A 144,179-nucleotide genomic window follows, 5' to 3' on the forward strand; every position below is an offset into this window, starting at 1 on the left:
TGCACGGAGTTAGTTGTCAAAAACACTCCCAAACACAGCACCTGGGTGGCTCAGTCAACTAAGTGTCCAACTCTTGATTTCAGCTCAAGTCATGATCGCAGGGTTCCACGAGTTTGAGAGGCTCAGGCCATGATCTCATAGTTCCATGGGTTCGAGCCCTGAGTCGGAATCCATACCCACAGTGAGAGCCTTCTTGGGATTCTCTCTCTCTCTGTCTCTTTTTGTCTCTCTCTCAAAATAAATAAATAAACTTAAAAAAAAAAAAAAAAGCCCACTTCCAAACAAGTAAGTTTTCTACTGGCCACTGAGTGTGGAAGCTGCTGAATAAAGAAAACTCTTTTCTCTATAAAATGAAAAGATTTACCTTCCAAGGTAAGAATTTTGTCTTTTAAAAGTGAAAAAAGGTGCGCCTGGGTGGCTCAGTCGGTTAAGCGTCCGACTTAGGTTTAAGTCATGATCTCACGGTTTGTGGGTTCGAGCCCCACTTCAGGCTCTGTGCTGACAGTGCAGTATTGTTCTCTCTGCTCCTCCCCCACTCATGATCTCTCTCTCTCTCTCTAAAATAAATAAACATTTTTTTAAATTAAAGGAAAAATAGATTAACAGAAGAAATATTAGGCGGTGGCTTCCCAAGGTTTTAGCAAATATTGCACGGCTGCTGTCCTGCCCCTCCCCCTTCATTCCCATCCAGCAAGAGTGTTTCCCCATCTCTTCTGTCACCCTTAACTGGGCACTCTGCATCAGAGGTGTGTACATCTTATTATTTCTTGGAGATATTGGAAATTTGTTACCCTCGGGCACTCCCCCTCCCTCCCCCTCCATGGCTCGCACTTTCCTGAAACAACTTGTGTTTACTACATATGCAATTTCCAGCCCACCTTGGCACGCTGTGAGGTCACTTTTTCTTTAAAAGTCACCAGGCAATAGGAGAGAAAAGGGGATGGTGTGGGAGGCAGACACGGACAGGTCAGATCTGGGCACCTGTCTTGTCTTATCTTCCAGTGTCAAGTGCTACAGGCCCACCGGAAGCCACTATTGTTCTTCAGGTTTAAATTACTCCCTGTTTATGGAGGAAAAGGTCATCTTACAACCTGCAGTCCCTTTTAGCTCAATTAAAGGTCCAAGGCTGTCCTGGGGATAAGTTCTGCCTGGAGAGCTCGCAGAGCCCATGTCACCCTCCTCAGCTCCCTCTTTGATGAAAAGGTCAGCGGTGTTTGCATTCAAAGAGCCCCCCCACCCAGTCCCGTCTCTGACGCCTGGATCCCTGGCCCATCGCTGAAGGCCATGCCTGTCCTGCTGGTAAGGCTGTCTGCTCCCAGCAGTCACGATGGCTCTCAGAATTGTGCTTTGTTGAGTTTCTAACTATTCTCCCTGCGTGCACTTCCTGCACAGGTGAACTCCTCCAGTTCATGCTTCAGCAACTCTTCCCAAAATTTCAAATCAGTGATTCTGCAGAGCCAGCCCACTTGTCTGGCATTATAGGCTGAATAGCATCCCCCCAAATTCATACCTTGAAGACCTAAACCCGATGCGGCCGTATGTAGAATGGGGTCTTTACCGACACAATTAAAGTTAAGTGGGGTCATAACGGTGGGGCCCCCTCCAATGGGGCTGGCGTTTTTATAAAAAGAGGAGGAGATACTATGGACACACGTGCACGAAGAAAAGCCGTGTGAGGACATGGGGAGTAGGCAGCGTCTACAAGCCAAGGAGAGAGGCCTTCGGAAGAAACCAGCCCTGCTGAAACCTTGATCTTGGGCTTCCAGCCTCCAGGACTGAGAGACATAAATGTGTGTGGTCTTCTGCTGTGGTGGCCTGAGCAGACTCGGACATCTGGACCACGGCTGAGGTTCTCTCTAGAGGACACTCTAGTGGAGCCCCCTGGCCCGCACACTCCTAGGATGGAAGTGCTTGTTCCCAGGGTGCTGGGTATTGGTGAGGGACTCAACCCTCGACTCAGTCCCGCTCTCAGCCAAAGGGCCCTGTTTGCTCAGGGTCATCATGTCATTCAGGTGACCACCCACATCCAGTTTTGTCAGCTCCACATCCAACAAATGCCTGGCCCCTTATCTCAACTCAGGACAACTCTACAGGGTCATCCATTCCAGCTCCAAAGCTTCCTGTTGGATCATCTGAGGCATTTGTTCTGTCTGGATCACAGCCTGAATCCCCCTCTCCCCAGGGAGCCATTCCAGAAATAGGTGAGAAAGACAATTAGCAGGACAATGGAAGGAGAAGGCTGTTGCTGGGGAAGTCAAGGCCATAGAGAAAAATAAGGCAAGGCCGGGAGTGATTAACCAGGAAATGAAGGCTGAGTGTGGAACCCAGGGCTTCTCAAGCAGCAAACAGAAATTCTCATGTCCTATGACTGTGGGCAGAAAAAGAGGAAGACGCCCAAGACTAACTACAGTGTAGCCAAATGCCAGAGAAAGCAAGTTCTCTTAATCTATGCCAAAGTCAGGGTCTATGGGAGGGAAAAAGATCCTGAGTCGTGGGTAGATGCATGCAAATATCTTGAGCTCCCAGGTCCCTCTGATCACTCTGGGACTACAGCACTGGCCTCCTCCTCCCTGTTGAAGGCTGGTGTTCTTGGTACTTGAAGATGGTACGGAGGCTTCTCTCTTGCAAGACAGCACATGCCTATGCCAGGCCTTCCCCACCTCCCTTCCTGACTGCCAGACTCATAACCAGAGTTAAATCACTATATAAGCTGGCACAAGTGTTGAGCCTGGTAAGGGAAGAACCCAAAGGAGCTTGGGGCTTGGCCAACACGTACTGGCAGAAGCCATGATGAAAATGCATATGCGGCTGGGTTCTGAGTGTTAGATGGAGGCAGAAAGCCAGAGGTGGGGACAAGAGAAAGTTTGTTGAGAAGGGAAAACTCTCCTATGATGGAACACTCATCATTCAGCCAAGACCCCAAGAGATGATTCCAACAAGCTGCTCGAATGGCTTTGGAACCTTGCAGGAAGTGGTGGTTCACACTGAGTGAGGTAGAAATGCCAGAACTGCTAGGGAAAAAAAAAAAATAGAGGAAGAGAGGATCAAAAGGCTCAGTGATGAGGGCATGCTAGGGGTATATGCTATCATACCATATAATTTTGGATAAATATGCAGTGAGGGCTTTGCCTTTACCAAGGCAATAAGAAATGTGCTTCCAACAGCACTGAGTAGCTCAGTGGTATCTATTCTACTCAGGCCAGGACTGCTGCAAGGGCCAATACAGAACCAGGCTTCCTGATGGCAACAGGGATGATAGGATCCAGAAATAATGGAGGCCAAGTGGCAACAGTCAACCATTGAAAGCAGGCGGGTGCAATAATCAAGATGAGTGGAAGGGTCTGAGAGCAGCCAGTGGGCTTGACTCACAGAGCGCTATGTTGATAGATGTTAATAGAACATAGCATCCATAGACACAGCATATAAATGCACCACAAAAGACCTTTCTCAGTCTATACTAGTGCTTCTCAGAGGAGGAGCAAGGGGACAGCCCCCCCCCCCCCCCCGCAGGGGACGCTGGCAATGTCTGCAGACATTTTGTGGTGTCGCAACTGGGAGGAAACATTTGTGAGATCAGGTCAGGGAGGGTCTTATGACACTTAATGTGTAGAGACCAGGGTTGTTGATAAATTTCCTATGATATTCTCAACAGTCTCCCACAACAAAGAATCATCTGGGGCAACATGTGCTGAGCATGAGAAACCCTAATCAAGGTAAACATGTCTGTACGAGGATCTATACAAATCTGTACAAGGATCCCCAGGTGAGTAATCAAGAGGCTGAGGGCAAGCATCCCAATAACAAGTCAAGATTCCTTGCCCAGTTTTCAATCTGAGCCAGTTCACAGACTCAGAAGCAGTCAACCGAAAAGGTGGCCAGGTCTCCAGGGAAAAGGACTCACCCACATCATAGCCATAGTGAGTAGTGTTAACTTTCCCAGTTATTCCTCAGAAGGACCCATGACCATTTTCTTGAGTAACTATAAAATAAAAAAGAGAATACCCTAAAATTTAGAGGACTGTTGAATACAGGAGACAAGTGGAAACTGGGAACTCAAAGCATTAGCCTGTCTGTTAGCGTATAAGGGAGCTGAGTGTAAACAGTGTCCTGGAACAGGTGCAACACAGAGTGGGTCCACTGGAAATAGACATATTTGGCAATGGGCAGAATCTCCACAATGGACCCATGGCTTGTGGTGTAAGAGCTCTCATTGTGGGGACAGCCAAGTAAAATCTCTGAAACCACCCCACCCCAGCCAAAATGATCATAAAAAAAACAGTATCATATTCCAACAGAATAGCAGAGATCGGTGCCACCCTTAAAGACCAAAAGGAGACTGGAGTGTTGGTTTCCAACTTATCTTTACTTAGTTCACCAGTCTGATCTCTACAGAAGCCAGACAGACCCTGGAAGACGTCAGTAGAGTTGCACAATCCCAACCAAATAGCAGCCCAAAGTGCAACTGCTGTGCCAGACATGGTATCTCTCCCAGAGGAGACTAATGTGGCCTCAGGTATGTGGTATGTGGTCATTGATCTGGCAAGTGTGTTGTCTTCCTTCTTTATTAAGAAGGAGAACTGGTGCACCTACATGGCTCACTTGGTTAAGTGTCCAGCTCTTGGTTTCGGCTTGAGTCATGATCTGAAGGTTCGTGAGTTCAAGCCTTGCATTGGGCTCTGCACTGACAGGATGGAGCCTGCTTGGCGTTCTCTCTCTCTGCCCCTCCCCTCCTCCCACGCCTGCACACTCTCTCTCAAAATAAGTAAATAAACTTAAAAAAAAATAAAAGATTAGAAGGTGTGAGCCCCTGATATGACACCATCCCTCAAGGAGATCAGCCAACCCTTTGGTTGCAAGCTGACATCTTTAGACCCCTACCCTGGAAGAGACAGTAATTCACCTTAACTGGAATGGGCATATATTCTGGTGTATTTCCTTTGTTGCCCACAGGCCTCTATCTATCCAATTCTAACACCACTGGAGGTTTAAAGAGCATTTAATCCACCGATACAGAATATTGCATAACATCACCTTGGACAGTGTTGCATTTCATGTCAGCCAAGGTTTGATAGAGGGCTAGAGAGTGTATACCATGGAAGTCTGAAAAACACAATGAGGGCATTGCTTTCACCAGGGGGCGCCAGGGAGACCAAGGTTTGCAAGACTGGATGGCAGAGAAGAGGTTGCTGTAGTGAGAGAGCTGCAGAAGGTTCCCTGGTGCCTTGGACTGAATACTGATCTTTGCAAAAAATACCCTCTGAAACCAAAGTGGAGGAAACTTCCCAATGCTGGGGAAAGAGCCCCTGGACAATTCCTGGAGGTGCCACAGAACTGGAAATCATTCCTGTTCCCACCAGCCAAAATGGAATGACCTTGAAATACACAGGCCTTGCCTTAGAAGTAGGGTTAAATTAGTTCCTGAATAAAGGCTGTTCTTGGCTCGCCACAACAGAGCTTAACACCAAGCCTCAAAAGACTCAAAGTGACCCACAGTTCACTTAATTACATGCCAGGAAAACAATCCATCACTCTTTAAAGGACTACAGTAAAATTAGCACCCCACAATATGACATTCGTAATGTCGAGGATCCAAAAATGACCAGGCATGCAAAAAAGGCAGGAAAATACTATTGCTCATTTCATAGACACAACTGCAGAGATGGAATTGTAGACTCTCTTTCATACTCTCTTCTCTTTCAGTGCAGAGCCCAACGCAAGGCTTGAACTCACGAACCTTCAGATCATGACTCACGCCCCATTCTACGATTCTATATCTGGGATTCTGCAAACCACATTTCAAGTTGGCCAGCCATTCCCTTCCAGAATCCACCAAGAGAGAGCATGGATGGTCAGGATTCTGCAAGCCTGGAGGTGGAAGGACAGGTGTGTTCCTTCCTGTTCCCTTCTTGCTCCTTCTGTTTGATCCCTGTTCCCATTGGTGGCCGTGCTTCTTCACCTCAAGACGGGCAATTCCTCCAGACTTGATCTAGTTAGTGGTTTTCCCCACATCTGCAGAATCAGTCTCCCTACACTCCCCACAGAGACACTGCACCAGCAGAACGACACCTGCTTGACAGAGGTCTGAACTTCAACTCCCTGAGGTCCTTCCCCTAAGCTTCTAAATTATAATAATCCCAGATTCTTCCCTTTGTTCACCAGCCCCCAGGTTGATAGCTGCCTTCAAGGGACACCTCTATGACACCTCTAGAATTCTCTTTTTGTCTCTTTGGTCAGCCATTCAGCAACTGTATGCCTCATTATCAACTGTTATACAAACGCTTGTCTGGGTGAAAACCAGTGTGGTTCCTGCCTCCTGATGACCCCACCTGTGTAGCCCCTGATGCAGGTGACTTATTACACTTAGTTCCCGCCAAACTGAATAAGAGAGGCAATTTTATTAACCTCATTTTTTTTCAAAGAACATGCAGTTCAGAGAAGTTAGTAATTTCCCCAGAATCCCAAAGTTAGTAACTGTGAAGCCTTACCTTTAGAAATAAGCAGTCCGACTCCAAAATTTGTGTGCTTGAAAATACCATGGAAAAATTCCTGCATAGGAGCACATATGATAATATGCTTGGACTCATTGATATCAAAGGAAATGTCCATTCAAGGGCTATTGAGGGATTGGTAGGATTCATAAATATCACAGTGGCAGTTAATGATTACAAGAGCATCCCAGAGAAGGCAATGTGAGTCATATTGGAGGCAATGAGTCTCACATCTCAGTGTCTATGTGAGAATCTCCAAGTGATCTTGGAAATAAAAATGCCAGGGACATGGGTAATTTAGCTGTTGTTACCCACAATATTAACTTCCAATTCCCTGAATTCAGACAATCCAACTATTTCCCCTCAAGAAAAATTTGTATGGTAATCAAAATTTAAAATTTGATTTGATCATGATTTTTCTTCTTGGATGTATTAACACAGTGGAAACCATTAATATTGTTCTCTTCTGCCCCTTAATAGAATCTTTCTTGTACTAGGAGTTATACTGCATACAAAAGCAAGACAAAGGCATGGTGTGTGTGTGTGTGTGTGTGTGTGTGTGTGTGTGTGTGTGTGATGTGGAAGCTGGGGAAAGGGGAGACAGTAAGTAAACAACCATAATATATTCCCAGTGGCATCTTCTCCTACACCAACTTGTGCAGCATTTAAGTGGGTCATGAAAGAAGAATTATATATGGTCATCACTATCTGGACCTAATGCATATGTCAATAGAATGCTGGGAAACTGTGCTAATATCTTTCAAAAGGAAAGCAAAAATGAGGTCCAAAATTAATCTGCAAAACCTTCATGTCATTTTGGTTCTTTCCAGACTATAAAATATTAGCATAAAAAGTGGTAAGTTCATTCCATTTAATATGAATACTTGCTTTAAGTAATTCCAAATACTAAATCATGCTGAAGAACTTATTACCAACATTGTAAAATTAGGAAAAACCTCAGTCAATTAAACGCAGGAAACTAAAAGTCTTTAGAAAAATGTAATTCCCTAATTAAACAGCTGAGGGGTGGGAGCAGCAAGTAGAATGTTCCACCAGAGCAGCCTCAGAGTTACTGGCCTCGTAAATGAGATAGTTTGACGAAAGCATCGTTGTGGTGACTGAAGCTTAAGAAGGCATAAACGCCATCAGACACTTGCATCCCAAAAGGCAAGGCCATTTTCATCATATAGAGAAACTGACCAGAAAAAGGCTTCTGAAAAGGCTTCCGAAAAATGGTTTCCTCTTCTGAAAAAAAATAGTTTCTGCAACCACATACCTGCAAGTCAAAAACATTTTGGGTAATAACATTCCATTCAGTGGCCCAATTTTGGCCTGAACAGTCTAAGGGCCAGAATGCCATCTACAGCAACATCCTTACCCAGAACATTACAGTGTAGACAAGCTCACTGCCCACTCCCACGTAAACACATACCCCCTTAATTGTAATAACAATGCCTTTAATAAGATCCATGGACAGAAGTAATTCTTTAGGGTCCTATGCGCCCTTTGATCTCTAGTGCCATGGAAAAATACCTAGAACTACGTGAGGTATTTCAACTATTGAAAGAGCAGCCAGAAACTTGTGAAAATACCAGCCTAGGGGGTAGAGATATAGGGAATTAGGTGAATAGCTACAGGAAGGGGTTTCGCCCCTGGGAGAAGGGAGGGGGCCCACCAGCGCCTCCGTGGCAGGCCAGTGGTACTCACCGTATGTAGTTTGGCATGGGAGGACCAAGGACTGGAGAAGATAGGAGAGGGTGGAGCCAAGACATAGGAAGGGAGGAGCCAGTGGAAGTTCCCGTAGAGGTCACCCAAAGAATTGCCGAGTGCAGGAGACAGAGAAGCCCAGAGCCAAGGGATAGAAAGGGCCTGAGATTATGAGTAAGTGAATCATGTTCCAAATGAGAAGAGTTAGGCAGGGCCAGCTAGGTCAGCATCCTGGAGTCAGGAGGCCAGACTGCATCTCGAGGTACAGAAGGGAGGTAATTATGGGCATGAAGAATTCTTATAGGTGAAAACTGAGTTGAATCAACAGGTTAACAAAGAGGGAATCCGTGGGTACTAGTATCAGTTGACCGAGCACCAACTCAACATACGTCTGCCAGGAATGCATCTTCTGTTACTGGCCATTGTACTTTTCCAGTTGAATGCATGGTGTGGTTAGTCTACCGGACCAGGATATCACTGGGCTCACTCACTTCAGGAAGTGCAGAGTACAGTTCCCAGAGCAGAAAAAAAAAAAAAAAGGAAGTACTTCTCTCAGTCTGGACCCAGAGGCATGAGCAACAAGGAGGTTTTACCTGATTGCATTAGTCCCTGCCTCCCTTCAACAGTGCCTAAATTTTGTTCACCTTATCCATCTGTGAAGGGGCTTTGGCTTGAGGCTTCAGAAGAAGTGAGACTTTTTCCAGTGATGAGGGACCGAGGAAAGTTGTTGGATGAAATGTGGTATAAGTCTGTTCCTCTCTGGAGTAAAGGCCTGAGGGCTATAAACAGATGAAACTCCACCGTCTCCTGTGTGCTTGTCAAAGATCAACAAGCTTGACACCAGAAGTGGCAAAGACAAATTTCATTCAGTCATAATTATTCCAATAGGGAAGAGGGTCCAGCATGAACTGAACTCAACTTCCTGGACAAAAATCAAGGGACTTTGTAAAGGCCTGGATGTGCTAATAGAAAGACACTAAGGGGTATTAAGTGGCGTTGGTCCATGTGATTAGGCCACTTGGATTTGTTCATTGGTGCTTATTCACAGAGAAACAAACTTCACGTCTTTAGGAGAGAGGGCAGTGGTACAGGTTAGAGCATGGCATCCACTGACGTTAGGCCCTCACCCTCCCACAGGGACTGAGAGCAAGGAGCAAGCAATGAGTTATCTCCTTGAATGTTGCTCCAGGACAGCTTTGGGGCCCCTGAGAATATAGCTCTATGTGGTAGATTTATATTCCAAGGGGCAGAGAAAGAATTTATAATGGCAAGCTTTCTAAAGTAGCAGCTCTGTGAGGAGATTCAGAGGGCTATCTCCCTATCCCCAGGTTTTGGAAGCATTGAGCTCCCCCAGACAGGACTTAAGGGAGGGCGGTCATCATCCTAGAGACACAGCCTTGAGCTGTTAGAAACTATGCTAGTGTTTGCTTAAGTCTCTTAGTGTGGGGTGGGAGGTGAAATCATCTGTGCTGAGAGTCTGCAGATTTTATAAGCCAAGGTTGAAGCCTAGTCATAAAGAGGGCTCAGAGGGCCTGACTAGAGTTTGGTCAAGAGAGCATCTTTGTCAAGCTGCATCATTATCTCTTTGAGCCTCACCATCCTCTCCATGAAGCCACATTGTCTTCTCCATGAACTTCACCATCATCTCCAGAGCCTCACCAACTTCTCCCTGAATTGTCTTAGTGAGATCCTGGAAGACACTTATGACCACAGTGGACCCATGTGGATAATCCAGGAGAATCTTCCCACCTCAAAACCATGAACTTAATCACACCTGCAAAGTCCCTTTTGCCCTGCAAGGCAATATATTCACATGTCCCATGAATTAAGACGCAGACATACTTGTGGAAGTCATTATTCTGCTGGCCTCCCTGCCCACATGCCACAACTCAGAAATGAAAGTGTGAGGATTACTACAACAGCAGCTACAGTGCCTAGAGCTGAGAGGGCATCTGCACAGATGTGTGTGCGTCAGGGCTTCTGGATGGACAGATCCACCATCACAGTCTGCCTCTCTGTGTCTCTCTTACACACACACACTCTGCCATCCCGAAGTTCTGGACCATGGGAAATCCCAACTCTATTCAACAGGCCATCCTCTCGCCCCCTGAGGTGTGAGCAAAGATAAATGAGTGAATGGGGTTCAGACACGAATCATCCAGATGGAGGCCTGGGGTACAGCCACGGGCTCTGCAGGAGCTGGGTTACAGTCCAAAACACCAGAAGTTACCTAGAATGCTGATAAGTCACCTGGACAGTTGATGCTGGCAAAAAAATTCCAAGAAATTCTCAGATCTCCAAGAATTTCCCCAAGTGCCTGATGAGCTGAGAATCTGATTCCCATTGTATAATAGGCACATTTCATTAAAAAAAAAAAAAAAATGAAGTGTATTCTTTTTCCACAATGATGGGATCTAATACTTGTAATTATAAAAATAAGAGTGGTATAAATGTCTACTGTTGTCATGGCTGCTTTCAGCATCTGACGATGGGATTTATTCACACATAATTCTGTTAATCAATGTTGGAGCTATTATTTCCAAGTAGCTTGGTAACTTTGATGAAGATAAAGCCTTCAAGATAATTAAGTTGGAATACTTAAGCAGTGCCGATCCAAGCACAAGGAAAATAGCCACTCTTATTGCCCACAAAACATCCACGGGATTAAAAGGATTCGGACGCAATGGTTATTTGATGTAGAAAGCACCCATGCTCTTACTTCAAGATGAAGTCCAATTATAATAAAGTATTTCCATTTTATGAAAATTAGCTACACAATAAATAGGTGAATATTGGATACATTTCCAGATGAACAACAAGACCAGTTTCAAAGAAGGATTTCAAAGGGGTAAAAATGTTTTTAAGTACAGAAACCAGGAAATTTTCCTTTGGAAATTGTTTAGTTAATAACAGCTGCCAGTTTCACAGGTAATTTGCCTTTTTCATTATGGAAAATTCACCTTGAACAATGGAAGCTAAGTTTTTCTACTCTAAAAATATTAACCTCCTGTGGAGTCAAACTGATGAGTGTCTTCTCATTTGCATGAAAGATAACTTTATTTTCTGACGAGAGAGTCTGAAGAATGGTTCATCTTCCACATTCTATCATGTGTGCACAAAGGTAGAGCAGGTACAATTCTCTTGCTTAGGCTTATCTTAGTTTCAAAACCAGCAGCCACTTCCAACTGGTGTCAGCCAAAGAGAAGGATTGATTGCAGGGAGGTGGGCGGTGTCCTAGAATCCAAGGACAAGAAGGCAGGTGATCAAGAACAAGGCTGGACTTGGGACCTGGAGAGTCCCTGGAGGGAGGGATTTAGGAAACCAGCAGGTATTGATAATTGGCTTCTACCTTCTTTCCTCACTAACTGGCCTTCCCAGGTACTCAAGGTCACATATGAATAGAAGATGGCCACCCACAAGCCCAAGTTCACATGTGTGGTTTCTGCTGCACAGGGTTTCTGTGTGTACATGTGGCCAGATTTCCCAGAAATTAACCCAGCTTAGCTAGGTGCCCACCCCTGGATGGCTTGACTATGTCCAGGAAAAAAAATCATGGCCCCAGCGGCTGGCCCTGACCCTGGCAGTCTCAGATTTTTTTGTCTGAAGAAACCTGGCATTCATTTGGGCCACGATGCTAAAGAGGAAGCAGTTGACATTGCAGCACAATGACTGGTCATTGTTCAGGACCTCAGCATACTTTGCAGCTTACTTAGTCCCCTTGTTCCACCTAGTAAATGCCAAAAGGGCCCCCTCCCCAGTCACTGTGACACTAAACCAGCCCCCTTAAGTGCCTCCTCAGAATACAGTGTTGCATCCTGTTGAAAAGCCCTGAATTTCAGTCCAAGCATTTTGAAACACACATGTGTGGGTCCCGTCCTAGCCCCAGAGCAAGGTGGAAACACACAAGCTATTTAGAATAAGATGGCTGGCTCTGCCAGCCTACCAGCCATGCGGCCTGAAGCAAATACCTTAATCTCCCTCACCCGTGGCTCTTCACCATCCAAAGCTTGAATTAAATGATACCTCCCCCTTAGATCTATTGTGAGGATTAGGTGAAATTGGGTATTAGGTTGAACCATAGGAAATGTCCAGTTTTATAGGTCAAACACTTGAATAATCTGCAATTTCATAGGGTTTCAACCAACATTTCAGGGCTATAGCACAGTGCTTGGCACATAATAAGAGTCAATAAATGGTAAATATGAATCCTACAAGGATGCAAATTAAACTTGGATGATGCAAAATGCACTAAAAAAAATAACTTCTAGGTAAGAACATTGTGTCCCACCCCCTGACCTTGGGCAGAACATAGCACGTGCCGTTAACTAAGGTATAAACAATGGTGGGAAGAAAATCCTTCGGGGAAATTTTAAACGCTATCTGCGACAGCTCATGACAATTGGAAGGGCAAAAAGGAGGTATCATCCCAGTGGAGACTTAGAGTATGGTGGCCAGCTGTCCTCTGCTTATGGAAAATACTGGAGAAAGCTATTATCTGTGATGACTCATCAGTCTTCCTCAGGAAGACAAAACAAAGCTTTCTTCTCCTCCCCAGCAAGCAGGAATCAGGGCTTGGAATGGTAGCTCAAGGGGTTATGGGCTTGGACATGGATTTCATTTTTAATTATTCCAGGCTTACCTTTTGCATAATTTTGCATAAAAGAAAGAACTTTTATTTCAAGCTCCCCAAGTCCCTAACCTGTCACTTGCATGCAGATGCCACCCTCTGGCCCTCCAACTGGCCACGGGTCAGGAAAGCACAGAAGCATTAACTGACTGCGTACGGCATGAGAATTTTCCTTGGCACTTTCCACTGGCAGTTAACTTTTAATTAAAAGGCAAAAAAGACATTAATTATCAGTTAACAAATTTCAATCTCTATTCAGACAAGGGAATTAATGTGTTTAAAAAAGGCCTCAATAATTATTTCTTGCGATTTAGAAAGGGTGATGATAAAAGTATACCTCTGCCTCCACTCTTCTTTTCTGGTTTCAAGAAACTTGATGAAAGGGCAGCCATACCCAACACCTGTTTGCCAGGGCTCTAGATTTAGGGGCCATGTTATTCTAAATAACTTCAGGAGGAAGGGCACCTAAGCCCAGCAGAAAAGGAAGCTGTGGGCAAGCTGGTCACCTTTAGAAGTTGGGTCCTGCCTGAGATCCCCTTCCAGACTGTTCTCTCCTGAAGCTTGTGCCTGCTTTGCCCCTGACAGAGCCTGGGTCTCCAAATGCAGGTAGGAATGACTTGTACTGCTCACCTCCAAGTCAAGATGGATTTTCTGTTCAGTCAAAAAGCTCAAACATTTCCAGGTGGGAAAACAGGAGAGTTCTCCTCTCTCATGACCCTATAGTTATGTTGGCAGAACTTCCCAGTGGAGAACAACGGTTTTCCACTGCTCTTGTTGAGTTGTTTATACCTTGTGACTTCTCCCCCCAAAAACCTTCTTCTAAGAAAGCCTCCCACTTTTTTCCAGAATGGCCATTTTCTTTCCTTCCTTTCTTGGAAGGGAAATTGAACTAGTAACTCTTACTTGATAAGAGTAAGTAAGTCAGCCACTGGGAATGGAAAGTAGAAGGGGGTCAAAGGCTCTCAGCTCCTCAGATTAAATAGTGCTCCCAGATAGCGATGCCAGATGGGCAACATGCTGGGAGGCCATCAGCCCCATGAATAAATTAAAACCTGAGTCAAATATAGCTAAAACATTTTTTTTCATTTGATAGACCCTAATGCAGGTTGCTTTTTAGCTCCTCTGTCAGACCACAAGCACATACTGAGGTCACAGGACCAAGGGCTCCCCTGGGCTCACACATTGTAGACCAAAGGGCTGAGGAGAAAACTTTGCAAAGGTGAAGCAAAAGACAGTGCTGACCCACTGTGGTCAAAGACACTGTACCTCCCCCCACCTACCCACACATCCCTATCTCTCGGCCTTCCCTGCCATTCTCCCAATCTCTTTTTTCTCTCTAGCTCCCAAACATCCTGGTGCTCAATCCCCTAAGAAAGTGGATTTGGGAACATCCAAACCCAAACACAGATTCCCTCTCCCACTCAGTGGGACCACACCATGGGACATACAACTTACCTTCCGCCCCCAACCCTGACACACACAGCAAGTGTGAACAAAAACTTTATTAATTCAGGCAGGACTAGAGCAGGAGAGAAAGGAAGGAAGGAAGGAAGGAAGGAAGGAAGGAAGGAAGGAAGGAAGGGGAAAAGGAGGGAGGGCAGGAGGGAAGGGAGGAAAAGAAGAAGAAAAGGAGAGAGAACAGAAGGAGTCTCCTTATGCACTGATATACTGTACTTCCAAGATATACCATCCAGTGAAAATTGTGCTGCCCTTCGTCTAAGGAGGAGAGTAAAACTGTATACGTATATGCCACCCAGGCTCCCTCCAGCACTCTCCCCAACCCCCTGACAGCACCTCCTTGGGTTCAGAAAAGCAACAAATTGTGGGGTACTCGAGAAAAAGATCGTGAAAGTCCCAAGACTTCATTGGGATGTGATGTGAAGGTTGAGAGCCTCTCGTTGCCATCACAGAGCCCCTTTATAAAATTAACAAGTGCTTCCCAAGTCAAATGGAAATGAGAAAAATATACAAGGTTCCTGAACCTTGAATAAATATATTGTTTTGCAAAAACTGACTGTTCTAACTTAAATGTGCATTTCCCTTCTATTGTCTGTGCTTAAAACATAACTTCATAAAAACTTTATCATCTTAAATGTGCCTCATCTCTCCTCCATTGTAAAAGCCTTATTATTGCACTACTTTCAAGTTATTCGGGCAGCTCTCTCATATAAGCCACACACACAAAAATTCCCATCACCTTGTGTAGATGAAGGTCAGGCCTTCAAGGTCAAGACCTACAGCATCCTGAACGTGGAGCCTGAATGCTGAAAGGACCCACAAGACCTTCATGACCACAGAGGTGAAAATTCCTTACGAAAGAGATTTTGCAAGAGAGACTTGCCCCAGAGGAGAAGCTCATTCATTTACTCAATGTTCAAGGTATTAGTACACAGCACTCATGCAAGTGATATTTATGGAATCTGTATGGTGGCTTGCAAGCCATGAATTAGCCTCATTGGGTGCTTGTAGAATGCAGGAGAGAGAAAAAGTCAGCATCTTATTAGGACAGTAGAACACCCACAAACAACTGGAGCACAAGATTTAAAATTTGCCAAATGAGAGTTGTAGATAGGAATGTTGCCATGTTGCCATGGACCTTTTTTTTAAGTGTGAAAAACTTCAAATCTACAAAAAAAAAAAGTAAAACAATACAATAAACACTCACATACCTTTGAACCCACGTCACCAACTATGCACATCTCCCCAACATTTGCTTGCCCTCCTCTCCTCTCCTCTCTCTCTCTCTCTCCCCCCCCCCTCCTTCCCTCCCTCCCTCTCTCTCTCCCTCTCTCTTTCTGGTGCTGGCTCTATCCTTATCTATTTATCTATTATTTGAAAGTAAGTTCAAGTCTTTATAACCCTTCATCCCCAAAGGTTTCATCCCCAAATGTTTCTTTAAAAAAAAAAAGGGGATATTTTCCTACATAATTTGAATATCACTGTCACACCTGAGGAATTTAACACTGATAAATAATATTATCATATGTCCCAGCTATCCAAGACCCCTACCAAGGACCACGCAATCTTCATGCCTCTTTTGTCTCCTTTTACCCAGAACAGATCCCTTGCCTCTGTTTTTGTTTTCGTTTTCATTAGTACCATATCTTTTAAGAGTCCAAGCCTATTGTTCTGTAGAATGTCATGCAGTCTGATTTTGTCTCATGGTGGCCTCATTATTAGATTCAGGTGCAACGTGTTGGGCCAGAATGCTAAATATTTGATGCCGGCCCTTCTCCTTTCATCAGAGCAGGAGCCCATGATGTCAGCTTCTCCCCTGACCCTGATGCTGACAGGTGGCTGGGATGGGAAGGGAAGTTTCCCCTTGTGATTAATAAATAGCCTGGGGAGTGCTGCTCTGACGCGGCATGATGACCCTGCTCCCAAACTTTCAACTCATGGTTTCACCTGACCCAATTAGTGGCAATGACTAAATCAAAATAATGATTCTCTAATTCGATCACTTTCTGTTCAACTCTGTCTCTTTCTTTTGTTTTGTTCCACTTTGCTTTTGCCATGTGGGTTTGAAGGAGGAGGATCCCATCTCTAGCTGGGGCAATAAAGGAGGTCCCTCAGGCAGGAGATGGCATTTGGAGATGTGGGAGGATATTGAAAAAGCTGCATTTGGTGCCTTCTATCAGGAAAGAGATTCTCCCTACAAATGTAAACAGTGCCCTGACTGAGCCACAAGTTAAGTGGCCCTCTTTTCTCCAGTTTCCTGCTGTTCCTGTGGACTCACTTGAGGAGCCATGTGGGGAAGATGTGGGAGTAGGACTGTGTTCACAGTTGGGACAGCAGGTTGCTGGCTCCTCGGGCAACATGAGAAGGTCAGGCTCCAGTCTCTGCCCACCGCCAAGAGCATTCAATCAACCTTAACTAGACATTATGCAGCTCATCTGGGCCAAGTACTCCCTGTTCCTCAGACACACAGCTGTAGGGCACAAGTGCCTGATAAAGCATCTGAAAGCATCAAGGTTACTTGAAGATTTAGAGAAATAAACATTTTTAAAACAAATAGGGACATAATAAAAATGCAATTATAGGGGAAATATGAAACTATGAGATCACACAAGAGCCTCATGCCTTTGGTAAGCCATCCTGGGCTATCGCCAGAACCCCAGGGACATTCATCTTGATCCTCTGCTGCAAAGACCACCCTGAGAAGGACATTCAGGAAGTGGAAGCACTGTCCCAGCCAAGGGACCCAAACATTGGATACCAGGGACGAAAAATAGATAATAGGAAGACTTGGTTATGCAGAAGCAAATGGAAAGTTGAGGAATATTGACTTCCTGGAAGTCGATAGTATGGTCACATGAACAGAGAATACTAACGATCAGTCTTTAAACATTTTGTTTCTTATATCTATCCTTATTGGTAGACAGGGTTGTAAAATGGTCTCCTTTGTCTTACTCTAGAGATAACTAAAAAACTTTACAGAGTGTATTAGTAAAGAGAAGACAGGTTCTAACTTTTTTTTAGGGTTTAATTTTAGAGGTTTTTTTTAGGTTCAAATTCTATATTTTGCAAAGAGAGAGAGAACACAGAGGAAGGAAGGAAGGAAGGAAGGAAGGAAGGAAGGAAGGAAGGAAGGAAGGAAAAGAAAGAAAGAAAGAAAGAAAGAAAGAAAGAAAGAAGGAAGGAAGGAAGGAAGGAAGGAAGGAAAGAAAGAAAGAAAGAAAGAAAGAAAGAAAGAAAGAAAGAAAGAAAGAAAGAAAGAAAGAAAGAAAGAAAGAAAAGTAAAAAGAAGGAGAAAAGGAGGGAGGGAGGGAGCCAATCAAATAGCATAAGCATTCCAAAGTCTTACCAGGATTTGAAATCTGACATAAAATTAAAATTGTTTCATAAAATTGAGAAAAGAAATTGAAGCTTTAAATAGAACAGAATCAAGTCACTATTTTTATGGAATTTTAAAAATCCAAGCTCAGATTTAGTTAAGCCACCATAAAGTGAAAACCAATAAACTGTAAGTGTACATTTTCATGAAGTGGAAACTATGCTAATTTTTATAATTACAAAGTAGGAGACTTTTTTGGGGTTGTCTACTTTAATCCTAGGCCCTCTTAAATATTTAGTTTATTGCCTCTCTGGAACCAAAGTCTGAGCAGCTAAAATTTTAATGATGTTGGAAAGCACACTCCGATCCCACCACAGGTAGAGCATGTTAGATAAGACACCACATACTCATGGAGGAGAACAGTTCACTCTAAGAACCCAGGGGCCTCCGATACAACAAGGGCAGCTTCTTGGTACCTCTTGGTCCTTCCTTCTGGGGCGTGTCAGGGCTCAGAAGATCTCCAGGTGAAGGACTGAGTGCCGAGTTCCACCCCACCTCTTCACCAGCCAACCTTTCTTTACACCCCATCTTTTTTGTTATTAACAACTTATTTATTTTTTAATTTACATCCAAGTTAGTTAGCATATAGTGCAATAATGATTACAGGGGTAGATTCCTTAATGCCCCTTCCCCACTTAGCCCATCCCCCCTCCCACAATCCCTCCAGTAACCCTCAGTTTGTTCTCCATATTTAAGAGTCTCTTATGTTTTGTTCCCCTCCATGTTTTTATATTATTTTTGCTTCCCTTCCCTTATGTTCATCTGTTTTGTCTCTTAAATTCCTCATATAACTGAAGTCATATGATATTTGCCTTTCTTGGGCTAATTTTGCTTATCATAATACCCTCTAGTTCCATCCACATAGTTGCAAATAGCAAGATTTCATTCTTCTCTGATTGCCAAGTAATACTCCACTGTATCTATACACCACATCTTCTTTATCCATTCATCCATCGATGGACATTTGGGCTCTTTGCATACTTTGGCTATTGTCGATAGTGCTGCTATAAACATGGGGGTGCATGTGCCCCTTCGAAACAGCATACCTGTATCCCGTGGATAAATACCTATTGGTGCAATTGCTGGGTCGTAGGGATGTTCTATTTTTAATTTTTTGAGGAACCTCCATACTGTTTTCCAGAGTGGCTGCACCAGTTTGCATTCCCACCAGCAGTGCAAAAGAAACACTCTTTCTCCGCATCCTTGCCAACATCTGTTGTTGCCTGAGTTGTTAATGTTACCCACTCTGACAGGTGTGAGGTGGTATCTCATTGTGGTTTTGATTACTTTACACCCCATCTAAACTGCTTCTTTCTTGAACTCTCTCTTCCAGTATTTATCAGTTTGTAGTTGTGTATTTAATTGTCTAAGGTGTGTCAAGGTGTGTCACCTCAACTAGACTGGAAGCTCCATGGGGTTGGGGGATCATGCTCCTGGTCTGCCCTCAAGTACCCAAGACAAACATACTCTGAATGAATAAATGAATGAATGAATACCTGAATACATGGCTTTCAAGTAGCAATCTTATCAGAGAACACTCCTCCTTGCCTGGGAAACAATGACTTGGTAATTATACTACCATCTATGTGTACTTTTATTTAACCAAATGGGTAGCCTCAACACTCTGGCTTCCTGTAAATTCAGCCATTCATCCAGCTAATGTTCTCTGAGCCCTATCATGTCCTAAGCACTACGGCAGGAGCTCGGGATACAGAGACGAACAGGATGAAAACAAATGCGTGAACACATCAGTCAAATGAAAGCCTGCAATGACTGTTTCTTTTCAAGGACCAGCACATTGAAGCTTTTGTTCTTAAACATAATATTTTTTAAAGAGAAATTATAAACTTAGGAGTAAAAAAAGAGGTGGGCAACCTTAACTCACCAGAATCCAGGCCCAGAAGGGGACAGCCTCTCTGGCTTCATTCCCTGAATCACTAAAGTTTTCTCTCCTCCAAGCAACAGACATTAATAGAAACCCCCAGATTTGAGGAGACCCAAATAGAGACCTCAGCAACCAAATAGCAAATGGGCTTAATCTGTAATGCCAACTCTTACTGACTGATGGCCATGGGTTGGGAAGCCACCACGGACTAAGTGGGTAAAAGCCACCATCAACTGGTGATGTCTGCCATAAGCACCATATGCCATTTTTGTCAGTCTTGCCCCAGGAGGTAGATTTACTACAAGGCTGAGGTGGAGAAGATCAGAGCAGTATTTTTATGACCCTGCCTAAGCACAATATTGGTCATCCAGTAGGTGTTCAAGAAAAATTTAATTAGAATGACTCATCTCCACTATTCGCTACTCGTGACTTTATGAATTTATACCCCACCTTTGTACCAGTTTGTAGCTGAAGAGCCTATAGGAAAGTGATGAGTTTAGGGTGGAGACATTGCAAATAGCCTTTGTTCTGGTTCTAATTTATGATTATCTGATAGAATAACAGTCCTCTATGTCTTTGGACTCATGTGATAGAGCCCAAGACATTTCTAATTAGAGTAATGCCCAAGAACATTCCCTGCATTCCCATTGACCTACAGCCCTTGCACCTTTTCTTATAATTATTTGTCTATTCCTCTGCAAGATCTACAAAGACAGTAACAATTTCTAGTTCACTTTCATTCTGTCAACTGCAAGAACAGTGCCCACTATAGCAGGATCATATTAAATGTTAAATAAATGAACTGAAAATCTTACACCAAGAGGTCGAAAGTGTTGGCTCGACAACAGCAACATCGGGATGTTTGCATCATGGCCAACACCTCAGTTTTTCCTGTCCTGCAGAGCGGTGAAGTCACTGGGGCAAGACATCGCTGAGTTGGAAAGGAAAGGATAAATTCTGTTCAATGTGAGGCAGAAAAGTCATTATGTTATAACTACTGCCTGTTATATATTTTTTATCAAAAGTAGCAAATGTATCGTGGTGTTTAAATATATAAAAAAGTGGAGCGCCTGAGTGGCTCAATTGGTTAAGTGTCTGTTTCTTGGTTTTGGCTCAGGTCATGATTTCACGATTCGTGGGCTCAAACCCCACGTCGGGCTCTGCACTACAGGTGCAGAGCCTGCTTGGGATTCTCTCTCTCCCTCTCTCCCTGCCCCTCCCCTGCTCATCCTTGATAAATAAATAAATAAATAAATAAATAAATAAATAAATAAATCTTTTTAAAAAATGATCAAAGAACTTGAGTAGGCTTTTCTCCAAGGATGACACCCAAATGGCCAAAAAGCACATAAAAATGTGCTCAATATTACTAACCATTAGAGAAAAGCAAATCAAAATCATGAGATACCACTTCACACCCATTAAGATGGTTATTATTTTAGGGGCGCCTGGGTGGCGCAGTCGGTTAAGCGTCCGACTTCAGCCAGGTCACGATCTCGCGGTCCGTGAGTTCGAGCCCCGCGTCGGGCTCTGGGCTGATGGCTCAGAGCCTGGAGCCTGTTTCCGATTTTGTGTCTCCCTCTCTCTCTGCCCCTCCCCCGTTCATGCTCTGTCTCTCTCTGTCCCAAAAATAAATAAACTTTAAAAAAAAAAAAAAAGATGGTTATTATTTTAAAAAATCAGAAAATAACAAGATGCTCTTTATATATTCATATGGAAAGTTTTCCAAGATAAATAATTGAGTGAAAAAAGCAAGGTATTAGCGAGGACGGGGAGAACTTGGAACCCCAGTGCACTGTTGGCAAGAATGTAAAAGGCTGCAGCCACTGTGGAAACAGTATGAAGGTTCCTCAAAAAAGTAAACATAGAGTTATCACATGGTCCAACAACTCCACTTCTGAGTAGATACCCAACAGAACTGCAAGCAGGGACTTGAACACATATTTGTAACCCCATATTCATAGTGGCATTATTCATAAGAACCAAAAGGTGGAAACAAGCCAAAAGTCTATTCATGGATGAATGGATGAGCAAAATGTGGTCTCTACATACAGTGCAATATTTTTCAGCCTTAAAAAGGAAGGAAATTTTGACACACACTCCCACATAGAAAAACCTTGAAGCCATCATGCTAATGAAATACATCAGATTAAAAGTGCAGCATCAAATGATGCCACTTGTATGAGGTGCCAAGAGTGGTCAAATTCATAGAGACAGAAAGTACACTGGTGGTTTCCAGGGTCTGGAGGAAGGGAAGCAAAATCTTGGAAGCCATCTAAATGACCGTCATGGCAGGGCCAGCCAAATAAACTATCATTCCAAGCACACAATGGAAAATTTTGTAGCTATAAAAATGGATCAAGATGCTCTCTATATATTCATATGGAAAGTTTTCCAAGATAAATAATTGAGTGAAAAAAGCAAGATGCTAGGCAGAGTATATATAGGATGCTATGATTTGTTTTTTAAATAGGGGGAGAATATGTCCTTCAATTTCTTGTATATGCACAAAATTGTCCGGGAGGAATACACAAGAAACTAATAAAACTGTTGCCCATGAAGAGAGTAAGTGGGAGCAGAGGAAGGAGGGGGTGCTTTTCACACATTCCCAGATTGATTTTCATGTGAGCACCATGGGCATGCACTGTCTGCTCACATAGACTGCTAGAAACTCCTTTTTAAAAGGAAAACATGTTTTCTATTTTTTATATTATTTTTTGAAATTTTATAGGAATTTTTACTTAAATTGAGCATCTCAAGGGGCGCCTGGGTGGCGCAGTCGGTTAGGCGTCCGACTTCAGCCAGGTCACGATCTCGCGGTCCGTGAGTTCGAGCCCCGCGTCGGGCTCTGGGCTGATGGCTCAGAGCCTGGAGCCTGTTTCCGATTCTGTGTCTCCCTCTCTCTCTGCCCCTCCCCCGTTCATGCTCTGTCTCTCTCTGTCCCAAAAATTAATAAACGTTGAAAAAAAAATTTTAAAAAAAAAAATTGAGCATCTCATTGTGGCCAATTATCTAGTCACTCTGTATTCGTTTCCTGGGGCTACCGTAACAAATTACCACAAAGTAGATGGTTTATAAAAACAAAGACTTATTCTCTCACAAGCAGAGCGTCCCTCCTCACCCCTTCCAGCTTCTGGACGTTGCTGGAAGTCCTTGGCAGCGCTTGGCTTATAACCGCATCATTCCCGTCTCTGCCTCTGTCTTCACACAGCTTTCTCCCTGTGCATCCACACCTCTGTGTTCAAATTCCCCCCTTTGTAAAGACACCAGTTATTTTGGATTTAGGGCCTATCCTAATGACCTCATCTTAACTTGAGTACATCTGTTTCCAAATAAGGTCACATTCACAGGTTCTAGATGGACATACATTCGGGGAGGAACCTATTAAACTAGGTGCACGCTCTAAAAGATTATGCTGGCATCTGAGTATGTTTATGGAATAGCCCTCCTTCTTGGCCACCTCATAAGGATCTCCTGCATTTCTCCCTCCCAAGAAGGTTGGGCTAGAGATCACCCAAGAGGAACACCTAGGTGACCTAAGAGTTGATACATCCACTCTTTCTATTATTATTTCCATCACCTTTTCTGATTCCGGTCCTGTGACAATGTTACTCACCAGTTTCAAGTATTTCTACTTCAACCAATACCCATGGGGAATATTTTAATAGCAATGTTAAACTAAAGGGTTTAGTTGAGAATAACGGTCACACTGTGACAAATTGTTGAGGGTATTTGCTAGGTTGTTAAATCAAGTATAAGGTGCTAACCACAGACAGAAGTACATGTTAGGTTCTTACGCCTGTTTTACGTCCCTAGGAAATAAACAATACCTCCCTAGCTGGGGAGAGCAGGCTAGTTTTGCAGTCCTGATCTTGTAGCTGTGGATAATGATGTAATGTCTTATTCTTGGCTGCCCTGAGGATTTAATAGGCTCACTCTTCACTTTATTCAGCATCCAGTTGCTCTGTTACTGGGCTCTGCTGCTGTTGCCAGAAATGCTCATGGACTCACTTCTCCCTTATTCAACTCTTCCACTTCCTTTCATCCCTTGTACCTTCTGCAAGTGCAGCTCTAATTAACAAGCCCCTATTATGAGAAAGTAGTGACTGAGAAAACAGTGGTCACAACACAGGAAGTAGAGTCAGGCCACCCGAGATCAGATCTCACACATGTTACTTACCAGCACAGCAGCCTCACGCAAGTTACTGGACCTCTCTGAGCCTCAGTTTCCCAATCAGGCAAGGAAGGCCTCTCTGAAAAAGTGGCACAAATATAAGACCCGAATGACATGTATGAGAACAGTGTCCAATGCAGAGGAGCAACTAACACAAAGGCCCTGGAATTGAAACAAAATTGACCAACAGGGAAAGACAAAATAGGCCATGGAGTCTGCAGCATGGTATTGCAGTGTGTGTGCGCAGGGGCAGGTAAAGTAGGGGTAGGGGGTGCCAACTGAAGTCATAATAATAGGGTAGAGCCAGATTAGTAGACCTTGGAGGAATTTTTTTTCCTAAAGTGTAATGAGGAGTTCTTGGATAGTTTTAACAAAAAAATAAATAAGATCTGATTTACATTTTTAAACACTTCATGCTATTCGGACTGGAACTAGAGTAAAAGCAAGGAGACCAGTAAAGAAGCTAGGGTAGTTATCGAGACAAGAGGTGATGGTGGCTTGGACCATGGTGGCAGCCATGGGGATGTACCAACTGGATGAGTTGGGGAAGTATATTATGGAAGTAGACTGGCAGGACTTCCTAATGGATTTGGATGTTGCAATAATGCAAAAAGGTGAGTCCAGAATGGCTTCTAAATTTTTTTCCATTTTATAGTAGGTGTCACTAAAAGTTCTATTTGGGGATTTTTGGTTTGAGAATCATGGTAGACATCTAAACAGAGACGTCAAGGGGACAGTTGCATAAATGAAGCTAGAGCTCAAGGGAAAAGTCAGAAGTAAAGATACATTTGGAAGTTATTAGCATAGGTATGGTATATCAAGGCATAGGACCATAATGAATCACCTAAGGAGAACATGTAAACAGAAAAAGAAAAGGGTCATGGATCAGGTTTCCCCAACATGAAATCTGATAAAAACAATCAATAAAGAAAGCAATTTGAGGGGCGCGTGGGTGGCTCCGTCAGTTGAGCGTCCGACTTCAGCTCAGGTCATGATCTCACAGTCCGTGAGTTCCAGCCCCGTGTCAGGCTCTGTGCTGACAGCTCAGAGCCTGGAGCCTGCTTCACATTCTGTGTCTCCCTCTCTCTCTGCCCCTCCCCCATTCATGCTCTGTCTCTCTCTGTCTCAAAAATAAATAAATATTAAAAAAAAAAAAGAAAGCAATTTGAGGGAGGAGGAAAATCAAGAGAATGAAGCAAAATGGGAGTGAAAGAAGAAAACGTTTCGGAAGAAGGAAGTGGTCAGTTGGGTCAAATGTGGCCAAGAGGGCCAGTGAGAGAAACCATGTGGCTCTCTTGAGTCTTAACAAGATGGCGGTCATTGACTTCGACATGAACAGATTCCCTGCTGTCTTGGGAACAGAAGCTGGACTAAAGTCAAGAGAAGGGAGGAGGAAAGACTATCCATATAAAGTACAACAAAACCTTGGATTGCGAGTAACTTGTTCTGTGAGTGTTTTGCAAGACAAGCAAACATTTCTAATAAATTTAAACTTGATAAAGAGCGATGTCTTGCAATACGAGTAGTACGTGACACCAAACATCGCATGATCACAACTGAGCCAATGGTTCTTGAAATTCGTCTTGATATACAAGTGCTTTGGATTACAAGCATGTTTCCAGAGCAAATTATGTTCACAAACCAAGGTTTTACTGTATTACTCTTACCATAGAGCCTGGCACATAGTAAGCTCTAGGAAATGTCATCATGTATCATTATCCATTACAAGGCATCTCTCTGTGCAGCTCTACATGACTCTGTAGATTGCTACAGATGGAAATACGAAAGTCAACATGCATACCAAAATACAACTTCATCCAGGAAAGGAGTAACTTGACCAGGACAAAATTACTATTTTTTAATAGACAAGTAAAGGTTAAAAAAAAAACTACAAGAAAATTTGTGATGTACACAAAGAAGCCTACAGAAGCTTGAGCCCTGCTGTGCCACTGGGTCTTGAAGCATAGGTGGAAGGAAGTGGATGATGAGACAAAGGAGTTCTGCTGGTTGTGTAGACCCAAGGGCTCACCTGCTGGAATTTCCTCCCTATGTGAAGGAGTTGTTCCATGAATAAATTGTTGTTTTTTAAAAAAAAATCCCATGCCCTGATGTCTCAGCACTTCAGCGATGTCATCAGAAACGAGAGATGCTAGATGTGTGACTTAATTGGAAGGTCATGCTCAGTGACCTTTCCTGTAGGCTGTGACAGCATGGTACAGGCTCATTTTGTAAATAGGAGTGGGGGAGAACCTTCTTCCAGTCACCATTATGTTCAAAAACTCTGTGAGTTCAGCAGAAAACCAAAGGAGCAAGCAAAATGCTCTGACCTCTTGCACCTCCGAGCCCCAACACCCTTAGGCAGCAGCTGACTAAAACCCATCAAATGCTTTCCTGTTTGACTTTCCCCTTGGCTCTGATTCTGCTGTATTGGGATATGTGCAACATGCAAGCCCAATCCAGCACCATTGCCCTCCATGGCCCTACAAAGACCCTTCACTGGGGAGCCTGATGGCATGTTGATCTGATAATGAATTAATTATGTATAACATTGAGAATATCTGTCTCCATTCCTTCTCCTAGCACTTAGGTACGGAAGAAATGGGTTATAAAATCAAAGACTCAGATACTGCCCTTCACTTATTCATTCAACAAAAAAATATTATATGCCAGAAGCTATTCTAGCCAGTAATGCACAAAACAGCAGTACACAAGGTAAACTTTTAGGGGCCTCATGAAACTTATTTTCTAGTGCAAGAGACAGGCAATTATTACCAAAGGAATGAGTCTGTAATATTTGTTTCAAGTACTAGTAAATGCTACCAGGAATAATACAGCAGGTGAAGGACTAGAGGTGGAGGAGTAGGACAGGAGACAATTATAAATATGGCTGACAGACAAGTCCTGCCCATGGTGGGTGCCATGTTAGCATGACCTGATGAAATGAGGGAGCCAATCTGGTGAGTATCTGGGGGAAAAGCAAAGATTCAAGAAAAAGGACACCGCAAGGATAAAGCTCTGAGACAGTGATGAGCTTGGTGTATTGTAGAAATTGCAAGAAGACCAGTGAGTTTGGAGCAAAATGAGAAGGAAGGAGCCTAGAAGAATTCAAGATCATAAAGTTCTACAGGCGTCAGTCATGTAGAGCCTTGTGGACCTGGATTTTTTTTTAGTAGATTTTTTTCTAAATGTGTTGAGAGGCTTTTAGAGGAGCAGGAGAATGGCATGATCTGATTTATATATGAAAATATCACTTTGGTTGTCTTGTGGAGGAGAAGTGAATAGGAGACTATTGACAATGAGAACTGATGGTGCCTTCAACAGGGTGACAGTAATAGAGGCTGTATTAGTTTCCCATTGCTGCTGTGACAAGCACACTTAGTATCATACTTACCTCACACTTACTTTTTAATAGCATCTTAGTATCTAATAACATTAACGTATGATCTTACGATTCTGCAGGTCAGAAGTCCAGAACAGTTTCACGATGCTAAAATCAAAGTGTTGGCAGGGTGGTGTTCCCCTTTAGAGGCTCCAGGGAAGAAAGTGTTTCCTGTTCCTTTGAGTTGTCAGAACCAGTTTCTTGTGGCTACAGAGCCAAGGTCCCTGTTTTCTTGCAGGCTGTGATATGAGGGCTATCCCAGTTTCCAGAAGATGCCACATTTCTAGGCTAATGGACTCTTTTATCTTCAAAGCCTGCAGGAGCACTTGACTCCTACTCGTCTCACATCTCTCTGACCTACCTTTCTGTCTTCCTCTTCCACTTTTAAGGACCCATGTGACCCAGATAATCTAGGATAACCTCCCCCCTAAGTCTGTGACCATATCTCATCGGCAAAGCCCCTGTTGCCATGTAAAGTGACATTCCTAGGTTCTGGAGATTACAGAATGGACATCTTTGGGGGACCACTATTCTGCCAATCACAGAAGCAGTGACAATGAGTGAATTCTAGATGTGTCTGAAGGATATTTCCAACAAGACACTGAATGGCAGATGTGAAGAAGAAAACCAAAGCCACCTGGCCAGACTATATAGGTGGCATCATTTATGGACACAGGGAGCAGTGAGGTTGGGGAGAAATCTAGTATTGGTATGTAGATTTGAGGAGTCTATTCAACAACCCAGTGAGATGCCAAGAATTGGATAACAAGTCCAGCCTTCATGGGGAGGTCAAGGGTGAATACAAAATGAGGAACTATCAGCTTATGTATGGTGTTTAAAGCCATGAGACTAAGTGAAATATGAAGCCACCTAGGGATAGATTATAGATTAAGAATCTAAAACTCAGTCCAGGAGCTCCTGGGTGACTCAGTCGGTTAGCCTCCAACTTCGGCTCAGGTCATGATCTCGCAGTTCGTGAGTTCAAGCCCCTCATCAGGCTCTGTGCTGACAGCTCAGAGCCTGGAGCCTGCTTTGGATTCTGTGTCTCCCTCACTCTCTGCCCATCCCCCACTTGCGCTCTGTCTCTCTTTCTCTCAAAAATAAATAAGCATTAAAAAAAAATTAAACAAAACTCAGTCCAGAGTGAACCAACATCTAGACATCACAGGAAGAAGAGAATCTTAAAGAACGACAAGAAAAACACAAGGGAAAAGTTAATGAAAGGAGAAGTTAAGAATGGAGCTTCATGGAAACTGGATGGAGATTTCAAGGAGGAAGTGACCAAATGCCACCGATGGGTCATGGAGAGTGCCGAGTGTCCACTGGGTTTGACGAGATGGCAGTCATTGGTGGCCTTGATCAGCATGATCTTGGTGTAAAGGACAAAAGCTTGTTTGGAATTGGGAAGCAAGAGAGTGGGAACTGTGTTTTGGAGAACTCTTAATGAAGACTGTTGCTATAAAGAACAGCAGATGAGGTGAGAAAGACCAGAGAGGGTGAGAAACCAAACAAGGACGATGCTCCGGTGCAGGGAATAGAGTGTGCTGGCTGATGGGAATGATTCAGGAGAGAAGGAAAAGCCAACAGTGCAGGGAGGCCACCTGACATGGCCAAAGGAGACAGGATCCAGGCACAATGGAGCAGCTAGTGCGGAAGAGCTATGTGAGGTTGTGTAACGAATTCAGAATGGGACCAGTTAGCACCACATGCTGCTGCTTGAAAGCAGGTGTGAAATAGCCAGAAAATTTACTGTAGTGAAGGCTGGAGTTTTGCCAAGCAATGTCAAGAGGGGCAAAGGAACTGTGTGTTGGCAATGGAGCGGTTAGTTATATTTAAGGACCAAGAACTCCAACCTGGGGGAAGGGGGGTGGGGGGAGGAGTAATGATAAGAGCAGAAGGAAGGCTCGTACATTGGTGGTCCCAATGCAGACCAAAGCATCACGGGAGAAGAAGGACTGCAGCAAATAAAGATAAGGAAGAAGTGGGAAGTCTAAGAGGAATATGTTTAGAATTTAAATTTTGGAGGTGTGAGAAATGATCAAAGCAGTGGGTGGGGAGTGGAGTAGAGAAAAAGGTGTGCACCGTGAGGAAATGAAGGACCCGAGAAGACCGAATGCGGTGGTTTGACATGAGTGTTGTTATCCCAAGAATGCTGGAGCAGCGTTGAAGACAATGTTCTGCGTGCAGTAGCTATAGCTGTTTGTATCAGGCTGATGATGTGAGCTTCCAGAACAAGGACAGATTAATTAGTACTTCTAGTAACCACCCTCCTTCCTCACACCCCAATTCTTGCCCCTGGGGTAATACAGTGACATACAATTAGAGCTACATCAGATGTCCCCCTACACACGCTGTGGTCCACAAATAAAAGCATAAATCTGGGTGGTTGTATAGGATGTCATAGCCCTCCTCCCCTTCTGCAAAAGGAAAATAAAACTTATCTCTTGTCTAAGAAAAACCAGAGTTGGACAGTAGTTCGTGTGGTAAAAACAGATTTTATTCAGACCTATTAAAATAGGGGAAAAGAGACTTCACTATAGACCAGGCTTAAAACTCTGATATGGCAAATGAAAATTATAGCCAAGGAGCAGGTGTGAGACAGTGGATAAAAAATTACTAAGAAGAGGGGCACCTAGGTGGTTCAGTCGGTTAAGTGTCCAACTTCAGCTTAGGTCATGATCTCACGGTTTGTGGGTTCAAGTCCCACAGCAGGCTCTGTGCTGACAGCTCAGAGCTTGGAGCCTGACTCAAATTCTGTGTCTCCCTCTCTCTCTGCCCTTTCCCACTTCTCTGTCTCTCAAAACTAAATAAACATTAAAAAAAATTTTTTTTTAATTACTAAGGGGTGCCTGGGTGGCTCAGTCGCTTGAGTGGCCGACTTCAGCTCAGGTCATGGTCTCCTGGCTCATGGGTTCAAGCCCTGCGTCGGGCTCTGTGCTGACAGCTCGGAGCCTGGAGCCTGCTTCCGATTCTGTGTCTCCCTCTCTCTCTGCCCCTTCCCTGCTCTCACTCTGTCTCTCTCTCTCATAAAAAAATAATAATAAACATTAAAAAAAACTTTAATAAAATAAAAATGAAAATGAAAATTACTAAGAGGAGACACCAGGGGTAAGGGGGACTCTGGCAAAATGGACTTAACAGGACTGTTGTTGAAAGCAGGCCAGGTGATCAGACCCCACATGGGCAGGGAGGGGAGGATGAGGAACTTGACCAGAAACCCAGGTTTCTGGGTTGAACTGACGTGGCAGCGTTCTTGCTAAAACCAGATCTTACAAGGAAGTACACAGCCGGTCTAGGAGAAGGTTCAGGAGCCTGACTAAAGTTTGGTCAAGCAAAGAATCTTTATCACTCTCTCTAGTGTAAATAAATTCTCCTTGGAAAGAATCCTGGCTTCTCACCCTTTGGAATGTAAATAAATTACTCTAAGAGGAAGAGATTAGTGTCTCCAGCTTCATAACCTAGGGAGGGCGCTGGGTCTCATCCCCACCTTGAACTGTAAACATACACTTCCAGGGAGGCAAATCTTTCCGGAAAGTTCTCCCTGTCTACTCACACTTCAACTTCCAAGGCTTATTTTTTTAGCCCAGGCCCCGAGTTTAATAAAATTTTCTCAGAACGTTCTCACTATGCAGAAACATAAATGTGTGTGTGTGTGTGTATGTATGTATATATATATATACTTTTTTTTTTTCTCTCTACAGTTCCCCAGATAAAAATAATGAAGGGAGTATCCAATTTTCAATGAACAAGAAGCAACCAGAAGATGAGCTGGGGAGTGTAACAGGACAATCTGGTGTGATGGCTGATTGTACGTGTCACTGGACACCCCGATATTTGGTTAAACCTTTTTCCAGGTGTGTGTGAGGGGGTTTCAGGATGAGATTATCATGTGGATCAGCAGGCTGAGTAAAGTGCAATGGCCTCTCCCACTAGGGTGGGCCATATCCAACCTGTTGAGGATTCAGATAGAATAAAAGGCAGAATAAGAAAGAGTCTTTTCTCTCTGCCTCACTGTTTTTAAAATGCGGCATTAGTGTTCTGCTTTCAGACTCAGATTCAGACAGGAGCTCACACAAATTGGCTGTCCTGGTTCTCACACCCTTGAACTCGGAATAGAACTACACCCCCCAGCTCCCTGTGTCTTCACTTGCCCATGACAGGTCTTGGACTCCTCCATAATCATGTGAACCAGTTGCTTATAGTAAATATATATACAGTATATCCTATATACATTACAATATGACATAATAATATTTTCTATTATTAGAGGTGGGTTCTGTTTCTCTGGAAAACCCAGACTGATAGATATGGTAACAGCCGTTACCTGACAAGGCCAGAATTTTTGAGGAAAGCAGGAAGAAAATGGTGGGGAGAAGGTCATTCGCGGCAGAAAGGATGCCCAACCCCATCCTGGCCCTGTGCTCCAGGGGGAATTAGAGAAGAAACAGCCAACACTCAAGAGGACTACAGTGTCCTTAGGGGAGACTACAGTGTCCCCCCCTCCTTGGGGGAGTGTCCTTCCCGTTCTGAGAAAGAAGGAAACTTTCTGAGAAGAACTTGAAGGTCCAGGAGACTTGGCTGGTGACAGACCAGATTGCAGAGGACATGGTGGAATGTTCTGAGGGGTGGCAGACCAAGTCCTCTCAAGAGATATAGAGAACCTTACGGGACACAAGTCAGGATGGGAAAAAGGCACCAAAAACCTGTTCTGGTGGAGACTGAGCCAAAGAGAGATGTACGTACAGACTGATGAGATTATTTCTGATAATCTTTCAGGAGAAAGTAGGTAAACAGCTCTCATTTCATCCTCGGGAAGGAAGGCTGAGGGAGGGGAGGTCTTGCCAGGGCTGCTGTGTCCTGTGCACCCCTCCCCCTTAAATGCTGCAGTGAGACTCGTGCCCAAGACGGAAAGCATCCCCTGCAGAAATTGCTGACTGTGCACTCGGCCAGGACTGAGGGCCTCCTACGAGGAGGCCTGTTTCCATGCAGACTCAGCTCAAGTCACCAGCAACCAGCTTCTACCACCAAGAAAATGAGGGATGAGACCCAGCACTTTGGTCACATAAATGGAAGATGATTCACGGTCAAAGCTCTCCAAAGAGAATCTGGCCATTCTAAAAGTCTCCCTCAGAAGGGACGCCTGGGTGGCTCAGTCCGTTAAGCGTCCAACTTCGGCTCGGGTCATGATCTCACGGTCAGTGGGTTCGAGCCCCGCATCGGGCTCTGTGCTGATGGCTCAGAGCCTGGAGCTGCTTCAGATTCTGTGTCTCCCTCTCTCTCTGCCCCTCCCCTGCTCACGCTCTGGCTCTCTCTCTCAAAAATAAATAAACATTAGAAAGAAATCTCCCTCGGAATGTCCTCAGTAACCCATCACGCATGGAATACGAAAGACCCAGCCAAGAATACGTCCTTCCTAGTGTTTCCTTCCCCACTCTGGGTTCTACCCTGCTTCTCACGGACACCTGTTCCTCACGGGACCACTGTCTGCTGCTTCAGCTTCTCTTGGGCTATCCTCTGACCCCTGGTAGTGTTTCTTCCTCTTTTGGTGATTTCTCTATCCTTGGCCCCCTTCCTCCCTCGCACAGTAAATCCACCACCTCACTGTTGCCTTCCCTGGACTTACGCACGTCACATACCACGTCTTTATTCATTCCTCCAACATTACTGACAGCCTGCCTTCCAACAACTACTCTTTCACGTTGCCCAAAATGTGTGCTCTTCTCCAGAAAACGGGCTCGGTGTACCATTGGCCATAGCTCCATCTCTGAGTCGTCTCTGGGGCCCCAGGCTAGCCATGGATTCTCTCTTATCACTATCTCTTCCTAAACATAAGCATCCTTGAACTCCATTTCTCCAAAAGAACTCATTACTGCAGGAAAACAGCAGCAAAATCTCACAGCCACCCTTCCCTACACATGAGCACTAATAGTCACACTCACGACCTTGCCACTTGGTAATCAGGCTAATCACTTGCTTTCTTAAACGTTCATTTAACAGTTCACAGTTGACCTGACATTATTTAGTCTCTCCCCTCAGTGACGTTTTCTATATTTTAAGCTTTTAAGAAGGCACACATCACAGCTTTATATCACACAGTGTCATAGGCGGATAGATGTTAGCATTTTTATCTTGACGATGAAATAGAAAGTCAAGGGTATGTTGGTCCTGTCCTAAAACATGGCCAGCTGTAGCCAGTGCCCTCCACCCCTGCTGGCCATTGGTCTTTGAAGGGTAGAGTTGTGCGTTTTCCAGAAAACAGACCTAAAATTTGCATTTTGCAGGTTGAAATCACACCTGCCTTTGTTTGCCCTGAAAAGACACCTGAGTCTAAAGCACATCACCCTGGTAAATTTTTGAATGTGGTTAGCCCTATGGGTCTTCAGGAGAACTACTTCATCTCGATTACAATGGAAGAAAGGTCTCGTCAATACCCCCAGGCTTCTTCCTTAATTTGTTTCCTTATAATCATCATGATCTAAGCACAGCTGCAACTCACTCAGCAATTTGCCAAGAAAGCAGGACTTAAATTATCCAAGTCTTGGTGCCAGGAGCTTGAGTCCCCCCCTCTACTCTTTCCTGATCTTCACTTGTTTGGTTATGGAGTCAGACAGGAAAAGGAAAGGGGAGAGGAAGCTGCTGAGGCCAATGCCGCCGGGGACCGGAGTCCTGTCCCTCAGACACACTGTCACGGGTGTGGTAAAGAGTGCCCTGTGCACTCAGACTCACCCCACGCTTTGCAGGACCCCATCTCAGGCAGCCCCCTAACCCTCCCCTGTTTGCACTCCAGCACCTTCTCTGGTAGTTGGAAGGGAGGGAGGGGGGTGTTAATGTCCCCACTCAGTGAGAATGGAGCAGGAATAAGCCTGCTGTCCTTGCAGGAGGACCGCCCCCCCATCCCCTGAGCCCTCAGTGTCACAGTCGCCAACTTTACTGGCTTTGTGCACATTGGGGACAACGTCCATACCCGCTGTCTTCCTCCTTCCCAGCCTCAGTCTCCCTACTCCCTAACTCCTGCTTCCTGGAATCACCTTCTTCAGAGTTGAACTAGAATTCTGTGCCTGCAAGTCAGGATACTGGGCAAGGAGGTAACTGGATATGAGCCAATTTTAACATTAAGTGACAATTTGGGACCCTCTGAAAATGTCCCTACTCCCTCCGAAAGTCCTGACCTGTACGTTGGCTGCAGTATAGCCAGTCTTTGAAGAAATGTAAAGTACACAGACCGGAGAAGCAGAGAAGCTGTATCTCTCTTTCAGATGATATAGCTCACGTGAGAACACACGGCAGGTCCCCAGGGTACTATCGTGAGCATAGTCAGCCTTAGAACAGCACTTTGATGAAACCAATGACTCGAAAATTCTGTGTGGGCGGCAATATCATTCTTTGCATCCTAAGGAAACTTGGAAAATCAATAAACGTTGATTGGCTGACTCTTTAGCTTCCATTGAAGACAGCAAAATAAAGGTTCTGAAGCAAATTTGGCCCTCCATCCACATGCTACTTCCATGGTCCCAGAGAAGCTATACCCCAGGGGGAACAAAGGGTTTGCCTTCGAAGTCAGATCATCCAACGATGGTCAAGCTCTCTGTGGCTATTCGTTTTTAATTTTTACATAACTCCCACTCACAGTATTTGCCGACTCACATGACAGAAAAGTATTTCATTGAAGTTTTCCTCTCTGTTTTCTAAACTAACACAAATCATGTTAAAGCAACAAGTATTCAAATAACATTCCTTGAGGCTCGCAGGCGGTTCAGTCAGTTAAGCACTCGGCTTCAGCTCAGGTCATGATCTCATGGTTTGTGAGTTTGAGCCCCACCTCGGGCTCTGTGCTGATAGCTCAGAGCCCGGAACCTGCTTCAGATTCTGTGTCTCCCTCTCTCTCTGCCCCTCCCCTGCTCATGTTCTCTCTCTGTCTCTCTCTCAAAGATAAACATTAAAAAAAAAGAAGAAACAAACAACACTCCTTGTGTATTACAATACACAAAAATATACTTTGGGAAAATGTCTATATTAAAATATTCATAGGGCTTAGGGATGAATTTCTATAACTCCAGGGGTCTTTTGGTTTGGGGAACTTTGGGCTTTACTGGGTTTTGGTTTTGTTTTGGTCATTTGGTCATATGTATGTTTCCTGGTACATGAAAAGGTTGATCTAAAAAAGAGAAAGAAATTTTGGAATTAGAGGACTGCTTTGTTATTGATAAGCTTAGAGATACAAAATTCAAGATTTTTAATTATGGGATATCAGTGCTGGAATCTGCCTATATTTGCATAAATTATTTACATGAGAGAGTGCATTTGAATATCTTAATATCTTTGAATATCTGCTTCGGATTCTGTGTCTCCCCCTCTCTCTGCCCCTCCCCTGCTCACATTCTGTCTCTCTCTCTCAAAAATAAATAAAATGGATTTTGGTGATTTATTTTTCCGGGAAGCTGTTGATAAGACAGCAAATGCAGTGGTCAATGGAACTCCATAGGAGGACACGTGAGACAGTCACATCCCTGCCTCCACGCTTAGAATTACCAGGAATGCAAGGGCACCCGGGTGGCTCAGTCAGTTGGGCGTCTGACTTTGACTCAGGTCATGATCTCACAGCCTATGAGTTGGAGCCCCACGTCGGGCTCTGTGCTGACAGCTCGGAGCCTGGAGCCCGCTTCAGATTCTGTGTCTCCTCCTCTCTCTGCCCCTCCCCTGCTCATGCTCTGTCTCTCAGTAATAAATAAATGTTTAAAAAAAAATTTTTTTTTTAAAGAATTACCAGGAATGCAGCAGCTGTAACTCTCCAGCGACTCATGTGTCTCATGACAGCAACTCAGATACTCCAAACGGTGGTGCTGTTGCCGACACCATTTTCCAAAATGGCAAATCATCCTCCGTGAAGCTTCCCATAGAATCTTCTGCCATCTGCCCTCAATTTCCACGGCAATTGCGTTCATGGAAAACCCGGTACCTTAGATGCACGACAAACATATTTTATGTTTTTATTCATTGTGGGATATTTAGTGGAAAGTAAGCTCATATACACAGATCTATCACCATCTAGCATTTGAAAGGTTTTGCAGGCTTTTCCCAAGGAAACCCGCCCTCAGCTGCCTGCCACCTGTCAATCATCAAGAATTTCAAGCACCCACCCACACTCCCACCTTCACCAATGGGGTGAGGCTCACGTGAGTCAAGTGACATGCCCAAGGTCACATAGGCAGCAAGCTCTGTTGCCTCTTTCCAGCTCTTTCCCCTGTATCATGTTTCTGGGGGCCTCCAGACCTCCAAAAAGGCAAACCCAACTCTAAATGACTTCCTGGACAAAAAAAAAAAAAAAATCATGGCGATTACCTTACTGGTAGGTCTTTCTGCAGCAGGTGGGTGCCATGCCCCCTTGACTTGTGACACCAGGTGAGCCAATGAGTGGAAATTGGCCACTAAGGTGCGTGAGTCCACGGACCTTGACAGCCTAGAGATTCTGAAAGCAATGTAAACAAAGTCAATTTTCATGCCCCCTCTCTGCTTTTGGAATAAACCATTCATTCTGCAAGTATTTATTGACCACATGGAATGTGCTGGTTGACGGAAGTGGTGCCCAGGCCACGAGGGGAACAGGGCAGACACGGAGCTGCCCACCTCCACAGAATTTAATGGGAAAGTAGGCGTTCGGTAACTCATTAATCATACAAACAATTACGTCATTAGGTAGCACAACGAAGTCTAAGGTGATGTGCAAACATGGTCGAGGCATGAACCCAATAGGCAGTAGGTTTGTTAGAGTTCCATCAAGGAAGCAAAATGCCCCACGTGACATAGAGTAAAGGATTCATTATAGGGACTCAACTTCACACCCTCATAAATGCTGGGGAAGTAAATGCCCAGAGGGGAAGGTGAGAGGATCATGAGAGCCACCAGGCAGGGACTGTGAAGAGAAGCCAACGAGAAGTCCATAGCCAACTCCTGCCTCTGCGTCCAGGATAGGCCTGTAGTCATCACCATCAGCAAGAAGATTTGGGACAGCAGAGACACAAACTTGGACCTGGGAAGAAAAACTGGGACCCTGTCTTTCTCCCAGCTCTCCTAACCCCCATGACATAGGCGCCATGGGGAAACCAGCTCCCTACCCCTCAGACTGCACATGCCCCATGCTCAGGACCCAGAGGGGCAGAAGGAGGTCATGGGGATGGGGATGCCCAAGGGGCTTCAGTTCCAGAGAGTCAGCAAATCAGCCTCAGCACGTGTGAGCTTCAAGGGCATCTGGGGCATCATCCTTCTGAATGTGTGGCCACTGGGCCTTCACACCCACCTCTCAGATGTTGGGCACATTTCTCTGTGGCCAGCCCTCACCCAGAACAATAGTGGGAAGAGTAGCTAGTTGACACAGTGGCTCCACCAAGGAAAATCCAAAGGATCAGCTACAGTTGGACAAAGTGAAGAGGGAGGAAGTGAATGTTCCAAGCACGTGCAAAAGCCCTGGTGTGGGCAGCACCACAGACCCCTGTGGAATTTCCTGCACTCGGGCATGATTTGGAGAGAGTAGTGCATGGCTAGGGAGAGCTGGGGGTAGAGCCAGTCAGGCCTCATAGGCCATGGTGGGGTTTTAGATTTTATCCCAAGAGTGGTGGAGATCCAGGAGAAGTTGTGACCCAGAACAGAGAGTAGACAGAGAACCAGCTTGGGAATCAAGACCTACGGTCAGAAGACAGGCCTGTCGCTGTGAACCGTATTATGTGACCTCACTTTGCTTGTCGGTACAATGGAGACAAAAGAACACGGCCAGATTAAGTAAGGGTTGAGCGAACCAACCCATGAAAGTGTCTGTGTGCGCGACACCACGCTTTCTGCAAAGGGCGACATTATAGTTACTTCAGGCTACACGGGCCACACGGCTCCGTCCCCCTCAACTCTGCTTCTGTTGCCTACAAGTAGCCATAGACCATACGTAAACTTTGGCTGCATTCCAATAAAACTGTCCTTGTAGACACTGAAATTTATATTCCCTATAATTTGCACATTCAGTGAAATATTCTTCTTTTGATTTTTTTCAACCACTTAAAAATGGAAAAACCATTCTTAGTTTGTGGGCCACATAAATAAAAGCAGCAGACTGAACTCGACTCATGGGCTACAGTCTGCTGACTCCTGTGGCTGGCACAAAACAAATGTTTCTCCCCCTTCCTTGCTCCTTACACACACACACACACACACACACACACACACACGCATGCACACACATGCCACACACAAATACAGCACACACACATGCACAGGCAAGCACACACATGTACAAACACAGCACATACACATGCACACCCATGCACACGCACACACACACACACACACACACACACATGCACACCACACAACTGGGAAGAGGCAGAAGGTACGGGCACATTCTTGTGTCACCTCCTACTGCCAAGGTCCGAGCCTTCTGGCTAACTACATTTCACTTGATCTCATCCCATTTGCACTTTCTAAGGAAAAAATTTAGATCGACTATAATGCTTAAAATTAGTTTCTGATTTAGACAGTAATTTGCTATTATTTGAACTACCTCAGAGGTTATTAGCCATGAAATTGAAGCACGAGATTAGCAACTGTTCTCAAATTCAGTTACCCTATAAAATATCGTGCATTCTTAAGGTTTCTGAGCAGAAATATATCAATATATTGTGCACTGTGCTTCCCCCATACTTTACTGGGATCATTCATTTTCTGCTTTGTCAACCCACTGTGATTACATGCTGGTCATGAACCTCTCTGTCTGAAGCCACTAGGCTGAGTGGTAATCCTCACGAACCTTCCTGCGGGTGTGTGCGCTCCAAATCCCACTGTATGCTTAGAAAGAACACATCTCATGCAACAAAGGAGGGGAGACAAATGTGGGGTTGCTTTCTGTTCAGGACCCTGCCCACTGCCTCCAAGACTGCATTTCATCCAGGTCCAGGGAGAGGAGGAGGGCCTGCTTGGGAAATGTTGGAAAGTGAGACTCACCCGAAGCCACAGCCCGAGACGTGATTTACAGGCTGAACTAGGTAAGAATTAAATATTTACCATCTCCCCCGGTGCAGCGGGGACAGGGCCGCCTGCACGCACTCAGATGGGAACAGCTTCGGTCCGACAGCTGGGCCGTGTCAGGTGAGGACGGGGCAAGTGTGTGTGTGTGTGTGTGTGTGTGTGTGTGTGTGTGTGTGTGTGAGAGAGAGAGAGAGAGATCGCATCTCTACAGAGATAAGTGCCACAAGGGACTTCAGGGACCACCATCCCATCTCTTTGTTCTACTGAGGTGTCACCGAAGCCGTGACTTACTCAAGTTCAGTGCAGCGAAATTCCTTTTCCCCAAGTGGTGTCCTCTTTCGGTATAAAGGGATGCATCCTTAAGAATGGAAAAAGTGGAATGCTACCAGGCCAAACGTCTTTCCCCATGACTTTGCAAACATTCTCCATTCCTTGATTTCTGTTTCCTAAATGTTGCCAGATCCTCCTGGCTGGGTATCTTCTGCCTGCCTGCCCTCCATATCCATTTTCTGCCTTTCTGCATCCTGGACGGATGACATGGGTGGGCCCCATGGACCTCTGGCTCTGGTCGGGCTTGGTCAAGGGGAGGCATGAGCAAGAGAGTGAGGGAGTCTTGTCACCTCACTCCCCACTCCCAGGCTTCCAGGGCTTGGCAGCGACTGTTGGGAGCTCTCTCCATTCAAGTCTAACCCTTTGGACGATAACAGGTGCTCGGGCCCTCGGGTCCTGGCCCAGGCCTGCTAGACCCCCTGTCCGTCCCATTCTCCCCCGCTCCCCCTGCCCTTCCTTACTGTCTCGCCTCTCCTCTACCTCCCTCATCTCTGCTCCGAGTTCCCAGGTGCTCCCCAGGGAGGACTATGCACCCTCTTTACGCAGGATGGAGTACTCTTCCCCAACAGTATCATAAGCACTGACGTGGCAGGGATAGGTTGTTGACACAGAATCTCCTATATGATTGGCAGCATCCATTCACCCTTTTGGTGAACAAACTCCCAGGATCTGGCAAGGCAACTTGAACATCTCTCACAGTTTCCAAGGTCAGGGTCACACAGAGCAAAGGAAGTGCTTCTATTCAAGTCTCCAATTACCTTTGATGTGTTGACATTACCACTTATACCCTACTCTTAAGTAAACTGTGTAAGGTCCTCGAGTTCAGGGGGCTGGCTTGGAATCTGACAGAGGAACCATGGTCAAAGACCCCTGGAAGGATGGACAGGTGTGGTTTCCCCAGCCAGGATTTTATGGCACACGCTTTTGAGAGGTATTTGTTTAAGTAAACCTGCAGCCTCATGGCCATTCATTAGCAGTAGCCATGTCTGTCTTTCTGAGGAACACCCTTGGCCATGACATTTAGCCGTGATTGACCCCTCTCACCGCATCCCCCTGGGCATGCTTCAGCTCTCTGCGTTGCAGAAGTAAGAGATGAATTTACCACATCAGCAAAATGCCATTTTCAGTTGAGAGCCGCCTTGGGGTTTACAGGTTCCTAAATAGAAACTAGCAAGCACACAGACGTAACACTGACAGAAAACACCAATTGAGTGTTTGTGTAAAAGAGCCCATCCTGGACACATCAAGGTCGTTTCCAAATAGCTAGCTCTAGGTCAGGACTATCCTATAGAATTTTCTGCAGCAGTGAAAAACTTCCACCTGCACTGTCCCATACAGCAGCCACTAGCCACGTGTGGCTATTGAACACTTGACATGTGGCTGGTGGGACTTAGAGAATGGATCTTCTATTTTATTTAATTCCAAATAACCTAAATGTGCATAGCCACTTGTGCTATGGTATTGGGCAGGACAGCTATAGACAGTTCTGTTCAAATAACTTATTCACCTCCTGTGCAATAAAAACTGGCTGGGGGTCCCTTTGAGGAACCTTACTTCTGGAATAAGCTACAGTAAGGAAATAGCTCATTAGTGACACAGAGAAACTTCCCGAGGGACTGATAAATATTTTGAGGCAACCGGCACCAACGAAGTTGAAGCAGTTTCCATGAAAATCACTTGGCATTGCTCTCCAGAGTTCAGAACTTAAAGTTCAATTATATTTCCCATGCAACTCCCACTGATTCCTAAAACCACCACCAAAATGGAATTCTTAGAGCAGGCAGATGGCAAATATTCATTACACTTCAATATATTGTCTTTCTCAATATTGCCCTGTTTGATCTCAATATTTACTCAATGCCTACAAGAACGCTAGCGCCTGTAAAGGTTACAAAAGGCATAAATGACATGACATTTGCCTTGTCTCAGGATCTGGGTTCTGTGAAGGTTTCGGGAGAGCAAACCATGAAGTAAAGAATACAGAGTTCACTCACTGAACAGCTCTGTCCAAAAGGTCTTCTGAAACTCTTGTCTTTCCCCTTGACTTGTACCCACTCAAGGATGATGACGGACAACAGAAACACACTGGCAGAGAGTTAAGAAGTTATAATGAATAAGAGTCTCATTTTGAAGCAGGTGAATTAGCAACTTTTTTCATAAAAAGTTATCTTGGGAAAGTGATCTAGCAATTGTCATGGGTTTTTGAAATTTTGCATTTTAGCTCTACTTCGAAGAGAAAGAGGTGGTCAATTCCCTCACTTTAGGGACACAGTGCTAGAAGAGATGGCATTTTCTTCAGGATCCTCTAGGCAGTGGTGATACTCAAAATATTGGACAACCAGTAAGGCATGAACACCAGCCAATCAGAGCAGATACTGTATGAGTGCCAGTGAATCGGACATCTGCACCAGCAGATAGCTCTGGAATTAGTGGTTGGTTCACATGAAAGCCTTCAGGGTAGAGGCTGAGTGTGATTTCAGATCACAAAAATATTTTATAAGTCATGGTGGTATATAGGTTTGTCCACCATTGATTGGATTAGCAGGCAGCAGTGTTAAGTGATAAGAAATGTCATCAGGATAAATGTACATTGTTTACTTAGTAACTCCAAGGAATCACTAAAATCTTAACCCATTTTAAAAGTCAAATTCCACTTTAGCAAGTCCATGGTTGGGCATGTCATTAATTACTGAGCAGTTGCTAATTACTAACCATCACAGAAATTTGTACCAACTGGTGCAGGACTCAGCCACCTGTCCTGTCTCCGGGGTAAATATGAAGAGATGGGTAGGCAGTGAAATGTACTGACAATATCTACACAAAAAAGCAATATTTGGAAAAGACAAATTTTTTTCTTAATAACAACATTCATATTAACTGCTTTTTTTCAAGTAGGCTTCATGCCCAGTGCAGAGCCCAACATGGGGCTTGAACTCACGACCCTGAGATCCAGACCTGAGTTGAGATCAAGAGTTGGACACTTAACCGACTGAGCCACCTGGGAGCCCCTCGTATTAACTTTTATGGGGCAAATGTACAGTAGTCAAAGACTAACATGAAAATGTGATTTTTTTAATTTTTTAATGTTTATTTATTTTTGAGAGAGACGGAGACAATGCGAGTGGGTTAGGGGCAGAGAGAGGGGGAGACACAGAATCCAAAGCAGGCTCCAGGCTCTGAGCTGTCAGCACAGAGCCCAACACAGGGCTCGAACTCACAAGCTGTGAGATCATGACCTTAGCCGAAGTCGAATGCTCAACCGACTGAGCCACCCAGGCGCCCTTTGATTTTTTTTTTTTCAGACATCTCATGTTGCTTTTTAGAAATGTTTGATTCCTAAACATCATGATTCCTTAAACTACCACCTGAATAGTAAGAAATTAAGAGAGGCAATACATGTTTTTTGGTGTTTTCTCTTTTATTTATTAAAGAACACGTTACCCATTTCCAGTGTTTTCATGGCATTTGTGGTATGTAAGTTACATCCCCCACAAAGCAAAATCCACATCTAACTCATTGGAGAGGGAGCCTGATAAGGAGCAGACAAAAGTGAATGTCTTCATGGAAATATCCACAATGTGTACGTCGGCTTTGAACTTAATCTTTTCTTAACCTATGAGTTCTGATTTCCCAGGCAATCTTAGATTTCTGATTGATCCTAATATGTATGCTCTTTTTTTCACAAACAATATACAATAATGTCCCACATATTAAACATACATAAATATTGTCTTCATATGATTACAATAACAAAAATATTCTAAAAGTCATGGTATGATATAGGCTTATCTGCCATTTATTAGATAGCAAGAAGGAGTGTCCGGTGACGAGTAAATCACCACGATGGACTCGTAGCTTTTACTCAGCAACTTGGTGGAATTCACTAAAATCGTGAAACATTTTGAAAACCAAATTCTATGCTGGAAGGTGGGGAAATGGACCCCTTCTTTCACGATAAAGTGTCCATTCCGATTACTCCAGCATCACTGCTTCCCGGTAACACTGGCGAAGTGGGAGCCCAGCCTTGGGACAGAGAGGAAGGACAATGTGGGCGTGATGCATGTTATCAGCCATGTGCAGAATGGAACCCGAGGGACGTCTTCGCTAGACCAAAGTTACATTCCTCACGGTCCTAGGACTGGCCACGGGAAAGGAAACCTGCGGGCGACCTGCTGGACCCCGCCACCGGCGGTCAGGTCCCTGGTGACAAGAGAAGAGGGTGGATTTAATCAGTGGAGATGGACGGAAAAGGCACACTTGAGAAGAAACCTCCACTCATCAGATAAGAAGAAACGAGGACCCAGAGAGGAAGCAAAAATGTTAACGCACATCCTTCCTTTATGTCGGTATTTCCACGCACGCCCGAAGTTTCCAAGCTCAGGGCCACATGAGCAACGCAGGTCAAAGAATCCAATATTCGTTTGTATGGAGGCAAAGTACCACAAAGATGTGCTGTTCTGGTTTGTTTTCTTTCTTTTTTTTCAATCTTCCTACAGAAATTCTAACTTCCATATGAAAATATAAAATATTGCTAACCTTCGGGGGGGTACCCAGGTGGCTCAGTCTGTTGAGCATCCAACTCTTGATTTCAGCTCAGGTCATGATCCCAGGGTTGCAGGATCGAGCCCACATCAGGCTCCACACAGAGCGTGGAGCCTGCCTGGGATTCTCTATCTCTCTGCCCCTCCTCCTTTCATACTCTCTCTCAAAATAAAGACATTTAGATAGATAGATAGATAGATAGATAGATAGATAGATAGATAGATAGATTTCTAACCTTCTTTAATAACACACACTCCTTCTACAGGATAGGGGCACAGATCATTTGTCTGTCTCCTCGGGCAGCAGGCTGCTGCCTCCTGCCAGAAATGCCATCTTTGCTGTTCTGTTCTCATTCGGAAGTGTGATCCCCGGCAAACCACACACTCTTCCAGAGGGACCAGTGCCTGCCTGACTATACTGCCCTACTAAAAAACACACAATATGTTTTCCTGCCAGTCCTGAGAGTGCCATCTCAGGTTCCAGGGTACCGCAGCCACACTGCACATCCTAAATAATGCAACCGGGCACCATGCATTATTGACATTGCAATGGAATGTCAGTAAGTCTGCAGGATAGAATCACTCAGGCTCGTGGTCTGAACTTGGTGACTCCTGGTCATGCAGGGAAAACAGGAGGCTGACGGAGCCACCTCAGCAACGTGCTCTAGGAAGTGGGTTTCTGCAGTAAACATGCCTGACATTTTTGCAGTTGTTATTTGCCTTTTGTTTTCACGACTGGGCTGCCCTAACGCCTGGCTGTTTTCTAAATTTATCAAGAGTTTGTTTCTGTTGATCTCAGGAGGGTGGTGATTCGCGGGGAAGAGTCGATCCACATTTCAAGTTGTTCAAGCGTTCACCCTTCAAAACTGACAGACTCCGGAGAGAAAGGGACAGAGTTGCCCAAAATAAACAGAAAAATTGACTGACAGTGAGTTGAGGTCCAGAAAGAGGAGAGGAAAAGGAGGCCTCTTGGTTTTAACTATTGATCAAGATGCAAAATATTTGCAAGCCCCATGACATCATATTAAAAAAATGGTGTTTGCCCTTCCCACTGGCTGTAATTGTCAGTAAGAATTTCTCATTTTATTTTTATTTATTTTTAATTTTTTAAATATTTATTTATTTTTCTGTGAGAGAGATACACAGATCATGAGCCAGGGAGGGGCAGAGAGAGAGAGAAGGAGACACAGAATCCCAACAAAGCAGGCTCTGGGCTCCGAGCTGTCAGCACAGAGCCCGACGTGCAGCTCGAACCCACAAGCTGCGAGATCAGGACATGAGCCGATGTTGGAGGCCCAATGGACTGAGCCACCCAGGCGCCCCTCTAGTTTTATTTATTAGTTTTGTCCTAACGTGTTTCACGGGCAGTTATACCTAAGTTTATTGTACTTCACCAACGTCAACTCCTTTCTAGAATATAAAGTCAGTATTATGTATCCTAACCGTAAATCCAGCCTGGATAGGAATCATCAGGGGAAAGAAGTGTCACATTTTGGTGTCTGTAACTTCTGAAAATCACTCTCTTGTTTTCCTTTCTGACCTTTCCTACAATTTAATACATGCTCTTGGGGTCTCTGCAGCCTAAAATCCTGTTTTTTCTTTCATCCAGAGTGAATGCAGTATGCCTTCGGACCCACTTAAAACATAAGAGGTTTAAAAAAGCTTTCCCCTGGGGTGCCTGGGTGGCTCAGTCGGTTAAGCGTCCCACTCAGGTCATGATCTCATGGTTTGTGACATCAAGCCCCACATCGGGGTCTGTGCCGACAGCAAGCAGCCTGCCTGGGATTCTTTCTCTCCATCTCTCTCTGCCCCTCCCCTGCTCACATGCTCACTTGCTCATGCTCTCTCTCTCAAAATGAATAAACATTAAGAAATAAGTTTACCCCAACTACAGTGCAGCCTAGATTGCAAAGTATCTCGGTATCCAGACCCTTCCATCTAACGCTCCTCGCAGCACTGCCTAGCCACCTACTTGGTGGCACACTCGTGGAGTAGAAGTCATTCCCAGTGCACAGGTGTAAGAAAAACCCCAGCACTCAGCAGTGACTTGCCCTTAGAAACAGGCTGTACATGTCTTCCGTTTTCATGTGGGGCCACTAAAATACTGTCGTCAAAGCAGATCGCCTGGAGAACATGGTAAAAACACCCATTCTTTGGCCCCATCTCCCAGAGGTTCTGATCCAGAAAGGCTGGAAGAAGCTCAGGACTTTGCATTTTAACAAATACCCGAAGAGCTTCCGGTATACCGCTCCACTGAGAGCCCCTGCTGAGCCAGCAAGGTACCAAGACACAGGAACTTACAGGTGCTGGCTGTGCCTCCAGGCTCAGCAAGCATTCCCTGGGATCCTGGATCCTGGAAACACATCCTCCCTTTCTGCCAGTTGCTGGTAGGAACAAGGGCTGCCCCCATCTCTCAGCCTCTGGTGAAGAGTCCCATGTTCAGGGCAGACCTTAGCAGGGCAGTGAGCTGACAGGTGGGGATGAGCCAGAGAGGGAGCCCCAGAAGAGCCAGCAGGTACCTTTTCCTGTGATTACAGCCCAGGGTCACCAATGGACCTGACTCATGCCAGCCTGTCCCTGAGCAGAGCCCTCACCCCTCCGAAGCTTTCTCGGGGCTGTCAGCACCGAAAGCATCTGGACACGATGAGAGATCCTAAAAAAGAGGTTCCCCATGATGTCTCAGGTTGATCTTCCCCAAGGCAGTGTGGGCCTCCTGTGTTTTGGACCTCAGTCAGAAGCTATCGATGGGGCAAGAGTTATGGGGGCTGGTGCAGCCGCAAAGGCCCCTCGTAAGTATTAAAACTCCAATTTCCTGCTCTAGGAACTGTTGGGCATAGAATGTAATTAAAATCATGCCTGTGCTGCGCGACAAAGATGTGGCACGTGGAGGTTCACCACAACCTGGAAATCAGACACAGACGTGGACTCTGGGTGGAGCCGGAAGTTGCAGTCTTGAAGGCGAGGAGAAGAGTGGCCCAAAGACGCTGCCTGCTCCTTGGGACACTTCTCTGGTCCCTGAGCCAGTGTGGGCACACGCAGGGCTCGGGGGCTGGACCCTCCTCTACTTATAGGAGATCCACATGACTCCAACAAGAGCACAGGCGCCCTCCACCCTCGGGAAAGGTCCGGTGTAACTGCCACCGGGTGTACGTAACCTGGGTGTCGTGAATGCCCTGGGACACTAGCAAATAATCATCACAAAGTAGGCAAGCTGGTCACTGGAAATGTTCCGCTGTCTCTCCCAGCAGCCCTCATTTCCAGCTTGTTATAAGGTAGCCAATTGCCTTTAGACTTCACCACCTAGACAACCGCCCTGTCTTGTCCAAAACTCAGACGCAGTGAGGCTGCATCCCAAGTCCACTGAGCCGGGAGGTCCACAGGTGAGACCAAGAGTCTGGGCATCCCAAAGGCCACATCAATGATTCCTGAGTGCAGCCCCTGGCCCTTCAGGCTCCCTCCTCCTCAGATTGTGTTTGAACAGGATAATCTTGAAGGCAACCAAAGTGCCCAAGAGCAAAGTGGCAATCTGACATGGACTTATTTACTTTTCTTCAATGAACCCCAAACACAGTATTTTTATGGCCCGTCCTCCTTTATACCTGTCTAACAAATGTCTTGGGGTGATCAGGTTGTGATTATCTGCAAAGGGAGCATGTCTACGTGCACACACACTCCTTGTATCACCTTGCTCGTGACAGCATACGGCTAAGCACTGAAGACATTCTCCACATCAGTGCATAGCTTTTAATGAGCAGCCAGTAACGCTGTGCTAGACTGTGCGTAGGCCAGGGCCACCAGTTAAGATCTGAAAATGCTGAGTTAACATAACACCATCAGGTTGAGCAGACGAGAGAGCCAGCACAAAGAGAGAACGAGGGCACGTACTCAACGGTTGCTGAGCTGCTGGCAAAACCAAGATCACCCCACTGTGAGACCTATTAATACAAAACAGGAGCCTCGGCTGGTGTTGTGCACACCATGCCTCCATGGATAGGATGTGCATCTGCCCCAACGAGCTCCATGCAGAGGAACACCGGGAAGAGATTTGGGGCAGGCTGACTCCCAGCTGGACATGTCTCAGCTGAAGCTACGGGCTTTTGAGGAGCCGAGGCTGGTGCAGATTTTCTGCACAATCACGTAGTCTGTAGCCCACAATCCTAAACTCCAACAAGCCAGCTTTACGGGCAGGAGTCCCACCAGGGCCCATGAGCATGGAAACACCCAACAGTGGCGCAGGTGGCTCTGCCACAGGCTGGAGTCACACTGAGGTCTCTGGAGAAGAGGCCGGGATGAAAGACAAATGAAAGAGCTCTGAGTAGCTCTCAGATGCCTCTCCTGGGCCTTTAGGGGTCACTACAGAACGGAGAGAGCCTATGAGAAAAGAAAGTGCAGACTGCACTGTCGTCTTTCAGTGAGGCCTAATGAGCTCCGACGAAGGTCTTCCTCGGGCTGCACAGCATGAACACGGACGCACGGACCTGGCAGGGCTGCAGGCCTGGCCTGGGGAAGTTCTAAAAGGAGCCTCAGTGCTGCAAGTCACCTTGACCTGTTTCTAGAAGCAGCGGCGTGGCCTCTTGGCAGCTCTCGAGTGGCCAGTTGACCACGTGCGGGAATATGTCCTCTTTGGGCCGAGGGCCCCTAGGCTCGGCCACTGGCTCCACCGTCTGCCTTCTTCCCTCCCTTCCCAAAGTGCTCATGGAAAGCGTACCCCACGGTACATCTTGCGTCCGGGTTCTCCAAATGGACAACCTGCAGACAGTGCCTGGGCCCGCACCTGCAGAGGCACCCTCTGGCTACTGACCAAAGGTGGACTCTTCAAAACAGGGTTTGCCCTGAAGTTCCCCAACTCTAAACAGAAGAATCCAGCTATTTAAATAGCCTCTCGCCAGCTTCTAGTCCAGGCAAGAACAGCTCACCTTCCTTGTGTTCTGTTGGTTTCTGAAGGACCCTGATGCTCTGGGCCAAGATGCACCTTCCCCTAGAAAACTGACAGACACTTCAAGAAACACAGGTGTGTGTGACAGTCCCCCAGGGCCCAGCACCTCCAGGCCGCTGTTCTTTTTCCACCAATAGATTATTTAGCTGATTACACGTTTAAGTAGCAGAAACTTCTCTAGTTTCTCTCCCCGTGTATTTTCAAAACACTTCAAACTCAAGAAGGATCCACTCTAAGCTCTGAAACGTCATTCTCCATTCCTGTATCCAAATGCATCTAGAGTTCTCCCTTGTCCTCATTTCTACTTCAGGGGGGATCATCTACGTGACTTCTTCTGACTCCCCTCCCCACTTATCCCAATGCCCCCCACCCAACGCCAGACGTAAGCACTTTGGCTTGTCCAGTGGAAAGACACCTGACAGTAAAAGGTAACCACAGAAATAAGGGCTGGAGTAAACGTGTTCTTGGACGACCGTGCTTGGTTCTGAGTGAAGAGAACCCCTCCATCAGCCCATGGCCCCCACTCAGGTCCAGTCTTAGAGGGTTGATAGGCTCCTTCACAGCCTGGTGATTACTCTCTTGGGTCAGCCCCCCCCTTAGTCAAGAGATGGCCCCTGGAAAGGGAATCTGTTGTGTCTCCACAAGCCACCTCACCCAGGGCCAGATTAAATGCATCAGAAGATCTATGTGCCAAAGAGAGCAGATTAGATGGGAAGAAATTTACCTCTCCATTTTCCCGACACTCACCCTAGGGAAATAGCCTGAACTTGTACCAGGAACTCAACTATTTGTCACGTAGGCCCATGTTCTTTCGTGCCACAGACACCCTCCCCCCTCATATGTCTTCCCACCTGGCTACCACTCTTTTGAGACCATTTAGGTCTCTTAATACATGCATGAGCATCAATCAAACCTCACCTCCCCCCACCCACCCCCAAAGGCCCAGGAGGCACACATCACTGACAAGATGTATGGACTGAGCTGAATCCCAGCTGCTGAGAGGAATATCATGGCCTGGGGCTGCCCGGAAGCCCAAGTCAATATCTACGCGTACAAAGAATGACGGGTCTAGGAAGGCACTCCCAGCAGCAGTGCCTCAGGCTTATAGAGACTCGCGGTCAGAATGCAGCCAAGACCTCGGACCCTGAGTGCTTTCGGGATCCCAGTCTGCCAGTGGGCCTTTTCCAAAAGCCAAAGGGGAGAACATTCATCCATATCGGGGACACCACTGCAGAGTCACATCGAAGTGTTTCTCATTTCAAGGTGCCTTTGTGCAGGTCAATAAATGGTCAGAAAATACATATTTTGCCTAATATGACTATGCCTATGCAAAGAATTGTATTTTCTGTGCAGGCACTCTAACTCATCTGTGACAACCACCACCGACTCTGTGTCAGAAAAGTAACATACTGTGTCATCACGGTTCCTGGGTGACTGTGTTCTTTACGTGCGCTTTGGAAGGATGGAGACCATCAGAGTTTGCCTAACAACCAACAACACCTACCACCTGTGCTCCCCCACTGGCGCTCCAGACCTGTACATACACCTGCACCCTCATGTAAGAGATACCCCAAGATCTATAAGCCCCCACCTACACTTCTGATCTTCCCCCCCAAAACCCACTACGAAGGCCAAGAGATACTACATGTCCTGGCCCATTCCCTCCGTGTTGACAGGTTGACCAGTGAACAAAGGCCATGTTCTTCCATCATGAGCACAAAACAGGCATGATTTTATAATCACCTACCACCAGGCAAGGGTTGTTAAAGGGGGGGGGGGGGGTGGAAAGAAGAGTCTCAAAATGGGTAAAATGGTCTGAATCACCTGATAAGGTTGCCTACTGCTGTGTTGTTCCTGAACACTGGATTCAGAGGACACTGGAGCAAAAGAAGCAAGTTCTGAAACAGAAGAAGGATTTTAGAGTGATAAATGACAAAACCCAAATAACACGTTCTCACAATTCTGATTTAGAAGGAAACGCATTTGTTTTTATATAGTAACCCTGGCATAAAGTAATCTTTAACCATAAGCAGATTGTTTTTAGAGTTAACCCTGAGGTTACATACTTTACAACTCCTACCTTTCTAATATGGTAATGGTAATACCTTTCTAAAGGTAATACCTTTCTAAATAAAAATATGGCAAACTCACAATCAAGCTCTTCCTTGACTCATTAGTCTCATCCAGAGACAAGGTGAATCCATAGCTGTAATGCTGACCAAGGTAAATAAACACAGGGCAAAAGAGGGGAAAAAAAGATAGGTTTGGTTTGGGCTATGATTTTGGTCAAGCTACACGATTAATTGCTCAAAACACTAAGAAATAAATATTCTCCTACAGGAAATTTTTAAGCTGTGATCCGATTATGAAAGGAAACAGTCAAGGAGTGCACGGGAGGCTCAGTCAGTTAAGTGACCAACTCTTGATTTCAGCTCAGGTCATGATCTCATGGTTCGTGAGATCGAGCCCCAAGTCGGTCTCCGTGCTGAAAGTGTGGAACTCTCTCTCTCCCTGTCTCTCTCTCTGCACCTCCCCTGCTCACGCGCACTCTCTCTCAAAATAAATAAATAAACTTTAAAAAAAAAAAAAGGAACCAGTCGTGCTTCATGGAATTTTTAAAAATCTTAAGTGAGCCATTTTGAATAGATATGTGAGGCGGCCATGGCAAAGTGGGAGAGATGGGACATGAGCACAGCCCCCATCTTAGTGAAAACAATTTTGAGGGGAGCCTGTCAGTAAGAACTGATTAATGAAACATCTTTCCATGGAATTTGATTTGCCAGGCAACTTGGAAGGGCCAGGTCTCCCCCTCCAACCCATTTGTACTCCCTTCCCCTCTCATCTGCCTTCTGGAAGATCCCTGGCGCTAACCAGTGCCCGAGCCTTCCAAGATGCCCTCACTAGGACTGTGTCCTGTAAAGGTAAGACATTCAGGTGCCACAAAGACTTTTCAAAGTTAGGTTTTGTTTTCAACATTCTCCCACTCCCTCTAAAGCTCAATAGGAATGGATTTCTTGCTGAGTCTCACCTTTATTTGAAGTTTTGGGGAAGTGACCCTCAATGTCTTAAAATGCCTCCTCACATACTTTACTAAAGGTAGAAGGCTATATCCAAAGAGAACATGAAAACAGAAAGTTTATTTTAAAGTCCTTCAACTGTCATCCCACTTTGCTTTAAACTTTGGACAAATAGGTAGACTGTTTACCTACTAGAATATTGCTAGTTCTGAAATTTCTCCTTCTTCTGAAAATTACTCAAAGGACAATGCCCAGGAATGGCTAAGTCCTCTGGCTTGCATAGCTGGTGCTGGGCTGGCCAGCCCCTCCTCCACACGCCCCTTCGGCTATTCCCACGGCCCCACCGACCACTCACTTGCTATCCGTGGCTCATCTGAATGGTAGCCCAGGTTTTCACTGCCACTTCCTAGGTTTGTCTCAAAAGTTTCTTTGTTTGTCTTCACACTTGCAGATTTCCTGGAATCAGACCATTTTTAAAAGCCAAATGTTAATCAGTAGTGGATGTTTGGTTCACACTGCTCCACCCAGGGCATCCTCGCACACTGAACTTACCACCGCATCAGGGCAGATGCTCATCACCACCAGCACAGCTATGCAAGTGGTCTGCCTGCTCACACTCCCACTGAGGTGGGGAGAGATGGAACCTTATCACGAGAGCCCCGTGGGCACCATTCCCCAGTAGATAGTCCACCCCCAGAAACCAGTGACCCAATTAAGCAGAGTTGGCCAACGACAATCCACTGAGCCACCCAGGCACCCCTTTATAAAGTTTTATCAGAACAGAGCCACACCTGTCCACTTCCATGTTACTTATGGCTGCCTGCATGTTACAACAACAGAACTGAGTAATTGTGACAGACAGTGTGGCCCACAACACCAAAAATATTTACTATCTGGCCCTTTAAAGAAAAGGTATGCCAATCTCCAAAATAAAGTAAAAATTGGTGTAGCTTCCCAGGGGAGGAAAGCTTGGCAATGGGTATCCAAAGACTTAAAAATATTCATGCTTGACCATTAAGAATGTATTATAGGGAAATGGCCAAAGATATGGGCAAAGATTTACTTAAAAGAATGTTCATTCATGAACACTTTATAACAGCAAAAGCTGCCAACAGTCCACACGTCCCACCCTAGGGGACTATAAAATAAATGACAATCCATCTCTAAAATGAAATTCCATGCCACCTATAAAAGTTATTACTGATGAGAACTCTCACGCACCGCAGGTAAAAGTATAAACAGGTGCACCTACTTCAGAAAACTGGATGATGACAGAATCATCTACCCTGCCTACCCTGCAGCCCAGCGTTCACCAGTAGACACACACCCAACTGAATACAAAACAGGAATGAGGACTTATGAACATGTCACCAAAGATACATGCTAAATTGCTTAGTGCCACAGTATTTATAATGACCCCAACCTGAAAACTATCCAAATGCCCATTTAAAGGGAAAAGGAGGGGCGCCTGGGTGGCTCAGTCGGTTAAGCGGCCGACTTCGGCTCAGGTCATGATCTCGCGGTCCGTGAGTTCAAGCCCCGCGTCGGGCTCTGTGCTGACAGCTCAGAGCCTGGAGCCTGTTTCAGATTCTGTGTCTCCCTCTCTCTGACTCTCTCCCATTCATGCTCTCTCTCTGTCTCAAAAATAAATAAACGTTAAAAATTAAAAAAAAAAAAAAAAAAAAAGGGAAAAGGAGAAGATAAATGGCATATACACCCAGTGTGTGGTACCGTAAAATAATCAACCATCCACATCTTCTCTGAACAACACGGACCAATCTCACAGGGTGAAAACCAAAATCAATGAGTGCACATGACATGATTCCATTTACACAAAGTTCATATGAATCTGATCTCTGGGGATGTGGGGATGGAGGTCAGAAGACGTAACACTTGAGGAAGAGGCAGCGATGTGGGGGGGGGCAGGGAGGTTGGGGCGCTAGGGGTGTTCTAGTTCTGCATGGCTCCACTCAAGGCCCATATGCCTTGTGAAAGGTAATCAAGCGACGCACCCGCGAGTTGTGAACTTTTCTGTACTCACACTTCAGTAAGATATTTTTATTAAGCAAATGAAGCAAAAATGTGGCCGGCAAGTATTTGTCAACGGAAATAATCTTCAGAAGAGTTTCAAGAGAGAAGAGCAACTTATGAAGTAAGGTTTATTATGGTCCAAATTTTACAAAATGCATGTGTGTGTGTATCGACGTGAACGCATCGATGCGTGCATATACATCGAAGTGAACATATACATACTCAGATAACAATACCTACTTCTGAACAATAGAATTAGGGGCGATTTCAAAATCATTTCTTAAAACGATAAGTTTGGGGGAGCCTGGGTGACTCGGTTGGTTGAGCATCCGACTTCAGCTCAGGTCATGATCTCACAATCCGTGAGTTCGAGCCCCACATTGGGCTCTGTGCTGACAGCTCAGAGCCTGGAGCCTGTTTCGGATTCTGTGTCTCCCTGTCTCTGACCCTCCCTGTTCATGCTCTGTCTCTCTCTGTCTCAAAAATAAACGTTAAAAAAAAATTTTTTTTAATAAATAAATAAATAAATAAATAAAACGATATGTTTGGGGCACTTGGGCTGAGTGTTGCTCAAGTCGGTTGGGCGTCCAGCTTCAGCTCAGGTCATGATCTCTCGGTTCGTGAGTTCGAGCCCCACATCGGGCTTGCTGCCGTCAAGCCTGTTAGCGCACAGCCCGTTCCAGAACCTCTGTCTCCCTCTCTCTGCCCCTCTCCCACTTGCACTCTCCCAAAAATAAATAAATATATTTTTTTAAACTGTATTTTTAATTTTTTCTATAATAAACATGCATTGATTCTAGAGGAAGAAGTATGCTATTTTACTGCAGAAGACGTCTGAAAGCAGCTGGAGCCAGCACAGCTGGCACAGTGCAGGGAAAGAAGCTAGGATATGGGGGTCCCTGTGAGTCTCCCCGTCTTTGCTCCCCAGACCTAATGCACTCAGATCTAAGTGCGAGAGCTGCACAGGGGCAAGGTCCAGGCCCTGAGCAGGACGGCCTCACTCACATCCTGACCGTCCACTCTCCAGATGGGAGACCCGGGGCACACTACCTAACCTGTCTGTACCCCTCAGTTTCCTCCTCTACAAAATGAAGAAACGGCCCATAAAATCATCATGAGCATCCGGCGAGAAAACGGGCTCCACTGCGTGTAGAACAGCACCTGGCACGTGTGTTCGGCACTTGGCATAAACCAGCTGTTGTCATCACTACTGCCATATTGTTGCTGCTGCTGTCAGTAGTTCTTATTCTCTACCCGTGTCCCCGAATCGCTGCTGACCAGTGTCCTATGTTTTGAAATCAGCTAATATCCCAGAGAACACAAGTGAAAGATGTTACGAAGTCAATAATGGTCCACGGAAGAATCCAGGCTGCCATCAGGCTGAGAGATACCAGAATAATTATTAGAGTGAGTCTGCCTTCCTCTCCTCTTGCCCTAAGTCAGCCTCCAAAGGAGGTGTCATTTCAGATTGCTGCTTTGTGGTGTCCTGAGAGAGACCGCAGCTGCCTCTCCCAATACCACATTATCACCGGGGAGTGACGGGGTCAAAGGGAGAACAGCTAGTGTCTGTTACACAATGATTACACACATCTTCATTCACCGCGTGTAGCCTAAAGGTATTTTTAAATCACAGTCTATCAAAAACGAAAATTATCTAATAAAATAGTGAAAATTAGACACGGTTTGGCTGTAACACCCCCACCAAAATCACCGCTGTCTAAAAATCCCTCCCCTTAGCGCATTTATACTTGTATAAATATTGCAGACATTTAAACTAGTTATTGTATTACTGTAGGTCCTTGACACGGCTACCTTCAAAGTGCTTGTGGCTACTTCTGGATGGCCAGGAATTTTTCTATCCCCTCCCCTATCAGTGGTACAAGCAGTAAACGCTACCTGATTTGTCTGTCTGGTCAGTTTCATGTGCCTGAAGCCATCCAGCTGGCCCCACTGTTCTCCACTGCCCCAGAAACTGCAGCAGGATTTCTGCATGGTTCTTTAATATCCTTGAAATGTTCCTTGAGTCCCTTGCATTGACTAAAAACAGGAGGGCCAACAGTCACGGTGCAGGCGCCTAGTGTCCTCTTGTGGAAAGAGTTGTAAATGCCAGACACCAGGTAGAAAATCTCCTTTCTCCTAAGTGAGCCAGGGCAAGTCAAACTTAGGCAGTAACCAGCCCCTATTTTATTCTATGATTAATTTTGCCATATGAGTTTGTGTTCGGCATATGTGTTTTTCAGAGTCGTCCACTTTCAGTACTTAATTTTGAGTAACATAATCCTGAAACACCACAGTTGTGTGTGTGTTAGTGGTGGTAGAGTTGGTGTTGTTTGGTTGTTTTTCATTTGCTTGTCTTTGTTTTCAGGAAAGTGATGTGATTTCAAACTTACCTTATTTCACTTTGATAACTAGATTCTGGGGGAAAAAAAGGAACAAAATCACATATCACAAAATCACAAAATAAAATATCATCAGTTTTTATAGACACCCCCCCCCCCCCCGCCGATTAAATACATTGCTGAGTATCTGTGACCCATTAGGTATTATTAAGTTCCCCCACACCGAATTACCAAATGACTTTCAAGCATAAAGGAAGTAGAATTCACTATTAACTATCATAAACATAAATAATTCCTAGGTACCTGTAGTATAGTAGGTACCTAATAAGTATTTAGTGAATATTGAATTTGACTAGAAGACTACAAAGACTCCGTTCACCAGGGAGAGGCATTCTGCATTCCCAGTCCCTAGTGTCATTCATTCAGTATTTACTGTGTGCCAGCACTTATCTCATTTAATCATTACAACCCAAGAGATAGGTATTAGTGTCATCATATTATTAACAAACTAGACACTATCATGTTGTATTATCATACTTTAACAAATAAGGAATTACATTGCTTAAGCACTGTATTTACTTAATTCTAGAATTCATTTTCAATCAACATGTACCAATGGTATCGATTCATAGAGGTGGATCCCCTTCCCCCCCCAACCCTGAGCTGTCATTAAATTGCTGATGTTTTTAATCAAAGGATTCTTGGACTGGAGGGGACATAGAACTTGAAAGTAGAGAGAAACAGAGTCACGCTCCAGTCTCCAATCATCTGTCTCAAAAGCCAGTGTTCTTTGCAACTCTGCTGTCCTGTCTAGGCCTTCTATTCATCAAACTTTACAGGGGCACCCGGGTAGCTCAGTCGGTTACACGTCCAACTTCGGCTCAGGTCATGATCTCGAGGTTTGTAAGTTCAGGCCCTGCATCAGGCTCTGTGCTAACAACTCAAAGCGTAAAGCCTGATTTGGATTCTGTGTCCCCCTCTCTCTTTCTACCCCTTCCCCACTCACACTCTTGTCTCTCTCTCCCAAAAATAAATAAACATTTATTAAAAAATGTGAAAAAAAAAGCTTTACTGAGATCTAAAATATATTCATTTTCCTTATTTTTAGAGAATATTCCCACTTACTTCCAGTCGTAATATCATCTGCCAATTCACACCCCAAATTGGACTTCAGAAGCAATCTTATTTGAATTGAAAGAGAGACACAGAATGTCACTATTGTTTCCTTAAGGAATGGGCTGCAGGAGATGGGCTCTTGGCTTCTTTGCTCTATTAGCAGAAACAATCCCAAGGCCTTCAGGCCACACTTAGTGGGGTCCTCAGCTCTCTTCAGTCAGTCTCCAGTTAACCAGTCAGACCATTGAGAATTCTCCAGGCATCAGCAAAGCAAAGTGCCAGAAAATACTTCTGAAAACAACTAGATGCTTGCCATTTTTAAGGATGGAAATAATTGTCATGGGGGAAACCCAGGCCTTCACTGCATCCTTTCCATTTATGTCAAGGAGAAATGTAGTGTCCATTGTGAGTCCCACCCAATGGGGGTGGGCTTTGTAAGGTCGCCACAGGCCCTGCTCACAACACTTACCTGGACCTGTTAAGATGCAGGGGAATAAACACAGCTCACTCTTACATGAGCTTTTCATCTCAAAGTAAAGGATAAAATCTAAAGTGGAGGGGCAGCTGGGTGGCTCAGTCGGTTTAGTGTCCAACTTCAGCCCAGGTCATGATCTCACGGTTTGTGGGTTCAAGCCCCACATTGTGCTGTCAGCACACTGTCTCTCTCAAAAAATAAAACACAGTAAAAAAAATTTTTTTTAATCTAGAATGGAAACAGTTTCATGTAGCAATTTATTTTGTCCTCATGACCGATCTGTAGGATGGCACTTATCCCCATCTTGTAAATGAGAACGCTAAAAATCAGACAGTCCCCCCGATGCACATCTTACCTGGGCCACCAACCAGCACAACCTTCCTACTAGGCTATTATGGAACAGGCAAAAAAACAGCTTAGGAGAAGCAGGAATCCCAATAAACAGAATGCTCCTTCAACGACACCACAGTAGCTAATGTGGAAAATAGTATTCTGAAGGCACTGCACAATCCTAGTCACGTCTAAATTAAAATTTAATTTAATTTAATAATTTATTTAATAAATAAATAAATAAAATTTAAAATAAAATAAAATAAATAATTTATTTAATAAATAAATAAATAAAATTTATTTAATTTAATAAATCGTTTTCATCTAAAATCCAGTGTATTTTACTTGAGTAATCCATCTGCGGCATATAGGGTAACTCCCAAGTTAAAGCAAATTGCCATCAAATCTGGGCCAACAGAGGCTTACTACTTTTCATGTTCTGTTTCCTAGGGAATAAAGTTGTATCACAGAATTAATTCCCAATCCTGAACCAAATCCATGCAGGGGCTGAGGCTAGGCAATTAGCTTAGATATGGCTTAACTATGCACTTTGCATAGACTATCTAAGAGAGATAGTCCATGTAAGATAATTAACACAGTGCCTGGGTCACCCACAAAAAAGGGCTCATCAAATGGCAATTATTACTAATGACATTTTAAATGCAATTAAACTGACACATAGCCTAATATCAGAAGTCTGATTGTAAGAAAAATAATTTAAGTGTAGAGAATATTCAAATAGGTGTAGGTGAGGTTTTCCGAGACAAAGAAAGATAAGGCTGGACACACACATTCAGCACTTGGAAAGTCCCGAGCCTTCTACGTGACAAAGATCCTTTGGTTTCTGAAGTCACGAATGGCTGAACCTCACGACAAGCCCCCCCCCCCCAATGTTGGTGAGCCCACCCCATTGTGAAGCCTGACCCCCAAACGAGGCCACTGCTTTCATACATCTTGGAGTCCTCGAAAGACTTCATTCAGAAGAAATGTGTGATTATTAAGTTTATTTGTACTATTTTTATTGGCAGACCTTCTTTTTCTTCCCACCACTATATCAACATTCACCTCCAAATGCAATTTGGAATTACACAAAATAGGAAATAATCTTTTCATGTGCTCAGATAGGTAGATACTATTCTAGATAAAAGCACAGCGTCTAAGTGGCAGATTACAATGTCCTTCTATCCTCGCAAATAAGCACAGAACTCAAATAGTCAGCGTCTTTGCTGAGAAAGGTACTGTCTCTTCACCCTCTCAAAAGTGTGCAGATCTCAGTCTTTCTGGGAGTGGTTACAGCAAGCCCCAAAGGAATGTATTCCTTCTTCATAAAATCCTTTCCTTCTCTGAAGCCCGCTTCCAAATAAAGTGCGCTCCAAAGGCCAACGCATCTTACAAAAGAGTTAAGGAGCTAATGACCGACAAGTGTTTGTACCAAACGTTCAAATATATACACAAATCTATATAAACAAAAAAAAATTACCTTTTATCTCTCTCCCGGAGACACAACAGCAGCAGATTATTATAATCAGAACAATGATCAGGATCAAAAGCAATGAAAATGATACTGCAAGCAGAATTATGGCCCAGGTAGGCAATGATGTACCTGCTTTATCAATACTGCCTATAAAGTTGAGAGGAGAAAAAAATTTTTATTTAGTGATGCTTGCTACCGTCTAGGGTTCGTAATCACTATTTCTGCCGCCCTGTAAGTTAGATTCTGTTTTCCGATAATATTATAACCATTTGGCCACTACAGCTGGGTGTCATAGGTCAACTTCTCTTCAGCGCGCTCAGATATTCAATACTCTACAGGACCTTCCATTACAATACTTACTGCTGCCAATAAGCACCAGCTGAGTAACACGGTCCCAGTATTTGTCAGTTAGCGCCTCTATTGTTCTTAGAGGTAGAGTAGGCAACACAGGAAGACCGCTCCCAAGTGGAAGGAGTGATTACCTCACCCCAACATCCTTTATTTCGCCACGGGATACTTACTAGGCAGCTACTACCAGACAAGACTGCAAGACCAGCATTTGGTTCTCCCTTCCATGTTCCCACCCATCAAGGGTCCAGAGCCCAGAGGAAACGAGGCCAAACTGAAGAAGAGTCATGTCTAAGGGATTGTACTGCAAGGGCCTTCAGCCCCAGCCCACCCACACCCCGCCCACAGACTTCATTCCTCATCTGCTCGTTGCTGTTTTCCACGGCTCTTTGGGAGGCACCGCCCTTAATGTCTGCTTTGCCCTTTTGTTGCATCCAGTAGTCACGGATTTGGGAAAGGGAACAGACAGGCAAGGTAGTGCCTGCAGAGAGTGAAAGGGAAGAGGAGAGAAGGGAAGAGAGAAGAAAAAGCCACTTTGATGTAGTACAGCGCTGTCTCAGCCAGAACTATCCAACATGCTTCGCACAGTTATCTAAATTCAAACTAAATTAACCAGAATTATATACAATTAAATACTCAGCACCTCAGTCACACTAGCCACATTTCAAGTGCTCAGTTTCCACACGTGCAGAACATGGTCCTCACCACAGGAAGTCCCATTGGACAGCACCGTGCAGCCGTGGGTTAGAAGAACCATACCCACGTTCCAAGGAGAGCCCTTATCCGGCCGGCATTGCACTTGCCCCCCCCAACCACATCGAGGTCAACCCGCATTTAAGTTGATCCGTTCCAATGTGAATTGCTCTTCAGTAAAGTCTGTCACTCAACCCTGAGTACTTGGTTGGATTCTCCTTGTAAATGAATGCTATCGTATTGAATGCAAGTCATTAGAAAAATATTAAAACGATAGACTTCCTATGAAGGAAGAGAGGGTTTGTTTTTAAATGAAGAGACTAAGGGCACCTGGGTGGCTCAGTCGGTTGAGCGTCCAACTTCAGCTCAGGTCATGGTCTCATGGTCCATGAATTTGAGCCCCTTGTCAGGCTCTGTGCTGACAGCTCAGAGCCGGGAGCCTGATTCGGATTCTGTGTCTCCCTCTGTCTCTGCCCCTCTGCCACTCATGTTCTGTCTCTCTCAAAAACTAAACAAACATTTAAAAAAATTTAAATCAACAGACTTTCTAGCACTTTGGAACCAGAGGTTATAGTGGGAAAACAGTTCTTGGGTGTTCTTAGAGTTTTCCATGAAAATTGACCTTGAAATCATAATTTGCTAATCCTGTGTCAAAGTTAAATGCTCAGACAACCTTACAGGAATGGTTAGAGATGATCACTAATGCCCTAGTTTCTACAATCATCAACCACCTGGATTCTGACTCATGGACAAGAAAGGATTCCACTGCAAAATAATAAATGGACTGATCTCGAAGCACATGTTAAAATTCAGAGAACTCTGTGCTTTGAAGAATTACATAATATAAAAAGGTACTTGTTTTCTGCTCTCTGTGCAAAGCCTCTCTGCATTACCTGTGATGGTTTTTTAAATTTCCTTTTTTTTATACATCTCCCATTCATTGCCACCATAAATGTTTGTGAAATTGGCAGCTTTCACCTTCAGTTCTTCTTACACATTTGCTACTATCGAAACTAAACTTAGTCTCCTCAAGGTTGAGGACTATGTCTTATTTTTCTTATACCCCAAGCACCTGGTACATATTGGGCACATTGGATGGATGGATGGATGGATGGAAAGAAGGAAGGGAGGAAGGGAGGGAGGGAGGGAGGGAGGGAGGAAGGAAGGAAGGAAGGAAGGAAGGAAGGAAGGAAGGAAGGAAGGAAGGAAGGGTGGATGGAAGGGTGGATGGAAGGATGGATGGAAGGATGGATGATGTATCTCCACATGACCCATCATTTTTCTGAGATGAATTGAGACAGATAGGGATAGAAAAGAATTCCCCAGAAAAGGCAGAGTTGGTAGGGGCAGAATTCTACCCTTCTCATACCACCCCTCCTCAGCCCCAGAATTGGAGCTTTAAAACAATCCAGTGTCTTCCAATCCAGGGAGTAATACAGATTGTCCACCTGCTGCACCGAGAGCAGAATCCCAAGCATCACCTGGAATGCTCGTTGCACATGCAAATGCAGAGCCTGCCTCCAGTGGTGCCAAGTCAGGGGGTCTGCAATGGCACCCCAGGTGATTCTGATACAGGTGGTTGGTGGCCTACACTTTGAAAATACCAAAATGCAAACACTTCCCAAGCAACCTGCTACACAACAGGATGCTCCAGCTTATGGATGTGATAAAAATAAAAATAATAACAATAATAAGTCCAAAACCACACTTATGATCATCACAATCTGGAGTTTAAACTCAGAGCACCATGAGGAAACTTTGCAACTGACAAAGAGCTTTGGGCTTCATGTCGGTGCATCCAGCGAAATCTCATGGCCACTGTTTACTTGTGTTCTACTGGCCACTGGCTCACTCGTCCACAGTTCCTGCTCCCTTCCCCCCAGGCTGGTCAGAGACTCGGGATGCATATCAAAGTGCTGAGAACACTGTAGGGTACAACACACACGTTCGAGATTGCTGACATCATTCTAAATCAGTATGATGAACTGTTTACAAATTGAAGTTTTCAAATATTAGCTTTCTTAAGGGAGCCAGCTGGGGTTAAACATTAAGATCTGGCTCAATAGTCAAGAGATGGCGGGGGGGCACCTGGGTGACTCAGTCAGTTAAGCACTCGACTCTTGATCTCAACTCAGGTCTTGATCGCAGGGTCGTTAGTTCAAGCCCCGCGTTCAAGCTCCATGTCTGGCCTGGAGCCTATTTGAAACAATCAAGAGATAGGCTTGAAATTCACACTGGTAAAGTCAACACACATTTGCTGACTTGCCCCAAACATTCCCTATCAGGGCATTTTCCTCCCCTACTGGAGAAAATGACCAGTCTGCCAAGCTTCTGTCAACCAAGTCTTGACCGTGACAACCTTTCCTCTGATCTAGCACAGAAATAGCTGCCTATCCCTCAGGAAGGACTTATTTAAAGGAAGGGAAGGGCTACCCTGCTGGGTACTGTGATCTCACTCACTCTCTTATCTCTTAATTTAACCACCACGCTCAGCAAAGTGTTGCCTGCACTCACCTAAAAGCCCCAAACTCTCACCAAAACAGCGACTGGTATCAGGAGGCACAAGGCTCGTTCTTTTGCTTCTTATATGCTGTGACCACCCTCCACTGGGGGTCAAATCTCCCCTGGGGTTTCACACCGAGGGAAGACTTTCGCTCTCCCTCTAGTCCAGTGGGGCCCCCCAGACAGCATGGGGTATGCGCCACGAGGGGGGTAATTTGGTACTGGAGCTACACAGAAGAACTTTTCCTATTTGAATAACAATTTTTAATTTATCATATATGACATACATATGAATGCACACAGGCATATATATCATAGACGTCTTAGTGTGATGCTTTTTAAATGGTACATTTACAGTGGATTGGAAGAAAAATAAATAATGGTCATCTACTGATGGAAAGCATGAGAGCAGGCAGAAAGCACAGAATCTTGGTATGACCTTGTCCATAATCCTCCATTGTACAGATAAGACACGTGGAACAAAGACACTCAGTGAACGCTGGACAAGAGAAAACCAGAACAGGCTCAGTTCTGTTTCTCAGAACAGGAGAAAACCCGGTGCTGTGACTCTTGTCTATTTGTGTTGTGTGTCCAATTTGGAAGAATCCTCCTGGGAAGCTGCAGCCCAGGTCTTACGGGAAATGGGGAGTCCAGGTAGGTGCTGGACCCTGACGTATGTCCTAGCCAAGGATGTGGATGTAATCGGTTCAAGGTGAACGACAGAGTTGCTGGAAAGGATGCACACGTGCACCTCGCGACCAAGGAAGACGATGTCCAAGTTGAGCACTGCTTGCCTTCGGCCCTACGTTCCCTCACACAACTGTGCATGTCACGGCCACAATCCTGAATTTCCTGTGCACCTTTAATCTCAGCTTCAAGGCTGTCCTTTACCCATCTGCACAGAAAAGGAAGACAGTTCTTCCCAGATGCTCTCACAGAAATGCTCTGGGTTTTAAAAGGGCCTATAGAATTTCTCGAAACCAATTGGATCGATACAAAATGTCACCAGCGGCATGTGAAAAGGTGCTCCTCTGCTGATTGGAGGGCACACAGGAGATCTCTGAATCAATGAGACAAGTGATAAAAGCCGCCCCCCTCTCCTGCCCTTGGGCTCTGCAGCAGGGACTGTCCTGAGCACTTTAGACGTTTTAACCTGCTTACTTCTGACACCAATAACAATTGTGTGAGGTAGATATTATTATCATCTCTGTTTTACAGATGAGAAAATTGAGGCACAGAGAGGTTAAGTAACTCGCCTGAAGTCACACAGCAGGCAAGCTGGGAATCTGAGCCCAGGCTCTCTGGTGTCCACATCTGTGTGGATAACAGCACTAATGAAGCTGGCTCAGGAGGCAAGGCCTTCAAGATTTCCCTGTGCAGGAGCCCCCAGTTCTGACTGCCCAGTGAACTGGGGCTTTCTCAAAAATGTCCATTTCCAGGCTCTGCACAAACCAATTACGTCGGAACCTTTGGGATGGGCCCTGAGCATTCACCATGTGCGTCAAAGCTCCTGGAGGCTAACAGGCAGCCGGGTAAGAGAACTTCTGCTCTATGCTTCTGCTTCTCATTTAACAGGCAAGAAGACTAAGCTCCGAAGTCAGTGACTTGCTCAGAATCACATAGCGGGAGCCAGAGCTGTGACCCAGGACTGCCACTCCCGGGCCGTCAAAATCACCACTCCCCACAAAACTAAGATTATAACCAGGAATCACTACACTCTACCGGGGGCTCCCCTGTCCCAACAATGTTGCTTTGTTGGAACGCTTCACTGGCCTGCACACCAAGCAAGAAAACAGACGAAACCAGGCAGCTGGGGGCACAGAGGGCTGAGAGCGCTTATCTGAAGGGGGGTTGTGAGAGGAGCTCCCACTTTCGGCCGTCTGTGTGTCTGCAATGCGGTGTTGCTTCTGGAATCAAGAAAATCGATCTTTAAAAAAAAAAAAAAAAATTAGCAGTATCTTTTCAGGATGCTTCTCTTTCAGGAGTCAGTGAGTGTTTTATTTGGCTTGAACTAATTACAGGCTTCCTAAACGGCCATTGTCATTCTTGCCACGACTCACAGGGACTATTCCAGAAGTGAAGACTTCTCGCACTTTTAGGAGGAAATGGGTGGCACGACTGATGCTTATCGATTCCTGAAGAAGCCTGCACAGCCCAGGCTTGCTGCTTCTGGGCTCTCCGGGCCGCTGGCTGTGTTTCTGGAAGCCTCCCACGCACCAGCAGCCCGCGCTGTAATGAGGTCTTCAGCTACTAAAACTTGCATAAAATGTACAACACGCAGCCAGCCGCCAGCTGCTCTGGATCTTGATGAATAATTTAGAAACAAATTACCCTTTTCCAAATGAGTCCCATAAAGTAAGACTCATTGCAAGGCGCCCACTGGGCTTCCCTTTGAGGCTGCGGGGACCCCAGCTGCCGTAACTAAGGCCTAACTCCCCCAGTCCCAGTTTACGAGGCCCTCAGCTGAATTAAACCTGATCAACGGAAATTAAGTGCTCCTTACCCTTCCCTACAAAAGAAAAGCTTTGCAGGCAAGCGAATCTCTAAAATCCATTTCTCTGGGGCATGATCCATCAGACCAGAGCTCTGTTGCAGTGTTATCTTGTTAAGATGTGCAGTTTCAACAGTCGATTTCATTGCATTTGGGGCTAATGGAACTTTCTTTTTTTTTCAATCCTCCCTTTCAAAGCCTGGACCATACTTTATCATATTTAAATAGCTTCAAAGCAAGCTGGACTGGCTCCTTGGAGAAATGGCTGATTCCAGGTAGAAGAGGTGAAATGCATAGGGACTTCAGAACATCATCTTACTAGGCTGACTGCTCAAAAACTAAGGGCCATGTCAAAAAGGACACTGGACCGGGGCGCCTGGGTGGCGCAGTCGGTTAAGCGTCCGACTTCAGCCAGGTCACGATCTCGCGGTCCGTGAGTTCGAGCCCCGCGTCGGGCTCTGGGCTGATGGCTCAGAGCCTGGAGCCTGTTTCCGATTCTGTGTCTCCCTCTCTCTCTGCCCCTCCCCCGTTCATGCTCTGTCTCTCTCTGTCCCAAAAATAAATTTAAAAAAAATAATAAGAAAAAAAAAAAAAAGGACACTGGACCAGCTGGAAGGGATTCCCACTAGCCAAATATGGAGCAACCTGAACATCAAAATGAATAATGACAGGAGCAGATAATAGTGTATTGGATAAAAAGGAGTCCATACTAAAACTGTTTTAAAAAAAAAAAGAAAGAAAAGGAAAAGGAAAAAAAGGCAAAAGAAGTCTCTTCTTTACAGAAGACCACCAACAAACAAAGATAGAAAAATTATGGAGCCAGAAAATCATTCTTTTACAACCACCATAGAAGCAACAGATTTAGGCAATGACTTATTGATGAACACAAAAGCTATGAGGTGAAAGACTGCCAGGAAATGAGACATTCATACAGTATACGCTGATTATGTATTAATTATAAAGGAGAAAGGTATCATTACAACAGAGAAATCATTAGCCAAATGACCAAATTCATTGCCAATGATAGAGAAAATCGGCATCATGTGCCTACATGACAATACCCATGGCTTGCCAAGAATATTTAGCCCCAAATCAAAATAGGTTTATATCAGGAAAGACAGAAAAGGTGAGGGAGCCATTCAAGAGTAAGGGAAGGAAACAATACACCTGACAGCCAAAGGCAATGCATGGTCTTTGACTGGATTCTGGTTTGGAGAAGAAAATCACTATAAAGGATACTTGGGGAAATGTGAATATGGGCTGTATATTACATAATAGTATTGTGTCAGCATTACATTTCGTGATTGCTGACGACATCATGTGTGGTTAAGTAGAATGCCTTTGTTCTTATGATACACATGCCAAGGTATTTAGGTATTTATTTAACAGAAGCTCTCAAATGGCTCAGCCAAAGAAAAAGCTGAGAGAGGGGCAAACAGGACAAAATGTTAACATTTGTTGTATCTAGGCAAAGGCACACAGGTATTCATTGTACTGGTCTTGCAATTTTTCTAAAGGTTTTAGTTGTTCAAAATAATAAACTGGAGACAGAAAAACAAGCTGGGTTTGAATTCTCGTTTTATCTTCTTACGTCGTCTTAGCAGAGAATAAGCCAAATTCCCTTGAATTTAATAAGCTAAAATAAATTAATCTTGACTTAAAACCAAAGAAACACAGATTTCGGTGTCCTTCACCCTCAAAAGCATTGATAGTCACCAGATCCAGATCAGAGATCTGCCAGCCCTGGATCTCCTTTCCCATTGGCAACAACCAGCTGGCACTGATAGAGCTGTTCCGTGTGGATGGAGCATGATGTCTGGTTCCCAATGGGCCCCTCCACTCCATCTTCTACCTGACACATGTATTCACTTATGCTTTCGTTTCTGTTGTCTGCCTGGTCTCTGGGAGCATCTGAATCAGAGACAAGAGGCAAAGTTTTAGCAATGGTGGGACAAGCTTGTGCTCATTGCACCAAGACCAATCCCCACAGTGCAAAGCACAGAACTGTTGGTACTGACCACAGGTTAGTCTCTGACTGGCTTTTTATAGGTTCACGGAGACATCATCTGTGATGACGGGTTGACTTGTGTCCCCCTAAAATTCATGTGTTAAAGTACTAACCCCCAGCATTCCCAGAATGTAATCTTATTTGAAAACAGAGTATTGCAGAGGCAATTTAGTTAAGATGAGGTTATACTTGATAGGATGGGTCCCATAATCCAATATGAGTGGTGTCCTTATAAAAAAGGGAAATTTAGGGGTACCCGGGTGGCTCAGTTGGTTGAGCATCCAGCTTTTGGTTTTGGCTCAGGTCATGATCTCATAGTTCATGGGTTCAAGCTCTGCATCAGAATCTGTGCTGACGGTATGGAGCCTGTTAGGAATTCTCTCTCTCTCTCTCTCTCTCTCTCTCTCTCTCTCTCTCTTTCTCAAAATAAATAAATTTTAAAAAATTTTTAAAGGGGAAATTTGGACGCAGACAAGCACACAGACAGAGCATCCCGTGAAGATGACAACAGAGGTCAGGTTGCTACTTCTACAAGCCAAGAAACACCAAAGACCACCAGCAAATACCAGAAGCTAAGAGAGAGGCCTAGAGATCATTCCCTTATGGTTCCTGGAAAGAACCAGGCCCACCAACACCTTGATCTCAGACATTCAGCCTCCAGAGCTGTGACATAACATATTTCTCTGGTATAAGCCACCCACTTTGTGGAACACTGTTATGGAAGCCATAGGACACTCCCCCATCCCCCCACGTGGCTGCCCACTGTAATGCCCGAAGTTCCTAAACCTCCCACAAAAGACCACCAGAGTCGTGAGTCAAAGCCAAGCGGCAAGGGGCGTTTATTGCAGGTTCGAACCTGGACCTCTGCGCACTCGTTGCCGGTGACGCTAAGAGACCTCGATCAGGGTCGGTATAGGGTTTTTATAGACAGGGACAAACAGCATAGGTGAGTGAGGGTCCTGATTGGTAAATTTTAAAGTAAGGACATTTGTTATTTTCAGATTGGGCGTCCTTGGTCTGTCCTTCGGCGAGAAGGCTTTGTCCGTTACTTGTGGTGGGAGGAGAAAAAGGGGGCAGGGGAGGAATGTGTTAAGCAAGCAAGATTACAGAAGCGAAGGACGCCAGTTAGTTTATGTACAATTACTACAATTACTCATTTCATTACATATCAGACTACATTCATTTAGGAAGGTTTACAACCCATTCTATTACACAGCGGGTTACATCCAGGAAAGGTCTCACAATGCTCATAGCAAACAGCAAGCAAAACAGACTTCTCAGCAATTGTATTTCTTATCAAAGATCCATAATAAGCAGAAAAGAGAACCTAGCTTTAAACTAAGGTAGGGCTGTCATTTGGATTGTTCCTTTCACCCACATGCCCACACAAGTGAAACGCAGAGCTGACAGGTGAGCAGATTCTGGAGACAGACCAGCAGGGCCATCTCTGCCATTTACTAGTTCTGCAGACACGGGCAAATTCCAAACCATACTATTTCCCTGTCACCTCACCTCTGCAACAGAAGTAATAACAGGGTCCACTCATAGACCTGCTGTGCATGTTAATTCAGTTAACATCTGAGAAGCACTTAAAACAGAGCCTTTACTTGGCAAGTGCTGTGTTTCTTCTTCTTCCTCCTCCTCTTCTCCTTCTCCTTCTTCCTCTTCTTCATCATCAATCTTTCTCTGGCCATCACTTTGTTCTGAACTTTGGAAGATCTCAAGTAAAGGTGTTTTTGTAGTGGGAAACTCTTTGGACCAAGAGAGAACCCCTACCTGGCTTCTAGGTCCTGCTCTGCCCCAGCCAGAGCACAGCACCTCTCTAGGCCTCCCTTTCAGTCCTCTTTTGCAAAATGAAAGACTGAAGGTTGATCTCCAGTCCTGGCCCCACGTTTTCTTCTTGTTCCAGGCTGACAGAGTTCAAGCAGGCTCTGCAGCCCTGTAGGCGGTGTGGTTAGAGTTTTTGGTATGCCAAGGACCCTACAGTAGGTTCTCTTGGGAATCTAAACTCTAAATTCATGTCATTTAGTTGAGTTTTTAGCTATATTTTTTAAAATATAAGACGTGGTGCCTTCAAATACACTGTGGATCTGTTGGGAGAAAGAAAGACAGAAAGACAGAAAGAAAGACAGAAAGACAGAAAGACAGAAAGAAAGACAGAAAGAAAGACAGAAAGACAGAAAGACAGAAAGAAAGAAAGAAAGAAAGAAAGAAAGAAAGAAAGAAAGAAAGAAACCATATGCTACTGAGATTGGAAGGAATCCAAGAGGGCCCGCACACCCTCCTCAAATATTAGAAGAGCTTGCCCCATACTGGCCAAGAGGATGGGATCAAACTGGAACAACAGATAAAAGCTACAGAGAAACACTGACTTCAAGTGTTTATCCCTGAACCTGATGTGTTTTATGATAATTGTCAAGGTTCTTAATGGTTTCCATAAGGAAGTCAAAAATAAAAACACTTGGGGCGCCTGGGTGGCTCAGTCGGTTAAGCGTCCGACTTCGGCTCAGGTCATGATCTCACAGTTCGTGGGTTCAAGCCCCACGTCGGGCGCTGTGCTGACAGCTCAGAGCCTGGAGCCTGTTTCGGATTCTGTGTCTCCCTCTCTCTCTGCCCCTCCCCTGCTCAAGCTCTGTCTCTCTCTCTCTCTCTCTCTTTCAAAAATAAACATTAAAAAAAAAGAGACACTTGAAGATGAAATTTAAAAGTGGAATTGCGGCATCACTAAGCTGACACTAATTTGTCTCCATCACCATCCCTACCTAAAATCAAGGTCACCATACAATTTTCCTAGGCATTGTTGACTGAGAGCACCCCATATGAAATATAAGCATGCAACAATATTTTTATTTTATATAAAGCAAAAGGTCTTCACTTACCCAAAGGAGGCTGAACCACAGTAAGATTCACAGTTACAGACTTGTGGGCATGCAGCCCTTTCATGGTGGCCACACAAGTCAAAGTCCCGTTGCCCTGTGGTGTGAGAGTCAGGACGCTCACTGCACTTTGGGGACTGTTGGGCTCCGGAACGGAATGATAGCTGGAGTGGCTCACGGGAACGCCGATATCCCAGGAAATACCTGGGGGCGGGATCCAGCCCCATGCGTGGCAAGTCACATTACAAGGTTCATCCTCCGCGACTACAAGGTTGCCTCCGGGAATGAGCAACGCCCCCATAACTAAAGAAGAAAAGAGAAATGTTCCAAAGGGGTGACCACACCTCTGTTGGTTTCAGGTTGTCTTTAATTTTCCCCTTGGATCGCATTTCACGAGAGCCATCTTCCCAAGGCCAAACTGGCTGTGTCTGTATCGAGAACCTTAACTCAGGTTTGACCTGTGTCTTTATTTAGACCTGCCAGGTTCATGGATGAAGGGGAGGTTGCTCACCAGAGAACATATAATTCCAGAGGAAATGAATAAATAAAAATCAGGATCCAGGAGAATATGAATTCTATGGGAAAGAGAGGGCAAGTGTGCCTGCCAGAGTAGGCTACTCAGTCACTCAAGTGAAGTTGCAAAGTTGTCCTGGGCTCTCCTGGGAGCAAAAGCAAAAAGGGAAAAACCTTTATACATTCTTTCCATTGTCAGGAGAACGTATCTCGGTCGGGGTCATGGGAAGCAAGTTGCTCCTGGCCTTTGGTCGGTCAGATTCATTTCATTTTATTTTGGGGGTCATACATTTCTAAACAGAACTTCCTATAGTATTTCCTTAAAATGTTTTTCCAGTTGCAAATGAATTCAAAATCAAATCTAATATAATTATAACAATAATTGCCCAAAATTATGTACCAGAATATAATAGATAAATTAAAAACCTTACGGTTTTTATCAATGGCCTACCTGCATATGTCAATGTTCACACTATAAACAACCTATATGAAAATAGGACTTGTGTGTGCTAATATTAATAAAATAACCTGAGGATTGGCTCCGGTAAAGACACAGCCTTAGTGAAACACCCAAGCGTCCAAATTAAAATATCCTCCCTGTTGTATAATATAATGGGAAGAACACTGGACTAAGAATCAAAAACTCAGTCTCAGGGCACCTGAGTGGCTCAGTCAGTTAAGCAGCCAACTTTGGTTCAGGTCATGATCTCAAGGTCCATGAGTTTGAGCCCTGCGTCGGGCTCTGTGCTGACAGCTCGGAGCTGGGAGCCTGCTTCAGATTCTGTGTGTCCCTCTCTGCCCCTCCCCTGCTTGCACTCTCCCTCTCTCTCAAAATAAAATAAATAAACATTAAAAAAAAAAAAAAAACCCTCAGTTCTCAAATTGCCCTCACCTGGGCAATCACTCTCTGTTTTTAAAGGTCAGATGAAACAATCTGACTAGATCAGTGGTTTTCAAATGGTTTTGTTTCAGTACTCTTAAAAATCACTGAGGACTCCAAAGACATTTTGTTTATGTTCTATCAAATTTACCATACTTGAGCACACCTGGGTGGTTCAGTCAATTAAGCATCTGACTCTTGATTTTGGCTCAGGTCATACTCTCATGGTTCCTGAGTTCAAGGCCCACATCAGGTCTGTGCTGACAGCATGGAGCCTGCTTGGGATTCTCTCTCTCTCTCTCTCTCTCTCTCTCTCTCTCTCTGTCTCTCTCTCACCCCCTCTCTCTGCCCCTCCCCTGCTTGTACGCTCACTCTCTCCCTCTCTCAAAATAAATAAATAAACTTTAAAAAATATTTACCATACTTGAAATTAGAATATTTATTTTTAAAGATATTTAAAATAACAATGACAAATCACTACATGTCACCGTGGATTACCATATTATGATGAAAAACACCTGTGTTTTTAACCCAACATAAATTATTGAGAAGAATATCATTGTTTTAGATTTCTGCAAATCTCTTTAACGTCTAGCTGGATTCTCATATCTGGTTCTGCATTCAAGCTGTTGCAATATATTCAATAAATGGCTTTACTGGAGTATATTTTTAAAACTGACTTCACATGGAGGTGCCTGGATGGCTCAGTTGGTTAAGCCTCCGACTTCAGCTCAGGTCATGATCTCACAGATCATGAGTTTGAGTCCCGCATTGAGCTCTGTGCTGACGGCTCAGAGCCTGGAGCTGCTTTGGATTCTGTGCCTCCCTCTCTCTCTGCCCCTCCCCTGCTCACTCTCTGCCTCTCAAAAGTGAATAAACGTTTTTAAAAAAAAAATTTTAACAAATAAATAAATCTGACCTCCCATGGATATATAGGTGAAACAGTGAGAAGGTTTTTCAAATAATCACATATGTTCCTTGATATTGTCCCAACACTTGGCAAGCAGTGATTTCTTACAGGGTAGTTGCACTGTGGAAACTGAAACTATATAAAGGAACTCTCATTCTCTTTGACATACAAACCCATTGCTCTATCTGGCGCTTTAATTGACCTTTCACTTTTGCATGACTTTGTATCATTATACATCAGTTATTGGGAAAGACATCCCGTGGGCATAAGTGAAACGAGCGTAGGAAAGGCAATTCACATGTTAGTATTATAATGGAAGCAGTCGTGACCTTACGGACCCTGAAAGTTCTAGGGGATGCCCAACAGTTCCCAAACTAGATGGAACTGGGTCAGCTCTGAAAGCTCCTCTTACTCTAAAATGTTAAATTTCCAACCATTCCTTTCCTCAACAGTCTCTCGGGGTAAGTAAAGCCTGTTTGCTAATGCAGGGATTACTGTAAATGCAACAATGCGAGGGAAATGGATTTGTTCCTTACATGTAAAGGGTTTTGTACTTATTCCTTCTTCTCCACTCACTGTTTCATTTGGTGGAGAGGTTTAAGATGACAGAAACTGGAAGGAGAGGTATTGCCTCAATTAATAAGGGACGATCTTGAACTCAAGTCTACTGGCCCTCGAAATACAAGGGGTCTAGAATTTGGTGTGTGATTTAATGGGCAGACTTGGCAATGGATGGACAAATCAGCAACCGGAAGCATTTCCTCTTTCTACACATATTTGTGATTCAACTTTTCCCACTGGCTTTCACAAAGCTTATCGCGTAGCGCAATGAACACTATACAAAGGTGATGACTGTAGCATTCACACAGATCTAAGATGACTCTAGAGGGAGCTATGTAAGCTCTCTTTTTCTTGCTGATACATGAGCTAGAAAAAATAAATCTTCAGCTAAACCATTTTAAAAATAACATGGATGTTTCCTCTTTCTTCAAGATTCTTTTCCCTTGAAAAAGATCCTGTTGCTTAGAGAACATTTGTTCCTCTGGGAACAAAGAGCCATTCAGACCACTGGAACCCAGGTTAATACGACCAAGTTCGGTGCCCGGTCTATGGGTTCCTTCCGCATGACCTTGGGAAAGAATTTATCATCCCAAATGCTTAATCTTCCATGTGTATCAAAACTAAAAGCTACGGGGGCGCCTGGGTGGCGCAGTCGGTTAAGCGTCCGACTTCAGCCAGGTCACGATCTCGCGGTCCGTGAGTTCGAGCCCCGCGTCGGGCTCTGGGCTGATGGCTCGGAGCCTGGAGCCTGTTTCCGATTCTGTGTCTCCCTCTCTCTCTGCCCCTCCCCCGTTCATGCTGTGTCTCTCTCTGTCCCAAAAATAAATAAACGTTGAAAAAAAAAAAAAAAAAACTAAAAGCTACGGTAATTGCCAACCGACAAAAATGCGTGTTTAGGCACAGACAACTTTATAGATGTGGAGCTTTGAGCAAAGCTGCTATAAAAACACAAGGACCTATGAATTTGATGTGCCATGAACATATCAATTAAGTCATGCCTTTGGCCCTGTGTCCTTGATCGAGGTGTCCCCCTCCTCACTTCCCCCCTTGGCCTAGCATCCCCAAACCTTCGAAGCACAGAAGGGCACCTCAACACGGAGTCATCTGTACAGGCTTTGCTCTTTCTCTATCTCCCCTCCCAATTCAAACCTGAACTTGTCTCCCTCACAGCACCTGGCAGCATCTCCAGGCCGCTCATGCTATCCCTGCATGTGCATGGTCTACTCTTCCCGGGAGGCCCTTGAGGACAGGACTCTGTCTTCTTCTATCCATCTTTGAGTGCACTTCCAGATGCCCAACACAATGGTGTGCTCCTATCAGGAATGCAATTGGCTATACGGAGATGGCCATGACCCAAGTGCTGTTGTAAAGACTTTATTGGACCTACGCAGTTGATCCCACAACAACCTTCTGATGAGGAAACTAGGGCACAAAGTCATTAAATAGCGGCCAAGGTCACCCAGTTAGCAAGTGATACAGCTGGAATCAGAACCTAGCATTCAGGCTCCCAAGCCTGCATTATGAACCACTAGCCCACGCTGGCTCCCAGCTCCATGTGCGATAAATTGAATCAAACAGGACTTTGGGGTCTTCAAGCCATCGTCAGTCACTGCTTCGTCTGACCCTCACAGTACACCTGTGAGGTGGGGCGGGGGAGCCTTATCCTTCTTTTACAGATGAAGAAGTCGGGCCACCTCAGGAGTCACTAAGTTGGTAACTGATGACAGCGAACCCAGAACTCGTGTCTTTGATTCCATTTTTCCTGTGTTCTTTCCCTTGTGCCACAAATCATTATGGTAAGAATCTGATCAATGCAAACTAAGCCAGTAGTCTCATAAAAATCACTATTTTGAAAATATCATTAAGCCGTATAAAATTAAAGACACATAAAAGTAAAGGGACAACATTTTGGCTAAGTAAAAAAAAAAAAAAAAAAAGCAGGTAGAAATACGTAGACCTGCATTCCTACCAAATGTTATCAAACTGGATTTGATGCAACATTAACACAGATCAAATGTTTGGAAATTTCTCCTAGACAAGCCAATAAATAGACATAAGAAAAAATTTCAAAATACGACGTGGTTTTCTTAAGAAACGCTGCCACAGAAATCAGGAGCTCAACTAGCTCCAATGCATCTACAAATACCATATAATTGCATTTTAAGGATTGCAAAGTGATTAAACTTTGATAAAGATGTTCTGAATTCTTGTAAAGCATCCTTTTATTTTTCTTTTCACTACATACCATGATTTAGAGCACCTCAAAATTACCTCTGGAAATGAAAAATAAACTATCCCTTGTGATAAATTTCGCTTACTCTTTTCCCTAAAATGTTTGGTATAGTTAGTGAACACCCACCTTTGACTACAAGAACCGCTGGGGGCAGGAAAGAGTAAAGGACTGGGAAAACTCAACTGGAAAGAGGAAAAGGGTAAAAAAATCATGATTCAAAGTGCATACGTGACATAAGGCAAGGAAAGAGCGACAAGTATATAAAACACCAGAGAAACGGCAGTGATGGGCAACTATTCCTAAATCAAAGAGCAGTGGCCACAACCGGCCTGGGAGAATCTGGGGTGTATGTCCACAAAAGCTCTCGGTGGGATAGCGATGGGAAAGTGATAAGACCTGTCTTTAAGAGTCTTAGTGAAAGAAAAGAGAAAGGAAAGAAGAGATGAGGTAGGGGAAACAGGAAGAAGGGCAGAAAGAGATTCGGTGAAGAGTTGGGGTAACAAACGACAAACAACAAAACAACAGGCATTCGTACTTCTCAGCCTAACACGCTGAGGGCAGACCCTGGATGCATGCAGGGTCCTCCTGTGCCCCCGCCATCCAACCCAGCCGCCTCCACCTGCTCCGCTCAGAGCCACCTGTGCACCCACCTTGCACTGAAAGGAAAGCGGATGCATCGCGGTCGCTGTTCTGGAGGCTGCACTTGATGTGCCCCGCGTCACGGAGCTGCACGTCATGGATTATCATCTCAGAGATGGAGTTGCCGCCCTCTTCGTAGCTCGCAGAGGTAAAGCGGTCGTTGGTGATGATGGGCTCTGAGGGCGTGATGCTCAGAACCACCGTGCCGTTCAGAGCCCACATGATGAGCCTCCAGCCCTGTGAGACCGTGCAGTTGAAGCGAGCCTCTGAGCCCTCCAGCACTGTTGCGTTCTTGGGACCTTCTAAGATTTGATAGCTGGATCCAGAAGCTGGAAGGCAACCGGTGTTTCAAGGCGGTAAGTGAACAAATCTGTGTAAGTCTAAGGTAGGGTTTAACCCTTCTGTATTCACCGGCCGTGGCCTCTGGATGGCCAGTGGCTCAGACCCCATGTCTTCCTGGTCCCAACACCATGTCTCCCCAGTGGACAGCAAGCCACCCATCCCTCCTTTCCATCCGCTCCCTCCACATCTCAGAGCACCTCCCAGCAAGACTGCTCCTCTACCTCCAGAGCGATGTTACCTTGATCCCAGCCTGGCCCCGAGAGCTCCCGGGTCTACTTGAGGCAAGTTTTCACCTTCCCTATGAAACGAGAGTCATCCTCCAAGGAAGTTGGGCAGGGTCTTTGATTTCCACCCCCGTGGAAATCCTGGGGCTCAGAGGGGAAGGTGGAAAACAGTCTCTCTTCATGAAGAGAATGGGGACCCCAGCATGCTGAGATCATAGCCCACTGCATGCCCCTGCACCCTTAGAGCCCCCAGATGGGATCCTTAGGACAGTGTCGGGGGCTGGAGGATAAACAAGGTTGAGAGAGAAGGAATCAAGATGGAGAGAGACAAACGTTGCATCTGAGTACACGGTCGTGGAGTAATAGGTAAGCCAGTCGCCAAGTATCAAGAGAACCATACTATCATTGATTCCATGCCTCTCCTCTTAAGGACCAGAAGAGACACGGGTGGGGAAATACAAAGAGGGGAAACAGGCAGAAGGATAGGGGAGTGGGTTCCCATAATGATGAGAACGATCAAGCAATGCGTCTGGCAGGCTGGTAAAAAAAATCCCACCATATCTAGTGTTGGGTTCAAAACTCCAGCAGACAGGCAGGTGGCTCAAAAGCGGAAGCCCATGGACTGTCAGGTGGGGCTCCTGGCTCACGGGGCAAATTATCTCAACTTCTCCATGTCCCACTCGCCTCAGCCACAGAACAAGGGCCCTGGCACCACAGTGGATTGTTTCAAAAACCAAATATGACAGTCCATGTCAAGCCCTAAACGTGACCCTCAAACACTCAGTAAACATTCATGAGCATATAACCTGCAAGAAGGAATGTGTTGATTTTGTAAGACAAGCCAAGAGTGGTGTAGATTTAAGTAGAATTGTTTCTTTCACACTTTGACAACATTCAACCCTTGGGTCCCCAGATGCACCATAATGCCGGTTTTACCTGGAGTGACAACTTGTTTTTCTTTTTTAAGTTCATGTATTTATTTCGAGAGGCAGAGAGAGAGTAAATGCGAGTGGGAGAAGGGCAGAGAGAGAAGGAGACAGACAATCCCAAGCAGGCTCCGTCCTATCAGCGCAGAGCCCGATGCGGGGCTCGATCTCATGAACCTGAGATCATGACCTGAGCCAAAATCAAGAGTCAGATGCTTAACCAACTGAGCCACCCCGGTGACCCTGGAGTGACAATTTCTAACTGGTCTTCCACACAGTGGACCTCAAGGGCTCTCCAGCTCACATGAAAGGAATCACGATAACAGGGGATGAAGCATGTCCGGCACTGGAAGAACTCAAGAAAAATCTTTTGTCCATTTAGGACAGATGTTCTAATCGCCTTAGAGGAGCCAACTGGCAGCCAGGGTTTTTAAGAGCTTCCCATGTTTGTAATAATAATTCGATATAGGGAGGACGGCAGCCCGCAGCCGGCCTGAGGAAGGGGAGGAGGGAGGATGAGGAGGGTGAGCAGCCTGTGCCCCCCCCCGAGGACCAGGACGAGGAAGAGGAGGGCTGGGAACCCTTGCATTGAAATATAACCATCAGGAGAAGAGCCTAGATGGCGGAACAGCATGGAAGTTTTTTGTGTGTCGCATCCATGAAATACAGCCAGACCAACACTAGACCATCCTACACACCTAGAAAACTGACTGGAGGATTAATACAACAATCTGCACAACCTGAACCACAGACCTCAGCAGGTACGTGGCCCGGAGAAGTGAACGTGGGGAGAGAGAAGCCGGCAGCGGGCAGGAAGCCGCCTTTGCAGGCAGGGAGAGGACAGAGACTGGGAGGGGGAGGGGGGCAGAGAATACGGCAAAAGCACCCCTCCCCAAAAGCAACTGGAGAGAAAGAGGAAAATTGGAAACGGCCACAGGGACTAAACTAAAAAAGGAGAAAGGAGAGGGTTTAAATTCCATTAAGACTGTAAACAAGGGGAGCGCAAAGGCTGCAACCCCGCAGCTCCCTACCTGGCGGTGCTCGGGTGGGAAGGGCGAATCCCCAGGAGCAGAGTGGAGTCCGGGAGATTCTCGGGCCACACGGGGAAAAGCGGTTCCACTACTGGAAGGACATTTGGTGGAGACCGTTGAAGCCACCTGGTCCCAGCAGACCCCAGAAGGCGGCCAAATTCGCTGGTGCTGGGGCAAGGTCTTTAGGGTGAAGCCTGGTGCCAGACGCGTGTTGTGATTTTCCACAATCCCTGAAACGCTGCGGCTATGCCGTCTCGCAAACGTTTTCTAGGACGGGCTGGCACCTGGCCGCAGTCTCGGGGCACCGGCAACAGCAGGGTCCAGCGGGCATTCCTGGCTGCAGCCGACATTCGGCTGTGTCTCGCTCGGCCATGGCTCGGTGAGACCCTCCCGCAGACGGGCGGAGCGGGTCAAAGCCGGGGTCCTTCGGAAGTAAGGGGCCGGGGAAAACAGCCGCATCTGGGACAGAACTCAGGAGAGAGTTGCTGCCTGGGGCCTGGTCACGGAGAGTGAAAAAGCGGGGAGTGGACCAGAGCTGAAGCCAGAGGACGGGTGCGCGATTGCTGATGGGGAGAACAGACCGGGTAGTTGGCTGGCGCCATTTTTACCACGGCCGCGCAGGCGCATACGCACCTACGAGCCCCGCAACACTCCACCCCAGTGAGCTGAGCAGCGCCATCTAGTGGAGAGCAGAGCTGTTGCACGGAGCCCTGCCCAACTGGGCCAACCTCGCTCTTCAAGAACACAAGTCTCTCCGCCTACTTAGTTTATGGGCTATAAAGCACTACGTAGTCTGACTTCTAGGGGAAAATGAAGTAATTTCAGTCCTATTTCAATCTGTTAGCAGGTCTATCTATTCAATTTTCTTCTTTTTTCTTTTCTTTTCTTTTCTTTTACACTATTCTTTTTCTTGAATAGAGAAAGAAAAACTTCATTTTTATTTTCAATTTTTACTAAAAATATTTTTCTTTAATTGTTTTACTATATTTTTTACTTTTGTGTAAATTTTTTCAAATTCTATCTTACTTCCATCATTCCATTTTAGTCTACTTCAGTGTATTCACCTTTTCAAATTTTCAAACAATTTCCTTGTTTTCTTTTTTCTTTTTCCTCTTTTTCGTTTCTTTCCTTTTTCTTGAATGCAGAAAGTGAAAAAATTCATTTTTACTTTCAATTTCTATGAACATATTTTTATTTAATTTTTCTACTATATTTTTTGCTTTTATGTAAACTGTTTTGAATTCTATTTTACTTCCATCATTTCATTTTAGTCTACTACAGTGTATTCACTTTTTCAAATTTTCCAGCGAGTTCTTTTTTTCTCTTATTTCTCTTTTTCATTCCTTTTCTTTTTCTTGAAAACAGAAAAAGAAAAAATTCATTATTTTCAATGTTTATTTAAAATATTTTTCTTTAATTTTTTCCTACTATATTCTTTACTTTTGTGTAAATTTTTTCCAATTCTATTTTACCCCCATCATCTCATTTTAGTCCACTTCAGTGTATTCATTTTTTCAAATTCTCAAACGATTTCCTTTTTTTTCTTCTGCCCCTCCCCCTTTTTTTCTCTAATCTGTCAAACCACTTTCAACATCCAGACCAAAACACACCTAGGATATAGCATCATCTATTCAATTTCTGTGTGTGTTTGTGTCTGTGTGTTTCATTTTAATATTGTTTTAACTTTAATTTTTTTAACTTCAATTTTTCTACCTCATTAATTCCTTTTCTCCCTTCAAAATGACAAAACAAAGGAATTCACCCCAAAAGAAAGAGCACGAAGAAACGACAGCCAGGGATTTAACCAACACAGATAAAAGCAAGATGTCTGAACCAGAATTTAGAATCATGATAATAAGAATACTAGCTGGAGTCGAAAATAGATTAGAATCCCTTTCTGCAGAGATAAAAGAAGTAAAAACTAGTCAGAATGAAATGAAAAAGGCTATAACTGAGCTGCAATCACGGATGGATGCAGCGGCGGAAAGGATGGACGAGGCAGAACAGAGAATCAGCGATATGGAGGACAAACTTATAGAGAATAACGAAGCTGAGAAAAAGAGGGAGATTAAGGCAAAAGAGCACGATTTAAGAATTAGAGAAATCAGTACTCATGAAAAAGGAACAACATGAGAATAATAGGGGTCCCAGAAGAGGAAGGGAGAGAAATAGGGGTAGAAGGGTTATGTGAGCAAATCATAGCGAAAAACTTTGCTAACCTGGGGAAAGACACAGACATCAAAATCCAGGAAGCACAGAGGACCCCCATTAGATTCAACAAACACCAACCATCAACAAGGCATATCATAGTCAAATTCACAAAATACTCAGGCAAGGAGAGAATCATGAAAGCAGCAAGGGAAAAGAAGTCCCTAACCTACAAGGGAAGACAGATCAGGTTTGCAGCAGACCTACCCACAGAAACTTGGCATGCCAGAAAGGAGTGGTGGGATATATTCAGTGTGCTGAATCAGAAAAATAGGCAGCCAAGAATTCTTTATCCATCAAGGCTGTCATTCAAAGTAGAAGGAGAGATAAAAAGTTTCCCAGACAAACAAAAATTAAAGGAATTTGTGACCACTAAACCAGCCCTGAAAGAAATTTTAAGGGGGACTTTCTGAGGGGAGAAAAGATGAAAATATACATATCTATCTATCTATCTATCTATATATATATATATAGATATATATATAGATATATATAGATATAGATATAGATATAGATATAGATATAGATATAGATATATCTCAAAAGCAACAAAAATTAGAAAGGACCAGAGAAAACACCAGAAACTCCAACTCTACAAGCATGATAATGGCAATAAATTCATATCTTTCAGTACTCACTCTAAACATCAATGGACTCAATGCTCCAATCAAAAGACATAGGGTAACAGAATGGATAAGAAAACAAGATCTATCTATATGCTGTTTACAAGAGACCCAGTGAAGACACCTTCAGATTGAAAGTAAGGGGATGGAGAACCATCTATCATGCTAATGGTCAACAAAAGAAAGCCAGAGTAACCATACTTATAGCAGACAATCTAGAATTTAAAATAAAGACTGTATCAAGAGATGCAGAAGGGCATTATATCATAATCAAGGGGTCTATTCACCAAGAAGACCTAACAATTGTAAACATTTATGCACCAATGTGACAGCACCCAAATATATAAATCAATTAATCACAAACATAAAGAAACTCATCGATAGTAATACCATCATAGTAGGAGACTTCAACACCCCACTCACAACAATGGACAGATCATCTCATCAAAAAATCAACAAGGAAGAAACAGCTTTGAAGGACACACTGGACCAGAGGGACTTAACAGATATATTCAGAACATTTCATCCTAAAGCAGCAGAATATACATTCTTCTCCAGTGCATATGGAACGTTCTCCAGAATAGACCATATACTGGGACACAAATCAGCCCTAAGTAAGTACAAAAAGATCAAGTTAACACCATGCATATTTTCAGACCACAATGCTATGAAATTTGAAATCAACCACAGGAAAAAATTTGGAAAAGTAACAAATAGTTGGAGACTGAAGAACATCCTACTAAAGAATGAATGGGCTAGCCAAGCAGTTAAAGAGGAAATTAAAAAGTATATGGATGTCAATGAATGCAAGTCAATGAAAATGATACAACCACAACCCAAAACCTCTGGGACGCAGCAAAGGCAGTCATAAGAGGAAAGTATACAGCAATCCAGTCCTTCCTAAAGAAGGAAGAAAGATCTCAGATACACAACCTAACCTTACACCTTAAGGAGCTGGAAAAAGAACAGCAAATAAAACCCAAAACCAGCAGAAGACAGGAAATAATAAAGATTAGAGCAGAAATTAATGCTCTCAAAAAAAAAAAAAAAAAAACAGTAGAACAGATCAATGAAACCAGAAGCTGGTTCTTTGAAAGAATTGGCAAAATTGATAAACCACTAGCTAGTTTGATCCAAAGAAAAAGGAAAGGACCCAAATAAATAAAATCAAGAATGAAAGAGGAAAGATCACAACCAACACAACAGAAATAAAAACAATATGAAGACAAGATTATGAGCAGGTATATGCCAATAAAATGGTAATCTGGAAGAAATGGACAAATTCCTAGAAACATATATACTACCAAAACTGAAACAGGAAGAAATAGAAAATTTGAACAGACCCATAACCAGTAAGGAAATCGAATTAGTAATCAAAAATATGCCAAAAAACAGGAGTCCAGGGCCAGATGGCTTTCCAGGGGAATTCTACCAAACATTTAAGGAAGAGTTAACACCTATTCTCTTGAAGCTGTTCCAAAAAATAGAAATGGAAGGAAAACTTCCAAACTCTTTCTATGAAGTCAGCATTACCTTGATTCCAAAACCAGACAGAGACCCCACTAAAAAGGACAACTATAGACCAATTTCCCTGATGAACATGGATGCGAAAATCCTCAACAAGATATTAGCCAACTGGATCCAACAATACATTAAAAAAATTATTCACCACGACCAAGCGGGATTTATACCTGGGATGCAGGGTTGGTTCAATATCCGCAAAACAATTAACGTGATTCATCACATCAATAAAAGAAAGGACAAGAACCATATGATCCTCTCAATACATGCAGAGAAAGCATTTGACAAAATACAGCATCCATTCTTGATAAAAACCCTCAAGAAAGTAGGGATAGAAGGAGCATACCTCGAGATCATAAAAGCCATATATGAATGACCCAACGCTAATATCATCCTCAATGGGGAAAAACTGAGAGCTTTCCCCCTAAGGTCAGGAACAAGACAGGCATGTCCACTATCACCACTGCTATTCAGCGTAGTTTTGGAAGTCTTAGCCTCTGCAATCAGACAACACAAAGAAATAAAAGGCAACCAAATAGTCAAGGAGGAAGTCAAACTTTCACTCTTCGCAGATGACGTGATACTGTATATGGAAACCCAAAAGATTCCACCGAAAAACTGCTAGAATTGATTCATGAATTCAGCAAAGTTGCAGGATATAAAATCAATGCACGGAAATCGGTTGCATTCTTATACACCAACAATGAAGCGACAGAAAGAGAAATCAAGGAATCGATCCCATTTACAGTTGCACAAAAAAACAAAATACCTGGGAATGAATCTAACCAAAGAGGTGAAAAATCTATACACTGAAAACTATAGAAAGCTTATGAAAGAAATTGAAGAAGATATAAAGAAATGGAAAAAGATTCCATGCTCCTGGATAGGAAGAACAAATATTGTTAAAATGTCGATACTACCCAAAGCAATCTATATATTCGACGCAATCCCTATCAAAGTAACACCAGCATTCTTCACAGAACTAGAACAAATAATCCTAAAATTTGTATGGAACCACAAAAGAACCCGAATAGCCAAAGCGATCTTGAAAAAGAAAAACAAAGCAGGAGGCATCACAATCCCAGACTTCAAGCTATACTAAAAAGCTGTAATCATCAAGACAGGATGGTACTGGCACAAGAACAGACACTCAGATCAATGGAACAGAATAGAGAACCCAGAAATGGTCCCACAAACGTATGACCAACTCATCTTTGACAAAGCAGGAAAAAATATCCCATGGAATAAAGACAGTCTCTTCAGCAAGTGGTGCTGAGAAAACTGGACAGCGACATGCAGAAGAATGAACCTGGACCACTTTCTTACACCAGACACAAAAATTAACTCAAAATGGATGAAAGACCTCAATGTAAGACAAGAAGCCATCAAAATCCTCGAGGAGAAAGCAGGCAAAAACCTGCTTGATCTTGGTCGCAGCAACTTCTTACTCAACACGTATCCGGACGCAAGGGAAACAAAAGGAAAAATGAACTACTGGGACCTCATCAAAATAAAAAGCTTCTGCACAGCGAAGGAAACAATCCGCAAAACTAAAAGGCAACCGACAGAATGGGTGAAGATATTTGCAGAGTACATATCAGATAAAGGGTTAGTATCCAAAATCTATAAAGAACTTCTCAAACTCAACACCCAAAAAACAATCCAGTGAAAAAATGGGCAAAAGACATGAATAGACACTTCTCCAAAGAAGACATCCAGATGGCCAACTGACACATGAAAAAATGCTCAACATCACTCATCATCAGGGAAATACCAATCAAAACCACAATGAGATACCACCTTATACCTGTCAGAATAGCTAACATTAACAACTCAGGCAACAACAGATGTTGGCGAGGATGTGGAGAAAGAGGATCTCTTTTGCACTGCTGGTGGGAATGCAAGCTGGTACAGCCACTCTGGAAAACAGTATGGAGGTTTCTCAAAAAACTAAAAATAGAACTACCCTATGACCCAGCAATTGCACTACTAGGCATTTATCCAAGCGATACAGGTGTGCTGTTTCGAAGGCACACATGCACCCCCATGTTTATAGCAGTGCTATTGACAAAAGCCAAAGTATGGAAAGAGCCCAAATGTCCATCAATGGATGAATGGATAAAGGAGATGTGGTATATATATATGATGGAGTATTACTTGGCAATCAAAAAGAATGAAATCTTGCCATTTGCAACTACGTGGATGGAACTGGAGGGTATTATGCTAAGTGAAATTAGTCAAAGAAAGACAAAAATCATAGGACTTCACTCATATGAGGACAAAACAGATGAACATAAGGGAAGGGAAACAAAAATAATATAAAAACAAGGAGGGGGACAAAACAGAAGAGACTCACAAATATGGAGAACAAACTGAGGGTACCAGAGGGGTTGTGGGAGGGGAGATGGGCTAAATGGGGGAGGGGCATTAAGGAATCTACTCCTGAAATCATTGTTGCACTCTATGCCAACTAATTTGGATGTAAATTTAAAAAATAAAAAATAAAACAAGTTAATAAAATAATAATAATAATAAGTCGACATAGAACTTGCACGGCAAAGGGTAGTCTTCCAAATCCTTCACGCCCCTCTTTTCACTTCTGGTTTTTTAAATAAATAAATGAAGGTAAGCAATATCCAGGACTTGCCATCACAGTGATGAGCTGGAACCCACACTCACACCTTCCCACTCTTGCCCACTCTTTCCCCCTCTGATCTCACTCAGAGTTTATAGCAAACAGACCCCTAAGCAGACCAGACCCTGTGGTTTCTCCTCAGCCCTGCCCGCCACACCAGTAAGACTGCAACGGGTTCCTCCTACCTTATGCAGCTGTAGGATTCCTGTGGGTCCACCAGGCAGCCTGCCATATAGCCTGAGTGCCCCCAAATCATTGCAGCCACCTCTCCTTCCACCTTCATATGGTCAAGTTGTAAGACAGGACACGGCAGACACATTAACGCATCACCTGAGTACCCAGAATGCACGGTCTGCCGCAGGGACAGGTTAATGGGAGAGCAAGAACCATTGCACAGCCCCGGAGGCAAGCAGGACCAGGGGGCAAGGCAGCCAGGGTCAAGGTCAAGAAAAGGGTCCTGAAAAGAGACCTACAGGCTCCAAAGAGGCAGAACTGAGGGAAGATCGCAATTAGCTAAGACTATTCCTGTGTTTGGATAAACATGATGGTTATTCTTTCCTTTGTCTCTGGGCATGGTGGGAAAAGAGAGAAAGTGGGACTCTAAATAACAACTCCTATTGGCCATCCTCCCTTATCCCGGGGCAGGCCTCTCTAATCCAAGGATCCCTTTGATCTGGGATTTTAGAAAAAGAAAAAAGCCTGAGGAAGAGAAGTCAAAAATGATCCCCCAGGGAAAGTCACGGCCTCTGCGCCGACTTGGCTCTTTCCACGAGCCCTGAACTGCACCTTCAGAAGGACAGAAGGAAGGAAACAACCAAATCTACACCCCGAGGAAAGAGACGAGCTCTCCCCGCTCCACAGGGAGACAACAGCACGCTCCCCCCACTCCTGATGCAGAACGGTGGGAGTTAAATGGACAGAGCCCAGTGGCTCAGGTGTGGGGAGCGCCAAGGTGGCTGAGACCCAAGCCCGCCCTGCCAGGAGCGCCATGTAAGTGCCTCCCACAGAACACGCAGACCCATCTGAAACCATGGCTCCCTCACTGCCTAGTGCGAGGTAGAGAGATTATTTCACTCTGGAACACTGTTTGCTCCGAGCCACCAGACTGCACCTGTGACCAAGAAAGTGTGCAGGTCACATACCTTACTTTGCAGGTGGGAGGTGAGAGGGAGGAAGAACAAATGGAAACTCTTGCTGGAGTTTGAACCTGACCTCTAATAAATTAAACAGGAGGCTCCAAATCGTCAGCACTACATTCCCCGGACAGCACGTCCCCAGCGGTCTTGGCTACCGCCATAGGTAAACTCGCCTTCAGCCCTGCCTACTGACTCAGAAGCTGTACCCTGATAATGCGAGGTCCTGGAGCCCCTTTCCTCTCCCTGAATCCTATCAGCTGCGGGTTGTGTAACCCTGCCCTGCACAGAACAAATACGAGAAAATGGACAGTAAGGCCTTTCACCAAACACAAATCCTCCTCTTCCCTCTGTTCCCCTTTCACTCTGTAGAGCGAACAGGCAAATCAGGGCAGAGCCACAAGAAAGATCAGTGTCCCCCTCCCCCCCCACCTCCCAGACACTTCCCCTGGGCCACCAGCTGTGGTGGTCACCCAACTCGGGAGTCTGTCCATTTGCAAGATTCTTATTCACACTCACACTCTCCAGTTCCCACATCGGCAGCCCCCCTCCCTCTGCTTCCTCTCCTGCCAGGATCCGACTCCACCAGGCACCTCCGTGAATGATTGACTGGCTGCCAGCCGGGACCAGACATCTCGTCCACTCACTGCATCCTCCTGTCTGCAAAACGGAAATCACCCAACAGTAGCACTTTCGTGCCTCCTCCTGGCCCTCCATAAATGGACCCCAAACATGCATCCTACCGGCTTTCTGCGAAGGTTTTTTTCTCAGCTCCCTGGGGGAGCAGCTGGATGTCTCCCTGATGGGAGGTCGGAGGCCAGACCCCTCTGTCCTTCCACTGTCCTCCCGCCTCCCTCACTGCACCTGCAGACCCCTCGCCTTCCCCTGCTTCTTACTGAACACTGCAAAGAAACGGTGAAGCAGACCATTAAAATCAAAAGGGAGAAAGGGAAATGCAGGGGATCTGGCAGCAGAGAAATGCTTTGGTGAGGCAGCTGAGAAACTGGGAGTCAGGACAGTCAGAAGGGAAATGAGAAACAAGTGGGGGGGGGGGCGGTCCTGAGGCACCTGCAGAGTTCCACTGATGATGGCAGGAAGCTCGAGTGTCACCGCTGTGCCACCACCACCCAGAACTGCTGTTCACACGGCAGCCAGCACACTAGCATGACAAGACACCCCTACCACCCACCTCCACATTCAGACTTAGTTTAAATATTTTAAACATGTACATTTTGGATAAAGACCAGATAACCCTTAACATTATCCTCTTAAGACTTCACTTAGTCTCCCATCAACTTCCTTTGGCCCCAAACTTCACCTTCCAGCCACCAGACTACCCTAAATTTATCAAACTCGCCAACTCTTTCTGGCCCCAGGGCCTTTGCATGGGCAGTGATCAGTCTGGCATGCCAGTCTTGGCTTTCAAATCTTTGAGGCAATTGTCACAATGACAACTTTATATTGATTTTTCTACCAATAAGTGCCTAATTCCCCTGCAAGGCTCTAAGCGCTTTGTTAGCAGGGACTATGCCTGGTTTTTTCATTGCCACATCACAATGCCTACAACTAAATGGCACATAACAGGCCCTCAGTCAATATTCACTGAGTGAATAAATAAGGGTGTTGAGTTCTAAATAATCCATTGCACTGGGGCAAGATAGAGAGGAGACGACTGGCAGGAACCCTTTGCGTGTGCATGGAGGTTGCTCTCAGCTATTTAAAGTCTACAAACAAAGGTGTCTCTACCCCAAGACTTTCCAAGATGAAGTACCCAAGGTGCTCAGTCCATAGTGACGGACCCCATCCCCCAGGGGGCATTCGAATGAGCCCATAACACTCTCCCCTCCTGGAACAGCCATCTCCAGGCCTCCACCAAAGCGTCCCCTTTGTTCCAAACACAACTTCAGGGAAAATGTCCCAGAAAAACCATAGACCCCACAGCACATCAGCTCCCCGCTAAACTGCCAGAAGAGATTTTTGCAACCGTGGCTGAAATAGCCACGTTGGAGCCTTATCCCTCAAATGAGTGCTGAGCGTGGTTTGCCAGCCCCTGGACAAGTCCTCAAGCTCTACGCGACAGGGCTGGTGTTTTCCTTTCCACAAACCAGGGCTTATCAAGCGCCTACTAAACACCTCACGCTGCGCCCTATGAGTCGGGGGTTTCTGAACATCTTTGCCCTCAAATACGCATTAACACCACAGCCTAGGCCCCTGGGCTTAATGTCTCAACATACTCCAAACCAAAACTTACAAAAGAGTCCTTATTGCCTGTAACACACTCTGAGAGTCCCTATATTATTTCATTCTTTTCCGTTTTGCAATAAATATTGAATATGGGGGGAGGGGTATCAGAATGACCAAAAGGGAGGCATTCACGGCAGGTTCTTGGTCTTGCTGTTAATACACGAAGGTGTTCAGTTTGTGAAAATTCATCAAGCTGTACCTCTGTGACTTGTGAGCTTTTCTACATGTTCGTCATTCTTCAGTACAATGCCTTGAAATCACTGCACAAGAAATACAGGATGGCTACCCTCTGGAGTTTGAAACCTAGTCAGGAAACAAGACAAACACACCCGAAGCACAGAAGTCTAGGCAAGACATAATCAAAAGAAAGCTGGGGGAACCAACTCCAGTCACCCCGAGGACCCCGCAGTCTCAAGCTCCACCTCCTGCAAAGCAGAGTGTGATTGGGAGACCCTGGCCTGGGACCCCCTGGAGTCCCTTTCGACTGACCCCCTGGGGGCGATCCAGGACGAGGAGAAGCTGATGGGAGAAACAGCGGTGGGCCCTTCCCCTGTCAGTAAATGGGAGCTGGGATTATTACCCAGAAAACGGCAAGGTCAGGAGGGCTTCAGGGAGGAGGTGATGTCTGAATTGGGCCTTCCTTGAAGGCCAGATAGAAATGGAAGAAGAGAAAAGCAGGCAGAGGACAGGACAATGACTTACAGGGAGGAATGGAAGGGCAAACGCTCACAGCAGAGACGACCCAGTGGAAGGACCGGTAGGAAATTCAGTCAAGAGAGCAGGTAGGGCACCCAAGGAAAGAGACCCTTCTGTGGAAAGAGGAAGCAGTGAGAAAGGAAGAAGGAAGAAGCTTCCGGCAGCCACGTATCCAGGAAGCTTCCTCTGGGTTCCCTCCTGCCCACTTCCAGCGGATGCCCAGGAACATTCCACCAAGCTCAGGAGACCCCTACCTGCCAGCCCAGCCAGGATGACCAGCACGGTCGAGATGCCTTTCCACCTGCCCTCCATCACCACGCGTCTTCTTCACCCTGGGAAAACAAAGCAGCCAGGTAACCCTCTGTCACTGACGAGCGTTTGGCATCCCGAGTGCACGGAGCCCCTACCGGCTCATGGGTGTCCGTGGATGGACGGTCGGTGGCACCAGCCTCACCCCAAACCTGCTGGATCAGAAGCTCCAGGGGCGAGCACACAAATCTGTCCAAACAATTAAACAATGAACCAATTCTGGCCCAGGCTCAAGTTGGAGAATCCCTGCATTAAACGATCTTGCTCCCCAGTCCAGGTATAAGTTATGGAAGGCAGACGGTATAGCCTTACTGCTGACTGACTCACCAGGATGTAGGGGTGAGGGCTTGCTGCTTTTCATTTCAATCATGATGTTTTAATCACTGAGGGGAAAAAAAAAATCCTCCCCGTAACAAGTTCACGTTACCAAAAGGGAAAACAGGCGGAATAGAACATAAGCTTATTAGAAGGTGCCAAAAGGTATGTATAGAGAGAGAACAGGGGGACGTCTGCAAGGGGTCGTGTGCGTGCGTGGGGTGGCCGGCTGTAATTACAAACAGGCAAGTCACAGAAAGTCTCCCTAGAAGGTGTTCTGTGAACGGTGAAGGAGGTGAGGTGACAGCCACGTGGATATCTGCAAAGGAGCTTTCCAGGCACAGGGGCAGCAGGTGCAAAGGCCCCGGGGTGGGACCATGCCTGGCATGTTTGAGAGGCACTGGCGTTGGGGTGGAGTCAAGGGTGAGGGAGAAGGGGAGAGGTCGGAGCTAAGAGAGGTCAGGGTAGACTGAGCCCTAGGCAGCTCATGAGGAACCTGTTGTGTGCACCTGTGGGCCCTTCCTTCCAATCCCTTTGTTCTTGGATAAACCTCTTGCTCACCCCTCCATCCCTACATGTTCTCTTTTTATTTTTACTTTTCCCTTCTTCCCTGTGGTAGGCCCATGCAACACAGTCACCAGCAACGTGTGGCCCCACTGGAGCATGCAAGGTAAATCACCCACTGAACATGTGGGGAACTGCCCGCAAAAACAATGGCCCCTTGGCTCAGCAAAGGGTCTCTTTCTTTCACAGTCTTCAACACCACCACGTGTGGAGCACCGCTCCCTAACCAGGGGATGGTTTTCACTTTGGCTTTGGCGTTCACACAGATGTCACAGCCCCATCAACTGGGGAGAGGGGTAGGGGGGGACCCTCCCTCTGAAATGTGGGGCACCAGGTTTCATCAGAGACCCCCCCTCCCCACGGCTGTGGGATTTTGTAATGGGCTGACACCTGTCCAGGGCTCCCGTCCCCTTTCCTTTTCTACAGCCGAAAGAGGCCGACCCCACAGCAACACAAAAGCACAAACACAGGAAGTGAAGCAGGCACAAGTAACCACCACACCTCACGTCTGCGGAACCCGTTTCACGCTGAAGCAGTGATCCTGGCTATTCGGGGCTCACGAGAAGGAATGCGGGTTTCCACCCCTCTGTTTCTCTGATGTGTTGGGAAAGCAAAACTCAGCATGTGTGCTAAACCATAACCACTTGCGTGCACGGCACAGCGCAAGGTTCAGCGTCTGTGCCGCTGTGGGGACCCCGGCCCCCGCGGGGTCTAAAACACACCCCGCAGAGCTCCACAAATAGGCCCGGGCGGCAAGCTGTGCAGCAGCCCCACCCAGGCCGGACTGAAACCCCAGCCCTCCCAGACGGACTCCAGGTCCCCAATTACGAAGTGCCAATAAATCATTTACTAATTTGCAAGGTTCGATGCACACTGCTCTGACAAGTCGGTGGCTAGACCGGTCGTCTAGAAGGCTACACCCCAGCTGAGGATGCGGGAGACACCGAACCCTTGTAGAGAAGATTACGCATCTCACCGAAGGCCATAAATGCCAAGCTTGGACCCAGTGTTTATTGAAATTGCAGCCGAAGTTTAAGGTCCATTAGGAAATACCGATAGCCGTGCTGAGTCAGGCCGAGTCTGAGTGCTGTGTTTTCTAAAGCCTCTGTTCGGCCTCCGTCCCTCACACGCCGTTCTGGCTTCTTCTCTGTAAGAGCAGTGACTCTGTTTCCCCAGAGCCCAGCAGAATCCCCGGGACGGGCAGGGCAGGAGCGCCCAGTGAGGTCCAGGGAGCCCCGGGGCAGGATTGCTGCAGGAGTGGATTTGTGCCAGGCGGTATTTGAAGGATGTGTGCAGAAAGGAGCTGTCCCTTCGCTTTAATTAAATGAGGACCTATTGCCAGGTAATTTGCAAGTTAACATCTCTGTGGGATAGTTGGACAGACCCCGGAGATTTCACTTCCCATTCATTTTGTTACGGAAGACTTGAAGTACCTACTTCTGGTTGAAAACCTGCAAAGTCTTCTTAAAGTCTTAAGTCTTGTTAAATTGTACCAAACACAGGACACCCGGGTGGCTCAGTCTGTGGAGCAACTGACTTCAGTTCCGGCCATGATCTCACAGGTTCATGGGTTCCAGCCCATGTCGGGCTCTGCACTGACAGAGCTGAGCCTGCTTGGGATTCTCTCTCTGTCCTTCTCTCTCTGTCCCTCCCCTACTTGCGCTTTCTCTCTCTCTCAAACTAAATAACTTAAAAAAAAAAAAAAAAAACTGTACTGGTGCGCCTGTGGGGCTCAGTCCGTGAAGCATCCGACTTCGGCTCAGGTCACGATCTCACGGCTCATGGGTTCGAGCCCCGCGTTGGGCTCAGTGCTCACAGCTCAAGCCTGGAGCCTGTTTCCGGTTCTGTGTCTCCCTCTCTCTCTCTGCCTCTCCCCCACTCTCACTGTCTCTCTCTCAAAAATAAACATTAAAAAAAGGTTTTTTTATTTGTACTCAACAGGAGTTAACCGCCAACCACTCCCTTACTGCCCTGACAAGGCAAAAACCACACTGACGGTGTGTGAGGGGCCACCGCACTGATCCCAGGAAAGGAAACTGCCTCGTTTCATTATCTCACTCAGTTACCCCCACACACAAGCCCTCGTTCCTGGGTCCCTGGAAAGAGCTTTGCCAAGGTGCCTGCCACACTTCTTGCTACAGGCACCAGCATGAAGCCAAGACCCAAAAAGAAAGCTGGGTGCTGGTCAGGGTGAGTGAGAATTCGTCACAGCAAAATCCACGCAAGGGGCTCGCTGCAAACGTCTGTGCCTAAATACACATAAAGGCTGCACTCTGACAAGCCCACGTCCTGCACCCCTACATCCGGAGGGGCTGTCCTGCCTGCAGGAATGAGGCCCCCGTGAGGGCTTCCGGAGACTTCCGTGAGGCTCTCCTTCCCACAGGAGGAGAAACGGCATTTACAAGTGCGGGGAATGACCCATGGGGCCACGGTGACTTTCCAGCCCTGGAATCCTGACCCCCCCAAATCCCAGCTGGCTCTCAGCTCTCGCCACCCCCAGACAGCAGCGTGCTATGACAGAGGCTCTCGCTCCATCAGAAGTCATCTTGAATTCCTGAACTCCCCGAACAGCCTGCTTTCTTAATGTTTAACTGGGTGGAAATTGGGAAACAAAGAGTGTGTGTTTGGTCCTGGGACACTTTCCCGGGGAAAGCGACCCGCCCCTCGGCCCGAGACAGGTGCCTGTGGACCTGCTGGACAGACGCCCACCGCTGGCTGGAGCTGGCTCACCTCGGGCAGGAAGTTCTCCTCTTCCGGTGTCACAGAAGGTTCTCTGATCCCAGAGGCATCTGGGCCTCCGTCCTCCCTCCACGCAAACGCAGGAACAAACCTGTGTGGCCGCCGAGAATCTCCACCCGGGTTGCCGGTTAGCAGGAAGTTCCTCTTGAAATGGCCCTGTCACGTCACAGGCCGGGCTGTAAACACAGAGGTGGCCCCTGCCTGCCACTGGCCCCTCGCTCCCGGAAGGTGTGCATGCCCCAGAGTGACATTTTCCCTGCTAATCATTAGCCAGCCCCAAACAGCAAGCCAGGCCGCCCAGCGGGGCCTGAGAAGGTCACGGCCTCCGAGGCCACCACTCCTTCCCCTCGGCCCTCTGCCCTGGCTCCTCTTCTGGGCCTCTCTCTCTCTCTCTCTCTCACTCACTCTCTCTGTCTCTCTCAGTCCCACAGAGCCAAGCCCTTGGGGGCTGAAGGTCCTCTTACCCAGGCTGGGGGCCCTTCCTGCCCGAGGACGCCGGCCTGGACAACCTTGTTGATCTCTGGCGTCAGCACGGGCCTGGGGCTGGCCGAGCCGGTTCCTTCTCCGGCCAAGAACCTCCACACCCACAAGAAGACTCTTCGGTGAAAGAAAAGTAGTCCTGAGGGTGAAACCTTCTGGAATGTGGCCGCACTTTCCCGAGGAGCATTTGTAGGAAAACTGCTAAGAGGTTTCTTTGGCCCTCCCACGCCCACACCCAGCCAGCACTCAGCCTGAACAAAGGAACTTGGCTTCTCAGAGCCCGTGGAAAATTCTGGAAGAGACCACCACCTGGCACCCACCACATGGCAGCACCACGTGGAACTGTTTGCTCTCATGCCGTTCTCTCTCAGCACCTGCCTAGTCGCCCCCACTGTGTTTTAAAATTTTTTTTAAGGTTTATTTATTTTTGAGACAGAGCGCAAGCAGGAGCGGGGCGGGGCGGGGGGTGGGGAAGGTTGGTTAGGGAGAGAGATGGGGACCCAGAATCCCAAGCAGGCTCCGAGCTGTCAGCACAGAGCCCAACGTGGGGCACGAACCCACAAACCGTGAGATTGTGACCAGAGCCAAAGTCACTGGCTTAACCGACTGAGCCACCCAGGTGCCCCTCACCCACTGCATTTTAATCTTGTCAGGGGACTCAGAGCCAAGGGCGTCTGAACAGAATAGACACCAACAGAGGGTGTGGATCACACACTTAGCATGAGACCCTGAAACAAATAAATAGGGGGAAACGGTTCTCCCCAGTGGAACAGGATCAGAATACACCACCCCCAAAAGATGCCAGTTTGGCATAGAGATTTATTTTAGGCTGAAAATAGTTGAGATTTAAGAGATTAAAAAAAAAAAAGCCTTCTTAGAGATTCCCTTTTCTGACTAAAAGCATTAACTACTGGGGAATACGGCTGCCATAAATTCCTTTATAGGGTGGGTCCACTAATGAAGCCTACTGGAGATCCCTTCTTCAGGGGGAGTTTCCGACTCTGCATGAGAATAACGTCAAAAGACCACTCATCACCTGTATAGATAAACATTATCACAAACCTTCTCCTCTCTTGTCTCTTCTACTGAAAATCTATTTGTCCTTCCAAAAAAACCCTATTTGTTTTTCCCATAAGAAGCCTTTCTCCCCGCCCCCCACCCCGCCCCTTTACTCTCCCCTTCTAAATCAGGTATATATAAGTATTCATTCCAACCACTTGGTTCCTATATGCATACAGATTACACCTTTATCCTGCTAACCTGGCTTCACAGGTCCCAGGCATTGTACCTGAGAGGGCAAAAAAAAGGTTTGTTTTCCTCCTCCCCTACAAGGCCCTGTGCTGGTCAGAAAAAACGGTGAGCGAAACAGATTCCAGGAGTTAACAACACGTGAGTCAAATAATCTCTCAAATATACACAAGGTTGTGGCATCTTATTTATGAGCTATGTCCCTGAAGGCCAAGCCTAATTCAAAACTCAAATAATTCCCAAACAATGAGCCACTGAAATGAACACCCAAGGCCAGTGTAGCTGATTTTTATCCCTGTTACACTTTTCCTCATTTTCTCGGCTTCAGCACGAGTCATTTAGAATATCAGTCAGCACCCGGGCTCAGTGCTGACAGCTCAGAGCCTGGAGCCTGCTTCAGATTCTGTGTCTCCCTCTCTCTCTTCCCCTCCCCGCTTGTGCTCTCTGTCTCTCAAAAATGAATAAGTGTAAAAAAAAAAAAAAGAAGAAGAAGAATATCAGTCAGCACCAGGAGTCCCAAGCACTGACCTTCAGAGCACAGCTCAGCCTCAGCATAACTACTGGAGACTATTGTTAGAGCTTCTAGAAATTTTGAGTTATGATAACAATGAGAGTGTAGGGGAGGGGAAAGATTTGTTCCTATACCCTCCTTGGTTTGGTGGGTAGGGCCTGAAAATTAAACTGACAAAAGACAGATTGACAAGAGAAAACAAGAGAACAGCAAGATAGCAAGAGTTTATTAATGCATACAGGTGGGGGAAACTCGGTGCTGAGTACTCAAAGGAGTCTTAACAAGACAATAAACTTGAAGAGAAGTGACAGGGCAAAGGAAAAGAAGTCCAGGCTTTTAAGTGTGGCACACTGTGGGCAGGTGAAGACAGGGGGAAGACGAAAAGGAAGGTAAGGGTTGTATCGGGTCAGGTTTGTTGTAACCATTCTGAGAAGAGCCCCCAGTGACGAAGATGGTGTTTGCCCTTCCTGATACCCGCGGGGGGAGGCAAAGTTTGGGGTCTGCTGTTTCTCAGTTATCTTCAGCTTACGATAATTCTTATGACAACCTGGCCCATTCCGGGGTGCTATATTCTGATCCCCTACAAGTGCCATATGACGTGTGTACGTAACAACAGTAACCACCTCAGAGGTGCCCCAAAGATGCAGGGGCCAGCACTGCAGACCCTGGGCCTGGGCACTTCTGTCTACCAGCTACCCAGCCTGGAAACCCTGTATCCAAATCACTGGAAATGCAACTCTGAGACCCTGTGGTCTCGAGGGACTTTTTTTTTTTTTTTTTTTTTTTTGGACTTTGGGAGGTTTTCATTATTTCAAAGTTTGAGCATAAAGACAGATGTACTAATATTTTTAGCCTATGCTATTTTAAATTTTTTTAATGTTTATTTATTTTTAGGAGACAGAGAGACAGAGTGCAAGCAGGGGAGGGACAGAGAGAGAGGGAGACACAGAATCTGAAGCAGGCTCCGGGCTCTGAGCCATCAGCACAGACCCTGCAGGGCTGGAACCCACAAAGTGCGGGATCATGACCTGAGCCGAAATCCGACGCCCAACCAACTGAGCCACCCAGGCGCCCCTAGCCTATGCTATTTTAAAATCACAAAGCTCAAATCTACCTGAAACATACTCACACTAAAATTCAAATTGTGGTAAAGACCCCCAAAAAAGCTTTGTTGAAAGTGCAGGGGTTGGGAGGGGGTTTCCCTGAGGAAAGGCGTTTGAGCTCAGGTGTGGGGTGGGCATGTTAGGACCACACTGGGTAGGAAGGTGGACTTCAGGAAGGACCATGGGGGGGGGGGGGGGCGGGGAGGCGCAGATGAAGGGTGTGCCTTGAGTCAGGGTGGGTGGTGGGAGGCCCCAAAAGCCTGAGTAAGTTGGAGAGCCTAGCCCGGCTTGAATGCAAAGGGGTGGGAGTTGGGGTAGGGCTGGCAGTGGGGGCAGGGGTCTTCCGTTAGCCCAGAGAAGAGGCAAGGTCCAGACTAAAGGGTACAGTCAAGATTTGGGGTTTTGTCCTCACATATAAAAAGGAATGTCAGGGGGCGCCTGGCTAGCTCAGTTAGTCATGCATCAGATTCTTGCTTTCAACTCAGGTCATGATCTCACAGTTCATGGGATTGAGCCCCGTGGGTGGAGTCTGCTTGGGATTCTCTGTCTCCCTCTCTCTCTCTGCCCCTCCCCCACTCACATCCACTCTCTCTCCCTCTCCCTCTCTCTCTCTCTCTCAAAATAAATAAATAAACATTTTAAAAAATTGTAAAGGAATGTCAGGAAAAGCGGTGAAAACCTTTTAAATGAGCAAAGAAGGTTGTGGGGTTTCATGAGCCCACCATGAAGGCACGTGAGGTGTCTTTCCCATTGTTGGCTTTATTCAATCATAAGGCAAGGTTAACATAGTTATGAAGCAGATTCAGGATTCCAAACTCAGTGACATTACACTACACTTAAAAAAAGTATGTTGCGTTTATGTATTATTTTTGAGAGAGACAGAGCATGAGCAGGGGAGGGGCAGAGAGAGGGGGAGACACAGAATCGAAGCAGGCTCCAGCCTCCGAGCTGCCAGCACAGAGCCCGACGCGGGGCTCGAACCCACGAACTGCAGATCATGACCAGAGCCGAAGTCAGATGCTTACCCATCTGAGCCCCCCAGGCACCCCCATTGCACTACACTTTTAATTTGGCTTCTTACACGTCACCCAAAGCAAAGCACGAGACAAGTTACACAGCAAGTTAGGTAGAACAGGGCGTAAGAAGTTAACGAACCCAACGCGAAGTCAGCCTGTGGGCACGCGGTAGAGATAAGGCCTCCGTCCGTCGGGTCTGGGTCAGCGCTCGGGGCTCACTGTTTATTATGTCCAAGCAGCGGAGGGTCTCTGTTCCTGTTGGAGATGAACCGGGCAGAGTCTTTGGCCGCAGCTGCCTTTCTGAGGTGGTCAGACACAGAGGGGTCACGTCCGAGGAGGCTGACAGTTTGCTGCAAAAACCCGCCCTTTTTAAAGGGGTGTCATCAGCCTTGGGCCCCTGCAGGCCTCCCCTGCTCCTGCCGGTTATCAGTTCCGGGGTGTCTCCAGCCGGTGCTGGTTTCAGGGACACCTGGTCATAGCTACAACGCCCTTGGATGCTTACATCACTGCTTTGACACAAGTCGCTGCTTGACATGAGTGACTCCATCTTGCTCTCTACATGGGGTCACCTGACGTAACAGGACCTGAGCTGTCTTTGAGCTCTTAAAAACTCTAAGTGTGTGACGGTTCATTTGATGTGTCAACTTGACCGGGCCATGGGAAGCCCAGATAGCTGGTTAGACGTTATCGTGTGGAGTGTGTCCCTGAAGATGTCTCTGTAAGATGTTAGCATTTGAATTAGGAGACTGAGGAAAGCAGAAACCCCTCCCCAATATGGGTGGGCCTCGACTAATCCACTGAGGGCCTGGAGAGAACAAGGGGTGAGGAAGGGCAAAATTTCTCTCTGCTTATTAGCTGGAACACACACCTTCTCCTTCCCCCAGATATTGGTGTTCCTGGTCCTCAGGCCTTTGGACTAAGGGCTTCAGACTTGCACGGGAGCCACAGTACCCACTCCCCAAGGACTTCCCCAGCCTCCAAAACTGCATGAGTCAGTTTCTCATAAAACATACATACATATATAATACATACGTACATATATGTTGTGCAGCCACACCCCAGCAGACCCTAAGCCAAGGGTGGGTGGTGGTCTCACCATCGGAGAATTGACCCAGAGACAGCAGTCAAGATATAGGCTTACTGGACTCTGGAAAACAATATGGAGATTCCTTAAGAAATTAAAAACAGAACTACCCTACGACCCAGCAAGTGCACTACTAAGTATTTATCCAAAAAATACAGGAGTGTTGATTTGAAGGGGCACATGCACCCCAATGTTTATAGCAGCACTATCAACAATAACCAAAGTATGAAAAGAGCCCAAATGTACATTGACAGCTGAATGGATAAAGAAGATGTGGTATACACACACACACACACACACACACACACACACACACACACACACAAAATGGAGTATTACTCAGCAATCAAAAAGAAGGAAATCTTGCCATTTGCAACAACATGGATAGAACTAGAGGGTATTATGCTAAGCAAAATTAGTCAGAGAAAGACAAATATCATATGATTTCACTAATATGTGGAATTTAAGATACAAAACAGATTAACATAAAGGAAGGGAGCCTTTAAACAGATTAAGCTTAAACAGATTTAAGCTTTAAACAGATTAACATAAAAGAAAGGAGCCTGGGTGGCTCAGTCAGTTGAGTGTCCGACTTCAGCTCAGGTCATGATCTCACCATTCACAAGTCCAAGCCCCACATCAGGCTCTGTGCTGACAGCTCAAGCCTGGAGTCTACTTCGGAACCTGTGTTTCTCTCTGTATCTGCCCCTCCTCTGCTCTCTCTCCCTCTCTCTCTCTCTCTTAAAAATAAATAAATATCAAAAATTTTTTAAAAAACATAAAGTAAAGGAAGCAAAAATAAGATAAAAACCAAGAGGGAGGCAAACCATAAGAGACTCTTCAATACAGAGAACAAACTGAGGGCTGCTGGAGGGGAGGTGGGGGGGAGATGGGCTAAATGGGGGATGGGCATTAAGGGGATGCCTTGTTGGGATGAGCACTGGGTGTCATATGTAAGTGACAAGTCACTAAATTCTATTCCTGAAATCATTGTTACACTATATGTTAACTAACTTGGATTCAAAAAATAATTTTTAGGGGCACCGGGGTGGTTCAGTCGGTTGAGCATCCGACTTTAGCTCAGGTCATGATCTCACAGTTCATGGGTTCAAGCCCTGTGTCAGGCTCTGTGCTGACAGCTCAGAGCCTGGAGCCTGCTTCAGATTCTGTGTCTCCTTCTCTCTCTGCCCCTCCACCGCTCACACTCTGTCTCTGTCTCAAAAATAAATAAAAAGTTTTTTTTTTAATTCTATAAAAAATTTTTTTAAGAAAGAAAAGAAAATAAAAAATAATAAAATAAATAAAATAAAATAAGAATACATCGGCTTATTGGGGGAACTTACATACAGGGAGCACAGGAGTGGCCAACTAGATAAAGCACCTGCTGTTTTTATGATCTGGCAAGTAGCCCCCTTACTACCCTCCTTACAGGGCCAGCATTCCAAGGACATCAAGGCCTGCCATCCAGATACTCTTGGTCACAATTGAGATGCTCCAGGTTGGTCACCCCCTGAGCCCTTGACCTCGAGCACGGAACAGCAGGTTTCCACATTTCCTGCTTGTTGGGGCTCCAGCGGGAAGACGGGATCTGTGTATTCTGAAGCCAGTGGTTTACAGGGGCGTTCAGGGTGTGCTTACACAGACCAGCATCCAGCAGGAACCACACCACACACCTTACTGCGTCTATTCCTAGAGAACCAACTAATGCAAAGTTGTAAGAAACCTATAGTAATACTAATTATTCTAGCACACAGATACACAAGTGAACTTTGGTGAAGAAGCACCTGATTTTCATGTTTCAGATAATGAGCAGTTTCGTATCTATTTTTTAGAGTTTTCAACATTCGTAATAGCATACGTATGTGTGTTCTTTGAGTTCTCCATTGAACCTGTTGTAACATCTTGCTGGTTCCCTCATTAATTAGTGAGTTAAATAAAATCTCAGACACGTGCTCCTTTCATTTAAAAAAAATTTTTAATTAAACATTAAAGAGAGAGACAGAGAGAGAGTGGAGAATATGGCAACATAGGAGGACGCTGAGCTCACCTTGTCCTGCTGATCACTTAGATTCCGCCCACACCTGCCTAAATAACCCACAAAACCGCCAGAAGACTAGCGGAACAGACTCTCCGGAGCCAAGCATAGACAAGAGGCCCACGGAAGAGGGTAGGAAGGGCGGAGAGGCGGTGCGCGCTACACGGACTGGCGGGAGGGAGCCGGGGCGGTGGAGGGGCAGCCTGCCCGGCAAGGCGGAGCCCCCAAGTCTGTCTTGCAAAAGCACAGGGGCCAGACGGAGTGTGTTCTGACAGCCAGCGGGACTTAACACCTGGAATGTTAAAAGTCAGCAGCTCTGCTCGGAGAGTGGGAGGGCGAGAGGACACCGGGAGGGAGAGGTGTTGAGCCCCGGGAGTCAGAACTCAGCTCCGCAGGGAATAAAGGCGCTGACCAGCGCCATCTCCCTCTCCCATCCCCCAGCCGAAACCCAAAAGGGATCCAGTTCACCGAACTCGCTTGCACCGCGCAAACAGCCAACGCTGTGCTTCTGTGGATCCATCCCTCCAACAGGTCGGCCTCCCTCTCGGTGCTGCAGGGCCCCTCCCACAAGGGACCACCATCAGCAAAGTGATCTGAGCCTGCCCCTCCCACCCCTGTGCACCTTGCGGGTCCACCCTGGCTAATACACCAGATCCCATCGGAGCAGCACCATAAGCCTGGCAGCGTGCCATAGCCCGGACAGGGGCCACACCACTCCACAGTGAGTCCTGCCCCTGGGAGAGGGGAAGATAAGGTACACACCAGTCTGACTGTGGTCCCAGTGGTGGGCCGGGGGCAGACATTGGGTCTGACTGTGGCCCCACCCACCAACATTGATTACTCCCAATGGCACAGGGGAAGTGCCCTGCAGTTCCGCACCACTCCAGGGACTATCCAAAATGACGAAACGGAAGAATTCCCCTCAAAAAAACCTCCAGGAAATAACGACAGCTAACGAACTGATCAAAAACGATTTAAACAACATAACAGAAAGTGAATTTAGAATAATAGTCATAAAATTAATTGCTGGGCTTGAAAACAGTATAAAGGACAGCAGAGAATCTATTGCTACAAAGATCAAGGGAACAAGGAACAGCCAGGAGGAGCTAAAAAATGCTATTAATGAGCTGCAAAATAAAATGGAGACGACCACAGCTCGGATTGAAGAGGCAGAGGAGAGAATAGGCAAATTAGAAGATAAAATTATGGAAAAAGAGGAAGCTGAGAAAAAGAGAGATTAAAAAATCTAGGAGTATGAGGGGAAAATTAGAGAACTACGTGATTCAATCAAACGCAACAATATCCGTATAATAGGAATTCCAGAAGAGGAAGAGAGAAAGAGGCTGAAGGTGTACTTGAACAAATCATAGCTAAGAACTTCCCTGATCTGGGGAAGGAAAAGGGCATTGAAACCCAAGAGGCACAGAGAACTCCCTTCAGACGTAACTTGAATCGATCTTCTGCACAACATATCATAGTGAAACTGGCAAAATACAAGGATAAAGAGAAAATTCTGAAAGCAGCTAGGGATAAATGTGCTCTAACATATAAAGGAAGACCGATAAGACTAGTGACAGACCTATCTACTGAAACTTGGCAGGCCAGAAAGGAATGGCAGGAAATCTTCAATGTGATGAACAGAAAAAATATGCAGCCAAGAATCCTTTATCCAGCAAGTCTGTCATTCAGAATAGAAGGAGAGACACAGGTTTTACCAAACAAACAAAAACTGAAGGAATTCATCACCACTAAACCAGCCTTACAAGAGATCCAAAGGGGGATCCTGTGAGACAAAGTACCAGAGACATCACTGCAAGCATGAAACCTACAGACATCACAATGACTCTAAACCGATATCTTTCAATAATAACACTGAATGTAAATGGACTAAATGCTCCAACCAAAAGACATAGGGTATCAGAATGGAGAAAAAAAACAAGACCCATCTATTTGCTGTCTACAAGAGACTCATTTTAGACCTGAGGGCACCTTCAGATTGAAAGTGAGGGGATGGGGGCGCCTGGGTGGCTCAGTTGGTTAAGCATCCGACTTTGGCTCAGGTCATGATCTTGCAGTCCGTGAGTTCGAGCCCCATGTCAGGCTCTGTGCTGACAGCTCAGAGCCTGGAGCCTGTTTCAGATTCTGTGTCTCCCTCTCTCTCTGACCCTCCCCCGTTCATGCTGTCTCTCCCTGTCTCAAAAATAAACGTTAAAAAAAAAAGTGAGGGGATGGAGAACTATCTATCATGCTACTGGAAGTCAAAAGAGAGCTGGAGTATCCATACTTATATCAGACAAACTAGACTTTAAATTAAAGACTGTAACAAGAGATGAAGAAGGGCATTATATAATAATTACAGGGTCTATCCATCAGGAAGAACTAACAATTATAAATGTCTATGCGTCAAATACGGGAGGCCCCAAATATATAAAACAATTAATCACAAACATAAGCAACCTTATTGATAAGAATGTGGTAATTGCAGAGAACTTTAATACTCCACTTACAACATTGGATAGATCATCTAGACACAGGATCAATAAAGAAACAAGGGCCCTGAATGATACACTGGATCAGATGGACTTGACAGATATATTTAGAAGTCTGCATCCCAAAAGCAACAGAATATACTTTCTTCTCGAGTGCTCACGGAACATTCTCCAAGATAGATCACATACTGGGTCACAAAACAGCCCTTCATAAGTATACAAGAATTGAGATCATACCATGCATACTTTCAAACCACAATGCTATGAAGCTTGAAATCAACCACAAGAAAAAGTCTGGAAAACCTCCAAAAGCATGGAGGTTAAAGAACACCCTACTAAAGAATGAATGGGTCAACCAGGCAATTAGAGAAGAAATTTAAAAATATATGGAAACAAACGAAAATGAAAATACAACAATCCAAACGCTTTGGGATGCAGTGAAGGCAGTCCTGAGAGGAAAATACATTGCCATCCAGGCCTATCTCCAGAAACAAGAAAAATCCCAAATACAAAATCTAACGGCATACCTAAAGGAAATAGAAGCAGAACAGCAAAGACACCCCAAACCCAGCAGGAGAAGAGAAATCATAAAGATCAGAGCAGAAATAAACAATATAGAATCTAAAAAAACTGTAGAGCAGATCAATGAAACCAAGAGTTGGTTTTTTGAAAAAATAAACAAAATTGATAAACCTCTAACCAGGCTTCTCAAAAAGAAAAGGGAGATGGCCCAAATAGATAACATCATGAATGAAAATGGAATTATTACAACCAATCCCTCAGAAATACAAGCAATTATCAGGGAATAGTATGAAAAAATTATATGCCAACAAACTGGACAACCTGGAAGAAATGGACAAATTCCTAAGCACCCACACACTTCCAAAACTCAAACAGGAAGAAATAGAAAAGTTGAACAGACCCATAACCAGTGAAGAAATTGAATCAGTTATCAAAAATCTCCCAACAAATAAGAGTCCAGGACCAGATGGCTTCCCAGGGAAATTCTACCAGACATTTAAAGCAGAGATAATACCTATCCTTTTCCAAAAAATAGAAAGGGAAAGAAAACTTCCAGACTCATTCTATGAAGCCAGCATTACTTTGATTCCTAAAATCAATCACATTAATAAAAGAAAAGATAAGAACCATATGATCCTGTCAATCAATACAGAAAAAGCATTTGACAAAATTCAGCATCCTTTCTTAAGAAAAACCATCGAGGGGCGCCTGGGTGGCGCAGTCGGTTGAGCGTCCGACTTCAGCCAGGTCACGATCTCGCGGTCCGCAAGTTCGAGCCCCGCGTCAGGCTCTGGGCTGATGGCTCAGAGCCTGGAGCCTGTTTCCGATTCTGTGTCTCCCTCTCTCTCTGCACCTCCCCCGTTCATGCTCTGTCTCTCTCTGTCCCAAAAATAAATAAACGTTGGAAATTTAAAAAAAAAAAAAAAAAAAAAAAGAAAAACCATCGAGAAAGTCGGGATAGAAGGAACATACTTAAACATCATAAAAGCTATTTATGAAAAGTACACAGCTAATATCACCCTCAATGGGGAAAAACTGAGAGCTTTCCCCCTGAGGTCAGGAACACGACAGGGATGTCCACTCTCACCGCTGCTTAACACAGTGTTGGAAGCGCTAGCATCAGCAATCAGACAACAAAAGGAAATCAAAGGCATCAAAATTGGCAAAGAAGAATTCAAGCTTTCACTTTTTGCAGATGACATGATATTATACATGGAAAACCCGATAGACTCCACCAAAAGTCTGCTAAAACTGATACATGAATTCAGCAAAGTTGCAGGATACAAAATCAATGTACAGAAATCAGTTGCATTCTTATACACTAATAATGAAGTAACAGAAAGACAAATAAAGAAGCTGATCCCATTCACAATTGCACCAAGAATCATAAAATACCTAGGAATAAACCTAACCAAAGATGTAAAAGATCTGTATGCTGAAAACTATAGAAAGCTTATGAAGGATTATGGATTCCATGCTCATGGATTGGAAGAATAAATATTGTTAAAATGTCAATACTACCCAAACCTATCTACACATTCAATGCAATCCCAATCAAAATTGCACTGGCATTCTTCTCGAAGCTAGAACAAGTAATCCTAAAATTTGTATGGAACCACAAAAGACCCCGAATAGCCAAAGTCAAGTTGAAGAAGAAAACCAAAGTGGGAGGTATCACACTCCCAGACTTTAGCCTCTACTACAAAGCTGTAATCATCAAGACAGCATGGTATTGGCACAAAAACAGACACATAGACCAACGGAATAGAATAGAGACTCCAGAAGTGGACCCACAAAAGTATGGCCAACTAATCTTTGACAAAGCAGGAAAGAACATCCAATGGAAAAAAGACAGTCTCTTTAACAAATGGTGCTGGGAGAACTGGACAGCAACATGCAGAAGGTTGAAACTAGACCACTTTCTCACACCATTCACAAAAATAAACTCAAAATGGATAAAGGACCTGAATGTGAGACAGGAAACCATCAAAACCCTAGAGGAGAAATCAGGGAAAAACCTCTCTGACCTTAGCCGCAGCAATTTCCTACTTGACACATCCCCAAAGGCAAGGGAATTAAAAGCAAAAATGAACTATTGGGACCTCAGGAAGATAAAAAGCTTCTGTACTGCAAAGGAAACAACCAACAAAACTAAAAGGCAACCAACGGAATGGGAAAAGATATGTGCGAATGACATATCGGACAAAGGGCTAGTATCCAGAATCTATAAAGAGTTCACCAAACTCCACACCAGAAAAACAAATAATCCAGTGAAGAAATGGGCAGAAAATATGAATAGACACTTCTCTAAAGAAGACATCCACATGGCCAACAGGCACATGAAAAGATGCTCAACGTTGCTCCTCATCAGGGAAATACAAATCAAAACCACACTCAGGTATCACCTCACGCCAGTCAGAGTGGCCACAATGAACAAATCAGGAGACTATAGATGCTGGCGAGGATGTGGAGAAACAGGAACCCTCTTGCACTGTTGGTGGGAATGCAAACTGGTGCAGCCACTCTGGAAAACAGGGTGGAGGTTCCTCAAAAAATTAAAATTAGATCTACCCTATGACCCAGCAATAGCACTGCTAGGAATTTACCCAAGGGATACAGGAGTGATGATGCATAGGGGCACTTGTACCCCAATGTTTACAGCAGCACTTTCAACAATAGCCAAATTATGGAAGAGCCTAAGTGTCCATCAACTGATGAATGGATAAAGAAATTGTGGTTTATATACACAATGGAATACTACTTGGCAATGAGAAAGAATGAAATGTGGCCTTTTGTAGCAACATGGATGGAACTGGAGAGTGTTATGCTAAGTGAAATAAGTCATACAGAGAAAGACAGATACCATAGGTTTTCACTCCTATGTGGATCCTGAGAAACTTAACAGAAGACCATGGGGGACGGGAAGGAAAAAAAAAAAAAAAAGAGGTTAGAGTGGGAGAGAGCCAAAGCATGAGAGACTTAAAAACTGAGAACAAACTGAGGGTTGATGGGGGGTGGGAGGGAGGGGAGGGTGGGGGATGGTTATTGAGGAGGGCACCTTTTGGGATGAGCACTGGGTGTTGTATGGAAACCAATTTGACAATAAATTTCATATTAAAAAAAATTAAACATTAAACATTAAACATTTTTCATTTTAGGTTTTTTAATTAAACATTTTTTTTAAAAATTTTAAATGTTTATTGATTTTTGAGAGAGAAAGAGAGACAGAGCATGAGCAGGGGAGGGGGAGAGAGAGAGAGACTCAGAATCCGAAGCAGGCTCCAGGCTCTGAGCTGTCACCACAGAGCCCAATACGGGAGGGGCTTGAACTCATAAACCATGAGATCATGACCTGAGTGGAAGTCGGACACTTAACCGACTGAGCCACCCAGGTGCCCCAGATGTATATTTTAAGAACGCGAGAGGGGGATGGACACAGAGAGAGAGCTACAGAGGATTCTGCAGAAGACTCTGCACTGACAGCAGCGAGCTGCATATGGGGCTTGAATTCACCAACTGAGCCGCGAGATCATGACCCAAGCTGAAGTCAGATGCTCAACTGCTCAATGGACTGAGCCACCCAGGCGCCCCACGTGTTCGTTTCAAATTTGTATAAGAGCCACAATCTTAAATCCCAGGAACGGGAAGGAGTTCTTTGAGCACTTTAAGCAGACAAGGGCCATGATCTGTGTAGAACTTTTTTAAAGTACTAAAAGCAGTAGGTTAGAACACATTTACCTGTGTTGTGTTTTTTTTTTTTTTTCTTACAGAAACAGCTATTTCATGTTAAGCTCAACCTAATATAAAGAAGAAAATAAAAACCATCTATAATCTGAATATCATCCATGGATAAGCATTATAAATTTTTAATGAGTGGCTTCTATTATTTTCCTTACTTAAAAAGTGATACAGGGGCGCCTGGGTGGCGCAGTCCGTTAAGCGTCCGACTTCAGCCAGGTCACGATCTCGCGGTCCGTGAGTTCGAGCCCTGCGTCAGGCTCTGGGCTGATGGCTCAGAGCCTGGAGCCTGTTTCCGATTCTGTGTCTCCCTCTCTCTCTGCCCCTCCCCCGTTCATGCTCTGTCTCTCTGTCCCAAAAATAAATAAACGTTGAAAAAAAAAAAAGTGATACATATTCACTACAAAAAAAAAAATAGACAATGCAGGTAATCCAAAAGGAGAAACATTTTATTTTATTTTAAATATATATTTGTTGACTTTTGAGAGAGAGAGAGCACAAGCAGGGGAGAAGGAGACACAGAATCGGAAGCAGGCTCCAGGCTCAAAGCTACCAGCAGAGAGCCCGACTTGGAGCCTGAACCCACGAGCCACCCAGGCGCCCCAGGAGAAACATTTTAAAGATTGCTTTTAAGCACACCATGAAGACAAGCACTGTTAACAGCATGGTGTGTATCTGCTAAAAAATGTTCAGATGGGACCTACTGTTTAGTAGTCAAATTTTATTTACTTAATATATTACAAATCCCTGTCCCCAGTCAGTAAATACATTATTTTTATGACTAGGCATAATTCCGTCAACGGATGGTAGCATCACTTACCTAAGCCGATTCCCTCTGTCCAGCTTCGCGGTGCATATGGTGATCAACACCGTCTCAGTTGATCAGAGAGTCTGCCTCTGATGATTCCTTAGGATCCGTTCTGAAAAATGCAGTTGCTATGATGAAGACAGTAAGAAGATGAGCAATGGCGGGGAAGTGGGGGAATAAATAGGCAGAGAAGAGAGGATTTTTAGGAGAGTGAAAATACTCTGCACGATCCTATGATGGTGGGTGCACGTCACTATACATTTGGCAAAATCTGTCATGTACAACACCAAGCGTTAACTGTAAGGTCAAGTGCGCACTCTGTGTGATCATGATGTTATCAATGTAGATTCATCAATTGCAACAAATGTACCACTCTGGCCAGGGGATGTGGCAATGGAGAAGACTATACGTGTGTGGAAGCAAGGCTTCTATGGGAACTGTCTGTAGCTTCTGCTCAGTTTTGCTGTGATCCCCAAACTGCTCTAAACAATAAAAGTTTATTTTTTTTTAATGCACTTGCTGGGTCAAAAGACACGCACATTGCAAGAAGTCTGAAAGTTTCCTGGATTAGCAAAATCTCTCCAAGATACTTACAGTGCCCCTAGTAGTCAATGGCCGATGCAATCAATACCATCAGCTATTTTAATGTTTGACAATTTGGTAAAATGTTTTTTAATTCAATATTGTTTTCATTACAAAAGGAATGTGTTGTCAATGTAGAAAATGTGGAAAATTCAGGGCGGCGGGGGGGGGGGGGGGGGGGGGGGGGGAGGGGGAGCGCACAAATAACAGATAATTAAAGCAGAACCCAAAACCTTGGGTTCCAGAGAGACTCACTGTAGTGTTTGTTATAAAGCCTTCCAATTTTTAATGTGTGTGTATGTGCATTTGTATGTCTGTGAGTGTATGTGTGTATGTTAAGTTTAATATTTAACTTTTTACAAAGCATTCAATGTAATTTTATATACCAAATCTGTGTTTTCCACCTAACCCACTAAACGGGATTGAGTAGTGAGTGTCTTCACTACTCAAAATTTGTATCTACCCAGAACCTCAGAATGTGACCTTATTTGGAGACAGGGTCTTGGTAGATGTAACTAGTTAAATTAGGTAAGGTCATATTGGATTACAGAGAGCCCTAATCCAGTATGACTGGTGTCCTTATAAGACGAAAGGAACGTGAGGGGCGCCAGGGTGGCTCAGTCGGTTAAGCGTCGGACTTCGGCTCAGGTCGTGACCTTACAGTTCGTGAGTTGGCAGCTGTCTGCGGACAGCTCGGAGCCTGGAGCCTGCTTTGGATTCTGTGTCTCCCTCTGTCTTCCCCTCCCCCACTTGCACGCTCTCTGTGTCTCTCTCGAAATGAATAAATAAACTTAAAACAAAAAAGAAGAGAGCAATGTGGACACAGAGATATACACAGAAGCAAGAGCACTGGAAGGCACACGGGGGTGTACCAGGTGACAACAGAGGGGGAGATTGGAGTGAGGTGTTACAGGACACCAAGAGTGGCTAGCAAGCCCCAGAAGCTCCAAGAGGCAGAAAGGAGTCTCCCCCAGAGGCTTCAGAGGAAACGAGGTCCTGCCAACACCTTGATTTCACACTTTCAGCTTCCAGAACTGCAAGAGAATAAATGTGGGTCCCTTTAAGGAGCCTATGGGCAGGACTCTGTAACTGTAATCCTAGGGAGCGGTTAGAACCACTTAAGCAAATGGCCTAAGTGTCTTTCCATAAATTTATGGATTCCTACAGAATATTTGAAGTGACCAGAAGAGTATTGCCTTATGGATGTACCATCAGTTATTTAAAGAATTCTTTATTATTAAACATTAAGTTGCATCTATATATTCGATTCTAGACATGTTCTCCTTGAAGAACCACGTATACATTCATGTATTATATAGTAGAATATGACTTTATATCCTTCTTCATGTAACACGGTATCATGAGCATTGTTCCCTACCATTAAAAACCATGCATGAACACTGTCTTAATGGCTTCATAATAATGTGCTGTATTATGATTCAGAATATGACATCATTATTATAAGTATCATCATGACAGTAAGAATACCCATGTGGTTAAACACTATGTTGCTTCCAGCTTTTTAGTATTGCAAATAATACTGAGATGAATGTATTTATGTACAGAGAGTGTTGGGCTGGGGGGTTGTATTTTGCATTTGGTACTGTATCTACATTAGGCTCTTTTCATTAGGATCATGTAAAAACATTAGTCACTTTAAAATTATTGATGAAGGGGCACCTGACTGGCAGTCGGTTAAGCGTCCGACTTCGGCTCAGGTCAAGATCTCGAGGTTCGTGAGTTTGAGCCCCACGTCAGGGTCTGTGCTGACAGCCCAGAGCCTTGGAGTCTGCTTCAGATCCTGTGTTTCCCTCCCTCTCTGCCCTTCCCCCACTCATGTACTCCCATGCTCTCTCTCTCTCTCTCTCAATAATAAAAAAAAATTTTTTTAATTAAAAAAAGTTATTGATGAAGTTGGGGCACCTGGGTGGCTCAGACAGTTAAGTATCTGACTCTTGATTTCATCTCAGTTCATGATCTCAAGCCCTGTGTCAGATTCGGCACTGAGAGCACAGAGCCTGCTTGGGATTCTCTCTCTCTCCCTCCTTCTCTCTCTCCCTTTCTCTCTGCCCCTCCTCTGCTCCCACATGTTAGCACAATTCCCCCCTCTAAATAAATAAGTAAACTAGAGGCCCCTGGGTGGCTCAGTCAGTTAAGTGTCCAACTTTGTCTCAGGTCATGATCTCACAGTTCATGAGTTCAAGCCCTGTGTCAGGCTCTGTGCTGACACGTTGGAGCCTGGAGCCTGCTTTGGATTCTGTGTCTCCCTCTCTCTCTGCCCCTCCCCCGCTCATGCTCTGTCTCTGTCTCTCTCTCAAAAATAAATAAGCATTTAAAATTTTTTAAATAAATAAACTTAAAAATATATATGCTGATAAAGTTGAAGGAGTTTCCAGAACTATGCCAACTTATGATCCCACATGCAGTGTCAAAGGTGACTTACTTCACCACACCCTCAACAGCACGTGATATTGTCATATTTGTGAGTGTGGTTGACTGGAGTGCAAAGCTGATAGACCCCTCCTGTGACTAGGAATTTGCAAAATGCTCTCTGTCCGTGGTGCTCCTTGAGTCACAAAATCCCCAGAGGAAGGTCCACGAGAATAATGTGCCCTTGAAGCTGCAAGGGCTGCTTTCTTTCCTAAAGAAATGCCTTTGGGGGTTCCTGGGTGGCTCAGTCGGTTAAGCATCTAATTCTTGGTTTAGGGTCAGGTCATGATCTCACAGTTCGTGAGTTCAAGCCCCACATCGGGCTCTGTGCTGATGATGTGGAGCCTGCTTGGGATTCTCTCTCTCTCCCTCTCCCTCCCTCTCTCTCTCTCTCTCTCTCTCAAGATAAATAAATAAGCTAAAAAAGAAAAAGAAAAGAAAGGGGGGGGGGGCTTTCTGCTGCAGCCTGGCCCTATGCCCAGAGTCCCCACCTCATGACAGTCCTGTGTCATGCAGCCCACACACTGATGGTTGGACACTAAAAGTGACCCTTGAAAGCAAACTAAGATTCTCAAAGACAAACAAAAGATTTTTGAAAATGAATTTGAAAGCATAGGAAAGTATAAACTGCCTTTGGGAACCTCATCATCTAATTTCTTCTATTTTACTGCAGAATCATTCTCATGTCAGACTGGCCTGATGCCTCACAGGTGCGTGTGGCTGAGGAGTGACCACATCACCCTCTCTTGGCAACTCAGGCTCACTTAGGGGTTCATGTTGCTTGGAAAATGGAACTCCCTGTGTGGGTCACTGACCCAATCAAAGGAGGGAGGTGGAGATTCAAGCCCAGTGAAGCCAGGCTTTAATCAACGTTCTTGCAAGAGCAGGTGTCTGATGGACAGGCACACTGGGACAGTTACAGCAGACAATTTATCTCCTAGAAATCAAGTCCCTCCTCTGGTTTCTCATTGGCTGAGCACTACAGAGGTAAGTCCCTCCCCTGGTTCGTCATTGGCTGAGCACTACAGAGTGAGTCCCTCCCCTGGTTCCTCATTGGCTGAGCACTACAGAGGTGAGTCCCTCCCCTGGTTCCTCATTGGCTGAGCACTATAGAGGTGAGTCCCTCCCCTGGTTCCTCATTGGCTGAGCACTACAGAGGTTACAGCCTTACCCAGAAGGCGCCTACGCCCATATAAGGCAAAGAGTAGTCTAATTGGAACAAACCTACATTCCCTGAGGTTCCAGACTTTCAGTCCCTCCTCCCTTTGTTCTTTGGTGCATGCTCATTGCAAACCCCATGAAAATAAGCCCATGAAATAGAGAGGGGAAGAAGAACCAGGAAGTGAAGTGTCTAAGGGTTTGGGACTCCATTGTGGGGGGGGGGGGGCCTTGTACATATTTCCAAAAGGTTATAAACCTACTGTTAACTAGACAACACAGCATTTATTTGGTATTTCTGAAAATGAATCATCTCCCTTACTTCTCACACCTAGATGTTAATATTGGTTCTAGGGTGGGATCTTTCTTGCTTTTAAGACAGACTTAAATTTCCTTTGACCTCAGATATGAATGTCCATCAAGCAAGCCATTGTGGGTTGAACTGTGCCTGTCTAAAAAACTAGGTCAAAGTCCACATCGGCAGGACCTCAGAATGTGACCTGCTGTGGAGACAGGATCTTTACCGACAAGTCACATTAAAATGAGGTCATTAGAGTGCGCCCTAATCCAGTGTGGCTGGTGTCCTTATACAAAGGAGAGGTTTGGACACAGGTACAGACACATATAGCAGGAAAGACAGTATGAGAGACACAGGAGAGGCCACATGAAGACAGAGGCTGAGAACATCTGAGGTTGGAGGAGGGGAGAGGGATTCTCCTCCACAGGCTCCAGATGGAGCACAACCCTGCAGACCCCTTGATTTCTTGCACCGGCTGTGAAAGTGCTGCTGTCCAGTTAACGTTCTCTGGCCTCACTGCTCCCATGTCTCCAGTTTGCTTTTTTTTTTCTTAATGTTTATTTTTGAGAGAGAAAAGGAGGGAGGGACGGAGAGAGGGAGGGAGAGAATCCCAAGCAGGCTGTCAGCACAGAGCCCAATGTGGGGCTGGAATTCACGAACCATGAGATCATGACCTGAGCAGAATTCAGACCCTTAACCAACTGAGCAACCCAGGCGCCCGCCCCTCTGCTCTGCTTTATTATGGTTCAGGAACCAGAATGCATTCATTCATCTTTCTCTTCCCAACAAGGCTTGGTGCCGTTCCATGCACAAAGGTGTCCCATGAATGGCTGCTGCCATCCCCTAACATCCACGCTCTCATATTCTGTGGCAACAGAACCCTACGCTCTAGCGGGACACAAATCCAGACTGATTTCTCAGCCCTCGCACCTTGCAGCTAAGCACGGCCGTGCATCTAAATTCTGATCAATGGGACGTGAATAGATCCTGTCCTTACAAAGAAATCTGTTCTCTCTCCCTTTTTCCCACCTTCTTACTGGCTGGAGAGTGGAGGTGACGATGAGCCATCATGAACCACACCCCAAAGATGGCAGAGCAGGCAGGAAGAAGGAACCTGAGCCCTTGAAAGCTTGAAGAGCAGGCCTGCCCCCAATATGTAGGCATTTGTAGAGAGAAATAAACACCTGCCTGTGCAAGCCGCTACTGTTTTGGGCTTTATAGCAGCTAAACCTATATACCAACAAATACAAGAGGCTCTGTAGATAAAATCTAGAGACCATCAGAGAAATTCCAGATTTCCTGGGCATTTTTGGTGATAGGTAGTTAGAACAAGATCTGGGGTCACAAATGCTCTAAGTTACTTAAACTCAACCAGACTGTTTTTCTTCTGCAAAATAGGATTGTTACTATCTACCATGTGGGGTTGCGTGGGATTAAATCTGATATGTTTATACAGTGCCAGGCCAGCAAGTGGTATCATTATAATTGAATATTTCACAAAAAAAGGAGTTCGTTCAGAAACTTAAGTCTCACTTAGACACTAAGGTTTCCCTCTTCACACAGCACAGGGGCGTCTTGGCCTGGGTTCCTAACAAGAAAACCCTGGGAAGCCATGGACCAGTAAGCAGGTGGTTGATTTGGGAGGTGATACTGGAAAACTGGAGAGAGGAAACAGAACGAGGGCATTCATCCCCCAGGATGGCGTAAACACAGACCAGGGGGTAAAGCCGGCGGTTCACTTTCTCACAGGTCCGGAGACCAGAAGCCAGAAACAAAGATGTCGGCAAGGCCGTGCTCCCACCGAAACCTGAGGAGAGCCTCCCTCCAAGTCTGGTGGTGGCCGTCGATCTGTGGTGCGCCTGGCCGTGGCTTCAATCCCTGCCTCTGTGGTCTCATGGCCTTCTCTCCACACGTCTTCACGACGTCTTTTTATAAAGACAGCAGTCACGTTGGATTAGGACCCGCCCCACCCCAGTATGACCTCATCTGAGTGTGACTGCATCTGCAAAGACCCTATTTCCAGATAAGGTCACCTTCACAGGGACCAGGGATTGAGACTTGAACATCCCTTTTTGCAGGACACAATTCCACGCAGGGCAGTGAGAGGGGAGGGAAGAAGAGACTGTCTTGTCAAGGAAACTGCTCTGTGCCACTTGGCCCCCTGAGAATTGTGCAGACTGGCCCCAGGCTGTTCGTCTGAAGGAAGGAAGAGCAGGCACCTCGTCACCAGCCTCGGCCCCACAGGTCCAGGATGTTGTCAAGGTCACAAGCTGCCCCTGTTGAACGTCCCCCACTCACAGCATCAGAGGAGAAAGCAAGTCCAGCAGCAGGTGTAGGAATTCAGCTCTTATCAGCACGAAGCCCGGCAAGGAGCACCAGTGTAGCCCCAGCCCCTGCCCAAATCCGGGGTCAGGCCAGGAGAACAGGAGTCCGAGAACCTCACACGTGTGCTGCGGGACAACCCTCACACCGTTCAGATGGCTCCCACCCTACACCAGTCCCTCTCTGTCTCCTGGTCTGTAAGACAGTGGCCAGCCCCAATGCACAGATGGCTCCACAGAGAAGGCGTGGGTGTCCAGCACCTGAGGCTAACCAGGGGCCATGGCCAAAACGCATCGTCTCCCTCCTCCACCACTGCTCCAAGATGACCCCCACGCTCCACCTGCATGTCTGCTGTTCCAGGCCACTTGCCTGAGGGTCAATGACCATCATTGTCACCAGGCTGGGTGGCTCCCAGGGAAGCCCCAGACAATCTCCAAGCAAGAGCTGTGTTCCCGGTGCTGCTGTGACACACAGCGGCCACAGCCCCAGTGACAACCGGGGTCCAGGGCCCCTGCTGAAAGAGTACCTGCTTCCTTTGCCTCCTCGGCCACCAGCAGGGGAGGCCCCAAGTATTCAATGGAACCCTTTCAGTGTGACCCCTCCCACCAGTAGCCCGGATCTCTGGTCCTACAGAACATGAGGTTTCTGGCAAAATTGCACCAGTGGCCGCTGGGCAGTGAGAGCAGCCAGTCCCGCTCCTGTACATCGTCTGACCCCAGGCTCCTGGGGCTGTGCCATCGTGACATCTCCATCCACTGACACCTTCCCAGTCCACGTTCTGAAACTGCAGCCATCCCCCGTGGCTGGTGTGCACATCACGGTTTTCTTTCATTTGATTTCTCGCTTAAAACACAGTTAGCTACCCTAGTCCCATCCTACACCTAGGATCTGTGGAATGATGAACCTGGCGGGCCTGTAATGTTCTCCCCTAGTTCACACTGAAATGAAACCACCATCACTGAGCTTAACATTGTGTCTGTCCTTCATGGACTCACCATGCAAACCAGCCGGAGAAGAATGGTCATCTGGGCCAAAGTCAAGCTTTATGGACTGAGCCCCATTGGGTGTCAGGAGGAGGAGGCTTGGTCTTCTTTTGGGTCTGCTGAAGGGTCTAAAACTTGGATTTTTTGGTTCACATGTTGAGACGGTCAAAGCTCTTTTATTTCAACCACAACAGAGAAGAAAGAGATTCTGCTGTTCTCACTTGCAGAAAAACGCCGACGGGTCTCTAGGTTAGGGGGACAAATGGCCTCGGTTTTACACAACAAAATGGAAGATACCCTGGTTCCTTTCTAAATAGGTCTAGTGACCTCCAGTCCGGTGCTTCACACTGGGGCGCTGTGTGGCTCAGTCACTTGGCCATCCAACTCTTGGCTTCGGCTCAGGTCATGATCTCACAGCTCGTGAGTTTGAGCCCCGCGTCGGGCTCTGTGCTGACAGCTCGGAGACTGGAGCCTGTTTCAGATTCTATGTCTCCCTCTCTCCCTGCCCCTCCCCCACTCATGCTCTGTCTCTTTCTCTCTCAAAAATAAATAAACATTAAAAAAAATTAAGTCATGCTGGCTGGCTTGCTGCTTGTTTGTTTATTTGTTTGTTTTACTACATCACTCTGATTCCCTTTTTGTCTTTAGGACACTTTCCACTACGTTCTGAAAGTAAATGTCCCCGCTCCCCCACTGGTGAGTATGTCATCGGGTTTGGCAGTAGGAGAGAAGCACATTATTTATATTTAATGCTGCCTCATTAGACCCAGGACCTCACACTGTCAGGAGAGGAATGTGGAACATATGGGGAAAGACACCACATTTTTTCAAGCACCTGGTTATATTAACAGTAAATTAAAACTTCATGGATCTAATTTTCTTTCATTTGGAATTTAGGATAATATCAAATTTGTAATTATTTGAAACTATTCTGAATGAAATGAACAATGCAGATAAGATCCTGGGAGTTACTTGTAGAGAGTATAATTTTCGGAGGGTTTAATTTAATCAGTCACTGGCGTGCAAATCCCAATTACCTACAACAGGCAGTAAAATTTCACCTTGGTGTTTCTGCTCTAGAAGGTATATGCACTTGAATTAAAACTAACTTTCTACATTCAATACGTTCTACAGAGTTTCCACTTCCACATAAGGCTTCCTTGTGATTCATACCAATTTTGGGGCTCAGCCTCGGTGGAAGGTAGAAAGGTTTGTTTCTCTGGGCCAGACACTGTGTAAGGGGTTGTTTCGATGGTCTCATTACTCAGCTCAACACTCATGAGAGCTGGGCATTACTATACCCACTTTACAGACACTAAAACTGAGGCTCTAAACATCTTATCACATTGCCAAGAGTCATGGCATCTGTAAACCAGCTTTGCCCCTGACTCTGACCCCAAAGACTCCCTGTGGTCTTCCCATCCTGTCTTTGCATTAGAATATTTATGACAAATGTATAAGATGCGTCACTAACCTAACCTCCCCTTTGGAAAGCTGTCCTTACAATGAAAGTGATTTCAAATGTCTGTTCCTACGGGTGAAGTTACTGCCACCCGCAGTTCAACTCATTAGCCCCTTTACACTAGGATTCTCTCTGTGAGGGTGTTAGTTGTTTTATTTTGCTTCATAAAGCGTCAGGATTTTTTAAATGGAGATATAATTGACATAAAACATCATCCTAGTCTTGAGCGGACAGCCTATTTGTATAAACTGTTAAATGATCCCAGCTAACATCCCTCGCCTCACACAGTTACGGAACTTTGCTTCTTGTGATGAGAACTTTTAAGAACTACTTCCTTAACAACTTTCAAGTATAAGGAACAACTCTGTTAACTACAGTCACCATGTTCTGGATTATGTCCCTGGGACTTATTTATTTTATAACTGGAAGTTTGTATCTTTTTACCCCCTTCATCTACTTCCCGCCTCTGCCAAATACCAATCTCTTATCTATGAGCTCAAGGGTTGTACCTTCGTACTTCTGAGATTTCACCTGGATTGTGTGTGTGTGTGTGTGTGTGTGTGTGTGTGTGTGTGTGTGAGAAGTAAGCTTTTTATTTTAGGGTAGTTTTAGATTTAAGAAAAAATACAGTGATATACACAGGATTTCCAGTGTCCCCTATTATTAATCTTACACAACCATGGTCAACATGACATCTATTGATGCCTTCTTATGAGCCAACGTGCATAATTTACTCAGATGTCCTGTTTTCCCCTAATGTCCTTTTTCCTATCCTGAATTCTGTCCAGGAAGCCACGTGTGTGACATTTAGTCACCTGGCCCCCTCAGCCTTCTCAGATTTTCTTTGTTTTTGATGACCTTCACAGTTTGAGGACTGGGCAGATATTTTGTGGAATCCCTCAACTCGGATTTCTGTGATGTGTTTTATGCACCACACAGACATAAGATGTTAACTTTAGGAGACTATAGGAACCCACTGTACTACACTCACAATTTTGTTGTAAATCAAAACCATGCTAAAATAAAAAGTTTAAGTTAAATAAAAAGCCTAAGACAAAAAATGTTAAGTTGAAAGCTAAATCATCAAGAAATTCACTCGCACAAGTCACGCTGTGAGAGAGTGCTTTGCGATTGCCAGGGTTATGCTCCGCATTGGGTGTTACCGGTGACCTTTGGAGGTGATGCTTCAGGTGGCTTCACTAGCTCTCACTGGTGTCCGTGCAAAAGGAACGAATCTTTAGAATCTCTACAAGAAAGAGAGTTTCCTTCAAGCCCAAGAGAGCTGCCCACCGCTTCCACAGTGAAGAAAGTACCCCAGAGAATGAACAGTTTTTACATCTTGCGAGAGCTCAAAAGACCACAGATTAACATACAGGCAGGAATCATGAGCTTTAACATCAGGAATGCACGGAGTTAGGAGGGGCGGTGATCAATATTTTAAAAACAAGATGATTTTCCTTCAGGCTACGTAAGAAGCGTGCTCAGCAGACCCTAAATCAGCCTTTTGATCGACACAAAGATTACGTACAGTGATGCTGACTTGGAAATCTAAAATGGCTTCCCTTTGGGGTGCCTGGGTGGCTCAGTCGGTTGAGCATCCCACTTCGGCCCAGGTCGTGATCTCCCAGTTCATGAGTTCGAGCCCCACACAGGGCTCACTGCTGTCAGCCTGTCAGCGAGAGCCAGCTTCGGATCCTCTGTCCCCCTCTCCCTACCCGTCCCCAACATGCACTCTCCCCAAAACAAATAATAAAATACTTATAAAATTAAAATAATAATAATAATAATAATAATAATAATAAAATGGCATCCCGGGATGCCTGGGTGGCTCCGTAGATTAAGTGCCCAACTTCGGCTCAGGTCATGATCTCACAGTCCGTGGGTTTGAGCCCTGCACAGGGCTCTGTGCTGACAGCTCAGAGCCTGGAGCCTGCTTCAGATTCTGTGTCTCCCTCTCTCTCTTCCCCTCCTCCACTTGTGCTCTGTCTCTCTCTGTCTCTCAAAAATAAATAGATACTAAAAAAATTTTTTTAAAGGGCGTCCCTTGTAGACCAGGCCTTCAGAGGGTTTCTTGCTCATCACTGGCCAGCACACACTATGGCAGAAAAACACATTAATACCAAACCAAATGGATTGTTTTATATATTCTACAAACAATATTTGCAGGAAGATATTTTAGGGACAAATGACATTACGCACTAGTCTCTGGGACAGTGTGAAAACAAACTTGGTGACTATTATATTCACAGGAAGTACATGAATTATATTTCCTGTCTATTTCTTCCGTCTCCCCCCAAATAAACTAATGCTCATTAGTTGTCCACCTGACCATGACCTGGAAGAGAATAGATCAGGCTGGCCTTCAGCCAAGCCAACACGGTGGCAGAGAGGGCCTGGGATTCAGTCTGTGCCCAAGCTGACCCAGGTGAAGCCTCGAAAGGTGAAGTACCTCCAGAATTCTGTCATTTACAACACAGAGTGCCCCGATACTCGTTGGTTTCTCAGCACACGTGTCAGGGATCAGTTCGTCTCCTGAAGGTACAGAAAACAGACACGGTTTCCGCCCTCATGGAGCAGTCAGTCAGGTGGGAGAGAAAGACGTGCAAGAAAAAGAAATCCCACAAGCAAGTACGAGGTCTAAACCACAGTAAGGGGTGAAGTTGACAGCGTTAAGAAACAACACTTGACGGAGTAAATTTGAAGATCGAACTGACTTTATTAGGTGATTCTTGAGTTGCGTAGCATCCCATCCAGCAAGTAGAGAGGGGCTCTGAGCTAACAAAATGGTTATATAGGAAGGAGGGTGGGGCAAGGAAATTACTAGCAAAAGAAAAGAAAGGATTGTTTCCAGCAACTTCCGTTTCCCTTAGGAAAAGGGGCCAGGGGTCCTTTGCAGATTCCCTCCTCTTCCTTTGGTGGGTAGAGAGGGCCCCTGTGACAGACTACCTCATTGGTGTTTAATAGAAACTTCCTGACTGACCTGTTAAGACTTACATTTCTGGGGGAGGTTGAAACTGCAGTTAGGTTAAGAATTAAGCCCCGGTTTGGTGACCTGGCCTAGCATAAGTGACTCCATCCTGGGTCGCTTCATCGGGCCCAAGAAAAATGCCACCTCTGTTCTGGGCAGAATTTCTCTTACGGCCTCACCTGGCCACTAGGTGGCGACAGACCTGACTAAGCAGGCACACTACCTGGGTACGCAGTCCTCTGGGACACCACACCCCCGAGTCCTTCAGAGGGGATACCTGGAAGCCGAGAAATCAGGCATAGCCCCAAGGCAGGGATGTAATGGACATTTCATGGCTGCAGGGAAGGGCTCATGACGAGGGAAGACAGGGAAAAGCCGAGGTAAGAGCAGGACCCCGACAGCCCAGCCAGGAGGGGGGTCCCCCTGACACATAGGGAGGTGGACTTAGCACAGTTTGGAGGCCACGTTCCAGTGTTTCACGTACAAGAGAGACATCCTGGAGGAAGAGTCTCCAAAGAAACCTATTTCTGGTAAATTGGTCACAATGCAGGGTTTCTCTGTACTGAATATGAGAAGGGGAGACCCAGTGGGTGGGGCTGTGGTTCTTGGACCGCATGCTGGGTGTCACCATCCAGGCTGAAAGTGCCGATAGTGACATGTTGTGTAGACGGGAAGGCTGAGGGTCTGCTCGAGCACATGAAGGTTTCAGGACCTTCCGGAACTGGAACATGATACTCATTTGGAAAGCAGGTTCCAGAACTGGGAGCTGGGAGGTCATCAGTAAGCTAGGCCTGGGCTCCCAGGTGCAACTGAGGCCACAGGGTCCCTGCTTCTTTTTGTGGTTCTCGGTCCTTCTCCCTCCTCCCCTCCCCCTCCTCCTCCCCTCTCCCTCCTCTTCCTCATTCCCCTCCCCTTCCCTCCCACCTCCTCCTCCTCTTCCTCCTTCTCTCCCTCTTTCCCTCTCTCCTGTCAGGACCCTCCCAGCTCCCAAGGTTTTATATCCTTATCACCAGAGACTAACTAGTGTCTTGGGCCCCAATTCTAAGTCCCCAGGGAATAGACTCTGATCATCCACCTTGGTCTGGGGTCCCCACTGCCACCTGCCAGAGTGGGCAGAAAGACGGCCAGGGACCCTGTCTGAGAGTTGGAGGTAGTTTCATAAGAGGGGTTTGTGAACCAGAAGATTCCTCAAGACACATATTCTAAAAGCGGGTGGCTCAGGCTTAGCCCCAGCGCTCACAACCACATGCTGGCCCCCAGTGGAGGCTGGCCACCCAAGGATATTGATCAGAAGAGCCGTCCCTCCTAGGGGGAGCCTTAGTGTGGGCTCGTCCTCTGTGACATCCTACTGGGAAGTGAGCAGGAAAATGCTATTGGGGGCACCTGGGTGGCTCAGTCAGTTAAGTGTCTGACTCTTGATTTTGGTTCAGGTCATGATTGATGTGGTTTGGGAATGGGGGGGCGGGGGGAGTCCAGAGCTCACAGCTAAGAAAGAATTCTTGAGACGTCTTTGGTTAAAGCCTGGGGACAGGACTCATGGGCAGAAAGAGCTGCCCTGGGGATTATGAGGAGAGGCTGATTACATACTTGGGAGTTTGGGGAGTAAAGAGGAGGGGAAGTTTCCAAGAGGAGTTTCATATGCAAACAAAGACTCCCAGGATCCTGGAAACCTAGCTGTTGTCAAGCTCGGGTTGTTTTCCCCTCTAGCAAAGTATTAACTAAGACGGCAGGGAGTCCCTGGAAAAATGTTATTCTCTGCCTGCGTCAAGTATCTATCAATGGGCTGCAGGTTATAAGGAAATTTAATTTTATCTACCATTTCCTTCTGCCTTCGTTTCCCACATCAGTGATCTTGCTGTTGGTAAGTTTGGGCTTTGTGCCGGACGCAGAGCGTGCTTAAGATTCTCTCTGTCCCTCTACCTCGTGTGTGCACGCCCTCTCTCTCTGTGTCTCTCTCTAATAAATAAATTAATTAATTAATTAAAAATGAAAATGCCTCCTAAGAATTCCCAGGCTCCCTCCATGATCATGCCTACCAGACTTCATTTCCACTGTACCGAGCCCAAAGTTCCAAGCTGGCATTTCTATCCCACCCTGTGCAAATCTTCCCCAATCTTCCAGCGTCTTCTGGTGCCTGGGTCTAGGTTCTTCCTATGGCCCTACTGCACTTTCTGCGCTAAAATTTTGTGGGTTGTACCAAATTCAAACAAACCGTGCTGTTAACGATTCTGAGTCAATCCTTCATATACTACTCCCTCCGTGCATACCTGCGTAAGGAGGTGGAGGTCCAAGTGTGGTTACATAGCTCGGACTTCTGCCTCCCCACCCAGATGGGTGCTTCTTGGTTAGGAGTAGGTGGTGGTCATGCAGGTCAGGCCTGAGCTTTGTTCTGAGCAAAAGCCGGTCTCAAAAACCAGTTCTGTGCTGGCCGCTGATACCACCTGAAGCAAGCTACTTAACCTCTACAGCCCGGGGTTGCCAGACTTAGGAAACACAATACACCATCCAGTTACATTTGAATTTCAGAGAAGCAACAAATAATTTTTAGTATATGTCTCAGACAGATTGCACGACATATACTAAAAAGTGAACCATTGCTTATCTGAATATGTGTGGCGTACTTATGCAAAAAAATTATTTGCTGATTCGCTGAAATTAACTGGACATTGTGTATTTTATATGGAAAACCTGAAAGCCCCCTGTCTTCATCACTAAAGTGAAGATAATAATTGAACTCACCCTTCATGGGGTTACTGTGTGGATGTTACAAAATAATGCCTGTAATTGAGGAGGGCACCTGTTGAGATGGGCACTGGGTGTTGTATGGAAACCAGTTTGACTATAAGTTTCATATTAAACAAATAATAATAATGTCTGTAAAGAAAGGGTGCGCTGTAAATGCTTGATGTATTATAATTACTACTCTTGCATCTAGTGCGGGTTGGCCTGGGGCAGTCGTATTTGACGCGTGTTGTCCCTGGGAAATGATGACTACTTTCCCTTTTTACACTCAAAACGGCCCCAGTTTTGATAATAAATTGTCTGTTCATCACAGGCAGGGGACAAATGTTTATGCAATTGTCTGTGGAGGCTGAAATGTTTTCCTTCACTTCAACCACCAGATGGCATTGCAGGGCAACGAGCAGAAGTAAGACTTGTACCTAAAATTTTCCTGTAATTACATCTGGGTTCCGTATTGAGAAGGGCACCTATTGGGATGAGCGCTGGGTGTTGTATGGAAACCAACTTGACAATAAATTTCATATTAAAAAAAAATTAAAAATTACATCCCGGTTGGTTCCCTCCCCACCCCTTCACACACACACACACACACACACACACACACACACAAGCACTCACTTCAATTTGTTCAGTGAGATTGGGTGACTCAGTAATCCTGTGAATGCTCGCCCTTAAATTGGAACACACAAAAAAGAAGACTGTAAATTATACTAATTATAAAAATCGGGGCGCCTGGGTGGCGCAGTCGGTTAAGCGTCCGACTTCAGCCAGGTCACGATCTCGCGGTCGGTGAGTTCGAGCCCCGCGTCGGGCTCTGGGCTGATGGCTCAGAGCCTGGAGCCTGTTTCCGATTCTGTGTCTCCCTCTCTCTCTGCCCCTCCCCCGTTCATGCTCTGTCTCTCTCTGTCCCCCAAAAAATAAATAAACGTTGAAAAAAAAAAAATTAAAAAAATAAAAATCCACGAATGATTATTCTCCCACCATATTTTTTTTCTTGAATAAAATGAAACTGCATTTCTACTTTCATAATTCAGGCTAAAATTAGCCAGAACATTCTTTGTATGCTACAAAAGCAGGGATCTATTTTCTTATTTGCTTACAGTGTATCTTTATTATCTAGAAAAGTAGCAGGGATAGAGAAGTTCTCAATGGAGAATGAATGAATGAATGTGTGCCAGGGGTTATCATAAAGAAAATTAAGTCCATGAACCTCTCTGTAGCTTGGGCTGAAATTTCCTGGAAGTTGGAATGATGTGGCCTGGTTGAAAACAAAAGCACATATTTATTTACATTTAGAAAAAGGTATTCACAGCAACAGAGACTATCAACTGTATGTCTTAAATGAAAGAAATGCTATTCTTGGGAAGAAAAGGTCAACTAGAATAAAGAGCTCAAATATTCACCAGCTCCATTTTTGCTAATTCAACTCTCAATACGAAGATAAAGGGTTTTCATTTCCCTTCTAGTGGAGTGAAAAGCACATTCAAGGGGGATTTTAAGACCTGGCGCTCAGGAGACAGCACACACCAAGCAACACATTGGCCAAGGATAAAAATATTTTTCCAGGCCAGTGCATCAAGGAAAACATTAAATAATTTATTTTTCGCTTCTATTAATAAATAAGGCACACACAAAAAAAACATCCATCAGCAAAACAGAAGAGGAAAAGAAGCATTTCAAACACTGAGTCCTATTTGCCTTTCTAACACAAAGAAAATTTCACATGACAACCCTATAGGTGTATTGTTTTAGTACAAAAGAAATTCATGATGAAAATCAATCACACCAACATTACAGGGATATACACAATAACTTCCCGGTGGTGGCTGAGATAGAAGATGCCTCTTCAATGCCCATGGTCAGCACCGGTGCTGTCTGGTATTGATTACTGAAGCGCAGTGTCTACAACAAAACGAATATCTAGATTTATCATGAAAACAGAAAGTTCTTCATGAGAAAGGATTGTTCGTTATAATGACATCTCCCGCTGTCCAAATCTGTCTCTTTTTAAGAAAAGTGGCCTCATCTTCCCACCTCTCAGAAGTTAAGTTTTCTCCAAAACCATTTGGAATCAGTCAATGCAAGTTAAGCACAGCAAAAGTCCACACGGCAAATCTGCAGAGGAACCGGGTAGATTTCTTAGCCAACATGCCAGGAGCCAGTAGTCAGGATCACATCCCCGGGAGCCAGGCCGCTGGGCGGCTTCCTACTTACCAACTCAGGTTCTTTGACTGAAAACAGCATCTAACTCTGGATCACAAGCAAAATGTGAGGAAACAGCAGCCAGCTCAAAGAATGGGCAGATCTGAGAACTGGGTTTGGAAGCAAGACCAGAACCTGGCGTCTACACAGCAGGACGTCTCCATGCTCTGGTTCAGGTCCCATCAGTGGAGTGAACATGCTCCACCACCCTTTTCCATCCATGGATGGGAAACTGAATTCCCAATCCATGAAAACAAAATGAACGCTGGCTTTGCAAATGGTCGACTTTGTAGGAAGAGGGTAGGAAATGTTGCCCCTTGCGTCTTCACATAAGCATTTAGGGGAACTCCCTGTTGCCTCCATCTTTTCATACCATGGTACCCCTAGTAGTGGGAAGCGTTCCGCTACATATGTGATGATCCCCTTCAAGACTGAAGTCCCAGGAGAAGTCTGCTTGGCCAAGTCTGGGTCACGCACCTACCCTTGGCTGTGGCTGGCAGAACACCTTCACTGGCAGACGCATAGAGGCCACCCACGTGGAGGAGAAGTATTTTTCCAAAAGGAGGTTCCATGTTTTTAAGAAGGATGCTGGACTGTCAGAACATCAGCAAACATCAGCACAGTTCACTGTGCTGAACTGAGAAAACCACTTTCTCTTTCTGCCCAGAGGCCTGCCTGCCCATAGAGCAGACATTCGAGCCTCTTGGAAATGTTTCATAGACATGTCCACCTCTCACACATTCTTCCCCAATGGAAGGTGAGAGGTAGACATTCGAGCCTCTTGGAAATGTTCCATAGACACATCCACCTCTCACACATTCTTCCCTGAAGGAAGGTGAGAGGTTTGGGGAGAGAGAGAGAGAGAGAGAGAAAGACACAGCCTGCTTGGCCCTGTTCCATCAGAACACACTTTCAGGCTGGCCTGGTCCCAGGCACCTGGGTGCTCTGCACATTTCTGTCCTCCCTGTGGTGAGCAACCCTGGATCTGGCTCAGGCCTGGACTGGGGTCTTTAAACTCTTGGGAAGTTGGTTCTGGACTAGTGAGGCAGAGCAGACTCCTTACTGAGACTGGCTGGGTGCACACTGCCCTGCACCTCTCTTTCCCCAGGCGAGCTTGGAGTGGATGATAGGGTGAGCACCCCACATTTTATGGGTTGAACTGTGTTTCCCCCCACATTCATATCTGGAACTCCTAATCCCCAGTAGCTCAGAACGTGACCTTGTTTGGAATGGGGTCATTGCAAATGTAATTAGTTAAGATAAGGTCATTAGGATGGGACCTAGTCTTATATAACCGGTGTTATATTATTTAAAAAAAAAGAAAAGAAAAGAAAGAGAAATTGGACACAGAGACACACACAGGAAGTATACCACATGAAGATGTAGGCAGAAATCGGGGTGATGCTTCTGCAAGCCAAGGAGCCCCAAAGATTGCCAGAAAACCACCAGAAGCCAGGAGAAAGGCCTGGAACGGATGATCCCTCCCCGCCAGAACTGTGAGACAATATCTTACCCTTTGTTTAAGCTACCTGGCTAGTGGTGCTTTGTCACAGCAGCCCTAGGCACTGACGCACACGTGTGGATTCCTTGGCCTTGGGTAAGAGCTGTCACAGTGAGGAAGGCCAAAGGGGAACATGAAATTGCCTTCAGGCCAAGATAGTAAATCAAAAACAGTATTTCCCAGGAGAAATGACAGACTCGTAAAGATCACCGCAGTGGGTGATGAACTCCATTAGCTTCCCCATTTCATTCACTATCTGGACCCCTTCCAATCATAGAGATTCGGGGAAACAAACATGAACTACTGCAAACCCAACCACACGGTAGTCTGAAGACAGCTGTTGTGCCAGATGTGGTCTCTTTTCTAGAGCCAGCTAGCGTTGATGTGGTACACAGCCACTGATTTGATGAATGCATTATTTTCCATCTTTATCAGGAAGGAGGATTAGAAGCAGTTTATGTTCACATGGGATGGATAACAATATTTATTTATAGCCCTGCCCTGGAGCTATATTAATTCTCCTGCCCTCTACCATAATATAATCTCAGAAGACCTGGAACATCTGGACATTCCTCAGAACATCACATTGGTCCACTATATAGATGACACGTTAAGTAGACTGAATGAACAAAGGTGGCAAGGATGTTGGAGGTCTTTGTAAGACATACGTATTCCAGAAGGTGGGAGAAAATGCCATATAGATTGAGGAACCTAGGGCATCAGTGAATTAAGAGCTCAGCTTGCTGAACTTCCCCTCTAAAGAAAAAGATGAATTATTGTATCTTAAACCTCCCACCTGTAAGAAGGAAGCAGGCCTGGAAGACCGCTCTGGGTTCCGGACGTAGCATATTCCAAACTTTGGATATTGCCCAACACGTTTACTCTGTGACATGTAAGATGCCAGCTCTCAGTGAAGCCTAGAGAAGGACAGGGCACGGCAGCGGGTCCAGGCTGTGATGCCAATGTGCCCATATGCCTGGTAGACCCTATATATCTGTGGTGGGAAAACACATCATGTGCCGTTTAGGACAAGCCCCAGCAGGACAATCACAGTGTAGACCCTTAGGATCCTAGAGCAAGATCATGCCAACTGCAACAGAGAAATATACACCATGCAAGGAAGAGCTTTCTTCCTGATATCACGTCCTGATAGAGACTGAGGACATGGCCACGGACACCATAACTGCCCATCGCGACCTGGGTTCTGTCAAGACCCACAGACTCACAGGGTCAGGCAAGCAGTCAACAAATAATTCTCATGATAGAGGCAAAACCTGGAGATGAGACACCAGCACAGCCAGAAGGCAGGTGGCCTGGACCCCCACATCACTTACCACTGTCACCTTAGCATCTCTCCTTCATCTACACCTGTAGCCACATGGGTGAGGTTTGTCCCTTATTAGCTACAAAAGGAAGAGATGAAAAGGCTAAGTTTGGTTCAAAGACGGGTCCTCTTGCTACAGGGTAGTACCTGGAAATGGTCTGTTGCTTCATTATAGCCCCAGAGTACCCAGGGGTGGCCCCAGAAGACATGGTGAGAGAATTCCTCCCAATGGGAAGAGTTTCAAGCAGCACATCTGTCATCTGACAGAGGAGGTAGCCTGAGGTCAGAATGTACATGGACTTGTGGGTAGTGGTGAATGGCTTGGCTCCTTTTTCAATGGCCTGGAGGAAGAAAGATTTGAAGATTAGAAATTCAGAAGTCTAGATGGTCCTATGGGAATGGGCATTAAGTGTAAAGATCTTTGTGTTCTATGTTAGCATCAACCAGATCTTCTCCCATGGAAGAGACACCAGCCAAGCAAGTACAGAGAATGACTTGGCCAACTGAGATCAGCCCTCTTCATTCATTGACCACACCAGTTCTTGTACAATGGAATCCTGAAAAGAGTAGGTGTGGTGGCAGGGAAGGAGGCTGTGATGTGCCCACCAGCGGGGCCTCCAACTCACCAACGCTGATCTAACCACAGCTACTGCTGGATGTCCAACCCACAAGCAACAGAGACCAACCCTGAACTCTCAATATGGTATCATCACTCAGAGATCAATTAGCCAACCTGGAAAGGAATGACTCACCTTAATGGGTATTGACTCATCCCATACAGGTATGGATTTGCCTTTCCTGTCCATAGGGCTTTATGCAGCATCACTAGCTAAAAGTTCACAGAGTATTTGATCCATCGATATGAATCCTACATAATATTTCATTGGACCCAGGAACCCATTTTACAGCAAAGAAAGTTTGACAGTGGGCAAATGACCATGAATTCACTGGTCCTAGCACATATGAATCCACCCTGAAGTCTCTTGCCCAATAGCACAATGGAACAACCCTTTGAAGGCACAGGTAATGTGTCAGCTTGGAGATAATAGACTGCAAGGGTGGGCACTCCCTCCAGGATTCAGTATTCCAGCTAAATCAACAACCAAGGCATGATAGTGTGTCCCCAGCAGGTATTACCTAAAAACATGGGCATGAGGGGCAGAAGTGACATCAGCCCTACTTACACTCACTTCCAATGACTCCCCTGGGGAACTGTGCTTCCCATCACTGCAACTCTGGACTCTTCAGGAAGAGGTCCTCTTTCCCAGAGGGACTCTTTCCATTAAGGGACACAGCAAGAGACTCATTAAACATTAAGCTATGACTGTTTCCTTGGTATTTCAGGCTTTTTGTGCCATATGGCCAGCAGGCAAAGAAAGGCATCCCCATTCTGGCAAGAGTAATTGACCCTGATCACAAAAAAGAGGCTGATGTTACATGCAGAGAAAAGGAAGAACACTTTGTCACTCACATGACCCTCTGGGGTGCCTATTGGTACTCCCTTGTCCAATTTTGATAGTAAATGGACAGGTGCAGCAGCCATGGATTAAGGGGAGCTTACTAGGGGCTAAAAACCCTCCAGAGCTGAGAGCTGGGTCACCACCACTCTAGACCACATCGGCCTGAACCTAGAGGTGCTAACAGAGGGTGAGGAGAGAGAATCAAGACTGTAGTAGAGAGAGAGGGGTAACCAGTATTATCATGTCCCAATCTTGCCTCAGCATGGGGATAGAAGTTTATCCTAACAACCCTCCTGTTGTAGGTTTCTTCAAGCAGAGACCAATCAGAATCCTGGAAGAGCTTCTCTCAGCTGGAGTGAGCTTATTATTTAGTGCAAATTGATCCAAATGGGTGTTGGCCACTGCCCACCCTCAGTTTATTTAGGCTTCCGCTATTGATGGACATTTAAAACCTATTGTTGTGGGTTTTTTTCCATTAAAAATAGAGCTTTGGGGGCACATTATTGTACACGCCTCTGTGCACAAGTGATATCCTACCAGGAAGACACCAAGAGGCAGGATTGCAGGAACAAAATGTTTGTCCAGTCTAACTTTCACGGAGCCACTCACTTGACTCTGCTGTGACCCCTGCCCTTCCTCTTCCCACCCCACTGAAGCCGCACCTGCTGAAGTCGCCAGTGACCGCCTGGTCATCACCCACCCTGTCTTCTAGTATCCCATGGCGGGGAGGAAGCCATCTCCTTCCCAAAGCTTTTCCTTGATTTCCTGCATCCTGCAGCCTCTTGGTTCCTCTACCTCCCTGCTACTTTCTCTCGGAATCTTTCATCTAGTGGTTCTCAGACATTACTAAGCATAGAATCACCTAGAGAGCCGAGGAAATCCAGGACCCAGGTGTCTACCCTGCGGGAAGTGCAATTTGGTCGATCTTAGTGGGGAAACATGCGTTTCCACAAGTCCCTGGAGTTGTCGTGCACACCAAGTGATCCCGGCGCAGGAAAGCCACAGAGGACACTGGGCTGGTTTGTGGGGTCCTGGGCAGAATACAATAGGTGGTTCACTGGAGCTAACTACTCCCACACCAAGCTCCATCCCCTGCGCTCTGCTTACTTAGCCTCTAGAACACAGCGCTGCGAGCGAGGGTGTCACTCCCCTGTAGAGAGCCGCGTGAATCATTTGTACAAGGATAATAGAAGAGACACTACCACCCTGAGCAAAGCTGAAGGTCCCGTCGTTATTCTACCAAATTCAGAGGCTCAAGCCGGAGCCCCCCCAGACAGGTTCGAGTGCCAAAAGACTGAGTATTCTCCTGGCTTTACTGCATTTTGCATTTGAAGCTGCACGAAAGAATCTCTTCAAGAGTGTTCACCAGCTTTCATGAGCTACCTGACGCTCAGTTTGAAATAAGTCGGATGATCTTATTTACAATTGCAGGAAACTATAATAATGATCCGAGAACTGATTCCACCTGCTCCAATGCAATTTTCTTTGTGGCACTTAGGCCACATGAGTCTGAAAACACCCTTAGTGACAATATGGCAAGGAAGAATCAACTTGATTTATATATTTATTTTTTAAACCAACTTGGGATGCCTGGCTGGCTCAGTTGGTTAAGCATCTGACTTCAGCTCGGGTGATCTCACAGTTAGGGAGTTCGAGCCCACGTCAGGTCAGAGCCTGGAGCCTGCTTGGGATTCTGTGTCTCCCTCTCTCTGCCCCTCCCCTTCTCTCTTTCTCTCTCTCTCTCTCTCTCTCTCTCAAAACAAATAAACGTTAAAAAATAATTCATATATAGGGGAGGAGCCAAGATGGCGGAACAACATGGAAGTTTTTTGTGTGTCTCGTGTCCACGGAATACAGCCAGACCAACACTAAACCATCCTACACACCTAGAAAACTGATTGGAGGATTCACACAACAATCTGCACAAACTGAACCACAGAATTCAGCAGGTACGCGGCGCGGAGAAGTGAACTTGGGGAGCGAGAAGGCACAGGCAGGGAGGTGCTTTTGCAAGCGGAGAGAGGACAGAGACTGGGGGGGTGGGGTGAGAATACGGGAAAAGCGCCCCTCCCCAAAAGCAGCTGGAGAGAAAGTGGAAAATTGGAAACAGCCGCAGGGACTAAACTCAAAAGGGAGAAAGGAGAAGGGAGAGGGTTTAAATTCCATTAAGACTGTAAACAAGGGGAGCGCAAAGGCTGCAACCCCGCAGCTCCCTACCTGGCGGTGCTCGGGTGGGAAGGGCGAATCCCCAGGAGCAGAGTGGGGTCTGGGAGGTTCTCGGGCCACACAGGGAAAAGTGGTTCCACTGCTGGAGGGACATTTGGTGGAGACCGTTGAAGCCACCTGGTCCCGGCAGACCCCAGAAAACGGCCACATTCGCTGGTGCTGGAACCAGGTAAAGCCTGGTGCCAGGTGTGTGTTGTGATTTTCCACCATCCCTGAAACGCTGCAGCTACGCTGTCTCACGAGCGTTTTCTGGGACGGGCTGGCACCTGGCCACAGTCTCGGGGCACCGGCAACAGCAGGGTCCAGCGGGCGTTCCTGGCTGCAGCAGACATTCGGCAGTTGCTCCCTCGGCCATTGCTCAGTGAGACCCTCCTGCAGAGGAGCGGGTCAAAGCCAGCGTCCTTCGGAACTAAGGGGCCGGGGAAAACAGCCACATCTGGGACAAAACCCGGGAGAGAGGTACTGCCTGGGGCCTGGTCACGGAGAGTGGAAAAGCGGGGAGTGGACGAGAGCTGAAGCCAGAGGACGGGTGCGCGATTGCTGATGGGGAGAACAGACCGGGTAGCTGGCTGGCGCCATTTTTACCACTTCCGCGCAGGCGCATACGCACCTACCAGCCCTGCAACACTCCACCCCAGTGAGCTGAGCAGCGCCATCTAGTGGAGAGCGGAGCTGTTGCACGGAGCCCTGACCAACCGGGCCAACCTCGCTCTTCAAGACAAGTCTCACCGCCTACTTAGTTTATGGACTATAAAGCACTACGTAGTCTGACTTCTAGGGGCAAATGAAGTAATTTCAGTCCTATTTTAATCTGTTAGCAGGTCCGTCTATTCAATTTTCTTTCTTTTTTTTTTCTTTTTCTTTTTCTCTTTTACACTTTTTCTTGAATACAGAAAGAAAAAATTCATTTTTATTTTCAATTTTTTTAAATATTTTTCTTTAATTTTTATTACTATATTTTTTACTATTGTGTAAATTTTTTCAAATTCTATTTTACTTCCATCATTTTAGTTTAGTCTACTTCAGTGTATTCACCTTTTCAAATTTTCAAACAATTTCCTTTTTATTTTTTTCTTTCTTTTGTTCTTTTTCGTTTCTTTTCTTCAATGCAGAACGAGAAAAACCTTCATTTTTACTTTCAATTTCTATTAAAGATATTTTTATTTAATTTTTCTACTATATTTTTTGCTTTTATGTAAACTTTTTCAAATTCTATTTTACTTCCATCATTTTTTTAGTCTACTACAGTGTATTAACTTTTTCAAATTTTCAAATGAGTTCTTTTTTTCTCTTTTTTCTCTTTTTCATTTCTTTTCCTTGAATACAGAAAGAGAAAAAAATTCATTATTTTTAATTTTTATTTAAAATATTTTTCTTTAATGTTTTCCTACTGTATTCTTTATTTTTATGTAAATTTTTTCCAATTCTATTTTACCCCATCATCTCATTTTAGCCCACAGCAGTGTATTCATTTTTTCAAATTCTCAAACGATTTCCTTTTTTTTTCTTCCGCCCCTCTCCCTTTTTTTCTCTAATCTGTCAAACCACTTTCAACATCCAGACCAAAACACACCTAGGATCTAGCATCATCTATTCGATTTGTGTGTGTGTGTGTGTGTGTTTAATTTTAATATTATTTTAATTTTAATTTTTTTAATTTCAATTTTTCTACCTCATTAATTCCTTTTCTCCCTTCAAACTGACAAAATGAAGGAATTCACCCCAAAAGAAAGAGCACGAAGAAAGGACACCCAGGGACTTAACCAACACAGATACAAGCAAGATGTCTGAACCAGAATTTAGAATCGCGATAATAAGAATACTAGCTGGAGTCGAAAATAGATTAGAATCCCTTTCTGCAGAGATAAAAGAAATAAAAAATAGCCAGAATGAATTTAAAAATGCTATAACTGTTTCACTCTTATGTGGATCTTGAGAAACTTAACAGGAACCCATGGGGGAGGGGGAGGAAAAAAGAAAAAAAAGAAAAGAAAAAAAAAAAAAAAGAGGTTAGAGTGGGAGAGAGCCAAAGCATAAGAGACTGTTAAAAACTGAGAACAAACTGAGGGTTGATGGGGGGTGGGAGGGAGGAGAGGGTGGGTGATGGGTATTGAGGAGGGCACCTTTTGGGATGAGCACTGGGTGTTGTATGGAAACGAATTTGACAATAAATTTCATATAATAAAAAAAAAATGCTATAACTGAGCTGCAATCACAGATGGATGCAGCAGCGGCAAGGATGGACGAGGCAGAACAGAGAACCAATGATATAGAGGACAAACTTATAGAGAACAATGAAGCCGAAAAAAAGAGGGAGATTAAGGCAAAACAGCACGATTTAAGAATTAGAGAAATCAGTGACTACTGAACAATATCAGAACATAAAGGAACAATATCAGAATCATAGGGGTCCCAGAAGAGGAAGAGAGAGAAATAGGGGTAAAAGGGTTATGTGAGCAAATCATAGCATAAAAGTTTCCTAACCTGGGGAAAGACACAGACATCAAAATCCAGGAAGTACAGAGGACCCCCATTAGATTCAACAAAAACCATCAACAAGGCATATCATAGTCAAATTCACAAAATACTCAGGCAAGGAGAGAATCATGAAAACAGCAAGGGAAAAAAAGTCCTTAACCAACAAGGGAAGACAGATCAGGTTTGCAGCAGACCTACCCACAGAAACTTGGCAGGCCAGAAAGGAGTGGTGGGATATATTCAGTGTGCTGAATCAGAAAAATAGGCAGCCAAGAATTCTTTATCCAGCAAGGGTGTCATTCAAAATAGGAGAGATAAAAAGTTTCCCAAACAAAAATTAAAGGAGTTTGTGACCACTAAACCAGCCCTGCAAGAAATTTTAAGGGGGACTTTCTGAGGGGAGAAAAGATGAAAATATATATATATATATATAAAATATATATGAAAATATAAAATACATATGAAGATATATATCAGTACTCACTCTAAACGTCAATGGACTCAATGCTCCAATCAAAAGACATAGGGCAACAGAATGGATAAGAAAACAAGATCCATCCATATGCTGTTTACAAGAGACCCAGTGTAGACCTAAAGACACCTTCAGATTGAAAGTAAGGGGATGGAGAACCATCTATCATGCTAATGGTCAACAAAAGAAAGCCAGAGTAGCCATACTTAGAGCAGACAATCTGGACTTTAAAATAAAGACTGTATCAAGAGATGCAGAAGGGAATTCTATCATAATCAAGGGGTCTATCCACCAAGAAGACCTAACAATTGTAAACATTTATGCGCCAAATGTGACAGCACCCAAATGTATAAATCAATTAATCACAAACATAAAGAAACTCATCGATAGTAATACCATAATAGTAGGAGACTTCAACACCCCACTCACAACAATGGACAGATCATCTAACCAAAAAATCAACAAGGAAACAATGGCTTTGAAGGACACACTGAACCAGAGGGACTTAACAGATATATTCAGAACATTTCATCCTAAAGCAGCAGAATGTACATTCTTCTCCAGCGCACATGGAACGTTCTAAGTAAGTACAAAACGATCAAGTTCACACCATGCATATTTTCAGACCATAACGCTATGAAACTCGAAATCAACCACAAGAAAACATTTGGAAAGGCAACAAATACTTGGAGACTGAAGAACATCCTACTAAAGAATGAATGGGCTAACCAAGAAGTTAAAGAGGAAATTAAAATTATGTGGAAGCCAATGAAAATAACAACACAAACTGAAACCTCTGGGACGCAGCAAAGGCGGTCATAAGAGGAAAGTATATAGCAATCCAGGCCTTCCTAAAGAAGGAAGAAAGATCTCAGATACACAACCTAACCTTACACCTTAAGGAGCTGGAAAAAGAACAGCAAATAAAACCCAAAACCAGCAGAAGACAGGAAATAATAAAGATTAGAGCAGAAATTAGTGCTATCAAAACCAAAACCAAAAACAAACAAACAAAAAAAAACAGTAGAACAGATCAATGAAATCAGAAGCTGGTTCTTTGAAAGAATTAACAAAATTGATAAACCACTAGCTAGTTTGATCCAAAAGAAAAAGGAAAGTACCCAAATAAATAAAATCAAGAATGAAAGAGGAGAGATCACAACCAACACAACAGAAATAAAAACAATAAGAAGACAAGATTATGAGCAAGTATATGCCAAAAAAATGGGTAATCTGGAAGAAATGGACAAATTCCTAGAAATATATACACTACCAAAACTGAAACTGAGGAAATAGAAAATTGAACAGACCCATAACCAGTAAGGAAATCGAATTAGTAATCAAAAATATGCCAAAAAACAAGAGTCCAGGGCCAAATGGCTTTCCAGGGGAATTCTACCAAACATTTAAGGAAGAGTTAACACCTATTCTCTTGAAGCTGTTCCAAAAAATAGAAATGGAAGGAAAACTTCCAAACTCTTTCTATGAAGTCAGCATTACCTTGATTCCAAAACCAGATAGAGACCCCACTAAAAAGGACAACTATAGACCAATTTCCTGATGAACATGGATGCAAAAATCCTCAACAAGATATTAGCCAACTGGATCCAACAATACATTAAAAAAATTATTCACCACGACCAAGCGGGATTTATACCTGGGATGCAGAGCTGGTTCAATATCTGCAAAACAATTAACGTGATTCATCACATCAATAAAAGAAAGGACAAGAACCATATGATCCTCTCAATAGATGCAGAGAAAGCATTTGGCAAAATACAGCATCCTTTCTTGATAAAAACTCTCAAGAAAGTAGGGATAGAAGGAGCATACCTCGAGATCATTAAAGCCATATATGAATGACCCAACGCTAATATCATCCTCAATGAGGAAAAACAGAGCTTTCACCCTCAGGTCAGGAACAAGACAGGCATGTCCACTCTCGCCACTGTTATTCAACATAGTTTTGGAAGTCTTAGCCTCTGCAATCAGACAACACAAAGAAATAAAAGGCATCCAAATAGCCAGGAGGAGATCAAACTTTCACTCTTCACAGATGGCGCGATACTGTATATGGAAAACCCAAAATATTCCACCAAAAAACTGCTAGAATTGATTCATGAATTCAGCAAAGTTGCAGGATATAAAATCAATGCACAGAAATCGGTTGCATTCCTATATACCAACAATGAAGCAACAGAAAGAGAAATCAAGGAATCGATCCCATTTACAGTTGCAGAAAAAAACCATAAAATACCTGGGAATAAATCTAACCAAAGAGGTGAAAAATCTATACACTGAAAACTATCGAAAGCTTATGAATGAAATTGAAGAAGTCATAAAAAAATGGAAAAAGATTCCATGCTCCTGGATAGATAGAAAAAATATTGTTAAAATGTCGATACTACCCAAAGCAATCTACATATTCAATGCAATCCCTATCAAAGTAACACCAGCATTCTTCACAGAACTAGAACAAATAATCCTAAAATTTGTATGGAACCACAAAAGACCCTGAATAGCCAAAGCAATCTTGAAAAAGAAAAACAAAGCAGGAGGCATCACAATCCCAGACTTCAAGCTATACTACAGAGCTGTAATCAAGACAGGATGGTACTGGCACAAGAATAGACAGATCAGTGGAACAGAATAGAGAACCCAGAAATGGGCCCACAAACCTACGGCCAACTAACCTTTCACAAAGCAGGAAAGAATATCCAATGGAATAAAGACAGCCTCTTCAGCAAGTGGTGCTGGGAAAACTGGAGAGCAACTTGCAGAAGAATGAACCTGGACCACTTTCTTACACCAGACACAAAAATTAACTCCAAATGGATGAAAGACCTCAATGTAAGACAAGAAGCCATCAAAATCCTCGAGGAGAAAGCAGGCAAAAACCTGCTTGATCTTGGTCGCAGCAACTTCTTACTCAACACGTATCCGGACGCAAGGGAAACAAAAGGAAAAATGAACTACTGGGACCTCATCAAAATAAAAAGCTTCTGCACAGCGAAGGAAACAATCCGCAAAACTAAAAGGCAACCGACAGAATGGGTGAAGATATTTGCAAAGTACATATCAGATAAAGGGTTAGTATCCAAAATCTATAAAGAACTTCTCAAACTCAACACCCAAAAAACAAACAATCCAGTGAAAAAATGGGCAAAAGACATGAATAGACACTTCTCCAAAGAAGACATTCAGATGGCCAACTGACACATGAAAAAATGCTCAACATCAGTCATCATCAGGGAAATACCAATCAAAGCCACAATGAGATACCACCTTACACCTGTCAGAATGGCTAACATTAACAATTCAGGCAACAACAAATGTTGGAGAGGTTGTGGAGAAAGAGGGTCTCTTTTGCACTGTTGGTGGGAATGCAAGCTGGTGCAGCCACTCTGGAAAACAGTATGGAGGTTCCTCAAAAAATTAAAAATAGAACTACCCTATGACCCAGCAATTGAACTACTAGGCATTTATCCCCGGGATATAGGTGTGCTGTTTCAAAGGGACACATGCACCCGCATGTTTATAGCAGCACTATCGACAATAACCAAAGTATGGAAAGAGCCCAAATGTCCATCGATGGACGAATGGATAAAGAAGTTGTGGTATATATATATACAATGGAGTATTACTCGGCAATCAAAAAAAATGAAATCTTGCCATTTGCAACTACATGGATGGAACTGGAGGGTATTATGCTAAGTGAAATTAGTCAAAGAAAGACAAAAATCATAGGACTTCACTCATATGAGGACAAAACAGATGAACATAAGGGAAGGGAAACAAAAATAATATAAAAACAAGGAGGGGGACAAAACAGAAGAGACTCACAAATATGGAGAACAAACTGAGGGTTACTGGAGGGGTTGTGGGAGGGGGGATGGGCTAAATGGGGAAGGGACACTAAGGAATCTACTCCTGAAATCATTGTTGCACTATACGCTAACTAATTTGGATGCAAATTTTTTTTTTAATTTTTTTTTTCAACGTTTTTTATTTATTTTTTTGGGACAGAGAGAGACAGAGCATGAACGGGGGAGGGGCAGACAGAGAGGGAGACACAGAATCAGAAACAGGCTCCAGGCTCTGAGCCATCAGCCCAGAGCCCGACGCGGGGCTCGAACTCACGGACCGCGAGATCGTGACCTGGCTGAAGTCAGACACTTAACCGACTGCGCCACCCAGGCGCCCCGAGATGCAAATTTTAAAAAATAAAAAATTAAATTAAAAAAATTAATATATAAATAAATAAAATCAACTTTATTAAAGTAATTTGCATATGAGGTACACTGGTTGTGAGTGCACACTTTGATGCATTTTGACAAGTTTATATGCTTGTGTAACCACCTGCAACAGGCCGAAGAGTGTCCCCCAAATATGTCCGCGTCTTAATCCCTAGAACCTGTCACTGTGTTACCTTATATGGGGAACGTCCCGACTTGAGGGTAGGCAAGATGGCCCTCCCCAAAGGCAGAGCAAAGGGTTTGGAGTGAAGCTCAAGCCACAGAGGCTTTTACTTAAGCTTGTAACCCAGTGGAGTTTGTCCTGGATTCTAAATTGCTTAGGACCAGTGATTCCTCTTTTCCTCTGATTTTCTCATCTTTTGTTGTTTTTTTAAATTTCTTTTTAATGCTTATTTATTTTTAAGAGAGAGAGAGACAGCCAGACAGAGTGTGAGCTGGGGAGGGGCAGAGAGAAGGAGAAGACACAGAATCCCAAGCAGACTCCAGGCTCCGAGCTGTCAGCACAGAGCCTGATGTGGGGCTTGAACCCACAAACCATGAGATCATGACCTGAGCTGAAGTCCACTCACACCTGAGTTCAATAGTTCAGATGATCTACTGAGACAGACAAGATTTTGGATTTGACTTGATGCTATAATAATTTGAGAATGGGGGATTCTGAGATAAGGTGATGGCATTTTGTGTGTGGAACTTGCATGAATCTATGGGGCCCTGAGGGAAGACACGTCCATATCCTGAACCCCTGGCCACCCAAAGCAGCCACCGCTCTACCCTCAGTCACTGTGGGTGAGACTAGTCTTTTCTGGAATTCACATCAATGGACGCATATAGTATTAACACGCTTGTGTCTGGCTTCTTTTGCTCGGGATCGTGTTTTTGAGATTTATCTATATTGTGTACATCAGGAGTTTATTCCTTTGTTATTGCTCTGGGTGGTGCTGCATTGTGTGAATATACCAGCATTTACTTACCCATTTTCCTATTGATGGACAGTTGGGTGTCTCTAGTTTGGGTTACTCTAAATAAAAGCAGCTGTAACATCATGTCCAGGTCTTTGTATGGGCAGATAAATGCTGGGTTTTTTTCTTTTCTCTTATTTATTTATGTAAGTAGACTTTATACCCAACGTGGGGCCCGAACTTGTGACCCCCAGTTCAAGAGTAACATTTGAGGGGCACCTGGGTGACTCGGTTAAGCGTCTGACTCTTGATTTAGGCTCATGATCTCGCGGTTCATGGGTTTGAGCCCCGCATGGGTCTCTGTGCTGACATCGCAGAGCCTGCTTAGAATTCAGTCTGTCCCTCTCTCTCTCTCTGCCCCTCCCCTGCTGGCATGCTCTCTCTCGCTCTCTCTCTCCCTCTAAAAAATAAATAAAAAAAAAAAGTAGCATTTGAGAAAGCTGAACAACAGAAGTGAATTGATTAGCAAATTATCCCCCACTTAAATTGGAATCACATGGAAAGATTACACATCTAGTTTAAGGCTAAAAACGAATATAATCCTTATAGACTATAATTAGTGTTTCTGTAAATATTCCTTGAGGTACCCTCAAAACTCTCATTCCCATAATCCAGTGGGAAGTCACATCAATGTGGATTATAGAATAATGCAAAAAGAAATTCACACTTCATGATTCCTAAGTGTATAAATAACTGAGACTATTTGCTTCACAAGATGTTTCCAAGGAGGGGCTCCTGGGTGGCTCAGTCAGTTAAGTATCTGACTCTTGGTTTCAGCTCAGGTCACGACCTGCAGATTTGTGGGCTCGAGCCCCGCATCAGGCTCTGTGTCATCAGCGCAGAGCCTGCTTGGGATTCTTTCTCTGTCCTTCCCCCACTCGGGCTGTCTCTGTCTATTCCAAAATCAATAAGTAAACTTAAAAAAAATGTTTCCAAGAAAAGACCCTTCGATACATATTAAAATAGTAAATTACACTCTGTTGTCATTTACCTCCGACTCTTTATCAGTTTAACATTCTCTCTGGGATTTTGATTACACTGTTAATTTGCTTAGCAGACACTTCCTTCAGAGTATAACCGGAAACATGAACTAAACACTTAGAGGTATGACAAATCCCTAGCTAATGAGGCCCAATTAAGAAGTGTTGACTTGAGATGCACATAATCAGGATCTCGCCAGCCCAGCCCACGAGAGGCCACTGCGCACGTAGCTCCCAGTTTAGCCCAGTGGACTCTGTGTTCACAAGAGCCCCTCCCACCCCCCTTCCCTACACAAGGGAGAGCTTCCTCTCCTTTGTTCTCCACACTTCCCGTGGTTTTGCCTTAGCTCGCTTGTCCTGAATTGCAGTTCTTTGCCTTTGCAATAAACCCCTTGGCTGGTAAAAGAACTGACCGTTTTCTTTTTCAGGTTAACATTATATTAACCCAAAGCAGGCTAAGTTAAGAACTCTCTCCCCTTGATTAACCAGCAGGGTGAGAGAGGATTTGATGCAATTAGTGACCAGGGAATGCCACCCAAAATACACCACCTTGGCATATTGATTATTTGAATCAGAGATATTTGAGAAACAGCTGTGGGGAGGGCACCCTGGCCCTCCTTGGTCTCCCTGAGAGCAGGACACAAATTTCCCCTGTGAAAGGTATGCTCTCCATATCAGGAGGGCGGAAGGCATTCCCTTCACCAGAGACCGGGAATTTAGGGCCAAAAAGCTGTATAAACAAGACTTGTTACTTCTTCCCCAATTTACTACCCCAAGCCCAAACCCCTCTGTCTTATTAATTCTTCACGAATGCATTGTTTCTTTGCCTAAAAGGTATAAAAACGTTTCACTTTGGTCACTTCTTTGAGTCTCGTATTTTTATGGGGCTCCTGTACATTGCAATTAATTTGTTCTCCTGTTTGTGGTATGTTAGCTTAATTATTAGACCAGCCAAATAATCTAGAAGGGAAGAGAAGAAGGGAATTTTTTTCTGCCCTTACATTAGAGACATCAGGCTTCTCGCTTTCTTTCCTTCTCTCTCTCCCTTTCTTCCTTTCTTTCTTTTCTTTTTCTTTTCTTTCTTTCTTTCTTTCTGTTTTTCATTTTGTTTTGTTTTGCCAAAACAGAAAACCTGACAAAGAATAGCTTAAGCAAATAAAGAGGTTTATTTTCCTCATGTAACATGAAGGTTAGTGGTAGACAGTCCAAGGCCAATGCAACCGTTCAAGGATGTCTGTAGTGTCAGCGCCTGACATTAACGTTGTGATTGGTTAGGCATCCATTTCATCCCTCGGCATGGGGCATGTCGTGTACCCTCCAGGACTTGTGAGTAATAAAGCTTGTTCCTCCAAGTTTCCTGGGAACTCTCCTAGCCAATAGCATCACTGCGGATAGGCTGAGACCACCCCCAAACATCATCATTACCATGTGACTCTATGGGGTCAAAAGATGGCTGCTGCCACTCCAGCTATTATGTCTGCATCCCAGGCAGACGGAAGAGGAGAAGCACAGGAGAAGCCTCCCCCAGGGACTTCTGCCTACATCTCCAGAGCCAGAGTTCCATAAAGAACCACCCTAGCTGCAAAGTAGCCTGGATATCAAATATTTTTATTTTGTAGCCTCCAGGGTAGAGAGTAGAGCAAGAAAGGGGTAACGAGGGTGTGGAATGAATGCTCCAATACCAGTTCAAGTTCCACTGCCTCTGGAATTCAGATTCAGAATGTATCGTCTCATGTATGTGCATTTCCAGAACATCTGCTTTGAAGAAGGTCTCTCTCTGTTGGCTTCTGAACCGCAGTGCACAGAGAATGATTTGAGTGGCTATTTTTAATTCTCTGTTGGATGGAATACTGCTTGTACCATTCATTTTAGGTGCACAGGAGACCAGGTCACTCATTACATACAATGGGGGGGACCCTGCCTACTAGGATCTCACAGTGTCATTGGAATAGAAAATCTACATATATCCGGGACACAGGCAGACTGTGTGCATGTTTCCTGGGTATAAACAACATACCGTGGGACAACAGAAAAGGAAGAGGTTTGTTAAATCATGGAAGGATCCGAGTAGGTTTCCCAAAAGCATGGAGATCGCGTAGGTGTTGGCAGAAGAAAACTGGACAGGTTCCAGGCAAATGTGAGAAGTGCTAGATGGTGAGAGGACCCGTGCTGCTGGCCGTGAGAGGGCATAGGGCTCTCCGAGGGATTGCGGTGCGCGCTTAGGTTGAGAGCCTCTATTCCAGAGACGGGGTGAGGGGGAAAGCACAGAGCTTGGTGACGAGCGGGAAGGGGGAACGGGAAGGAGGAGCTGAAAATGCATCCCGGTGGTCGATTCCATGACGCCCTGAGATGGGACCCGAGGGAGAGAAGGAGCAACCATTGGAGGAAGGGGAGTGCAGGTCAGGTCAGAGGGCCAGAAGGATGCCCATTTGGAGGATGCTGGAAAGGGGGCCAGGAAAATCCCCTCCTGCTGGCCATGTCTCCATCAA

At 45.1% G+C, this 144,179-nt stretch overlaps 1 protein-coding gene across 6 annotated transcripts; it reads right to left on the reverse strand.

The window, feature by feature from the left end:
* Positions 1–4,774: 4,774 nt before the first annotated feature.
* On the reverse strand, positions 4,775–94,492 carry IGSF5 (immunoglobulin superfamily member 5). Of its 6 annotated transcripts, XR_006718200.1 has the most exons (14): positions 93,845–94,278; positions 90,181–90,258; positions 76,355–76,672; positions 70,611–70,910; positions 59,696–59,836; positions 56,346–56,370; positions 52,280–52,380; positions 50,732–50,805; positions 41,425–41,515; positions 36,434–36,560; positions 35,859–36,050; positions 23,722–23,794; positions 20,357–20,472; positions 4,775–6,546 (listed from the first exon to the last, which is right to left on the reverse strand). XR_006718200.1 is itself a non-coding variant. In XM_045501332.1 (10 exons), the coding sequence occupies exons 3-10, from the start codon at positions 90,236–90,238 to the stop codon at positions 43,535–43,537; spliced, it is 1,113 nt and encodes a 370-aa protein (XP_045357288.1). In that variant the 5' UTR covers positions 90,239–90,258; positions 93,845–94,009; positions 94,318–94,491; the 3' UTR covers positions 42,830–43,534. The 6 variants fall into 6 exon arrangements, 4 of the variants coding, with proteins under 4 accessions (XP_045357288.1, XP_045357286.1, XP_045357289.1 ...); XR_006718199.1 differs by lacking the exons at positions 4,775–6,546; positions 20,357–20,472; positions 23,722–23,794 and adding an exon at positions 35,090–35,249; XM_045501332.1 differs by lacking the exons at positions 4,775–6,546; positions 20,357–20,472; positions 23,722–23,794; ... (1 more) ...; positions 36,434–36,560; positions 41,425–41,515 and adding exons at positions 42,830–43,630; positions 94,318–94,491 and having other exon boundaries at positions 93,845–94,009.
* Positions 94,493–144,179: the final 49,687 nt, after the last annotated feature.

Source organism: Leopardus geoffroyi, chromosome C2 (assembly GCF_018350155.1).
Source record: "Leopardus geoffroyi isolate Oge1 chromosome C2, O.geoffroyi_Oge1_pat1.0, whole genome shotgun sequence".
Lineage (NCBI taxonomy): Eukaryota > Metazoa > Chordata > Mammalia > Carnivora > Felidae > Leopardus > Leopardus geoffroyi.

Bases quoted from the DNA above. Each gene is read 5' to 3' on its own strand.
- IGSF5 (XM_045501333.1), bottom strand. From the start codon at position 90,238: ATGGAGGGCAGGTGGAAAGGCATCTCGACCGTGCTGGTCATCCTGGCT. The intron at 59,837-70,610 runs GTAAGTGAAGAC...TCAACTTTATAG, and splicing joins TGTGGTTCAGCCTCCTTTGG to GCAGTATTGATAAAGCAGGT. The intron at 43,631-50,731 runs GTGATTCAGACC...TCTTGTCACCAG, and splicing joins GCAGTAGGCAACCTTATCAG to GGACCTGACCGCCGGTGGCG.